The sequence below is a fragment of the Gossypium raimondii genome, chromosome 11 (assembly GCF_025698545.1).
Source record: "Gossypium raimondii isolate GPD5lz chromosome 11, ASM2569854v1, whole genome shotgun sequence".
NCBI lineage: Eukaryota > Viridiplantae > Streptophyta > Magnoliopsida > Malvales > Malvaceae > Gossypium > Gossypium raimondii.
This window is the reverse complement of record NC_068575.1, coordinates 57,517,163-57,656,930: the sequence shown is the minus strand read 5'-3', so window position 1 is coordinate 57,656,930 and position 139,768 is coordinate 57,517,163. Positions and strand designations below refer to the sequence as shown.

At 30.9% G+C, this 139,768-nt stretch overlaps 15 protein-coding genes and 2 long non-coding RNA genes across 20 annotated transcripts; 8 read left to right on the top strand and 9 right to left on the bottom strand.

Annotated features, from left to right (window-relative positions):
- The first annotated feature begins 5,490 nt into the window (after nucleotides 1-5,490).
- Nucleotides 5,491-7,136, top strand: LOC105802462 (AAA-ATPase ASD, mitochondrial). Its single transcript, XM_012634115.2, has one exon. It carries the CDS (start codon nucleotides 5,542-5,544, stop codon nucleotides 6,946-6,948), a length of 1,407 nt encoding a protein of 468 aa, XP_012489569.1. The 5' UTR covers nucleotides 5,491-5,541; the 3' UTR covers nucleotides 6,949-7,136.
- Nucleotides 7,137-27,413: 20,277 nt separating this feature from the next.
- LOC105802464 (beta-glucuronosyltransferase GlcAT14B) lies at nucleotides 27,414-30,473 on the bottom strand. The gene is made up of 4 exons (XM_012634117.2): nucleotides 29,708-30,473; nucleotides 29,498-29,573; nucleotides 29,274-29,389; nucleotides 27,414-28,259 (listed from the first exon to the last, which is right to left on the bottom strand). Exons 1-4 carry the CDS (start codon nucleotides 30,297-30,299, stop codon nucleotides 27,742-27,744), a joined length of 1,302 nt encoding a protein of 433 aa, XP_012489571.1. The 5' UTR covers nucleotides 30,300-30,473; the 3' UTR covers nucleotides 27,414-27,741.
- Nucleotides 30,474-32,521: 2,048 nt separating this feature from the next.
- Nucleotides 32,522-37,943, top strand: LOC105802463 (FACT complex subunit SSRP1). Its single transcript, XM_012634116.2, has 16 exons — nucleotides 32,522-32,739; nucleotides 33,571-33,756; nucleotides 33,939-34,044; nucleotides 34,622-34,758; nucleotides 34,950-35,033; nucleotides 35,121-35,215; nucleotides 35,375-35,483; nucleotides 35,592-35,678; nucleotides 35,759-35,851; nucleotides 35,960-36,157; nucleotides 36,269-36,414; nucleotides 36,494-36,641; nucleotides 36,913-37,011; nucleotides 37,107-37,295; nucleotides 37,454-37,532; nucleotides 37,606-37,943. Exons 1-16 carry the CDS (start codon nucleotides 32,686-32,688, stop codon nucleotides 37,737-37,739), a joined length of 1,944 nt encoding a protein of 647 aa, XP_012489570.1. The 5' UTR covers nucleotides 32,522-32,685; the 3' UTR covers nucleotides 37,740-37,943.
- Nucleotides 37,944-38,752: 809 nt separating this feature from the next.
- Nucleotides 38,753-40,559, bottom strand: LOC105802465 (pectate lyase). Its single transcript, XM_012634119.2, has 4 exons — nucleotides 40,315-40,559; nucleotides 39,531-40,224; nucleotides 39,213-39,455; nucleotides 38,753-39,124 (listed from the first exon to the last, which is right to left on the bottom strand). Exons 1-4 carry the CDS (start codon nucleotides 40,512-40,514, stop codon nucleotides 38,897-38,899), a joined length of 1,365 nt encoding a protein of 454 aa, XP_012489573.1. The 5' UTR covers nucleotides 40,515-40,559; the 3' UTR covers nucleotides 38,753-38,896.
- A 757-nt stretch (nucleotides 40,560-41,316) lies between these two features.
- On the bottom strand, nucleotides 41,317-45,323 carry LOC105802466 (serine/threonine-protein kinase PBL34). 2 transcript variants are annotated; one of them, XM_012634120.2, is made up of 6 exons: nucleotides 44,760-45,323; nucleotides 43,667-44,001; nucleotides 43,440-43,575; nucleotides 43,137-43,276; nucleotides 42,934-43,057; nucleotides 41,317-42,410 (listed from the first exon to the last, which is right to left on the bottom strand). In XM_012634120.2, the coding sequence occupies exons 1-6, from the start codon at nucleotides 44,932-44,934 to the stop codon at nucleotides 41,890-41,892; spliced, it is 1,431 nt and encodes a 476-aa protein (XP_012489574.1). In that variant the 5' UTR covers nucleotides 44,935-45,323; the 3' UTR covers nucleotides 41,317-41,889. The 2 variants fall into 2 exon arrangements, with proteins under 2 accessions (XP_012489574.1, XP_012489575.1); XM_012634121.2 differs by having other exon boundaries at nucleotides 43,137-43,273; nucleotides 44,760-45,321.
- Nucleotides 45,324-52,319: 6,996 nt separating this feature from the next.
- LOC105802467 (aquaporin NIP2-1) lies at nucleotides 52,320-54,372 on the bottom strand. The gene is made up of 5 exons (XM_012634122.2): nucleotides 54,216-54,372; nucleotides 53,904-54,128; nucleotides 52,966-53,160; nucleotides 52,824-52,885; nucleotides 52,320-52,721 (listed from the first exon to the last, which is right to left on the bottom strand). Exons 1-5 carry the CDS (start codon nucleotides 54,309-54,311, stop codon nucleotides 52,493-52,495), a joined length of 807 nt encoding a protein of 268 aa, XP_012489576.1. The 5' UTR covers nucleotides 54,312-54,372; the 3' UTR covers nucleotides 52,320-52,492.
- A 9,446-nt stretch (nucleotides 54,373-63,818) lies between these two features.
- LOC105802468 (amino acid transporter AVT1I) lies at nucleotides 63,819-65,653 on the top strand. Its single transcript, XM_012634124.2, has 3 exons — nucleotides 63,819-64,090; nucleotides 64,328-64,935; nucleotides 65,027-65,653. The coding sequence occupies exons 1-3, from the start codon at nucleotides 63,919-63,921 to the stop codon at nucleotides 65,540-65,542; spliced, it is 1,296 nt and encodes a 431-aa protein (XP_012489578.1). The 5' UTR covers nucleotides 63,819-63,918; the 3' UTR covers nucleotides 65,543-65,653.
- Nucleotides 65,654-65,794: 141 nt separating this feature from the next.
- Nucleotides 65,795-66,765, top strand: LOC105802470 (protein DMP9). Its single transcript, XM_012634127.2, has one exon. The coding sequence runs from the start codon at nucleotides 65,944-65,946 to the stop codon at nucleotides 66,598-66,600; it is 657 nt and encodes a 218-aa protein (XP_012489581.1). The 5' UTR covers nucleotides 65,795-65,943; the 3' UTR covers nucleotides 66,601-66,765.
- A 241-nt stretch (nucleotides 66,766-67,006) lies between these two features.
- On the bottom strand, nucleotides 67,007-70,919 carry LOC105802469 (defective in cullin neddylation protein AAR3). Its single transcript, XM_012634125.2, has 9 exons — nucleotides 70,550-70,919; nucleotides 69,932-70,064; nucleotides 69,448-69,499; nucleotides 69,208-69,283; nucleotides 68,994-69,076; nucleotides 68,342-68,438; nucleotides 68,214-68,259; nucleotides 67,592-67,680; nucleotides 67,007-67,491 (listed from the first exon to the last, which is right to left on the bottom strand). The coding sequence occupies exons 1-9, from the start codon at nucleotides 70,605-70,607 to the stop codon at nucleotides 67,199-67,201; spliced, it is 927 nt and encodes a 308-aa protein (XP_012489579.1). The 5' UTR covers nucleotides 70,608-70,919; the 3' UTR covers nucleotides 67,007-67,198.
- Nucleotides 70,920-77,870: 6,951 nt separating this feature from the next.
- Nucleotides 77,871-79,207, bottom strand: LOC105802471 (uncharacterized protein At5g19025). Its single transcript, XM_012634128.2, has one exon. It carries the CDS (start codon nucleotides 78,784-78,786, stop codon nucleotides 78,067-78,069), a length of 720 nt encoding a protein of 239 aa, XP_012489582.1. The 5' UTR covers nucleotides 78,787-79,207; the 3' UTR covers nucleotides 77,871-78,066.
- A 10,170-nt stretch (nucleotides 79,208-89,377) lies between these two features.
- Nucleotides 89,378-92,645, top strand: LOC105802472 (cyclic dof factor 1). 2 transcript variants are annotated; one of them, XM_012634130.2, is made up of 3 exons: nucleotides 89,378-89,842; nucleotides 90,855-91,383; nucleotides 91,453-92,645. In XM_012634130.2, exons 1-3 carry the CDS (start codon nucleotides 89,645-89,647, stop codon nucleotides 92,202-92,204), a joined length of 1,479 nt encoding a protein of 492 aa, XP_012489584.1. In that variant the 5' UTR covers nucleotides 89,378-89,644; the 3' UTR covers nucleotides 92,205-92,645. The 2 variants fall into 2 exon arrangements, with proteins under 2 accessions (XP_012489584.1, XP_012489583.1); XM_012634129.2 differs by having other exon boundaries at nucleotides 90,855-92,645.
- A 5,239-nt stretch (nucleotides 92,646-97,884) lies between these two features.
- Nucleotides 97,885-99,615, bottom strand: LOC105802474 (receptor-like protein EIX2). The gene has a single exon (XM_012634133.2). It carries the CDS (start codon nucleotides 99,613-99,615, stop codon nucleotides 97,885-97,887), a length of 1,731 nt encoding a protein of 576 aa, XP_012489587.2.
- Nucleotides 99,616-102,070: 2,455 nt separating this feature from the next.
- On the bottom strand, nucleotides 102,071-104,581 carry LOC128034890 (uncharacterized). Its single transcript, XR_008190988.1, has 3 exons — nucleotides 104,472-104,581; nucleotides 103,961-104,035; nucleotides 102,071-102,274 (listed from the first exon to the last, which is right to left on the bottom strand). It is a non-coding gene; the product is annotated as an uncharacterized LOC128034890 (long non-coding RNA).
- Nucleotides 104,582-107,595: 3,014 nt separating this feature from the next.
- LOC105802475 (probable calcium-binding protein CML46) lies at nucleotides 107,596-108,321 on the top strand. The gene has a single exon (XM_012634135.2). The coding sequence runs from the start codon at nucleotides 107,687-107,689 to the stop codon at nucleotides 108,278-108,280; it is 594 nt and encodes a 197-aa protein (XP_012489589.1). The 5' UTR covers nucleotides 107,596-107,686; the 3' UTR covers nucleotides 108,281-108,321.
- Nucleotides 108,322-108,580: 259 nt separating this feature from the next.
- Nucleotides 108,581-111,491, bottom strand: LOC105802473 (pentatricopeptide repeat-containing protein At5g39680). Of its 2 annotated transcripts, none has more exons than XM_012634132.2 (2): nucleotides 109,012-111,491; nucleotides 108,581-108,930 (listed from the first exon to the last, which is right to left on the bottom strand). In XM_012634132.2, exon 1 carries the CDS (start codon nucleotides 111,257-111,259, stop codon nucleotides 109,148-109,150), a length of 2,112 nt encoding a protein of 703 aa, XP_012489586.1. In that variant the 5' UTR covers nucleotides 111,260-111,491; the 3' UTR covers nucleotides 108,581-108,930; nucleotides 109,012-109,147. The 2 variants fall into 2 exon arrangements, with proteins under 2 accessions (XP_012489586.1, XP_012489585.1); XM_012634131.2 differs by having other exon boundaries at nucleotides 108,581-108,915.
- A 13,696-nt stretch (nucleotides 111,492-125,187) lies between these two features.
- Nucleotides 125,188-126,436, top strand: LOC105802476 (uncharacterized). Its single transcript, XR_001136192.2, has 2 exons — nucleotides 125,188-125,986; nucleotides 126,145-126,436. It is a non-coding gene; the product is annotated as an uncharacterized LOC105802476 (long non-coding RNA).
- Nucleotides 126,437-136,756: 10,320 nt separating this feature from the next.
- On the top strand, nucleotides 136,757-138,428 carry LOC105802477 (NAC domain-containing protein 92). Its single transcript, XM_012634136.2, has 3 exons — nucleotides 136,757-137,181; nucleotides 137,279-137,556; nucleotides 137,673-138,428. The coding sequence occupies exons 1-3, from the start codon at nucleotides 136,995-136,997 to the stop codon at nucleotides 138,162-138,164; spliced, it is 957 nt and encodes a 318-aa protein (XP_012489590.1). The 5' UTR covers nucleotides 136,757-136,994; the 3' UTR covers nucleotides 138,165-138,428.
- Nucleotides 138,429-139,768: the final 1,340 nt, after the last annotated feature.

Genomic DNA, 139,768 nt, shown 5'->3' with positions numbered 1-139,768 from the left:
AGTTTTTAAATATACATATATATAATTTTCATTCAAATACTTTTTAAGCTTATAATTTTAATTAATACATACAATCAGCTTGTTGCACGAGTATGCAATTTAAAATAATTTTCAGATAAGTTTTAAAAATTAAGATTAAAGTAAATTATGCATGGACTACTCGTGTGCATAAATTTAGAAAGAAAATATTAAAGAAAATTTCCTTTAAAAATACTAAAAAATATTAAGGTATATCTATTCTTAATTTAAAATAGTTTTTAATATTAAAGTAAATATTTATACAATTTTAAAAATTAAGATTAAACTTTTATCTATTCTTTAAATCATTAAAATTAAAAATTAAAAATTAAAAACGAAAGGTTAAAATTGATTATATTTATAACTTAAAATATATTAAATAAATTGTATATGTATTAATTAAAATGCACGTGTTTGGAATGCAATACAAATTTTTTTTATTAAAATACACGGGCTTAAAATGCAGTTTTAAAATGATAATATCAGGTCATGTATATAAAAGATAAATAAAAATATTTTTTAAAATTTGACAATTTATTTTCTTTAGATAATTTGATAAGCGTGTGTTTGGCTCCCAAATGGCCAAATCCGCGACTTTTTTTAAGTGATGGTCGATCTCCCTTTTTGGTCATTTTTAGTTTACCTCCTGTGCGATTTCATCACTAATTCCTTTTTAATTAATTTAATTTCATCCTATTAATAGTTATTTAATATAGTTATAAAGTAAATATTTAATGCATGTAGATTTATTTATAAATTATATAAATGATGGCCTTCTTACTTTAGACCATGTTGATATTAGCAGTTTTACAATTTACTCTCTGAAAATATTTCAACCCATTATATTAAATATTTTCTAAATTTAAATTATCTTTATTTCCTACACATATATTTAATTTAGTCCTCAATTTGATTGTATTTGTTTTTTTTCATTTAGTCCTTTCCTTTGAATTTTATATTATAACTTCCATGATTAATTAATTATTTCAATAATTTCAAATTATTTTAAATAAAATAACCAATTCTTGGTTTTAAAAGATTTTTTATTCATCGGTTTAACTCAAAACCTCCTTTCGTAAATATATTATATTTAATTTTTAAATTGTTTATTAGCTTTTCAATAGTAACTTAGTTTGTAAGTATAAAACAGTGTTACCTTTTTTTTTAATATTTTAATTTATGTAAAATTTTAGTAAATGTTATTTGATTAATTCTAAAATGACCGATTGAGTTTTAGCTTAATTGGCATGAGCATTATTACCAATGTAGGAGGACGTGAGATGGAAACGCATTATCCTCCTATTTATGGGTTGGAGAGGGACTATAAGTAATTTTAGGAGTTAGGGGTGAGCAAAATTCGGTTCGATTCAAAAAACTCGATAAAAATTTAAAATTTTAAATTAAATAGTTCAAGTTATTTGAGTTAATCAAGTTATTCGGATCAACTCGAATAAAAAAATTAAGTTTTTTAGTTTAACTTGAGTATGAATTACACAATTCGAGTTATCCGAAAATCCGAATAAGAAAAGACAAAATTACGTTGTTTTGATAAATTTTTATCCATTAAGTTAAAAGGCAAAATCATTATATTGTTCATATAGTTAAATAATATTGTACTTCGTCTACTAGTTAAATAATCGGTCCATCTAAACGCAACATTAAGTATAAATAATAGGATTCGTTAACTCGACTCAATTTTACTCGAAATTTTTTGACTCGATTCAAAAAAAATTCAAATTGAGTTTGGTTTCTAAGATAAAATTTGTCAACTCGACTAACTCAAAAATTTTTGAATCGATTCGACTCGACTCGATCGAATATTCACCCCTACTAGGCATTGCCTTAAAAAAGTGCACGTATGATCAAAACTTACAATGAAATTATTCAAAAAAATTCTAAAATGAAATATTTAAAATTTGTAATTATTTTAAAATTTCTTTTAATTTTAAAAACAGACTTAAAAAAATTGTGGCAAATTTTTATGATGGATATTAATTAATAATATTTTAAAATATTTAATTTTATTTTTTGAAGTAAATTTTAATTTCTTTTAAATTACTTAAAATTACAAATTAAAAGTTAAATAAAATAATGCTTTTATAATATTTGATTTTATTAGTATATTCTAATTTTGTAATCATTTTATTAAAGAAACCTTACAAAATTTTATAAAAATTTATATGAAATAATTAAATATAATTAAACATTTATTTTAGAGTAAACTATAAAATAATCAATTGTGTATAGTTTAAGTTATGTTTTGGTCACTAAACTTTAATTTATTAAAACAGTTACTAACATTATCAATTTGTAACATTTTAGTAGTTGTATCATTATCCAATTACTAAAAATATTATAAAAGTATGACATGGCACAAATTATGTGATTAAATGCTGACATGAATTCCATGTCACAAATTATGTGATTAAATGCTGACATGAATTCCATGTCATGGCTATGTATATATTTTGAGTAAATATATTTTTTAAATTTTCTTTTACTTTATTTCCTTTTATTCTCTTTTCTTTCCTTTCCATTTTTTTTATCTTGTTCCTTCACCGCCATCTTTATCTCACCGATGAACCTTCACCATCATCATCTTCAACATCCAACTCTCACCTTCAACCCACGAGTCAAAAACCCTAAACCACTGAAAACCAAACTCAAACGTCAACAGCAACAAAGCCCCAAGCCCAAGAAATTTGGATAGTGTAGAGGAAAAGATTGATGAGGCTTTGGTGCTCCATTCGCAGATCCCAACAGTGAAATTGAAGCTTAGAATAGATAAACAACATACAGAAAACAAAAGCTGATCCGACGGTGGGGGAGGGGATCAGAGAAAGCTATGTTGATTAAAATGTATAACCAATCCATTTATATTTATGTCGGCTGATTAAAATGTACATTTGTAATTGATGTTTCAATTTTTTTTTCTATTTTTCTAGACATTCCTTTTCTAATTTGATTTTGTAAGCCTTCACTTTGTTAATTAGTGGCAGAGTCAAGTTGATGTTTGTGGGGTTAATTGACTAAAAAATAAAAAAATATATTTTATATAATCAATATATTAATTCACATAAAAATTTAAAAATAATCCTACAAGAATTTGAAAAATCCAACAATTTTTAAAAAGATTTATTTATAAAATAAATTATTTTATATAAAATAAATAAATCTCTACCCAGCTACTAAAACACAGCCATCCCAAATTCTTTTATTTTCTTTCCACACTCATATTTTTTTTTCAAATTTTTTATTCTCTAGAATTTTTACAAGACATGTGTTTAATCTGTCAGTACTTTCATGTTGGTCTCTTAATTTGATAACAACTCCTTTTTTCTTTTCATGCTTTATTGATTAATTACTAAAAATTAGGATCGTGACTTTTCTTATGATAGTTTAGGATTTTTGTGCAAGATTTAGTTCTTTTTTCTATATTGAATGATTTTGGGATTATTGATTTTGTATGAAATTCCTAACATTTTGAATAGGTAAATGATTAATACAAACCCTTCAGGTAGCATTTGGAACCAAGATTTTAGAATTTAGATTTGGATTCAAAAATAGTGTAAATTGAGATTTTGGAACCGAAATTTTTACTCCACCACTGTTAATAGAATAATTAAAGAAAAAACATAGCCGTGAATGAATCAAACACAACTTATCAAACTCGAAATGGTCATTTTAATTTTTAAATAAATTTTAAAAATTATTTTTACTTTAAAACGTATATTATTTGTAATTAAATTAAAAATAAATTTAACAAGAATCACCTTTGGATAGTACTAGTTTGCTTCCTATCAGTATCATGCAACATCAATCATTGGCTTATTATTTGTTTACAAGCAGCGGAGAATTGTAAAGTCCAATGTTGGGAGGTGGGATTTGTTTTCCGTCACTTTCTAGGGGAAATAACAATGTTGTGTGAAAAGAGAGAGGGAGTTGATGAGAAGTAGAGAGTAAGAGGGCGGACATGGATATTGGGCGTGATGTCCAATGTATTGACGTATATCATGGAACAGTGTGATGGAGAAGTTGAAAACTTCTAGACGATGCTACTGAGCATCCATGTGGAGCCTTCAACCTTGGTCTTCCATGAATTCCTTTTAAGTCCTACGAGGTTGGCTAGAAAGGTGAAGGTCAAAGGCAGAGCTCCGTTAACTGTGTTTTGAGTCATAGTAGTTATGCACAAGAGTCCAGTGTGGTGATGGGTTTAGCTGGGATGTGAGAAAGGGTTTAGTAATTGCAAACCAAGCTAATCATATAGAGGTGTTATCCATAATTTAATCACCAGTGAGCATAGAAATTATGTTTATTTTAGGGTTAGAATAGTAAAGTAAAGAAAAATTATAGGGTGTTAAGGTTGGTGATCTAACACACTTTCTAATATTTTAATGAGAGAAAGTAAGGATGCTTAAAGAATTATTTTGACAAAGTAATAATAAAGTGAAAAAGAAGGATAGAAGATGAACATATTTGAGTATTTATATACCAACTTTTAGTTACTCTAAAATTGTTAATTATATGACGTACATGAAGAGTACGCAGTTCTTTACACATGATTGGCTAGAATTAATATCCTTAGTCTTACAAAATTGTGCCACAACCTTTTTGTTAATTCTATCTTTTGACCTATGATAGATACTGTTACTGGAGGTGATATTGACTTGTTTCTCAAATATTATATGTTATCTGGATATTCATAGGGTTTGATCTTCTTGAATGAAGTTTGATTTCTTAGATTGGTATATCAAAATTTCATATTTGTTAGGGGTGGTTGACATTATGGTGGTGTCAAGAGCCACTAGTAATGTTTAGGAAAAATGGTGAGATTTGGAGAACTATGGAGGATTAAAAAACTAAGCCTTTGGTGGCTCTTCGTGGGAGGAGTCTATACAAAGGAAAATGAAACTTGACGTGGGTTTCATAGCACTAATACTATATTACATATGTTCGATGGTTAAATATAAATATACATGTGAATAATTAAAATTTAGAAAATATATAATTATTGGATAATAAAATGGAAGTGCTAAAGAATTGAAAGCTGTTAGGCCCACTTTTAATTATTCAGCAATTGAGTTCAACATAAAATTTAAGTCAGACCCAGTTTTTAACAACTCATATAAAATTAGTAACTCGTTAACTTATATCTACTTTATAGTTTATATTTAAGGTTGGTGATTATTTTTAAGAGTGCAATGTATCTTATCTTATAACCATCACTTGTTAAAATAGACAAACATGATTATCTTTAAATTAGTTATATCAAAATTAAATATAATTAGAATATGAAGGACAGGCAAAAAGTCTTAACGAGGAAGCAAATTTAGTACGTCGGAAAAAGAGTCTTAGCTCATAAGGTTTTTTACCGACTTTTGGAAACTACGAGACAAATTGCAAGTCAATTCTATACCTGATTTTTTCCATTATTTCAAGATTAACCCCATTTCTATAAACCCAAGCCACCCATTTTGTTTGCAATATCTCCAGGACAAAACAAATTAAGAAATCCCTACAGACATGATTTCTCACCTAGGCTCTATATTTGCCACTTTAATGTTTGTTTGGGCAGTTTTCCAGCAGTATTTCCCATACCAATTTCGAGGCTATATCGAAAAATACTCCCAAAGATTGCTTAGTTTTGTCTATCCTTACATTCAGATTACTTTCAATGAGTTCGCAGGTGAACGTCTGATGAGGAGCGAAGCATATTCCGCCATTGAAAGCTACCTTAGTTCCACTTCCTCTTCACAAGCTAAGAGGCTCAAAGCTGACATAGTGAAGAACAATCGGTCTCTGGTTCTTAGCATGGATGACCATGAAGAAGTTGCAGATGAATTTCAAGGTGTAAAGCTATGGTGGGCTTCTGGCAAACATGTTGGCAAAACACAGTCGTTTGCTTTCTATCCTGTCACGGATGAGAAAAGGTTTTACAAGCTTACTTTCCATAAAAAACACAGGGATTTGATCATCGGACCTTACCTCAAACATGTTTTGAAAGAAGGTAAGGCCATCAAGGTAAGGAACAGGCAAAGGAAGCTTTATACAAACAATGGGCCGAATTGGAGCCACGTTGTGTTTGAGCACCCTGCAACTTTTCAAACATTAGCAATGGAACAGGACAAGAAGGAGGAGATTATGGAAGATTTGGTTACTTTCAGCCAAGCAGAAGAGTTTTATTCGAGAATTGGGAGGGCTTGGAAGAGGGGTTATCTTCTTTATGGTCCACCAGGGACTGGTAAATCCACCATGATTGCTGCAATGGCTAATCTTTTAGGGTACGACATTTATGATCTTGAGTTAACAGCTGTGAAAGACAACACAGAACTGAGGAAACTGTTGATTGAAACGTCAAGCAAGTCGATCATTGTTATCGAAGACATTGATTGTTCACTCGATTTAACCGGTCAAAGGAGGCCAAAAAAGGAGAAAAAGGATGAAGCAGAAAAGATGAAACAACATCCAATGCACAAGGCAAGCAAAGAAGAAGCTAAAAGCAGTCAGGTTACACTGTCGGGGTTGTTGAATTTCATTGATGGGCTATGGTCAGCTTGTGGGGGTGAAAGACTGATAGTATTCACGACCAACTTTGTTGAGAAGCTTGATCCAGCTTTGATTCGAAAAGGTCGAATGGATAAACATATAGAATTGTCGTATTGTGGATTTGAAGCATTCAAGGTGTTGGCTAAAAACTATCAAAAGCTCGACTCTCATAAGTTGTTCGGCAGGATTCAGGATTTGTTGAGAGAAGTTAGAATAACTCCAGCTGATGTTGCTGAGCATTTGATGCCAAAAACTGCATCAAGGGATCTTCAAACTTGTTTCGAAAGCCTGATCCAGGCTCTAGAATCTGCAAAGCAAGCACAAGACAGTAACAAAGAAGACACAGCATTGATCCAGGGATTGTCTGAAAAATCAGTTCAATAAGAGGGGAGGGGATGAATGTATGGGAGTGACCCCAAATTGTAGGCTTATAGATTGTATTAATCAAGCAAGCAAGCAATCTATTACGAGTTATGAGAAGTTTATGGATAATAAAAAGAACTAGAAAACTAGAAATGGATGTATTCAAATATCTTTTCAACATATAAAATTTTCTTATAAATTTTGTAAAATTCTTTTCCTATATCGACATTATTTTGACTTTTTTTGGATTTTATATTTTTGCGGGCATTAACAGCCTTCAGTCCATGATTAGAATATGGCCTAACCCTAAGCTAAAATTCTAATATTAATGTGCATTAATCAATCTATACTTCTCCACCATTATAATTTTGGGTTAAGTGTATTTAATTGTAAAATTATCAAAAAGTTATTTCTAAGTGTTTATGTTATACTTTGATAAATCTTATAAGTTTCATATCCAACACATTCAATTCTTAAATATTTTAACATTACAATTTTAATAAAATCATACTTAATTTTTATATTCTTGTTACATTAATTTTTACTCCTAGAGTATGCTTTGGACCGACAACAAAATAATTTGCTTAATACATTATTTTTACTAGTTTATGTATCATAAATGAAGAAAAAATATAAATCAACATAACATCAAGGATCGGACGCACACTTAAAATAATTTATCTAAATTATTAGGTTTGTTTAAGTTAGATACCTAATTTATATTTTGATTGATTCGGATACTTAAATTTTGAATCCATTACTTGTCGTTAAAAGAAAAAGGTTCTGGCCAATGGTATTTTGCCATGTCATTTAAATGTGTATTTCCATTAATTTTCTTTTTTAAAAGAAAAAATAAATAAATAAAAAGAAAAGATGAAAATTTTTTCACCCCCATTTACCCCAAATCGCCTTCCCACGCATCAGCCTCCATTCCCAAATAAAAATAAAAATTCTTTCCTTCTTCCCCAAGTCTGTCAAACGGAAACCTAAAGAAATCTTTGATGGAGGAATTTTTTTCTTTAGAAAATGTGTTGAAGCATTGTTTATGAAACCCGGCCCAAATTTATTTGTAAAACCTCTAAATCTCTAATCGAAAACAAGAAACCTCAAATTAGTTTGTGAAATCATGGGAATCAGTAAACTGAGAAGGAACCCTAAAACCCCAATTTGTTTTTGAAACCCTTAGGATCGATAAATTGAGAAGGAACCCTAAAAATTCGTTTATGAAATCTTAAACCTGATAAACCCAAAATCGAGTATGAATCAAAGAAACCCCCGTTTCTTTTTTAGTTTTATCATTTTATCTTTATTTATTTTTCTTTTAAAAATGAAAATTAATGGAAATACACATTTAAATGATGTGGCACAATGCCATTGGCTGAAAAAAATTTTTAAACAGCACTAACGGCAATAACAGATTCAAACTAAAAATACTTTAGGTACTTAACTCAAATAAACTCAATAGTTAAAATACCTCCTGCTAAATTAAGCCTTTGAAGAATATAAAATTATTGAAGATGTAAATACAAATATAATAAATTTTGTTGTTTTAAACTATTTTGATGTTGTTAATATTTTTTTGAGTAAATTTCACCAATGGTTACTCTAAAATAGGTTTTGTCCTATTTTAATCATTTTAATTTTTTATTTAATCACTTTAATTAAGATAATTATTTAAATTTATTATTATTGTTAATCCACTAACTGATGAATGACGTGACACGTTAATTTGACTTGTTGGATTAAAACTAATAGTCTTCCTATAATTAATTCAAAACAATTTTTTATTATTTTTCTTCTCTCCCTTCTTTTCCTTGTATTTGTTTTTCAACCATTAAATTACACTTGGACAAAATCCTGCTTTTTCAACCAAATTAATTAACAAGAGTAAAGAAGAAAAAAAAGGATTAAAACCTTGAAGAATCTATATGAGCTGCCAACCATGGCTCAACCACGGAAGCCCCAATGGTACCCACAATATGTCTTTGAACTTTAGCCTTTGTAAACTCAACTCCAACACCACGAGCTCTACTCCCCCATCAACTTACTACATCCTGCTCAATTTGCTTGCTTCTCTAACCATTGCAACGTCTTCATTTCGTCATAAAACGCCGCCAGATACTTATACTCTGCCGCCAACCCATAACCGACCTCCACAACTATAGCATCACACAATTTCCCTATCCTCCGGCAAAAGAAATTGTTAGCAACAAAATCGTTGTTTCCGCTCACCCAACCGCCACCGTGAGTAACCTTATCGGTAATTTTTTACAATTTTGAGGTAACGGTGAGTAACCTTGATAAGAATTATTATTAGATCTTAAATCTAAACCTTCGCATTTCCCTCAAATGTCTCTGTTTTACAACAAGAAGAAGCCAGAGAAGAGAGAAAAAAAAAAAAAAAAAGAATGTTTTGGATTAATTATAGAGACTTCTTAACTCTAATAAAAAGTTTTAAAAAAAACTTTGGCACGTGTTAATCACTCAATCAATTAATGTATCATGTTAATAATTCGTTAATAAATTAACCGAATTTTTAATAGTAATAATTAATTCGGATAATTATTTTAATTAGAGTGACTAAATTAAAAAAAATTAAAATGATTAAAATAAAACAAATAATATTTTAAAATGATGATGGGGTTACCAATTACCAACTCGCTCAACAAATTCGTCAGCTGTTAACACTGCTAAATTAGTACCTAAACCTAATCCTATTTTCCTTAGACAGTAATGGAGAGATTAGAAGGAAAGTAACTATGAAAATATTTACTGTTATATATATAGAATATCCAAAATATTTACTAATTTTGATTTAATATATAACACTACCTTAGTTATTATTATTGATTTTTACATTTTAAGTACACTTTTGTATAAAAAGATCTTACGAAAAAATTAAAAAAAATTAGTTAATCTGCTCGACTTAATTAGCATTTAATTGGGCTCTTGCTTTTATCCTCATTAACTGTTAAAAATTAGCTAATCAACCAATCATATGATGAGACATCTTAATCTAGAGGTGCTCATGGGCCGGGCGGTCCGGCCCGGCCCGGCCTGGCCCGGCCCGACGGCCCGCCCGAAATATGGGAGGGTTTGGGTAAAAATATAGGCCCGAAATATGGGCTTGGGCAAAAAAAATGAGGCCCGTTTAGAAAACGGGCCGGGCCTCGGGCACCACTTTTTCGGTCCGGGCCCGGTATAATAAATATATTTATTTTTTTAATTTTAAAATATTTTTTACATACTTTTTTTTATTTTTTTTAATTTTAAAATATTTTTAAAATACTTTTTTTAAATTTTTTAATTTTAAAATACTTTTTTTAAATTTTTTAAATTTAAAATATTTTTAAAATACTTTTTTTAATTTTTAAAAATTTTTAAAATAAAAATGGGCTGGGCCGGGCCCGGGCTTACGATTTTTTTCCCGGGCCGGGCCTGGGCAAAATCTTAGGCACATATTTCGGGTCGGGCCAAAATTTTTTTATGGGCCCGGCCCGGCCCATGAGCACCTCTATCTTAATCTTTCACTTTTTAAATTATATTATTTTAATATTTTATAAATTTATAATTTTGTATTTATTGAATTTAATAACTTAATATTAACTTAATGTTTACATTAGAGTAGTATTATATATTTAGTATAGGTTTATTTTTTTAATATGTTCTAAATTACATAATATATATAAAGTATTATAAATTTAAAAATGGGTCGAGTTGAGATCGGGGCTTGAATGTTCAAGCTCGAGCCCGAACCATATTTTAAGTAGGTTTATTGTTTTTTACCCAAATATATTTTTACTCAAACCCTCCCAAATTTCGAACAGGCCTTCGAACTTTGACAAATAATCTAACTCATGAGCAAATCTACTCATATATTTTCTAATTTTGATTTAATACAAAAGTCTAGTTGATAAAGAAGAGTTGTTGTTATGATTGAACTCTATTTTTTTTTATATATTCAAAATACAAAGCACCACTTTTTAGAAAAATGGTTCAAACCATAGTTTAGTAAGTCTCATGATTTTATACATGTCAGACATGAGCTAATAATGTTAAGACTTAAGAATGTTGTTTAGCTGCTCCACTTTCCTCTTTTTAAAGTTATGTATTAGGAAAAGAACCCATGGCCCAGAAATGATAGATGTCATGTCAAATTGGAAAAGAAGGTAAAATTAATTAATTAAGGGTCAAATTTATTTCTAGAAGTTTAATTATCAATGTATATTAAACCCCTATTTTCCACTAAACATATTGATTCCGTCTCATTCATTGAAATTTCATGCCAAAAATATAGAATAAAGAAAACATTACCCATGCGATTTTCCATTATTGGGGAACTCATTGGCCAATTTTTATTTAGGAAATTGCCAGGTTATAACTGACAAGCATCTTGGGCTTGATTCAATCCGATACAAGTTTCAACATAATGGAAAACTAGAATTTAGATAATAGGGTTCAATTTCCACAAATTAGTTTGATAAGATTATATATAAGTTAGATATAATAAATATAAATATAAAAAAATATTTTTTTCTTACTTTATATATTCGTTTGATAGTCTATGCTCGAGGTTCATAATTGTCCCTCCTATTGAAATTATCTTTAAGATTTGAATTCGTATTTTCTTTTTGGAAATACGTGTAAAAACATACTTTTATTCTATGTTAAATAATTATGGTTATATGCCGATAACCTCTTGGCCTATTGACAAAAATATTATGTTGTGAAGTATAAGAGTTTGAGTTCAATTTTTTAATAAAAAAACCCCAATCTCCACCTTCAATTATTAAAACTAACTAAAATAATAATTATAAAGTATAAAGTGATAATTGCTCACCTTATTTATTAATCATGTATAACTTACTGTGAAAGTTCCTTGGGACCTTTTCTTAATATTCCTTTTTTAAATGAAATAACTAAAAAAATGGTATTCCGGAATTGGGGGAGAAAAGGATTAAGAGGCGATTAACATCCCTTTAATCTTGTCTTGATGTTGGAGAACAAGACAATATTTGGCAATTTATAGGAAGCTACCCCCAATGACTTGTACATCACAATCTCACTCTGCATTTCGCCTACCCAATTCGATCCCTTCGATATTTAGTAAAACTAAATTAATGTTGAATTATACTTTAATGAATTCGACATTGATTTTAATAATATTGAATTATGTCACACTCACCGTGAAAATATATGTAAAAAAGACTTATCTTGTTAAATCATCCTAAAATGTAGGGGTGAGCAAAACTCGATTCGACTCGAAAAAATCGAAAAAAAATTCGAATTTCGAGTTAAACGAATCGAGTTATTCGAGTTAATCGAGTTATTCGAATCAACTCAATTTTTTTCAATTCGAGTTCGAATCGAGTTAAGTTTTCGAATTCGAATAATTCGAATAATTCGAATATCAAACTATAATATTTGACAGTTTTACCCTAAACTCCCAAACCTTTTTACTTTTCCCTCAGAACTTTTACTCCTTTCCACTTTCCCCCTAGAACTTTTACTCCCCTCCCTTCCCAACCCCCCAATCTACCCAAAATCCATTTCCCACCAAAACTTTACTCTCCCATTTACTTTTTCTCAAAATTTTACTCCCAAAAACCCTCAAAACCTTTTATTTTCTCTCAAAATTTTTACTCTTTCCCACTTTTCCCCTAAAGCTTTTATTCTCTTTCCATCCCACCTCCCACCTACCCCAAACCCTCCCCCCTCCAATTTTTTTTTAATATTTTCCCTCCAAAATTTTACTCCCCCTATTTACTTTCCCTCAAACTTTTATTCCCCAAAACTTTTTATTTCCCCCTAAACTTTTACTTCTCACTCTTTACTCTCAAATAAAAAATCAAAATTATCCAAAAAAATCACTAAACATAAATAGTAATAATTTTATTTATATTTACTATTTATATTATTAAATTAAATTTCACATTTTATATTATTTATATTATTGAATTGTTTAGTCATATTGAATATTTATATTAAAATTGAATTATTAATTATGCCATAAAATATTCGTGTTAAAATTTTATCTTGGTATCAATTTCACATTTTATTTTCGAAATAACTTTTATTAAAAATCATATTTCTACATTTAATATATTTTTAATTCCAAAATACATAGTGACAAGAATCTGAAGATAATTGAAACAACTAAGCAAGCAAATAAACTAATCAGTATATAAAAAATTAATAAATAAATTATGAGGTGATGAAAGTTAATAAAAAATTTGATTAAGGTAGACAAATTTTATTACGATGGGTGACAACGGTTATAAGGACCCAAAATTATTTTTTAAAAATTTAACTCGAACAAATATATTCGATTCGATTCGATTCGAATTCCATCTCACTCGACTCGATTCGAGAAAACTTCAAATAAAGTTAAGATGATAAAATGAGATTCGAAAACTCGATTAACTCGAAAATTTTTGATTCGATTCGATTCGATTCGATCGAATGCTCACCCCTACTAAAATGGATAAAAAAGTTAATGTCTATTACTTTTCTAATGCGACAGTAGTCCACGTGTGCATCACATTAGCAATTAAATAATTTTTAAAAGTCAAAACCATATCCTTTTCTAAACTTTGAGATGTGATATGATGAGATTGCATCCTCGCTCTATAGCTTCAATTCGAGCTTTTACCACCTGCACGTTGAAAAGTAAGGCATTAAACTTTTATAAAAGCTTAGTAAGTACATTGAGAATTAAACTTACTTGAACATATCAAAACTTTGAATGTAACATATTGAATTTAATTAATTAATCATTAAATGCTCATGTTCATTTTCAATCTTACCATCTCAATACTTTTTCGTTTTGCCCATGATACACTACATAGAACATATAGGATATGTGGAACAATCACTATCAATTGCACCGAAGTGCCATATTCCATCCATATCCAACATGTTCATATATTGTCTATTCGGGCATTTTTTATTGCCATTTTCATCGCTGTCACTTATCAATTAGTTGCATATAAAACTTTACACTATTTACAATTTAGTTTTTATTTTCATAAAAATAAATCTTCATTAAATTATCACTTTAATATCGCTTGGAATTAAATTCAATATCATAAACACTTCACTAAAATTCTCCATTAATACTTTATTACACACATCAAAGTTTAGTCACTTTGCTAACTAGTCTTTTTGCATAAACTTCACTTCACTTACTTTACAATCTTCTCGATTTAGTCCCTACTAGCATATATTTTCATTAATCACCTTCCTCTCACTTAGTAATCACTTCACTTCTATATATCACTACACTTGGATATGTTATTTCAAAATCTTAATACACTTAGGCACTTTTGTATATTTTACAACTTGATCCTTTTCAATCAAATTTATTTATTATTATTTTACTACTCAATCGCTTTAAATCAAATTCTCTTCCATGTAACACTTCTCTTCAATAATTTTCATTTTCTAACTTTTTAATACGTGTAGCCATTTCTAAGTATCTTGCAATCTAGTTCTTAACATTATAAAAATTCAATAATTACTATAATATCCTTCTAACTTCACATTCCATTCAAATTCACTATCACGTATTAGAATATTTCATCATAATATCTTGTTTGACATATCAAATTTTACGCACTTCACCTCTCTTATTTCAATTTTAAATTTCACAAAATTTACAATTTAGTCCTTAGCATCATGAAAATTCATTATTTAATATAATATCTCTTCAATATCACTTTGTATTTAACTCACTAACACTTAACACTTCTAACATGAATTTTATAAAAATTCTTGAATTTCTTACCTTGTCTCTTTAATCCCTTCACTTTCTTCTCAACTTTCTCCACTTCCACTTCCACTTCCAATTTCTTTCATCCAAGATGCTAACCTAACTCTCTATGATCTCTACTTCACTTTTCCTTTTTGGTGGCTATGAAAATTCTCATGAATTTTAGGTAAAAATGTTGAAATTGATGGAAAAGGACTATTTTGTAAAGAAAGCAAAGTTTCTCTCCTCTCTCTTTTCCCACACACGTCGCCATGTAGAAATGAAGAACTTTCTTCATTTTTCCTTTCTTTATATTAACTAAAAATAAATAAAACATTATTAAAATATTATTAAATAATTTCACCTAATCAAATTTTAACACCTGGGCCATAATTTCATGATAATTATCCTATTTAGAAAATAATTATTTTACCTCTCAACATTTTTTACAATTTCTCCCTTGAACGACTACTTTATTTGGTAAAATTATGATTTAGTCCTTTATGTTTATCCACTTATTCAATTTAGTCCCTTCTTACAAATTTCATCACAAGGAATTTTTTGGATGTTCACACTTTTGGTCCTTCAAATTTTTATAAATTTATGCTTTAACCCCTCAAATTTTGAATATTCACACTTTGACCTCATCACTTTTCACTTATTTACAATTTAGTCAATACCTCGAATTTATTTCTCTCAATACACTAGTCCTTTCAATTTTCTTCCAATATCCGACTGCCGTCTCTACTAACACTAATAGTTTCGATTTAATTCCCTTGTAAAATTTTAACATGTATCGTCTTATATTAACACTATTCCCGACTTAAGGGGTTTAAGGATGTTAAAGTTGGAAGGTCAAATAAATCATTATGCTGAATATATATAAAAACTAAATGAGGCTTAGGTTGAGATAATAAAGTTGAGTCATTTGATTTGTGGTGTCTCAAGTTCAAATATTGCAATGACATTTTATAAGTTTTATATAAAAATATAGAAACACAAGACATCCTCAAATTAATATTATTATTTTATAAATGAACAAATTTTTCATCATTTTCCGGTTGAATTGGTATTCAATTAATCCATGTTATGCACATAAAGTTCTTAATCAATCTTTAATGGTCGAAAGCTTTATATTATCAAACATAAACATGATTTATATCAATAAATATAACAATAATCTAAATATTAAGACGTTATAAACGAAGATGGGAGTTCGGACATTATATATATATATATATATATAAAAGCAGATATGCTAACAACCTATAAAGTTAAAAAAAGTTTGAAACTTATAAAATAAATAATATGAATTTGATGTACATAATAAATACTATAAATTATAAATGATTGCATATAATTTATTAATTAAAGGGTATTAATAATTATTTAAAAAAAGAAGAAGGGAATTTTAGTTTATGCTGACAGTCATGAATGGAGTTAGAAAGTTAGATGGAAGGGCAAGCATTATTTATTTATTGCATACTTAAATAAAATTAAACATGGAGTTAAAAAAAGGCGAAATGAAATGAAATAATAAAATTTGAAAGGCGTGGTTAAAGAGATGTTGAACAGTGCTGAAGGAAAACATGTGCGATTGTGAGTAAGAGTCATCCCAGACTTTTCTCACTTGCTTCCTCTTGCCCACCAAAACCAACCCTTTCTCACACGAAATTTCCATGCATTGATATGCAATCCACGCCTATATATATGAAGATGGCTAATCAGAGAAATGAAAAAGCAAAGCAAGAAATGCAAGAAACTGGGGGTTGGGGGAATCTTGTCGCAGGAGCGATGGCACTGCCTTTTGTTTTTGTTTTCCTTGTATAGCAACACAGGACAGTGCCTTCGGCCTGCGACAAGGTACCCTGCAACTTCTTTTAATTTGTTCGTCATCTTCTCCATGGCTTCTCACTGCAGGTATCCATTTCTTTGCATTAATTTATTTATTTTTAACCCAAAATACTTCTTTTTATGGATCATCCGTCTCCGTTTTCTGTAACGCGTGTTGCAAAGCAGATGTTGACACTGTTGAAAGATGTATCAGTGGCACTGGCAGGCAATTGTCACCAATAGTAACTGGTTTTTCACGGTAATATAGATCAATTCCAAATGCTTTGTAAATTTGCCTTACCCAAAATTCAGTTCAAGTACTGCTAAATTTGGAGTCTAACACTGGGATTTTTAAACAAGATGAGTTAATAATTTTCCTGGGGATTTTCATGATTAAACATCAACCCATAAGGTGGGAAAATATCAATTAAAATTTCCCTCCAATTATTTCTTCCCATCATAATTGTATAGACGACAATTATCTGTCAACGTAGAGACACACATGTTATATATAGGACCGATAGTATTGTTGCTCTTGTTCAGCCGACTTTTTTTAGGGTAAACTATACCCAGATCACTAAACTATGGATAAGTTTACGTTTTGGTTACTCGACTTCAAAAAGTTACAATATAGCCACTGAATTATTCAAAAGTCTTCATTTAAGTCACTAGTATGTTAAATTTGTTGTTGTATGACCAATCTAAAGCTCTCAGTCCCCGTCTCTTTTACAGTTCATTTTTTTTATGACACAAATTTGTGAACCAAAATTTAAACAACTTTTTTCTTTGATCTCCGACACTGATTGTCAAATCGACTTGGATCTAAAGTATGTTTTTCTACTCATCGAGGGGTATTGATCCACCATACCGATAATCAAATCGACGCTTGAAGGTTGTTAGCTGGACTTAAAAGAAAAAAATGAAACTTAATAGCCCAGTGACTTAAATGAATTTTTTTTGAAGAGTTTAGTGACTTAAATGAAATTTTTTGAATAACTTTGTGGTCATTATAAGTTTTTTGAAGGATCAAAATATAAACTTATCAATAATTTAATGACTTGGAATCTTTTTAAAGCTCTCAAATCTACAAACTTGTAATAACCTTTGATTTTATTTATTATTATTTTGCTAAGATAGGAGATAATTCTATTAAAGGAAAAAGATAAAAGAACTAAGAAATACACAAGTCTAAATTTCAGCCTTGGTTCATCACCAAAATACCAAACATAGTAAAATTCAGAAGTTAAAAAAAAAACCAAGTATAGGGTTTTTTATTATTTGAACCGTGTTATTTACATCAATAAATTATTAAGTTTATAACTAAACTAATGTTGTACTTTAATACAATCTTTACATCTTAATTGTATTACGAATACCATCAATTGTATATATTGATAATGTTGTTGATTAAGGTAGTGTTAGAAAGTTAACTCAATACTAACTCAAAATTGATAAAAACACGATGATAAATAATTGTTGTGCATTTAATATTCTTAATATCATATGTTATTATTAATTAATTTCAACCCATAAATTTTATTATTTATTTTTAAATTAATATTTATGCTCAAAATACATAATTTCCACACATATGCCTTTAATAGAATATCACAATTACTTCATTTAGTGACACTAACTCAAGATGATAGTAAACATATCAATTAAATACAAATATATCATTTAATTTGAAACCCACTAAGTTATATAGTAAAACTACCTTATCATTTATTTCTTCCAAAAACACATTTATAATAAAATTATAATAAAATTAAGTGAGACTCTACAAATAAGATTAAGGGTTGGTAAGTGTTTTATAAGATATTTAAACAAAGAGACACGTGTCAATTTTTAAGACTATTTGAGGAATAAAATATATATTATACTTATTACTTTTACATATAAAAAGTTATTTTAATGAATTTCACGGTTCACTCACGACATCAACATAAACTCAATAAAATTAGAGACATTTATGAGTCAAACCGTTAGGTGTATTCATAATACTCGAATCGATTATAGTTATAAATGGTGAACCTAATCATTGAAGTTCATAATATGACCACCCGGTTGATATTAATGTTTGAAGGTACCTTCTAGCAAAATTGAAAAAGGGAATCAAAGCTGCCCACATTTAAGTTGCCGTCGATTTCCAATTTAATTTTAATATGGAAAAAAGGGAGACGAATAGTCAGCAACCAACAGAAAGGTGACAAACATCGCTTCTGGGCCTTTAATATAGATGATGTGTTTCATTCAAAAGTGGAAAACAATCATTAATCATATTTTTTTTCCTTAATTCCTACTTCCGGAGTTGACTTTGCTTTTATCCCTCAGCAGTGCAGGAAAACCGGCAACCCTAATTACTGTAAACAAGCAATATGAAAACAAAAATAGGTTATGATGCACTGGATCCGAACCGTAAACCAATACAATTTTAACTCAGAAGTTAGGTTTTTCGATTTTTTCCTTAATACGAAAAAAAAAACTCAAAACTCTTTCCCTGATCTCAGTCTTTCAAACAAGTTTGAGCAATTTATGAATCTCTAGCACTTTGATCCAGCCAGCTGGATTCTTGTTCTTTTTCTTGCGTCCAAGGGAGATGCGCAGATAAGTTAAAAAGAAGCAGTGAGCACTTTGATCCTAACCCTAGCTAGCTATGATGGTTGGCAGAGTTTGATTATAGGCGCCACCTTCCTCTAACAAAATCCTTTTATGTCAGGCATATATTAATTCCATTTTCTAGGCAATGTTTGCACCAATTATCAGCTAAATCTTGACCTAGTCCAATCCAAGTTAATTTGCATGAATGGCCTCGTCCATCTCTTCCTAATCTATACACTAGTTGAAACTTTGACAGCCTTGTTGTTCTGTCTCTTCCTCTCTTCTTTATTTATGCTTATTTAAACCATAACCTACATCTAAGGCATGTGATTGCTTAGTTTTATTTATCAGTTTGATATAGTTGTGTGACCACAAGCTTCAACGGATCTGCATTTTTGTACATTATTTGGGTTCTTATTACATGTATTTCAGTTGGTTTTATTCCTTTCCTTTTATATAGAGGTTGAGGCTTATATATATATATATATGTACATATATTTTTCAACAATGTCCTAGATATAGCTTGGTATGCATTAGGGAATTTGGAATTATACGGTTTAAATGGCCACGATCCACATCAAATTATTAGTGAGGATGGTCCATGAGGCTTTTTAACGATGAAGTGGCTTTATATCTTTTTGGCTTTTCGTGAATGGTTGTATTGGTTTTTTGATATTTTGGCTGTGTCTGATTTGCAGTTTGGAACTATGAATAGGCGTCATGTTTGTGGCCTTTTATTTATGAAATTTCACTTCTTGACTGAGCAAAAAGGAAAAATATATATTAATGAAAGGTCACGGGACGAACCAATCTCAGTCTAAAAATGCTCTTTCAATGCTAGCATATCCTTCCCCTTAATAATATAAAAATCTTAAAGGGCTTAATTTCAGTACTGTAATGCATTTCTTTTTCATTATCTGGTTTTCAGATACGCATATTTCAAGCATATACATGCTGATTATTAACATAGTGTATTATAGCAATCCAAATGCATCACTTAGATGGCCAATTCAGGAAACAAGGCAACATTCAAGGAATATCTACATGAACACAGGGAAACAAAGAGGACTGGGACCTGAGGATGGTGCTAGTGCACCGCAGATGGCATTATACGGACAGCAGATAATGCTGACTAGTCAAGGACGTGTCGTTAGATTGTTTGGGTTCATCACCTGTCCTCTATACCCCACATTCCACTATAAGGTCCTATAATATCATAACCTTACCTTAAATCATTTGATAGTATACTACATGTATACACAAACCGCATATATGTGTTTGTGTAGGTTTGCATTTACTGAATATAATACATGAAGCGCTGAAATTGTTCCCTTAGTTACAAGTTTACATCAACTACTTTTTCAATCATATGTGATAGGATTTTAGTTAGAGATCAGGTTGAAGCAAATTGAAATAAGTGCAGTTGCTGCTAGTACAAAATTTATGTATTTTCGGTACTTATTTTCAAGATGATGATCAAGTATGAATCTTTCTCTGAATTCCTCCCATATGAGAAAAGTTTTCTTTTTGGGCAGAATATATATATGATGGACAAAAAGCTGACACAAGAGGAAAGAAAATGATGCTTGGAGCTGGAGTTCTGACCTTGTGATTGAATCTCCAATGGCTGAGATATGCTTTTTACTTTAATTTCTAAGTTTGATGCTTGGTTGGTCGTGCTGCAATTTCTGAGTTTGATAAGCCTATCTAGGTCCAGTGGATAATATAGTTAATAATTGACATAAATCCTGTCTGTATCATGGTAGCAACTAGCAGTTAAAGAAACTATTAAGTTTGGCAGCTTCTTGGTTTAGAGACAATGGTGGTGGAGCCAATGCAATAAGAAATGCACTCTTTAAAAGAAGCCATTGAACTACTGGACACTTTAAAAAAGAAAATTAGGGTGAAGCTGAATCATTATTCTTATGAGGAAACAGGAGGATTTCTAGTTGTCACAGTTCAAACCAAAAATATTCTAAGACCATGCATAAATGAATCAATAAACACACCCTCCTCCTAGGAATTGTGAGATTAAATAATAAATTCACACAGCTTTTTCTTAGCAAACAGCCTGTTTTTGTTTCTTATTTTATTCAAAGGTTTGAATTTTCTAGTTCAAATAATGCTCCTATGGCTTGATAATATATTATTAATCTTCATTTTGCCATGATTTGTCTGTGTCATCAACCAAATTATTCGGTTGAATTAATTGATAACTCATTCGATTCGGTCGTGACTTAATTAATATTACTATTTATTTAATTCTAAATCTGTTTTTCAATTATTGAAACACAGCTTTTCACTAAATTGATTAGTTAATCCCAATCCAAATTTTTTAACATTAGACCTTACTATGAAAGCTGTTTTGATATGTAATGGGATTATAATTTTTTCACTACTATCAAGGGACCACTACACGTTGATGGTCAAGTCTTGTTCATGCTGGGTTTTGTCTCCTCTTCTCCTCAAAGTCTTGAGGAGTTTTAGGTGGTATTATTTTTACCCACAAATGTATATGGGTTCAAATGTTTACATTCTTTTGGTGGGCGAGGTGCTTCTTTGTAAAGTTTAAAGACAACACTAAGGATAAAATCGAGCACAAATGCCTTGAGCGCAATACTGATCACCACCGTTGAGGGATCTGTCGACTCCAACAAATGACATTTTGAAGATTTCTCCAAGAGCAAGCCATCCTCCCCTCAACAATAGTGATGTGATGGGTTGGTACTAGACCTGCTCATGGGTCGTTCACCCATCTAGGCTCAATATCCCATTATAAAAATGGTTCGAATAAAATTTAAGGCTTGTTTTTTATATGAATCAAGCCTTGGGCGAATTTTTTTATGTTATAAAAATAATTATGTTAATTATATATGTTAAATAATAATTATATATTTATATTAAATCACTAATCCAATTACAATTAAATCTATTATCCAAAATCTAAAAATACTTACCCAACTAAAAACCCAACCCAAAATATAAAAATTATATTTAATACAATAAACATTTATTTTATTTATTGTAGTATTTTTTATATAAAATTAGAAAACTTTTATTTTAATATTTTTAGTACATTTAGTGTATTATATGTTTTTAAAAAGAAATTATTTTTAAATAAAAATTAATCTAAAAAAGTCAAATATAAACAGGTTGGGCTAGGTCCAAATTTTCATTTCTTAATTTGAGTCAAGTTTGAACAAAAAAGTAAATTGATTTTTGAATCTAGATTGGACCCAAACCGAAAAATTTGATCTACATAAAGTAAATTGATTTTTGAATCTAGATTGGACCCAAACCTAAAAATTTGATCTACATATTTTGCATAGAATCAACCTCAACCAGAACAGCCAATGAATAATCCTACAAATAAAATATAAATATGAGATGATAATATTATATATATATATGACAAATCACAGTATGAACAGAGACAGAAGAAAAGTCTTTGACGCAAGAAAAGTCTTTTGTTGACGATAATGTGAATCCATAGTAGGTTAGTAATCCAAGTAAATTTTTGTTGATGGTTGTAAAAATAGAACACCGGTAATAATAATATATTATATGAAAAAAAATAAAGAGCTTATAAAATTTTACGTGAAAACTTTTTCGGAAAAAAAACTACGGCAGAGAAGAAGAAAATTAACTATATCGAATTCGAATAATTTTCAAGAAATGTTTCGACTACATCTATTTATAGGTTGAAAAGACCTAATTCTAATCAAAGTCAAATATATTATGTTAATAAACGTTAAATATATTATATTTATAAATATTAAATCTTCTAGAAAAAGACATATTTTGTTTAACTTAATTTATAAATAATTTCTTAAAATTTGAGTCATACAACTCTGACAATGATAATAAATTTTAAGTTTTAAAGAAGAAATGAAAGTTGTTCACACTATAAAAAAAAACGGTACGTGCAAGTGGAGATCTAAGAGTAGGTTTGAGGGCAAGTAAACATATCTTTATTATATAACTTTTAATATAAGATATTATTGTAAGTCATTTGATTGACCGCATCCCAGCAGAAAGTTGAGAAATTCTCATTGGTGGTTCGTCCTTGATTACAACAACAACCCAAATTCATTCCTGGTCTTTTTAACCTAACTTTATTTTCGGAGTCCCTACAGCCAAATCTTTCAAACTCGTTTAATAAACGTTGAATAAAGAAACAATTTAATCAACGCCAACTAGCCCAGTCTTCGAGTTCCCTCCACATGCAGCACAAATTTTGCGTTTATATATACATACACATTAGGTTGAGAAATTAAGCAGTCAAGGAGATTTAAAGGTTAGAGATGCAATGGAATCCTGTCGCAAGGGAGATGGTGTATATTTCATTTATGAATTGAGATAGACACACCGTCTCTCTGCGCCAGGATTCAATGCTAACCTCTAATCTTATCGGGGTTCCTTGCTTTGGCTGCAGACTTTACAAGGTTAGTGCACACTATACATATCTATATCTATTCCATCTTTTTTATGGTTTAAAGAAAACTGCAGGCAGGGATAGACGAACGGATTCGAGTCCCAAATGTATTGAGTTAGTTGCAACAACTACTTGAATCAAGCTTCGGGTTCATGTCTTTTGAATTTATATATATATATATATATAAGTACTAATCTCTCTAAAATTTTAAATAAGAATAATACGTGTTTAAATACGCTCAAATCCGTGTTTCTTAATAATTATAGTGTCAACTAAGCTAAGACTTAATCTTTGAATACATTTCTTGTTCTGTTTCAAATTCTCTTAGTTCATATTTCATTGTATGATCAATAATTCTCCAAATCAAATGCACAATAGTTTTTAATCTATTTTCTTAAAGACTTGTGCATTCGTAATGTTAAGATTAAGGGCAGTACCCAGTTCTCCATTAGCCTACGTGAAACCTTTATCAAGTTTTCACATTTTATGACGATATGTGTACGTTAACAAAGTTTAAAACAAATAAGAGATGCTAGCTGTAATAGATTTTATATATATTGCTAATGAAGCTTTGGTTTAATATAAGGCAATTAATTGTAGCTATGCTTAAATGATTGGTTTTGATTATAAAATTCAAATATATGTAGAATATGCCAAATACCAACTTTATTTATTATTTTATTATAAAGAAAAAAAAAAAGCAGTGTAGAAGAAATAAAAGGTATAAATAGGTGTGATGGGGGGAGAGAGGGCAAGAATGCAAGTGAAAGAGAAAGAGGAGGCGAAGGTATGATGTCGCAGGAGAGTTGACACTGCTAATTTAAGCCATTGCTATTTACCCTCGCTGTCAGTGTCATCCTTCTGCGTCATTATACCTTTCTACTTCCTTTTTTATTCAGTTTGCCGATCACTATTTCAGGTATGCACCCCTGATTATCTCTTCTTCTTTTTTTTGTTATTATTAGGGGAGATTTTAATTTTTAACTCAGTTTTTGGTTCCAGATTGTGTGTATGTTATTCGATACACTAAAATATTTTGAATATGATATTTGTTTTAATAAAAACGGTGAAATTATTCCTATTTTTAGGATGTGTTGTGATTTTATATAAAAAAAAATAGGATATGAATTTTGAAGAATGTCCTTTTAATTTCTCACATTTGTACTTTATCTATTAAAGCTTCAAAGCAATAGCAGAAGGTATTCATGACTGATTTATTAAAATTAAAAAAAGAAAAAAGAGAGAGAGAGGGTGCAGGACATAATAACACATTTATGATTATGTAATTGTACGATTATAAAGTGGCGCTGTGAAATGAATCAGTCAACAAATCATAGTTGTCAAGTTCCACACTAATTAATGCATGCTTACTTTTGGCCAACATTTTCATTCACTTTCTATATAAACATTTCTATATATTTTTTCTCCATATTTTCAACCACGAATAACAATAATTAGGGTAAACTACACCCATGGTCACTTTTATTTACCTTAGGTTACGTTTTAGTCACTTATGTTTGAAATGTTACGTTTTAGTCATTTACGTTATCATGTTGTAACATTTTAGTCACTGAGTCACTAATCGTCGTTAATGGTGTAACGGTAAGCTGACGTGGCATGTTAAATCATCATTTCAAACAAAATTTTAGGTTAAATTATACAATTGATCCCCATATTTTTTTCGTTTTAAGTAATTTAATTTTTTTTCTTTTATGTTCTTTAAACTTTCCTCTTTTTTTCCATTCTCTTTTGTTTCTCCCGCTGTTTTCATACCTTTCTCATTTCTTTTAACATATTTGGAAGTCGAATTGGCAATGAAAAAAGAAGTAGGAAGTCGACTGTCATCATTTGCCTATAACCAAAACCCATAAACCCATACCATGCTTCTTTTTTTCACTACCAATTCGACTTCCTGGTATGTTAAAAGAAATAAAGAAGATAGAAAAACAGAGGGAGAAGTAGAAGAGAATGGAAAAAAAAAAAGAAAAAAAAGAAAGAAAGTTAAAAGAACATAAAAGAATTAAATTGCTCAAAACGAAAAATTATGGGGACCAATTGTATAATTTAACCTAAAGTTTTTGTTTGAAATGATGATTTAACGTGCCACGTCGATTACCATTACACCATTAACGACAATTAACGGCTCAGTGACTAAAATGTTACAACACGATAACATAAGTGACTAAAATGTAACATTTCAAATATAAGTGACTGAAATGTAACCTAAGGTAAACAAAAGTGACCATGGGTGTAGTTTCACTCAAAGTATGAAATTAAAATCCTTTTAAACTATTTTTTAAAAAGGAATCAACTTTTGGCTACTTTTCATTGATCTTCAAAGCTATTTTTTCCGGCTTCGACTTTATTTAGTTACTGGGACGTGGGAAACTATATGTATTGCGTTGCATTGCATTTAAGAGGGGATTATGTATGTATGTATGTATTGCATTGCATTTATCCCACTTCGACTTTATTTTTTTCCTTTTAATTTTGAGAGACTAAAAAGTTTATTAGATAAATCTTTGCTATAAATAAAATTATCCCATGTGTAAAAATAGAAAGATTCAGGGTAAAAAATAGATTAAGAATTTATTTAGCTATAAAATAAATTATCAAAATCAAAATAATTTTAGATAACGCTTACACATGATGAGAACATGAGGCGTCAAGGTTTTGACTGAGTTAGTATCATCCATTAATTAAATCCTAACTCAATTATGAAATTGTCAAAACTCTTTATTTTTATAAAACAACATAAGAATTTTATAAAATTTTATATTTTTAATTAATTAATTTCTAACAATTTTTCATAAATTTTAATGAGTTTTTTTATAAACTTTTATGCTTTCTTTTTATTTTTAGAATGAATTTAGACAAATAATTGTTCATGTTTAAATGAACGTGGACAATTATTTGCCTAGATTTATTGTGTACTTATTTTGTAAATAATTTGATTGTTTTTTCATTTTTTTGCTTACATTGCATTACCATGCTAGCACTCGACAAATACATGACACTACCACGTTAGCAAATCGGTGCTGAAGCAACATCTATTAATATCCACGTCAATGTTGTTGTTAAATCCTAACTATCAATACAAGTCAAAGGGCCTATTTAGTCAGTTTTGTTAATTCAAGGTCTAATTAGGTGCAAAAGGTTTAAAGAGTTTTGGTAAAGTTTGAGAGTTTATTTTAATACAGTATACGTATAAATAGTAGGGTGGCCATATATATGTTTAACAAGTAGTATTAAAAATCATTTGGATGACTATATTTTTAGTTAGTTGTTTTCAGAAAAAGTTGAAAAGATAAGCATCATTTGACTCGGAACTCAAAAGTGATGTTTCAGTTAAAGTTAATAATACCAAAATTCAGGCACGAGACTAACCACATTAGTCCCTAATCAAGCCATGAATTTTGCAGAGCCGAGAGATAAAGAATGTGATCACGGCACCTGCTTTTTCAATTTGATTCACGTGATTGTGCGTCAAAGCCAAGCCAGTAAGCCTGATTATTGTGAATGGTAATGGACAAGGTTACATAATCCATTTTCATGTTTCTCCTGCACACATATTCTAACATTTAAATCATTTCTTTTACTTTGTAAACAACACCTTAGTTTAGTTACGTAAAGAAATTTCATGGTTTTAAAATAAGAACTTAAGTCCCATCTTTACCCTACACTTGTAATCCAAAAGGTTAGAAACGTACGATAGTTTAATAATAAAATTTTGATTTTAGCTAAAATTATCATGTTTAGGCGTACGTGATTAAAATAAGAATATTTCAATATTTAAAGATAAATTTGAATTACTTTATTTTTATATGAAAATATAAGAGTACAGATAAGTGAAGAAAGAAAACCATGTAGACTGCAAGGCAAATAAATTCTATTGTTAAAAATTGGCTTCAATTTGTGATGGTTACATAACACTACAAATATAATATATATATATATATATTATCTATCAGTGAACCATCTGCGATCATAACTCTATTAATTGATATCCATCAATGAATCCAAGCTTCCCGCCTCTTGCCAGAAGTAATACTGAATAATGGATATGGATGCATCGTATGAAGAGTGAAGACCAAGTCTTCGTCTTCATCTTCATCATTGTCCTTGTCTTCTGATATATGTATAACCGAACACTAATTGGTTTGAATGCCCCCTAACCAAGTTTCCGATGGTATTATTATTTGCATTGTCGTGGTCGGAAATTGTTGTCGGATAGAAGAGAGCTAATCAAAGTTTCCAACCTTGTTGCTCCAGGGCCAGGCTTGATGACGGTTGTATTACCAATAAAGGAACAAGGATCACTCCCATTTTTCCCACTTCCTACACACCAACCACCGGGAGTGAACATGTCTGGACCGCGAGACAAGAGGTCAGAGTCGATTTTGTCTAGCGCTGCAGGATCATCCCGAGGGAACTTTCTTGCGAAAGGAGCATTGCTGTTGATCATCCGTTGCATGTCATTCAGCCTGAGGTAATGAGGATGTTGCTTAGGAGGGTTATCCCATGATATGAAATGGAGGTCACTGTTCACGGTAGTGTTACGGAATTCTTGAGCATTACAAATCACGGTGTGGAAGTAACCTTCTGGAGAAGATAAAAAGTTAGCGTAGTACATGAGGACTGTTCGAGGTAGGTTGTCCCATCCCCAAATGCAGTAATCGATAAAAGATCGAGAAAGTGCCATCCAAGCAGAACCTATTACAGAAAAAGAGATGCTTGTCAGAGATGCCACCTAATGCAGATATAATGGTGAACATTATGGTTGTCTAATAGAGATTATGGCAACAAGGTAGTTCACGAGATAATAGAGGAAATTCTGCAAAAATGCTAATGAACATACATGACACGACAGCCAATTCCAAACACGGGAAGATCGGTGATGACTAATACACATAAAACTATCTTTCTATTTTAAAACGAATATGCAAAAAGTCCATGATGCATCTTTCTCCTAAAAGACTTTCAGTTTCTATCCTGTGTGTTTTATAGGGAACTGATGATAACCATGGACTTCACCACATAATCTAACAGGGTTACAGTAAAGAAACTCATGTTTCATCGCTATTAGCAAACAAAGGAAAGATACAAGTAAAAACAATTTAGTGTCCCACCAAGGTCTTTCGGCCTTCTAACTAGCAGTCCTTTATGCCGGAAACAAAGCATTCTTTGTGTGCATTAGTATGACGCTGCAAACTAGCAGCATTAATCGAGTGAAGCATTTGGGACATGTTATTTACAACTCTACATACCTATCCACTTCCTTTGGAGCGGAAACTCCAAATTCTTGTGTTAAGAAGTATTAAGAAGAAAAAAATCGCATCAATAAGCTGCTTTCGAACAATTGGAAAGAAGAAGAAAACACGACAAGGTAAGTCATTTATTCTCCATAGCCCACCAAAGTGACCTCATTTAAAATCTTAGCCGAGTTAAAACTGTTGGTCTTTGAAACCCAGATCAAGAAACTATCAATAATCAGATGTGTAAAGTCTTGAACTGTGACCACTAATATGCTTAATAAAGAATCCGAAGTGAACACTAGATTCCACTATTCTAAAATGTCAACAAATCTATTCAGTGAAACATCATCTAAAACAGATCATTTAAACAAATCTATGAGAGATCATTCAATAACCAATAAGTAAACACATCTAAATATAGTAACTAACACAACTTTCAAAGAAATTAGCAGAAGGTTTCAGCATCTTTTGCCTGTAAAGAGTTTGAATGCAGTAGGCACGCTTCTCCTTTGAGTAACCCAAAACACATCAGCTTTTTTCAAACTGTACAACCCTGGATCTATAATAATTGGCTTAGCTCTATGAAACCTGCCATTGCAACACCAAGAATCACTCTGTTTCCAGGAGTACAATATTACCCAAAAGTAGAAACTCGGAGGAAATTTGAAATTTGAATGCTTTGAAAGATGTACTCACTCTTTCCACCCAATATTGCTTGTATGATCAATGAAATTCAGATCCCTTGGCAAGTATGAAAATGTATGTAACAGATCTGAAAAGTAATCAAAATCCCAAAGCTAAATGTCAACAAATTACAAAAAAAAGGAAACTTTTGTTGAAATGGGAAAAAGGAGTTTTTCTCATAACCATAATCGAAGATAAATTTATTGGAATATCCAAACTCACCATCTTGAGTAACAAGGGGATAATCAGAAGCACTAAGATTAATAAACCAATCCCAGTCTCCACCTTCTTTCAACAAAATTGCAGCAGCATGAAGCGTATTAGCAACCATGGTAGGACCTCTATAGGTAACCAAATTAGCTTTCACGATCATCCTAACATTCCCGAATTTGTTAAACACTTGATGATCTTTCACAAACTTCTGCAGATCGAGCCTCTCTTCAGAGCTAGCTTCCCGGTCAAGATGAACTACATATTGATTCAAAGGATGGTAAAGGGCCAAGAGGGTCCTTCTCAACATCAGGCCATCACCGGCGGAGCCTGAAATGAGGTAAGCGAAGCGAGGAGGTGGAGGGAGAGTGGAGACAGGGATGGGTTTCAGTTGGCTCTCCACGAAAGGGGAGGAACCGCCGAGTACGGCGGAGGGATGGTAGAAGAAAAGAAATGGGGAGCCATCAAAAGAGGTTAATGTTGTTAAAAAGAGTAGAAATAATGAAACAATGGAGCCAAGAGCTAATGGCAAGATCCATTTACGCTCCATTGCTTGGTTACTGTTGTGACGGAACTGCGTGTAATAGGTTCTCAATTTCTTCATTTCTTCCTGGGTTTCACTTGTTTGGATGGAAGGAAAGAAAATGAGAGGTGATGCGATCTTAATCTAACTGCGAGAGTTAAATTTGCTGCTTCGAGAGTGAAATTAAAGAGAGGCCTTATTTCCCTCGTGTGTTAGATACAGAAAAGGGAAGTTTATCGCCGTGAAACAGGGGAATTTCAGACAGTTTAATTAGGCGTTAAACCTTCCATTCATTTTAGAATATCTGTACTTCTTTCTAAATAAAATCTGATTATGCTCAGCTAATAAATTTCTTTTCATTAGAATTAGAATATTTTCTTGTAAATGCTAAATTCTTAAATTATTCGAATCAGTTGTACCAAAAGTGGTAAAAACAATGTGTAGATTCTTTTTGGGTTTGGTTTGTAGTTATTTCCAAGAGCTAGCTTCAAGGATTTTTAAGTGAATAACATTAGTATTTTCATTAATGTTAGATTGCGTCACATTTATTACGTGAAGAGAAAGAAGAGTAGGTGAATTTATTAAAGTTGTAAAAAAATACACACATGGATTTTAATCACCAATTCCTTGGTTTCATCCATTATAATTTGGTTAAATAGGTTGAGAATCCAAATATATGCATACCCTATAAATGTTGTGAGCAGTTGATTCAATAGTAAGGCACACACTATGTTTGGTTTTCTTTATGCCCAACTAAAATGCTAGAAAGTAGACACTAACCAAGGTGCCATATTACCTACCACTCAACCACAAATTTTAATCCTACACACCTGTTGTATAAGTATCAGAACTGGGACACACCAATAAATAAATAAAAGCAGAATTTAGTTCATGTCTCTCACACTTTCTTTTATTTACTTTAAAGAATTAAGTTACGGAAATTTCAAATTAAATCCAAATCTTTATCTTTAATGAAATCCTACATACAAAATATTAAAATTGAATCAAATTTTATACATTATTAATACAATTATCAATATGACAGTACTTTTAATTATTACATACATACATAAATGTCTTTCAACCTATTTGATTTGGATTTGGATTGAAAATTGACGGTAAAAATCCAACTGCTCGGCCTCTTTAAAATGAAAATTTTCACCTTTAATCTTTTTATAATTTTAATATATAATAAATTTATATTTCGTCCCTCTCAAAAATTAGAAAAAAAAAGATTTTATCCTTTAAAAATTTTAAATATATAAACCATTAAAATAATAAAATTTTACTATTATAAAAATATATAATTTTATTATGATCTCCTTTGAAATTTTCTAGTGTCACCTTTTACAACAATCCTACCGTTGGATATCTCTCATTCATTTTCAAATCAGTTAACCGACAAACCAAATTGGCCGGCTGTTATCTAAGTTTTATGCATAAGTTGGGCTTTATTTTCTACTTTTTCAAGTGTTTAGTTTTCGTCCGATGAGTAGCAATACACTAATTTTAAGCGTAAACGACAAATGAATGAGGATTAGGTTATCTTGATGTTGGAGGGGTTGTGCCAAAACAGTAAAATAATAACTAAAACTATTCATAATAAATTTCATCCTCGTAATCTCTCCATCTCATAAGATTTGTATTTTCTTTTCAATATTTCCTTAAAGAAAAGTTAAATAAAAAATTCAACCTCAAAAACAATTATCAAATTCAAATATTAACTTAAATTGAAAAAAATTAAGCATTAACTTAGATAAAGAAAATTCAAATTTTATATGAAAAGAATTGTTAAATTTTATTTATTTTTGTTTGATATATTTCGAAGGAATCTAGAAATCCTAAAAGAAGTAAGTAATTAATGAATATTAAGACAAAATTTCTTGTACCTCGTTCAAAACGTCATGTTATTAATTTAAACCATTTTATCAACCTTGATTCCACTGTTATAAAATATTTCACAATTAAATTTGAATTTTTTTATAGAATTTTTTTTAATAATCTATTCTTTTTTACTCAATATATTGAATTAACTATAACCCCAATATATACGGATTAATGTATTAAATAATTAATTTTAAAAAAGAAAATCAATGAAAACGACATGGCTTATATGGCCCAAAAGAGAACTTGTAACGGCCCGGAATCAGTTAAAAAAGCAATGAGCCCAATCCAATCACGAAAGTAAAAGAAGAAAAAGATCCAATGACTACGTGGCCGAATATAATTGATCCTCTCATTCCAACAACGCTTCTAATAAACGTACCAGATTCCCCCCTTTCTCTTCCTGTTTTCGCGCCATAACGGCATTGGTGCGCAGTACGCAACCCTTACCGCCTATAAATTGAGAAACCTCGACTTTGCCTTTTCAGACTCGGGTTCTTATTTCTCTCTAATCTCTTCACTTGCTCACTGTCTCACGTTCTTTGGGACTCTTTGGTTTCCTCTCGGACTCGCATTGACCGGCATGACGGACGGTCATCTCTTCAACAACATCTCCCTTGGCGGTCGAGGCGGCACGGTCAGCCCTCTTTCGATGGAACTTTTTTTAATCGATTATTTTGTAGTTTCATCTGTTGTTTTTTGTCTTTTCGATTTCGCTTTCTCATTTGAAATCAGCTTTAAACCCTAGTTTTCTTTATTACTACTTCTCTTCACATGACTTCTCTATGTTTAGGTTAATTGTGGGAGGAAACTCAATTGGTTCTTGCAGTTTTTATTAGTTTATTGCCTGGGGTTTCTTCCTCTCTTTTTTTCCTCGAGGAACCTGATTCTTTATTTTATTTTATTCCTAACATTTTATACTTCATTTCTGTTTTTTTTCGATATGTTTCATAGATGCTTATGTTTGATGGAATGAAATAGACTGTGGCTTTTTTGTGTGTGTGATTGATTCGTTTAAAACACGGATTCATTGAGGGTTTGAAGAATGCATCGTTTATGGTGAAAATTTTATGATTTTAGGTTAAGGCTTTGTTAGTTGATAAAATAAAATGTGGGTTCTTTGTTCTCTTATTTTTCTCTGATTACTAATCTAGAACCCTACTAAATTTTGTAGAACCTATATTCGGTCTTTTTCTTTACTACTTAATCTGTTTTATGCTGATTATTACCTATTGTGAATGGTAATTCAACTCATTAAAGTAGGACTGAAACCTTAACACTTGTTATAGAGAGACTATCGAGAGAACCCAGATTTCTTTAGGATTTTTTATAAAAGTATAAACTTCTGAAGTCTTGTGGTTCTGGTCATGTTGGTATTCATTCAAGTTTTGTTTTTCCCTTTTCACTAAACCTGGAAAAAAACAAAAAAATTGGAATCTTACATGCTCTCCACTTCATGTTCATGCAGAATCCTGGACAGCTTAAAATTTATTCAGGAGGTATTCTATGGAAGAAACAAGGAGGCGGTAAAGCAGTAGAAGTTGACAAATCCGATATCTTAGGGGTTACATGGATGAAGGTCCCTAGGACAAATCAACTTGGTGTTAGAATCAAAGATGGGTTGTACTACAAGTTCGCTGGATTCCGTGACCAGGTTAGTATTCAACTTTCTCTCAATAAGCAAATTATTTTCTCATTCTGCATGCTTAATGGTTGCCAGTAGCACTCATTTAACAATGGTAAATGGGAAATAATAGAAGGTTTGTATTTGTTTCCTTGGATGAGGATGCTATCAATACATGATTGTTTTTTTCTGCTGTTAATTTCTCTGTGCAGGATGTTGCCAGTTTGACCAATTTTTTTCAGAATAATTGTGGAATAACACCAGAAGAGAAACAGCTTTCTGTCAGTGGTCATAACTGGGGAGAAGTCGATTTAAATGGTTGGTGAAATCTCATATTTTTCCTTCTGCTTTTAAACATATATTGGTTTCTGTTTGTAGCCATAGAAGCAGGTTACATAATGTTCTTTCAAATGTTGTGTTTTTTGCGTCCTACATCTGGTTAATCTTGCGCACTTGTTATTATATTCTTGTGGATGTTTGTCATTTAAAACATTTTTCTTAGTTTTTTAAACAATTTTCCATCAACTTAGGGTTTGCAGCCTTCTTTGCTTCAGGAGTCCATTCTTAGGATATAATCGATGATCTAGTGAGGTATTGAGCACTTGAAATCAAATTTTGGCGATTTGTTCTTTTCAAATTTATATAGTTTTCTGTCACTACTGTTTTTCCATTAGTGGATGCCAGTTTATTTTTTTCCTCATTAACTTTTCTTGAGTTTGCTACTTTCAATCCACCTTTTAATTGAGATCCCTAGGTTTTATCATTTATCTTGGTCGTTGGATGGTTGATATTTTTCCCTTTTGGGTAGGTTTCAGATTCTGGCGTTCACCTGGTTTTTGCTATTCCACAAACAACATATTCTTGTAGTTTTAAAAGCCTTTATTTGTATTTGCAGGGAATATGCTTACCTTTGTGACTGGTTCAAAGCAAGCTTTTGAAGTGTCATTAGCTGATGTATCACAAACTCAGCTTCAAGGGAAAAACGATGTCATCTTGGAGTTCCATGTGGATGATACAACTGGAGCTAATGAGGTGTGTTTCTCACTGCTCTTCTGATTTTATTAATGTTGAAAGAAGTCTCACTCCTTCCTAATGCTTGTAAAACACCTTATTTACACATAACCTTTACTGATAAAGAAAATGTTTTACCTACAACAAATTTGACCAGGAGCAAGGCACACATTTGATTTTTTTTTTACTAAAGTAGTTTTATTTGATGACAGAAAGATTCGCTTATGGAGATAAGTTTCCACATACCCAACGCCAACACCCAATTTGTTGGTGATGAAAATCATCCTCCTGCTCAGGTAAGTCTGTTGTCACTTCTTTATTAGGAAAATGTGAATTTACAACTAATGATTGCTTTGGTGATGCTATGTACCATTAACTTCTAGGTTTTCCGTGAAAAAATCATGTCAGTGGCTGATGTTGGTACTGGAGTTGAGGAAGCTGTTGTCACTTTTGAGGGCATTGCAATCCTCACACCAAGGTAGGTCTTTCCCAAGCACATTGACATTGGGATGAAAAATTACCTAATCAGAACCAATGTGTCATTTGTGTATATTTGATTTTTGGTTTGTTCCTTTGTTGGTTTATACAATCTTGTTTTCTTCCTTTAAATGTATGACTTAGTATGCTCTTCATACAGGGGTCGGTATAGTGTTGAACTTCATCTGTCATTCTTGCGACTCCAAGGACAGGCTAATGATTTCAAAATTCAATATAGCAGTGTTGTGCGTCTTTTTTTGCTTCCGAAGGTTCAATTCTTTCACTGATATAAGATAGTAATGTTCATTGGTATAAGAGAGGCAAAATATGTTTACAACCTCTTTAACATACTTTTCTATACTCTGTTTGTTTGGCAGTTCAACCAGCCTCATACTTTTGTTGTTGTTACACTGGATCCGCCTATCCGTAAAGGGCAAACTTTGTACCCACATATTGTCTTGCAGGTATTGCTAGTTGTTTAGATTTGTGTTCACTGGATATACCATGAATGTTTTGACTTATCTTCTCCTTCATCTTTTTGCAGTTTGAAACTGATTATGTTGTTGAAAGCACCTTGTCCATAAATGAGGATCTTTTGAATACCAAGTACAAAGACAGGCTGGAACCATCTTACAAGGTGATATTTGTTTTTTTTCATAATATAAGCCCTTTCAAAGTGCTGAGTGCCCTTGATTTACAAGCTTGGCTTTCAAATTTACGTATATTATTATGCTTGGTAAAACAGGGACTTATTCATGAAGTCTTTACCACAATAATGCGTGGTTTATCTGGTGCCAAAGTTACCAAACCAGGAAAATTCCGTAGCTGTCAAGATGGTTATGCTGTTAAGTCTTCATTGAAAGCTGAAGATGGAGTCCTCTATCCACTTGAAAAGAGTTTCTTTTTTCTACCCAAACCTCCTACACTTATTCTTCATGAAGAGGTATAAAGTCTAATTTGCATCTTGATTGATCTGTTGTTCTAGATGCAAATGACAGGTGCCCATTTTAACTGACATGTTTGGTTATCGTTCCCTTTCTGCTCAAAATGCCAGATTGACTATGTTGAATTTGAGAGGCATGCTGCTGGTGGCTCAAATATGCATTACTTTGATCTTCTTATAAGATTGAAAACTGAGCAGGAACATTTATTTCGGAATATTCAGAGAAATGAATATCACAATTTGTTTGACTTCATCAGGTTAGGTTAATAGGTTCTTCCATTGAGTTAGTAATTTTGGTCCTTTTGGCAATTCATTAACTGCTCTTTTACCATGCAGTTCGAAGGGTTTGAAGATTATGAACCTTGGAGATGTACGAACCGCAGATGGTGTGGCTGAGATTCTTCAAAACGATGATGATGATGCAGTTGATCCACATCTTGAACGCATTAAGAATGAAGCTGGTGTGGATGAAAGTGATGAGGAGGTATTTGTTTCTTTTCCCCATCAATCATCTGAATTTATTTATTTAGGTCTTTAATAGGCACATGGTTCTATGTTTTTGAAATATGCATTGATTACGATTTTCACTTGGTCATCGAGTGACCTCTAAACACATTGGTTTTAGTAGTAGTTATAGGAAAGATATCATGTTCTGTCCTTGGGGATGCATGTAAGATTGAGTAGCAACCATTCTAGATATTGACGTCTGAGCTATTAGCTTCTGGCTATCCCTATTGATGAAGTTGTAAATGCAGGATGAGGACTTTGTTATTGACAAGGACGACGGAGGTTCTCCAACTGATGATTCTGGGGAGGAAGAATCTGATGCTAGTGAAAGTGGAAATGAGAAAGAGGTAAGTCATTTTGTTCCTTCACATAGTTTATTCTTGTAAATGGAAATTGTCAACAAAGTATAATTTGGTATCTCACATTGAATTGCCAATTACAGAAACCTGCGAAAAAGGATCAAAGGAAGGAAGCTGCTGTTGCTGCAGCTGCCTCTTCTTCTAAAGAAAGTAAGAAGAAAGGTAGAGATGGACAAGATGATGGAAAGAAGAAGAAAAGGAAAAAGAAGGATCCTAATGCACCAAAGAGGGCAATGACCGGCTTCTTCTATTTTTCACAGGCGGAAAGGGAGGTGTGTCTTGTATACATACACACACATTTATAGTGAAGAAATAGGGCAGCCAATGAACCGAAATTAGCTTCTTTTTTTCCTTCCATTTATTGTTTATTATTATTATTATTATTATTATTGTTATTAATAAATTGAGTGACTGAGATGATGTTTTACAGAATGTGAAGAAAAGTCACCCGGGAATACCATTTACAGAGGTGTCCAAAATACTTGGAGATAGGTGGAGAAAGTTGCCAAGTAAGTAATTGGTTTGGATTTAATTTGGTTTATAAGAAGGAAGGTAAGTGAGATAACATGTGTGTGGGTGCAGAGGAGGAGAAGGAACCATATGAAGTAAAGGCTAGAGTTGATAAAAAGCGATACGATGATGAGAAGAATGAGATGAAAGGCAATAATAACAATCCTCAACCTATGAACATTGATTCTGGAAATGAATCCGACTGACTGACTGACTTGACTTCAAACATGCTACTTACTACGATTGCCCATCTCACTCGAAAATTTAGTGTTGGTTGCGACTTATATTTGAAAAATAAGTAAATTTAGTTTCATGAAAAGATTAACAGTGTAATTATGGTGGATCTGCATTTTAATATTTGAATTTGATTTTAATATCTTTTGACGAAATGAAACAAGTTCCATTTGGCATCCGAACTGACATAGAAGTGAACAAAATATGAAGAAATGGCTTTTCAACGGTGCCTCACAATGACGTATTTCAAGCTTGGTAATTGGAGATTTGAATTTAATACCTAGATGCTAAAACAGTAAAGCTAAATTGATATTTTATATTTTCAGAGTTGAGAGAAAAAAAGTAGGCACAATATTGAACATGATGTCCAATGCATGATATAGATCAGGGAATAATTTTCTTTTATTATGTTTAATAAAAACTTAAAATAAATTATCAAATTGAAATATATGTCAGTTAATGTTATGATGACTTGAAACCTTTATCTTATTATTTAAGTTTGCTAATGTTTTCTTTACAAAATGATAGGCTCAAGTAGTGTATGGCTTGAGCGATCAATAGAGGAAAATTATGGGGTGTTGGAATTACTTGTGCTCCAAGATGCCTTCCGGTATTTTAATTAGAGGATGTGAAAAATGCTTAATCAAGAATTTTGGTAGAAAATAAAGCTTCAGCCTACTCAAACTAATTCATAGTTACTTTAATTTTTATTTTTTAATTCTACGGTTTGGAACTTATCTTCTGTTACTATCTGAGTTTGCTCACATAAATTTATTTTGATTTCATGACTAACTAAATACGATCTATACCCAAATTTAATGCCAAGATTTCGGACAAGGAAGACGGTTGCTATTTTTCTATCTAAATTTTAAATGCAAGAACGCATGCATAGATTATTCTTGACAATAAAAATTTTATTTTTTTTTTGAAAAAAATTACTAGCAAAAGTCTAAAATGAAAGCAAGAAATAAAAATTGCAGTAAATCTTAAAAAACTGTACACCCGCAACCAAACCCGGCGGGTAGTCAGTCTGTCATCATCTATATTTACAAATAAGAGATTTTCTATTCTCCATCATCTTCATATTAAAAATTGAAATAAGAAATGTATAGACTCCATTGTTAGAAATCTAACACTTGTTCCCCTTTTCGCAGTCAAGAGCCCCAGCAAAACGGGTGAGTCTTCTCACAAATGTTGCTGGCTTGGCTTTGATCATCTGCATCTTGGTGAAGTCAAAATGGGGAGATTTATCCGGCCCCGATTTTGTAAAACGGGCTCCGTTCAACAACAAATCTCCTTCCGATCTCCATACCCACTTGCTCCATTCCGACTGGGGTGCATAGTTCCTGTTCGTTATCTGCACGTACATTATATGGAATTGGATTATTGCTTAACTATACTAAACTGGGATTCATATTATCATGTTGCGGGTTCAGTATATACACCTCTTTGGCTTTGGGATCGTCTGGAGCAATGAACCTATTACCTTGGCTGATAATGGTGGGATGCATGCTACCCCCAATTGCATACATTTTCCAATGTGTGTAATCATTGTTAACAACATGAAAGAATCCCCACCTGCATCTCGGCATTCTTTGTATCAGTTCTTTCCCAAAATGGTTGAATGCAACTGTGACTTGCATTAGTTTATCTCTTTCGTAGGTGTCACTTGCACCCAGTAGTATCACCTGAACATCAATCCATTATCATTTGTTGTTGAGAAATACTGCGAGGTAAAAGAAGAAGAAAATATATGTATTTACATCGTTATGGTGGGTGAAATGGCAGTTTGAGATTGTGATGGCAGTGGAACCTTGGATAGCATCAATGAGTCCATCTTGACCCTCCGACATGGAAAGGTGATCGAGCCAAATGTTTGTGGATCCGAAGATGTTAATGCCATCTCCATCACCCGTTGTCCTCAAACCTATATGATCCACTGAGTCCCTGATTAGGCCAGCCTTGCTTGGACCAATGTGATGGATATGAATGCTATGGATGATGACATCGTCCACGAATTGAAGTGTGATGCCAGCTCCATGCGCGATATGAACGTTGGCTCCACGACCGTCGATCGTCTTCTTGCTTTGGACAATGAGCTCACGTGATAATTTGATGTGCATGTCATGAGCGAAAATGATCCACAATGGCCTTTTCTGGATGACGGCAAAACGTAAAGTTCCGGGTTTAGGATTGACCGGGTCATCATCGGAATTATCAGTCACCTCATAGTATTTCCCTTTCTCTCCTCCTTCGGTTCGGTGGCCAAAACCAATCACGCATTGCGTCAGCCTCTTACGGTTCTCGGCCCAGTCAGGTCTGCATCGCCAGCACCTATCGATGGGGTTGGTGGCCATGCATGGACCCGTGTACTTTTTGTGTTTGCCCCTCAAGTTCCTCCTATCATCACCACCCTCCAAATCCTTGGTTTTGTTACTTTTATTTGCAACAAGAGCCCTGAACCAAGTTGTCCATCACATACGATTTAATTATAACATATATGACCCACATATCAAGATTAAAAAAGTTTATATAAATAAGAATTACTTGTGAACATTCTCATTGAATTTAGTGGTGACATTTTCTGGGCTTGGTTCGTAAGCTGCCAGAGTGTTCTTCCATGCCTGATCGGCACGTCGCTTCCAGACGTCATCAAAATCAGCAATATTGCCACCACCACCCCAGAGTGTCGGAATTAGTGTGGCAAATGAAAACAGGAAAACCAGTTGGGCCTTTGTTATTTTCATTTTTGTTTCTCTCTAATCTTTGTTTTGTTTTGTGTTGTGTTGGAAATTTTGAAGGTTGGCAACTTTTGAAGGTTGGCCAAGCCCTTTTGGTTATTTAGAAATGTATGTGGAAATTCAACACCTTCCATTCCTGGGTTTAATTAAAGCTTCTATGTTAACTGTAGATTTCTAAAATTAGCGCGTAGAGAATGGGCAACCCTGCATTTTCCTCCCAATATATTCCAAACCACACATCCTCCACAAAACGCTCAAAATTGGTACGCATCCACCTTTTCAATTTCTTTTTCAATAAGGATAGGAGATATGGGTTCTCTATCTACAACACTTTACAGGAGATAATGCCATGCGTTTGAGCCCCAACTTAACATTACTTGATTCTGTGGAACTTTAAATCCCACCATAAACTGTTATTATATGTGGTTATACTTTCAATTTCATCTTACTTTAATATTTATATTAAAAATTAAACTCGCCATATTATTAATCAGATTACCATACTCTAAAATGAAGTAAATTTGTATTAAACTTTTTTGGGGGGAGTTTATGTAATGTTCTTAACTCTTGCTTTGGGGTTTTTTGGATCCATAAAAGAATATATGTTTTATTTCTTTACGAGAACCTAAATGCTGATTTTAGTTGTTGTTTTGGTCGGCAAAACCTTTATGGTGCACTCGTTAGTGTGAAATTATGTTAATTGCTGTAGAGACTACGTGTTAGACATTTATATATGTACACTCAAACAGGATTGTACGAGTATTAGTAGAACCAATAAAGCCTATAGTCTGATAATGGAGAATAAGAGTTGCAACAACAGCAGCCAATGAGTTTTGTCATGTAAAAAGGACTCGCCTCCACCCAATTTGTTCATACAATCAATTCTAAGAAGTGACCGAGTTTGAATCACGGCATCTGCAATCCTCCGGATTCCGGCCTCTTGTATACATACAACAACCACAATAACCAAAGAACAAAAATAAAAAGGGATCATTTTGTACAACAATAAAGGAGGGTAAATGTGAGGGGGACTCCTTTCCTCTTTCACCGGCCAACCAACTGTGCCTTTCATCCTCGCCCTCATCGGCATGCCAACAAGAATACAGTTCATTACCCCGGTGTAACACAAATATCCCCGAATGTGCCCGAGAAAGGTACAAGATAGTAATGAAGGAATGACAAAATAAATGAGACTGGCCTCCTTCAGCCCAATGAACTCACCATTATGGCTTGTTCAGTTCTACTGCTACAGTGCAACAGTGATATATAATAAAACAATCATTGTCGAAGAGGCACTCTCTATTTGGAGTTGATTATGCAGTCTAAAGATGCGGATATGGACACGACCAAATTCTAAATATCAACATAAAGAAGCTTGAACCTATGGTTCTTTTGCTTTAGGCTTTGGTGACGGAGGATGTTGGTGAAATGGAGAAGCCTGAGGACCATTCAAACTGGATAAACTCCTCATAGGTTGTCCGTTCCTCGTTACGAATCCTGCCTGCACTCTTATGCCATTTTTGGCAGTTATGTTGGAGGACCTAGATCGATCGGATTGCATAGTTTGGAAGTAATAGGAGGAGCTGGCCATATCATTAAGGTTTGGAAGGGGCTTTAGAGTTTCAACAACTTCACTCATCCGAGGTCTGGCTTTGGGATCTCGGCTAAGACATTGGGCAGCCAGCTGGACTGCTTTCAATGCACCTTTGATAGAAAAATGCCCTTCAAGACGAGGATCTAAAATCCGGAAGAACCTTCTCTTGTCTCCCAGATGCGGTCTCGCCCATTCCACAAGATTGTGTTCCCCATTTGGTCGGTTTTTGTCCATGGACCTCCGGCCAGTCAACATCTCAAGTAAAACTACTCCAAAGCTATACACGTCACTCTTTGATGTCAAATGTCCTAATTAATAACTGTATTAGATTTATGTAACCAAAGGTCTATAGGCTTTGCTTGGTAGAGTGAAAAAAAAAAAATTGGAAGGATGGATAAGATAATTTTTCTTTCCATAGGTGTGCTTGGTAGGAAAGATGGAAAAATAGAAAATATATATATAATTTTTTTTCCGTCAATTGCTGGGTAGAGTTGAAAAATGGAAGGAAATAAAACAAAACATTTGTAAAATGTTGAACTAACATACACATCTCACTCATTTTCTCATCTTTCCAATTTGGAAGGATTGGTTTTTATGCATTTGGATGGACAACGGTCATCCTTACTATTTTCTTTCCTCTCATTTTTCTTCTCAACCACGCACACCCTAAATGTTATAAAATGAAAACCAAATAATAAAATACAATCTTAGCAGAAAAAACAAATTCTTGATAAAATTGATATGCAGTTTGATTAATACAAACACATACCAAAGAAAGCTGGAGACAAGGGAAACCAATTTCAGAAAGAAAGCAGGAATTTTACCACATACCAGTCATTACATATTCTGGTGCAGCGTAGCCATATGTTCCCATAACTCGAGTAGACACATGAGTTTCATCTCCTTCTGGACCATCTTTCGCCAGTCCGAAATCAGAGAGCTTGGCATTGTAATCCTGATATTGGTAACCATTTTATAAGAAGAAAAATAAAATTAGGGAGGGAACTTAGTATTTTTCTGTCTCAGCTACATACCGCATCTAACAAGATATTAGACGTTTTAAAATCACGATATATCACAGGTCTTTCTGCTTCTTCATGAAGAAAGGCTAGACCCTTCGCAGCACCAAGTGCAATTTTCATTCTAATAGACCAAGGAAGTGGCAGGGACCCTTCTGCGCAAAAAGTGGTTATTACCAGAGAAAATTAAACATCGGTCAACCATGTACTTGCAAATGCATAAGGCACAAAACAATCCTAATAAACCATAGTATCTGATATTTCATCCCTACTATAATCCGTGCTAAAGGTATTGTGAAACAAAAGGCGAATACGTACTTCTGAAGAGGTGGTTCTCCAAACTTCCTCGTGGCATAAACTCATATACCAGTAATCTGTGATCATCTTCAATACAGTAACCAACCAATTTAACCAAATTAGGATGGAGGAGGTTACCGAGATAATCCACTTCAGCCTGACATGAGGCAAAACATAATTTAATACAAAAGATTATAAAAAGGAACACTATTCAGAGAAAGACAACAACATAGATTCAGATGTCAAACCAGCCATTCTTTGTGACCCTGAAGTCCATCAATGTTTAGGGTTTTGACAGCTACCGTAAGCCCAGTACCAGGTTTTACGGGAGCAGTTCCGTTCTCTTCAATCCAACCTTTGAAGACACAACCAAACCCACCCTCACCGAGAAGACTTTCGGGTCTGAAATTTCTTGTCGCTAATTTAAGGTCAATAAATGTGAACTTCCGAAGCTGTGAAGCAACTCTCAGTTCCTCACTGAATTTTGGTGTGGATGAAGCACTTTCACCATTGCTTGTGGTCGTAGAAGACACTAGAACAACTGGTTGATCTCCGCTGCTCTCTTTTGTAGGTACACTTTCCGCTGAATTTGTACAAAGACCAAGGCAGTAAGCTTAACTGTTATGAAACAATCATCAAAAATAGCAACCATCATATGCTATTTTATTTAGATATGCATTTCTAGTGTCCCTTAAAGGATCTATCCTTTTCACTCGACTTTAACTTCTATATGCTAGATATCCAATCTTTTGCTTTGATGCAGGGAGTCGCATTTGTTATCGACCAAGCTGTTTTTCGGCTAAAGAAAATGCGTTAAACATTTTCCAAAAATAATTTTTAAATAAAAAAAATCTAAATGTTTCAAGAATTGTATCTAAGGCTTCTTATTATACGCCTTTGCAAAAATGATAAGAGGAAGAAAAGTAGTTTCTTTCAACTAGTTAACATCATTCAGCAGATCCTTACCATTTGGTAATGATGGATTAAAAAAACCATTCATCCATTACCATGCGAAAACATAGTAAATACACCCCAACATAACATGTTAGAAAACCATACTTTCTAAACATTTTTAAACCCTCATAAGCATTAAAACATATATCACTAAATTTATTTATTTTAATTAAGATGATAAAAGAAATACAAAATCCTTTTGGTAATTGATTCTCACCCAAAGTACTTGGCTATAATCTTAAAATTCTCTATACTAAATTTCTCCTAAATATTCTCAACAAATGATCACATCCTCTACCTCAATCCATTGGGGCAATATATATATATATATAAAGAAATTTGAAGATTAACAAGGATAAAATAAAGGAGAAGGGAAGAGAACGTTACCATAATGAGTGCCTGTTCTTCCACTCACAGAGTTATCAACTCTTGATCTTGAAGACATGCAACTTCCCATAAACCTTAATTTAACCCAACATCCTGTTTCTTCTTCCCCTCCATCTTTCTTCTTCCTTGATGAATTTTCCTCCACTACTTCCCTAGATTGATGACCAAAACCCATCCTTTCTATAACTGATCTATATTTCCTCAAAAAAGAAACATGCTTTCAACAACCCCAACATTTTTAATCACACAACATAAAAGGAAAACACAGAACCCATCCCAAAACACCTCAAAGAAAGTGATTTCAGGTAATCAAATTCACAAAAAATAACCCCCCCAAAAAAAAATTAGATCTTATGGTGGTGGTAATCAATCACCAAGACCCAAATTATGAAATTTAGTCAAAAGGAAGGTTTTGAGAAAGAGAAAGACAAAGGAGGGGGCTCTCTGCTTGAGAAAGAGGGAAAGTGTTCAACAAAGGGCAGTTTGGGCAGTTTGAAACAGATAAAAGGGGCAGCTTGGGCAGGAGAGAGAGAGAGAAATATACAAGTGCGAAGAAAAGGAAATATAAATCATTTTCTTGCTGTTAACTAACAACATTAACCTTAGCATATTCCAATTTCCAAACCAAATATATAACATAATCATGTGTTAGAAAAGGAACATGGAAGTGGATATACTTAAAAGATTTTGTTTTGTTTAATGTTTTGTCTTGCTGGGCTTTAGATTATTTTACATATCTTGTAAAGATAAAGATACATCAAGTTCCATTGAAACCGTACCACGTTTGCTTCTTGCTGGTTTTTATTTGGTTATAATTAAAGATAAATACGTATATATTTAAATAATATTGAATTTTTTCATTATATTAAAATAATTAATGGAGATAGAAATAGAAGATCTTCTAGAGACAAAACATTTCCCTTAGGTAAAAGTATAATTGAGATTTTCATATTATCAATTAAAATACATTTTATTCTTTTTATTTAAAAATAGAAAGTTAATCTTTATATATATTAGATCAAAAGTAAATCAATTTTTCTATTAAAAATTTATCTGTTTACATGGTTAAAAACTAGAGTGACCAATGAATAATCAGATAGTGATATATGACGTGTTACGATACCTCTTAGTGACATACAAAGATTATTTTTAACGAAGAAGTGAATGTAATTTTTAACAAAAGAACTAAATTTCTCTTTAATCTAACGTGTAGGGACTAATTTACATTTTTAATAAATAAGACAATGTAATTTGAATATTAATACAAAGGTCTCCATATACTTTTACTTAGAATCAATTACTACTCATTACTTTTATTTTTAATTATTATTTTAACATATTATTTCCTCTAGTTAGTTGGTTAATTAATAGTAATTTTATCATTAAGTCTCGGCTTGCTTCCTCTTCTAAACACATTTGTATTTTTTATTTTATGTTGTTTCAAGTTTTTTTAATTAATAACTCTTTTATTTATAAAATTAAATAATTATTTCCAAATATCATTATTTTTAGTAAATATAATTTTATATGTATAATATTTATTTCTCAATTCATATCATGAGTGCAGTAAATTTTAGTATTATATATTTTTGTATGTGTATTTGAAATAATTAATTGAAATATTTCACATATAAAAATAGTTGAAATATCATACCCAATGTAGATGGAAAAACAATGATATTTGAAATAATTATTTGATTTTATAATATTAGGAATCACCATACCCACAATATAAGTAGAGAAAACAAATATTTGACATATAAATGTTATATATAAAGAAAAATTATCAAAAAATTAGTTGACATTTTTAAAAATAAAATATATTTAACATAATGGCAAATATCAATTTTATCACAAATATACATTTTATTATATAATTTACAATAATTGTTTGATTTTATAAATAAAAGAGTTATTAGTTAAAAGATGAATTAAAAATAAAAATTCAAAAAATATATTGATTAATTAAAGTATTAATTAAAAAATTAAAACAACATGAAATAAAAAAATATAAATGTGTTTAGAATAGAAATCAAACTTGAGACTCAAAGATATATCAAAAGTTAAGAAGTGCACCTTGTATCGATCTATTTTCCTAAATATACAAAAGTTGACCCAAAACTCAATTTTTTTAAATAGCATTTTAATCAAATTCGCCATTAAATTATTTAGAAATGAAAAATATATCAAATAATATATATTTTTATATTTATACTAAAGAGATCTTAAAATTCTTTTTACCTATAAATTTACATTTTATTTTATTTTAATTCTTTAACATATAATACTTTTAAAAAAAACTTTTCCATGGAGGTAAGATTTGTGATGAAATGTTCCTTTTTTTCATAATATTAAAAGGAAAAGCAAACATACAATAGGGAGTTTAGTAAACATTCAGTAGTAATAAATTTTAATTTATACTTTTTATAATTTATAAAATTTTAAATTAATAATGATAAAATTACACTTTAGTATTTAAAATAATCAAAATTAATTTAAATTTTTAAAATTATAAAGATATATAATATTAAAATAATAAAATTACATTTTACTATAATAAAAATATACAATTTAATTTTTATCAAAAAGTTTTTTTTTGTGTGTAAACGAAAGAAACACAGGGAAAGACAAAAACCACCATCACTTTCTTTGGTGTGTTTGATGCCAAACTAAACAGTGCTTGAATTTCTTCCCCATCCCCACACGCTATTTAGTGGAAGTACAAATCACAACTTAAAAAGGCTATATCCCTTTTTAATCTTCTCACTATTTTTTCCATTTTCCCCCATTCGTAAACTCATTTTTTTCCTACTTTAAAACATACAACATTATTGTTTATTATTAATAAATGAGACATTGGCTATGGTAATCAAAATTGAGATAATCTCAACACATTATGAATAAATCTAATTTTTTTTAAAAATAAGTAAGATTGGAATGGTTGAATTTTGAAAAAGGAGGATTATCTAATAGGTGTGCCACCATTAGCGAAGGTGCGGTTGGTATAGCAGCATCTACAACCAGATTCACACCTTTCATCAAAGTTTCGGGTATATTAATATATATTAAGAGTTAAATTGTATTTTATATGTGTTAAATTAAAGTGTATATCAGTATTTTTATTAAAAATTTCATATATTTTATTGTTTAAAACTGACATAATTAATAAAATAATTAAACAATAACACATGCCATGACATGCGTATCTTATATTGACATACAATGATCAACTTTTAACGGTAAAATGGATAAAATTTTAACTAAATGACCATTTTGGTCTTTAATCAAATATACAATGACTATTTTGTCTAATTTTATAGTAGAAAGAATAAAATACAATCTAAACCATGATATAGGAATCTTGATTATATTTAATTGACCGGATTGTAATATTTTATGCTTTATTTCTATAATTTGTGCAGAGTCAATTACATTTCTTGAAGCATATCTTCTTCTTCTTCTTCTTCTTTTGTGAACGAAAATTTATTTATTCATGAACGATTCTTAGTATAGTTTCATTAATTTATCATTTATCGATTTGACTTGATCTTGGTTCATGAAACTATAATTTAACGATAGTTTTATTAAGAAAATTGAAATATTTGCTACTACAAGTTTTAATAAATAAAACATATTATGAATCTCATGTGATGTTTGATGGATAAAGTTGTTTATCGTCTCAGGTGTTACTTGTGTTCAACTTACGTTAGTTCGTTGATTGTTTAAACTTTACCTTATTTATTATAATTTACCAAAAAGAAAAGCATATTACCTATGCATTAAATAGCCAATAATAATGAATTTAATTTATATGTAATTTTGTTCCTTAGATCATTTTAAAATAAATGGTTTTAAAGATGATGTAAAACAAAACAAATATAATCAAAACTTTAGCTAAACTCGGCTACATCCACTCCACTGTATGATTTTGCAGATTTGTCCTGTCTTCCATTACCATAATCACATGCATGAAAATCTCAGTCACTTTGCCACTATTATTGGATAATAACACTAATAATAAAATAAAAGAGGCCTACAAATTAGACTTGTGAATGGGCAATGGTTTGGCTAATGGTCTAATTTATATGAGTCGAGTTTTATAGATACAAATATGATATATGATATATGCTACAAATTAACAATAAGTTATGCAAAAGCTTTAATTATAGACATAATTGGTTTGTCTATTAGTAAACTTTTTCAAACCTCATCTGCCAAATGGCAAATAGTGAAAAGCAAATCATGCTAAACATTAGCAAACGTAATTTAGTTGTAATTAGTATCTGATACCAATGGTCATCCTATATTTTTTTATAGTTTTATTTTGATCATCAAACTTTAAAAGTTTTAATTTCATCACTATTATTTTAACATTTAAAATTTTAGTTATCTCTGAGATACTTAATGAAAAGTGACACGAGCCTTTATTTATTAGCCTAATAACAAATTTAACTCTTTAATGTTTACTCATTTTATCAACTTGATGTTAAATCTAAAATTTAACAACTTTAGCCTTCAATATTTATAAAATCTGTCATTTAGTTATAACCTAAAAATTCAATAAATTAACTCTAAACATTTATAAAATTTATTAATTTACTTTAATTTAAAAAGATTGTTATGAGAATTGAATTTATTATTAGGAATAAAAAAAAAGTTTTTAGCGGCTTACATTTACTCATTAACTGACTATTTTTATTAACTCCCTGGTTCCCATCTATTTAATTAAAATATATATGGAAAAAAAATCTCTTATTCCAATTTTTGGGGATTGATTACATCACCGGACGCTTGAACATTGCTCCCGTTGCAATACTGATTTTCTTCAAGTTGGCTGCTCATTGCACTAATCATAGTCGTGCTGCTGCTCCGTTCACCGACCACAGCCGTTGTTTGAAATCATTTTGTTGCTATTTGCTGTTACCTGCTGATAATATTAAGTTTTGGTCATTCAACATCTGCTGCTGCAACTTATGGTCACAGCTAGAACTGTTCGTGAGTCGGATAAAAAAATAATGTCTGTTTAAAAAAGGGCTGGACATTGGGTAAGGTATTTTTACTTGAGTCCGGCCCGAATTTACTAAAAAATAAAAAAAAAAAATTCTTATGGTTTTCTCCCTATTTTGCTACTATTTTGTTTTTATTGTTTGGATATTGTATAAAACTTATTTTATTGTTAATTTTGTTATTATTTTAAAGACATTTGTTAATTTTGCTATTATTTTAAAGTCATTTGCTTGTTAAGTTACATCTATCTTAGTGTTATTTAAGTATACATATTTTTTAAAATTTATTTTTATTTTGTTGGGAAATAATTATTTTGATGTTTTTAGTATTTTTTAAAATTATATAAAGATAATATAAAAATTAATATGGGCGGGCTGGGTCAGGCTCGGATTTTAATATATTCTTCGGGTCGGGCTTGGACAAAATTTTAGGCCCATTTTTTGGGCTGGGCTCGGGCCTAGCAAACAAGCCTAAATTTTTAGTTGAGCCTGACCCGACCCATGCACACATCTAGTCACCGCTCTATGCCTTTACAAATTGCCCTTAGAAGCTGCAACTAATCACTTAAAATATTTGCACCATTACTTTAATCTTTTAATAATTAAAAAAATTATTAAATCGACAAATTTTATAAATGTTCGGGAAAAACTTATTCAACTTTTTAAGGATTAGAATCAAATGACAAAATTTATAAATATTGAAAATTAAATTTGTTAAATTTTTAGATTTAAGATTAAATTGATAAAATAAATAAACACAAGAGGGCTAAATTTATTATTTGGCTACTAAACAAAGGCCTGCGTCAGCTTTCCATTAAAAATTTAGCAGGTGACTAAAATTTTAAAATTTAAAATTAAGTGATTAAAATAGAACTTATCTAAAAGTTGGGTAATCAATTAGGTGATTTACCCTATATATATATATTATATTAGTAACTGTTTTATATATTTAAATTATCATAACTATTTCTGAATATTATCATATATACATGTTAAATACAAAATTCTATTTATGTTAATAATAATTGTCTATTTTAATTATAGCTGGTTATTTTTATATAATTTTAATTAATAATTTAATTGTATTAGTTTCGATTATACACGTCGATGTTACTTCTATAATATGTGGAAGTTTTCTTATTTATTTATTTTGGTAGTCTACTAGTCTTAATTTTGGTATTTATTTTCTTTCACAAATGGTAATTCAATTATTTTTATATGTCAATATTTTTATTAGTCCAACTATTATTCAAATGATTAAATTTATTTTAAAAAAGTTTAACCTATAAATTGATATTTAAATTATGTATTTTTTATTTTAATATTTTAATATTTTTTATCATAAGTGGTATTCAAAATATATATTTTTAAAATTGGCACTTTATAAGTTTAAACATTAGTTAAACTGTTAAATTTATGTTAAAAATAATTAATTAAAAATCGTCATTGGTCAAAATTTTTATTTATTTTCTCTTTACATATCTCTTTACTTGATTACTGTTATAACTTTTTTGAAATTTTAAAATTTTAAAAATTAATTAATTGTTGGTATTATAATTATGTAGTAATTGCGTGTATATTATGTTAATAAGGTTAGCAAATATTTAATTTTTCTATTTTAAAATAATTTGATAAATAATATAAATTTAAAGACTAACAAAATTAAAAATTAAATGGATGGATAAAATATTTTTTGGTAAAATTGGAAAGTAAAAAAAGCTTTTTAACATATGGAGATAGCTTTATTAGTATGGATGAACAGCTTTACTAAAGACGAAACCATCAACACTATTTCCATTGAAGGCGTAAGACAACTGTTCCCCATTTGTGGACGGAAGTTGCAAAGAAAACACCCAAAATACAGGTCAACAGACCTGAGAATTATACAACCCTTAGTGGTAGCACCCAATCCAACATAACTTGGACCATAACCCAGCCTGCACATATCTCCAATCATTTATAACCCTATCTTGTGAGTTAGGTCTTCATGAGCCCACGGCCCGTTTTATAATTAAATTTAAACAATCTCTAGTAATTTCGTTTCCTGTTACTCTGGTATTAAATATAGTTGGATTATATTTACTTTTTTGATATAATATTTAGAATTATTCATAATTTTTTCTCAACTCATAAATGGAAGGATAACGTGCTCCTGCATTGACAATAATATCTATGCCAATCGAACTAACACTGTAATATAATATTGACGTGTAAAATAGGCAACTTTGATGAGCTTACACATGCATTCTATAGGGAGATGACATTAAGTTTGCTGACATGGTATACATGTGGATTACCACGTAGATAACACACAAATATATAGTAATTCTTTTTATTTTAAAATTATGAAAAATCATTTTAATATAACTTTTTAATAGTTTTAACTATCTTAATTTTTACAATATTTAAATTTTAATTAAATGTTGACATATGGTCTACGTGCCAATCTACGTGTATGCAATGTCAGTAAAGTTAAAAACCGTTAACTTTTCTATTCATTTTGAGATAAATTGACAAAATATTACAAGTTCAATAGTAAAAAGAAGCGAAAAAATAAATGAAAGACTAAAATTATTATTATTTTACATTATTCATATGATAACAAATTTACAAAGTTTATATATGATCTAAGTTTGAGGGTAAAATGAAAAAAAGGGTAGTGAGGAATATTATTGGCTCTTGAGGATGAATGGATATGAATCAATACTGAATACACTCAAGTTTGCCTTATACCTCTCCATCTTGGTTATTCATTCGCCGAAGTTTGAAGGAGGAGGAACGTGGAGAGATTGCATGGTGAGGCTTGTCTGTCATCCGGATGAGATTGTAAGACCACGCCCCCATCAATGTCCCCGTTACTGGTCCTACCACGTACACCCATATTCCCTTGTACTCACCACTGGCTATTGCTGGCCCTATGCTCCTTGCTGGGTTCATTGATCCACCTGATATTGGTCTGTATTCCTACAGTGCTACTTGTTAGTATATAAACATCATATCAAGAATCAATCGATTTGAATTGAGTTAATTTCTAAGTTTGCAATATAATTAATATTACCCAGCCAAGATTGAAGTTATGCAAACAGCAGACCCAACAGCTATGCCTGCTAGCTCTCCTATCTGTCATTTATGGAATACATGTTTACATATGAAGACTGCAAAAACTATTTGAAGAAATTTTTTTAATGATTTGAGCTTACAGCTTTAGTATCAGTGGCCACAGCTGAGGTGATAAACATCATTGAAAAGGTAACAACTATTTCCATGATTAGAGCTTGCAAATCTGAGCCTGATGGTGATGTGGTGCCGGCATGTTTTATTGGATGCAATAATACACGGAGTGTGAATGATGCAGAGATTGCTCCTGTTAGTTGAGCTGCACCATAAAATGGGACCTGCAACCATTTTATACGTATCCATTTCATTTCTTTTTCAAATTAATTAAATCAATTTGAACATAATTAATAATGCATGTGCCAAACTATATAAACATTAATTCATAATATAATATGATATTAAGAAAAAAAAGAATGAAACAATGATTAAAGCTTTTGTTAAACACCCGTTTAGCATGGGTTTAAACTGTGTTACTCCTGTCCCTCACCCCTAATATTGTATAAAAAATATAATTTTAATTAGAGTATTGAATTAATAAAGTAACTGAATTAGAATAAATTTAAAGAATAAAAGATTAACATAAATTCAAGTAATTCCATTTCCATATTAATACGTAACAATAATATCGTTAGTTGGAAATTAAATTCTTAATGCAAATGGAAATAAATAAATGTTGGAAAAATATATATTTTATTTGACCATAAATTATTGCAGCATTTATCCATGTTATGTACCAATTGTGGCTAGAAGTGAAGGTTGAACTCAAAACCCCCAAAGTTGCACAAATGGTCCAAAATAATGAACCCTGGGCTCGACCCCACATAACTATCAGCCATGTGCCCATGTAACCACCTTTCTCAAATTACTCAGAAACCCCATCAACAAACAAACAAAATCAATATCGATGTATCAGATTCTTTACCTTTCAATTCATTTTCTATGTTCATAGTTTCCTAAGCAATAAACATGGCGATCTTCAGGGACTAAAACGGAAGAAATTAAAAAGAAAAGAAGAGAAAACCTGTTTCCATGGAAAATGTCTGACAGCTGCAAAAGCGAGGGTAACAGCAGGGTTCATATGTGCACCAGAAACATGACCAACTGCATAGATCATTACAGTCACAATAAGTCCACCTGCAACTGAAGCTCCTAACCTTGAGATTTTGTGTTCATCAACCGAACAAATGGCAGCTGATCCACATGTGACAAAAACCAGCAAGTAGGTTGCTATCGTCTCTGCAAACACCTACATGTTGCAGATAATGTTTTTGTTTATCACAAAACAATGTTTTATTTAAAACATGTTGCGTACAGCCTGTTTTGTTGCTTATACCTTTCTTGGAAAATCAGGAGGGTAGTGTTGTTGAAATGATGGCTGTTTCGGAGGTGTGGGATTTTGATCCATTGGGGAAACCTCAGTTGTAGCCATTGTTGAACGACTGAAAGAAAGAAAGAAAGAAGCTCAGAAGTTGAAAGACAGAAACCAACTTAATTGCTCAAAGCTCTTTTATAATGTTTTCGGCCTACCCGGTACCCATGACATTTGGATATGTTACTAATTTGAATAATAAATAATAATTTCTTTTATGATGTATGAATGATTAAGTCAATATATGTCAATCATAATTGGGTTTCGAATAGGACCCAAGAGAAACGCTTGTGGATACTCATTGATCCATTGCCTGCATTTGGGCCTACTATATCATTGACTATTGAATATTTGAAAGCAATTCTTTCAATAAAAATAAATAAAGGGTAGGCTTATTCAAAGATAGTGTGCTTAGAATATTAAGTTGAACATAAATTTAATATGCATTGGAACTTTAATGTTTATTAGAAGTAGAGTTTTATACAATGTATACTTCTTATGACTATAAATATGGACTTTGGAGAAGCATTATAAACATCCCATTCATCAATAAAAATCTATAGCTTTCTTTTGCTCTCCTATTTCTTGATCTTTTACTTTCTTCGTTATTTATTTCGTAACCTGTTATCAGCACGATACTCGATTTTTTTCACTATTTTTCTTATCCCACCCATATACCCGATCTTTTTCTTTTCACTGTTCTATAAACACCCTGTAAATTTTTCTAAATAATTTTGAAATGAAAAAAAAAAACCTCCCTCTTCAGTCGAATCCAGGTGACATGTCATCCATGTGACAATCTGCGTGTATGCAATATTAGGAAAGTTAAAAAATGTTAACTTTTTCATTCATTCTTGAGTGATTTGACCCAAGATACAAGTTTAAGAACGTAAAATTAAATGGAGGGCTAAAATGACCTTTTTTTGTAAAGTTGAAACTTGAAGGGCTAAATAAGTCATTATGCCTTTTACTATTAATAAATGTTATTATGAAAATAAAGTTATTTTAGCGCTTGTAATAGTGCTCGTGATAATAGCTAGGATGACGACGATGATGTTAACGGTCCTCAGGTATATTTTACTATGATTTATTTTATTATAGCATGTTTATCATAATTGGAGACTAATCATGAAAAACACATGACCAAATAGATTTTGAATTGAAATTCATGTATGTTTGCTATAGTGGTCATGAAAAAAAATAGGTCAGGTTTTTATATTTGAGATGTGAACTTTATCCATGGAAATGTTTAATTGTAAAATATCTACTTGAATTGAAGAATAATTAAAATTATATATAACCAAGAAGATATGATAATTTTATGATTGGATGCACTTGAAGTTGTAAGGTCTCTATTTAAAGCTCATATGATCAAATGCACTTGAAGTTGCACAACTTTAAAACTATGAGCATAACTCTACAATGTTCAGGATAAGTTCTCAATTAATATTATGTGAGAATATTGTTAGAGATTTTTATTTTAACTTCTCATGCTTCAAATATGTTCTGTAGTAACAATATCATGAAAAATTAATGTCACATTTAGTTGTGATTGAACAAAATAACGAGCTATTAATGTTATCAATGTGGTATGAAAGGTCATTGGTTGTATACTTGTTGTACGCCTAAACATTTGGTTAAACTCTATCAAGTTTCTATCAAACAGAAGCGAGACAATGTGAAAATGAATAATAAGAATGATGTTGAATTAGATTTGGCATACCATATTGATGATCATGACGAACCTAAATTGTAAAGGGATATTAATGTTGTCTTTATGAAGCTATCATTTTAAATGTTAGCACGTCAATTTTTAGGATTTCTATAATCTATATCGAGGAACCTGTTGATGCAATTTATTTGCTATTCATTACTAAACTTAAGTATATGATTTTATTTTGATATTTATATGTAATCTTAATGGTCATATTCCTTAGGATTGTATGTATTTTGTTAAAGATGAAATTTCTAAATGTATGAATTGCATCCTTTTAGTGAATTGTGACACCCATTAGTTGATTCTTGGATATCTTTTTAGTAATAATTACTTTCGGCCACTAGCAGTGGAACATAGAGATAAATAAGAGTTCCCAATATAACCTTTTAAAGAAGAGAGACAATTTATGAAAAGTTGTTGATTTTGTACCTGTCATACATATGAATATCTTATTATTCAATTAGTATTCCTTAAATGGAAGGAAATATGTCCTGTAGACAATACAACAGTGTATACTATCCTTAGGGATAAAAAGAAGAAGCTTTTTATTGTTTGGTAATGAAACAAACCAATCTTTGGTGGTGTATAATTAATTTAAGGCTCTAGAAGAGCTAATATATTGTACCTTTTGTTTAATGTGGCGATGAAACATATTATTCTTTCATAAGTATAGATTTAATTCAAAGATCTAGAAGAGTTAATACATTGTTATTTGAAGGAACAAAGTGATAATTAACACATTATGTTCTAGTCAATCTCAAATAAACTATATTTTAAAAGGATATATGTTGTAACATATATCATATTGAGGCTATGGATGATAAGAGTACGTGGAAGAAAGATATCTTAATAATCCTAGTGACACAAACACATGTTCAAATTCAAATTTAGATGATGATGATGAACTTGGTCAATGGCCAACAAATGATGATAAGGAATAATAGAGTATATGTTAAATGTTAAAAGGAAATTAGATAAAATTACATATGATATTTATTTTTATTCTTATTTTATTAGTAATCGTATTATCAACTACTTTCTTGGACTAACATATTACATGTGATGATTTGATTTTAATTTTTGTTTTTCATTTATATATTCTTATATCATACTGATAATTTTATAATAATAATTATTTTTAAAATATAAATTATGTAATTGTGCAATTACAATTTTGTACCACCAAACATGACATATAAGATTTTGTTGTAATTACACCATGTGTAATACCAAAATTATAGTCTTTAAGAAATGATAAGTGTTTAAAAGGTGAATTAATTATCGGGACGAAATGTATGAATAATGAAATTTAGTAAGAATTAAATTGCAAATTTTTGAAAGCTAAAGGACTATAAGTGAAAATTTACCATTTTTGAAAAGGGCGAAATTTGAAGAAAATTTCTTATGAATGTGAAATGGAGTTGTAAAATCGAGATGGGAGCTAAATTTAATAAAGTAGAAAAGTATAGAGATTAAAGTGCAATTTTCCTATTTTATGGAGGAGGAACCTAAATGCAAAATTTCCATTTTTAATTGATATTTAGGGACATAATGATGGGATTAAAATCCCATAGCTAATGAGGTGGAAAGCTATGGAAATTAAGGTTGAAAAGTGTTGAGATTTGATTGAAAATTGAAAATAAAAGGATGAAATCGAAATAAAAAGAAAAGTATAGAATTTCCTACACTATTTGGGAAGTGAAATGGCAGCAAGCATCAACTAAAGAAAAAAATAAATAAAAGGGAAAGAAAAGGAAAAGAGAGAAAAATTTTCCCATGGATTTTTCTTGATTTTTTCTCTAAAACCATAGCCTAATTTCATGTCCTAGAATTCTATTGAAATATTTTTATATTGAAGACTGCTTCTATGAAGAAGAAAGTGAATGAAAAGCATAGGAAAGTGAAGAGAAATGTTGGATTCAAATGAAGAAATAGGTAAGTAATTAACTGAATTCAAGTTTGTTTATTTTAATTTGATATTTGAGTATTTGTATTTTAATATGATATAGTTATGGTTATTGAATAAGTATTTGAAATTTGTAGTGAATATGTAATTAAATATATGCTAGTAATGTAATAAATAATAAAGTGCTAATTTAGTGATTAATAAATTTCATAGAACTATGGATTAAATTATAGAGTGAAAAATTATTATTTTTTGTCATTAATTGATAAGTGAATAGATGTAGTAGCATAGTGAAATTGTTGTAGAGAGGACCAACTCGAATAGAGCGTAAATTTTGGTATGTGAATAAATATTATAAAAAGGGTTTAAATAAAATGTTAAGTGATAGTAAATGAAGTGAAAAGTGATATTGAAGTGTTATATTAGTGAATAGTGAATTTTCATGAATCTAAGGATTAAATTATAAAATGTTCAAAACATAATATGTGAGCTAAAATAGTGAGATAAAATATTTAAATGAAGTGTTATGTAAAAGTAAAGTGCTTAATGAAAGTAAGTTGAAATCAAAAGTGTAAAGTATTGTGAATATGTGATATGTTTGTGCTATGTGAATTTATGGAATGAAAGTATAGTGTATGTGTTTATATGATTCAAAGGATTGTGCAACGTGACAATTGTGTGTGATAGCAAGCTAATTTTATGTATTTAATGTACCTACTTTTTGTCAATTTTTTAATAGAATGCTACTAAGCTTGTGATTTATTACTTAAATTTTATCAGGAATGCAATTGGAGTGTCAAAATTCAAAAACAAGCAAAATCGGGCTAAATTGGAACAAAAAGCAAGTTGTGGGGCAGAATTAAAAATTACAAAATTATTTTTGGGCTGATAAAAAATATTAGACTTTTGACTTTGACAAATTCTATATTTAGAAAATATGATATCATGGTGAGTTGTTAAGCATGATTCTAAGAGTAAATAATGTAAAATTAGTTCTTTGAGATGCGCATATAAAGGCTTATGAATGTGGCATGATAACACACACTTGAATTTAAAAAGACAATTAGCATATTCTTGAGTCAAGCATTCTGCCATTCCTTTCCACTTTTTATACTTTGGTGCAATTGACTTTTTAGTCCTTTCCCTTATTCACCTATTATTTTTCTTTAAAATCCACTCTTATAATCCAATCAAGTATGATTACTTTCATGCTCAACTAATCTCCGTTTAGCTTTAGATCGGTTATCACTTCAATCGAGAATCGTGAGAAATGAACTCGTGCGAAAACCTTACAACACGATATTCATTATCTCTCCGAAATATGGGATAGTTACAATTGTCCTTTAAAATTAATTCAATTTCAACTCAAAAAGCGCATATTGGATTGGAGTTATTTGGTGTACAATTGGAAAAACGAGTCCGTCACCTACCACATTTAGATTCTCGCAGACAAATTGGCGTGTCTAGGTGGGAAAATGACAATTGGATTTTGTTAAGGGAGATAGTGATCGGATTTAAATTACCCACATCACTCAACAATCTCCAAGGACAAGTTTTGATATATAAATTTTGGACTTTAGAATGGCATGTACTTAAGTTTAAATATGGTCTATGTATGTGAGTACTAGTGGGAACTAGATCTGTATCTTTAAATAAAATGATGAATTTGAATTTATATTATTACATTGCTCTTAGAAATTAATCCAATGTAATAAATATTATTATAATAACATTTTGTCAGTTCTATATTTTAATATAATTTTTTAAATAAAAAATTTAAAAATATTTAAAATAAACAAATATATATATATAAGTATCAAACTGAAAATATAATTACTTACTCCTATTTTTATGATTTAATTAATAATAAATTTTATACAAATAATTGAATGTTACCTGATATAGTGTATATTAATATAAAAGTTGGTGGAGCATACTCGCAACGGAAATCTGAGTGCCTCGTAAACATTAGTATATAATAGAGTAAATTATTAAAATAGTCACTTTTGTTTGTTTCAATTTATATTTTAATAACGTATGTTTAAAATGTTATGTTATTATTTTGTTATGAAATGATCATTCTGTTGTTAAAATCTATTATCTCCCAAACAACAGTTCGACGTGATAGTTAAAATAAGTTTTAAATGTCAACATGGATATCTAGTTGATGAGAAAAGTTAATTTCTTTTAATGGAAATAGAATACAAAATTTTACCCTAAAATCTAATTTTCTCTAGTTTAAAAAGAAGCAACTGTTGGGATTTTTTGCTATCATCAGAAAAGAGAAGAGAAGAAGAAGAAAAAGAAGAAGAAGAAGAAGAAATGGACGTACCAACCTCTACACCTGCGTACTATTGTGGCTGCCCACGATACACAAATAAACAAAGATGAATCATGTTCTTTTTGTCTATCACATATAAAGAAAAACATGAAAATATGAACCCCATTTTTACAAAAAAAACCCATAATATTTGAACTCAAAACCCAGGTAAAGAACAAAAAAACCCACTACTTATTGTAATCCATGCCTAGACCCTCTATTGAATTGATCCTTTATTCTTCCATTTTAAATAAAAAATCCAACCGATTGATGGAACACTCAATTTGATTTCTACTGTTTCGATTCAACAAAGATGACTATGAAAATAGATGGTTTTTTAGTCAAAATGGAAACGAAAACTAAAAGAAAAATGAGATTAAGGATTGATCTAATGCATTGGTTTTGATTATTCCGGGAAACCAAATTAACATTTTCCTTTAATTAATTTAGAAATTCTAATTAATTAAATTTATTTAATTAAAAATCAATTATTTTACTTGGTTGGACATCCATGTTGGCATTTAAAATCCATTTTACCTGTCACGTCAAATTGTTGTTTGGGAGGTAAAAGATCTTAACGGCAGAGTGACCATTTCGTAACAAAATGATAATGTAAATGACTAAAACGTAATATTTTAACTATGAACGACTAAAATGTAAGTTGAGGCAAATAAAAGTGATTATTTTTATAATTTACCCTATTAAATATTAGATGGGAAGTCAGATCTGGTTTTGATTAATTAATGAGTCGATTATCTCTCCAAAATTATATAGATTCTCATTTTCTGACACTTCAATATATATAACATCTGCATTTATTTCTTGGTGAACGTGGCAAATTAAGATTTTCAACTGTGTTGGAGACCCCAATAATCTCTTCTAAAAAAAGAAATTAATTTCAGTTTAGATAGTATATTTTAGATCTATTTCAAAAAAATAAAAATAAAAGTAATGTATTATTAATAATTTTATGATTTTTCAAAAATAATGGTAATTTAAAATTATATAATTTAAAAAATTATGAATTTTAAGAATTTTTAGAATTATGATTAAGAAAAAATTTAAATTTTAAAATGATACTTTAACTATTATTATATTTATTTCTTATTTATATATTTTAATATTTATATTTTAAAAAATATATTAAAAAAGAAAGGAAAAACTAACACGAGTGGGAAGTGCAAGGGAAAAGAAAAGAGAAAATTTTTATTTTAGTTTTTGGAGTGTGCATGAAAACCCTAAATCGACGTGTCCGTTGTCAAATTGATAGAATAAATAAATCATTGTCACCCCCAAATTGTATTTACGAGTTCTTTTGTCTCCATTGCTCTTAATTAATATTTAAATCTGAATTCTCCAATAAGTCTTAATTTAATATTTCTATTTAGTAATAAAATAAAATTTATTATTGAGTCAACTTTCTCAACCTTTATTGACTTAAGTTACGACTTTTGATATTTTCCTCAATGAACAAATAATTCATCTAATTATTAATGAATCTCTATTGATGCTCTATTTGTTTTTATGAGATGCTTCATGGACCTTTCATATTGAAATCTTAGCCATCATGCTTATTTGGGATCCACATGCATTATTTTAGTAATTAATTTTTTCTATATTATTTTCGAAAAAAGTTTTATTTTTAATTATATATAAAAACTTGGATATCGAGTATATAAATTGTATTAAAGAGTGAAGTGACATGAAACTTTGATGTTTAAGGGTGTTTATTATCTCAAATATGATTTGGGTTTGAGTTGCGCTAGTTATATTGGTCGATTAAATTGAAATAATGTAGCAATTTTAATGGTTTTTAGGTTATTTTCTCTCTACGTAGAGTTGTAGTGCTATACAGATGGCGTTAACGAAGCCAACCCTTTCAAAATTTATCCCCATGCCACTAGCTGTTCAAAATGAAAGACAAAACTAACGAGTCATGGCAGGGTGAAAGAAAAAAGTACATGACTTTTTAAAAATTAAAAATATAAAAGATTAATAAAATACTAAAATCTCAACAGACAAAACATCAAATATTTTACCACTTCACCTATAAATTTATTTTCTTTTTCGGATGGAACTGTCTTCTCAAATCGGGGTCTAGTTTTTTACTTTAAAAACAAATTCAGGGTGTAAACAAAAACATGGGGTGAGTCACGCGTACATCCAAGTTGATCGGATGTCCACAGTTCCATTTCCATTTCCATTAAAGACCACATGTGAGTGAAAGGGACATTCCCCTGGCTGGGTGGAAGGTTGAAATTATTGCAGAAGATGTGTTGAAAGAGTGGTGCCACTCTCATTCTCATACCACAAAATAACAAATCACAAACTGCCTCTTTTTCTTCCCAAATTCATCAGTAGCATAACCAAATTTGAACACATTCTTTACCTCAAAAATTCATCCCCCCCTCTGCCTAATTTTCTTCTCACTCTGTTATCCCCTAATTTAGTGGAGGTGAGGCAAGTGGGGACAATACCAGGATAAGATCCAGCAATACCAAACGCCACCAACAATTAATATTACAATTTTGACGCAAAAGCAAAAAACAATAAACAGGTTAAGATTTATTAGATTATGAAACATTAACTAAAAACCAATTTTGATGGAACTAAATTATGTAAAAGAAAATATAATTTACTAAAAATTTATATAAGAATATCTTCAAATGATGAAAACCATGCTTTTTCTTGTCAATCTTCGGGATATATTGAAAATGAGAAAGATACTCTATACACAGCCTATTTTGCTTTATAAAATGATGATTTTAATAATTGACATTTAATCGACTGGTGAGGTCAAATAAATCATGGATTTAAACAATAATATAAATATGATACAAATTATTAATTTATTAAAATTATAAAAAATATAACATAATTTAAAATCTATCAAATTTTAGAGTTCTTTTAGTGACATTAAAAACCTCGTAGATTTATCAACAGAATTTTAATTTAGTTATTGTCGGTATATAAAAATACGAGTTTAAACATCTTGAACATATTTATTTTTATATTTAAGAATTGAGGATAAATTCGAGCAGTTTTAAATTTTGTATTTTAAAATAAAATTATGGAAAATACTTACAATAAATAATGATGATGGTAGTAAGAATAATTAAAATCGTGGAGGGATGAAGTAGTCTTACGTGTCTCATCATGTGAGGGGCCGCGGTAAAGGACACTAGGAGGTAGACAAATTTGACACACGTGTTCCATATTGTATGTAATTTATATTTTAATGATCCATTTTATAAAATTTCTGTTTAAACAATAATTATATTTGAAGTTAAAAAAAAAACATTTATGGCAGTAAAAAGATAAGGATGAACGACAAATAACTGTAGCGTGGTGTTGAATTTAAACTCACACATGTTTTCTTGGATATTTTAATATAGTCACGTTTTACTATATTAAAAACAAAGTCACAAAACATTGGACGGTGTGTATTACAAGTTCACCATAATATGTTGTTTGTCCGATTATAATTTTTAACCTTTGTTATTATCAATATTTATTACAACAAAAACAAAGTAATGCTCAACTTAATGAGTAGACGCCGATTTTTTCAAAAAGCAAAAAGGATAAAAAAGAAGATTAAAACCCTATTTACATTATTTAAAAGGAGAAGTGTCAATCAAGCAGCCGTACTTTATTATTGTTCTTTTACTTGTTTCAAGCAGTAGCATTGAGCTTTATCTCTGTTTCTTCACTCAAGAAGGCGGCGATGACACATGAGGAAGTATCCTTGACGGTACCTCTTCTTGAGGATGATCATAAGGATGTGTTAGGAAGCAAAATAGAGGAATTAGACCCAAATTCTGCTCATCACACCGACACCAGTGCCAGCACTGTCAATGTTTTCAGAACCTGTTTCAATGGACTTAATGCTCTTTCAGGTTCACTTTACTTCCTTCCCCTGCTCCTGTTTCCCACTACCCTTTCTTATTTATTTATCTGCTTAATGGTTAGGGATTCCACCCATCTATCTGATTTAAGGAACAACCATAGTACTATAGCAGTTGGCAACAAGTGTTTGATACTTTTTTTTTCTTTTTTTTTTCTTTGAACATTTTCATTTGGTTTATTTATTTATATCTCAAGAACCCTTTGTTGTTGTTTTCAACTATATGCAGGAGTAGGGATATTATCAATTCCATATGCACTGGCATCAGGGGGATGGCTGAGCTTGGTTCTTCTTTTCGCCATTGCCACTGCTGCATTCTACGCAGGCTTGTTAATTCAAAGATGTATGGATGCAGATCCAACAATCAGAACTTATCCAGACATGGGGGAGCGAGCATTTGGGAACAAAGGGAGAGTGATGGCATCAGTTGTTATGTATATCGAGCTCTACTTGGTGGCGACTGGATTTTTGATTCTTGAAGGAGATAACTTGCAGAATTTGTTACCCGATGTGGAGTTTGAAGTTGCAGGAGTAACAGTGGGAGGCCAAAAAGGGTTTATTATAATTGTAGCTCTCATAATATTGCCTACTGTTTGGTTGGATAACTTGAGCCTTCTTTCTTATGTCTCAGCAAGTGGGGTTTTGGCTTCTGCAGTCATCTTGGGTTCAGTCATCTGGACGGGTGCATTTGAAGGTATTGGGTTTCAACACAAGGGAACACTCATAAACTGGGGTGGAATCCCCACTGCTGTCAGCTTATATGCCTTCTGTTATTGCTCTCATCCAGTCTTCCCTACCCTTTACACTTCAATGAAAAAAAGGCATCAATTCTCTAATGTGAGTATCATCATCCTCAGCCTCACATTTCCAAATTTGTTTTTCCAATAAACAGGGTTCTGATGTAAGGAACTTGTCTGTTTTTTTTTAGGTCCTGGTTGTATGCTTTGTCTTGTGTACCATCTGTTACACATCAATGGCGATTTTCGGCTACTTAATGTTTGGGTCAGATGTTCAATCACAGATAACTTTGAACCTTCCAACAGACAAGCTCAGCGCAAGAGTTGCAATATACACCACCTTGGTCAATCCCATATCCAAATACGCATTGATGGTTACACCAATTGTGAATGCCACTAAAGCCTGGATTCGATATCCCTGCGACAAGCGAGTCGTCAACCTCTTTGTGGGCACCACCCTGGTGATCAGCACGCTTTTGGTGGCTCTGGCAGTTCCATTTTTCGGTTCCCTCATGTCACTAGTTGGAGCATTTTTAAGTATCACAGCTTCAGTCATGCTACCATGCGTCTTCTACTTGAAGATATCAGGAACTTACCAGAGATTCAACGGCGAATTATTTGCTGTAAGCCTAATCATTTTGATGAGTGTTGCGGTGGCTATATTTGGTACTTACACATCTGTATTAGACATGATAGGCAAATTATAAACACCAATGCATTGGTGAGTTTTGTCTTATTTTGTTACAATATAACAAATTCTAGTGTAATTTTAGAGGGTTCCTTACCAAATTCAGATCAAGCTTTCCTTTTTATCATAATTGTGAAATCTGTTATTTTTCTACTCCTTCCGCCACTATTGTTAGTTGTAGGTATACACTAACTTATTGTTTGAAGGGAACTGTTAACTGGCCCACGGTAGTGGCACCCCTTAGGCGAGTTTTTTTAACCTGGACCGCGGCCTATAATGCAAAATTGGATTTCTTTCACAGTGCCACCAAGAATGGCTCAATTCATATCAACGGTTAGTAACTACCTTCTATTGATTTAAATATCCCCCCAAACCTTTATTTCTTTACAATCAAGCAGTTATTGTAATCTGAAAAACAAAATGGAGCAAACCCACCATGGAATTGGCATCAAAGTTTACACTACTGCAACACCACCCCCAGAGGAGGACCCTACACCACTCTCTTCCCTCCCTCGACTGCCACCAGAACCCGGCCGCAAACGGAAAGTGGTAGCCAAAGGAGTTCAAAAAACCATTTCCAAAACTTCTATGCTTGTCAACTTCCTACCAACAGGCACCCTTTTAACTTTCGAAATGGTTCTTCCTTCTGTTTATCGCCATGGTGACTGTTCCCATGTTACCACCATCATGATATACTCCCTCTTATGCCTTTGCGCACTCTCTTGCTTCTTCTTCCATTTCACCGATAGTTTCCGAGGCCCCGATGGGACTGTTTACTACGGTTTCGTCACCCCCAACGGACTTGCTCTTTTCAAACCTGGTCTTGAAGTCGAATCCCCGAAAGATGACAAGTACAAGGTTGGACTTACTGATTTCGTTCATGCTGTGATGTCGGTGTTGGTGTTTGTGGCCATTGCTTTCTCGGATCATAGAGTTACCAACTGTGTTTTCCCAGGACATGAGAAGGAAATGGACCAAGTTATGGAGGGTTTTCCGCTTATGGTGGGGATTATTTGCAGTGGCTTGTTTCTTGTGTTTCCAAAGACTAGATTCGGCGTTGGTTGCATGGCTGCTTGAAATTAGCCTCATGGTTGTCCATTTAGCGTCTTAGTATAGAAAAATGCTTAATTTGATATGAAATTTTAGGAATAAATTTCTTCAACAATTCATGGCTTCTGCCTGCAGAAGATTGTACCATTGTTGCTTAATATCTATATTTTTTTCTTTTGTGGTTTCATAGAAGTGTGTTTGGATTTATGCAAATTTGAATATGAAAAGATAACTTCCCAAGAATCTTTTGACAAATCCACGCAGATCCAAGCTCCATACATCTGAATCCGAGTAACAAAAATACATACATTCAGTTCAATGCTGTTTTCCAGACTTTACTCTTCAGTCTCAACCTTCAGCAAAAAGAAACTGAAGAGAAATAGCAAATCATATATATTTCTTTTAGTTGCAACAGATCAAAAGGACAGGGATATTGCATCAGACATCACAAACGTTCATAGATAAAAATAGGAGATTAACCCACAAAATCGTCCAAAAAATACGAGTTGCAGAGATATGAATATATCTAAATCATAGGCTTGCAAAGGATACATTTTTCTATAATTGTAACTCGGAGGGTGCGAGCTCTATCTATGTAATAGAGAATTGAAGTCTTCTTTATCGATCAAACTGCAAAATACGAGTAACTCGATAAGAGCCCTGCAAAACCCTTTGATAGGCAACCTTCAATTGCACATGGAGACTTCGAACAACACACAGGACTACTGTGTTTAGCAACTTCCATGCAATCATCAGATGCATCAGGGGTAACCAATCTGTGTGCAATCAACCTACTTCTCTTAGAATTCAATGAGCAATTCAGGTCTGGTGTGTCCGACAAGTGCGAATCCGAGGACTCCATTTCGTAATCATGACATTCGAGCAATTTCCTCTTCATCCCAGGAAATACTCTTAATCCTGCCACGTGATATTATTATAATAAAATCAGTTATCTATTGCAATCCGCATAAGCAGCTAACTTACATAAATGTAATGTGACAACTAATATACAACATACCAGGCAAAGTGTCCTCATATGCACACAACTGGGGCTCCGAATCAACACAGCAACAGAAAACATTTGAATCTTTGTTGGATCCTGAAATTCTGCAATGGGGTAGAAAGATAAGGGGTTTGAGGCATCTAGGTATAGTGTGCATAAAATAGCATTATTTTATTAGAAAATTTCGGAAGATCGGGATAGTGAATAACCAAATGATACAAGGTATGATTACCAGTAAATAAAACAAATGAATGAGAGTGAGTGAGTGATCACATAAGAGTTAGTAAAATACAAAAATTAAAATATTATAAGTAGAAGGATGATATGACAAAACACTAAAACCTACATTGCTCGGAGTAAAGAGAGAGTGCTAGATATAAAGTATGTGTGTAATATGGGTATGCTCAATTATTTTTAAATGTTTTTCTTTGGGGTATATTTGAAGAACTGTACCCATGTCCAAATATGTCCAACACAAATGCTGTATAAGGATACTTAAAGGAAAAATGAAGAGTTCGAGTAACATAAACTAAAACAATCACAATAAGAACTTGAAATTGTAGCCCAAAATTAACTGTGTAATAAAAAGATGGCCATCAAATTTTCCTTATGATCATGTAAGGTATAGAAAGCGAACCTGTACATGTGCTCAACAAAGTCATCAATCAGAACAGGCCAAGCACCTGCAAAATAACCAAACAACTAAGGTTCAAGTGGCACAAATACATAAGAAGACGAAAGGATAGATTTATGGAAACTTAATACCTTCAGGATCATACCCTTCCAGATTTTCATGTACACACCTACTGAATGCTAAAACTTGCTGCCATGTATCCTCTGAAATATTGTGACGCTGATATTCCTGAAAGGAAATCAAAGACATCCATTGCCTCAATCAAGAGATTGGTGGTAGTCATTAGCAGGTATACTTTCAACCCATGGTATGAGTGTCGAATACGGATACGTGACTAACACGAGTATGTTCAATTTTTTTTTTCAAGTTTTTCCATATATTTGGAGTGCCATATCTCCATACCCATGTCAAAATATGTGCCGGATATCAGACATGAGTACTTCAACCAAAATGAAAAATTGGAGCAATATAGCTTTCAGCTTGAACTAATACGCAATAACAGAACAAGTGTATGGCCCGAGAGACACTATCAACCATTTTCACATGCTTGGCATGCACTAACAATAGAAACTGGAGAAGCAGACAAGTCACTCCCTATATGATAAAACAAATGTTGGACCTATCATGGTAATAATAAATCATTTATAACCAATATCAAGATTCTAATGACATTTTTGTCCAAAAGTTAAAGTGGTCTACAATGGGACAGCAACCAGTAGTTTCGCAAGATGTCTCCAAGACAAGCATAAAGTGTTAGTCTCTTGGTATTAGTCATGTTCATACCTCAACAAAGTTGCACCATTTGTCAAGTAGTCGAAATCTGCCAGCCAACACTAATCTCCATGCAGCAACCGCCCTGCTTATAGCTATTGATCACACCAAAAGAAAGAGAATTAAATACGACACCAAAGAAATTTCTTGTAATTTACACTTAGCTAACTTCGATGTTATTCCAAGGATAAATCAGTACAAGCATTTGCATTTAACGATAACTTACTAATATTCTTTTGACCATTTTCTCGGCACATGAAGAAAACAAAATCATAGAAGCATGAGAATTCAGAAAAGTCCACCTACAGGAAACAACAGCAAGCCCAAATTTTAGTATGGAAAACATGATACCAGAAAATAAAACCAGTGTACCGACAATGAAGACCTTCAAAGATACTCGATACTGAAGTCTAAAATTACTAGTTAAATCAGTCCCTCAAAGAAATTCAATGAAAAGGAATCTCACCGTCAAGTCTAGTTGTAACATGAGCTTGTGAAGTTCATCAAAGATGGCAGTCCTGTCAAGGGAAACATAACCAATAAGCAATCACTAGTGTATAACCAATTATACGATCAAATAACCAATAAACAAGATTGGCTATAGAATCTTGTTCAGAGGTTTGATAATGTCTTGGGGAATAATATATTTCTTTTTCACTCATCGCATAATCATAAATGACACAGTAACAATCTATACACATGTAGGATTTATATCATGGTCAAGGAGGCAATAAGCAAATCAGAATCAAGCTAGAATCTTCAAAATTCAAGCTTAAGATGGGATTGGCAGATCCGAAAACTGCGAAGAATGGTAATTAGTTCACATGGCATCCCGTAAATATGATTCTTTGATTTCAAGACTCATCAACCAATTGTCTAATCTTCCTGAGGGAAAGCCAAACTCCATATACTTCTATCTACAGATTATAGACATGTTCACTACCCATTACCTTGTGTGCATCCTTGACTCCACCATCTTTAAGAGCTGATTCAATCTGTCCCTCGAGTACTTAGCTCTTTGTGATTCCTCATCTTGTCGGTAACCTTCTTCGCAGCAAACATAAGTATCTCCTCTTCTAAGTTCTGCAAGACAGCTTAAAAGTTAACTAAATAACATCAACAGCCCTCTGAAAAATTGTTTTTTAAGTAACATCTCGATCACAGCACAGAAACTTCTGAGAAGTTGAAATTCTAAAACTTCAAGCATATCAGTAAAAGACCAAAAACTTTAAACATTTTAACTAACTCTTTGACCAAATCAAATTACATTTCTTGCATTAAATTTTGGGGGTAACTTAATTAGATTAATTTTTCTATAATTAAACTTCAGATGGACCAAAAATTGAATTAAAAAAAAAAAAACTTCAATTCTTTCCTACCAAAATTATCAGACAATAAAAGTAACCCAAATAAACCCTTATCCAATTTCCAATCTATTTTCACCCAAAGATTCACATGTAGAAGAGCCAACCTTCCCATAATAAATCAACGGAAACAATTATTTTATCTCTAACCAAATTGAAAGAATAAAGAAGTAAAATTTTATAACAAATTGAAAGAAAAAATACCACAAAATTGCCGGTAAATTTCGAAGATATCAAAGCGCTTCGGACCCAAAGAGTCCATCGGATTCTCAGCTGTTTCCGGAGCTCGGACGAGTTGGGGTATTTATTTGGGAGGGTGAATTTCAAAGGAAACACACAGAAGTAATAAAAATTGGAACTTGGTCTTGACGGTGTCGTTTAAAAGTTGTAGTCTCCTCTCTTCCTCTGTATTTTACAAAAATCAGGTTTCCTTTGGATTTTGTTTTCAGGAAGAGAAAGAAAGGAAACGAAAACGAAAATACTGGTTTTTCGGTGAAATTAACAGGAGGAATGAACCGGATCCCTTCCGGTTCAGGTGAACCGGGTGCTGGTAATGCTTGTGACGCAGCGATATCCTGTATCTTTAGCCCCTTTTATTACCGATATCCTGTTTTTTATTTTCACTCGACCCATCTGAAAAATAGAAAGATTTAAATAAAAATATAAGTTTGAAAAATAAGTTTAGTAAAAAAGATAAAGACTGTTGAGAAAACAAGTTAAGTCTCGAGCAAAGTTTTTTAATCTAAACTTGACATAGCCTAAATATGTGAGAAATTCTTTTTTTTTTATTTTCTTATCTTTTTACTACTTAATCTTATCTAGGGATATTTACTAAAATATTATAACAAAAATAAAAAATTATCAAAATGTTATAACTTTTTTTTATTTACCAAAATATTATAAAAAAAATTTATTTACCAAAATATACCCAAAAAAACAAAAAACAAAAAAAAAATCTGACACAGCCTGATCAGGCCAATCACATTGGAGGCACCAAGGGTGCCAATGAGATTGGCGGCATCAATGGTGCCAATGTGATTGGCGACACCAATGGTGCTAAAGAACTAAAATGTAACTTTTTGCAGTTTTAAGGACCTGACATGCAAATTTACCATTTTGAATTTTGAAAGTAAATTGCTGCTGCTGTGCGCACTAAAATTAAAATGTGGCTAATTGTCTTCTAAGCCCTCCTTATTTATTATTTTCTTTTTATTCCCCATCAACTCACTTTTTTATTTAATAAACAAGCCCTCAACCTATTTTTTTAGTTAAATAAGCTCTTAATCTATGATTTTTACTCATAAAAGCCTTTATTTTATTATTAAAGTAAATATATTTTACCTAAAGTAAAACTATTTAAAAAGTATAAACTAATTAGCATTTTATGTATTATTTTGGTAATTTGATGAGAATAGTTTATTTAAAATTTACTAAATTTGACGAGAATAGTTTATAATTATAATTTATTTTTCTATTTGGGTTACATTTATGGGTGATCAGTTTTATTATTACTCGGTTTTCAATAAGGCATATGCCCGGTATTCTATTAAATTTTTACTTAAATCTAATATTAGTTAAGTGATAATTAAGATACTTAGAATTCTAATTAAGTAATAACTCTATTTTAATTTAATAAACTATTCTCATTTAATAACTCTATTTTAATTTAAAATATTTAATAAACTATTTCATTTAATAACTCTATTTTAATTTAAAATTATTTTTAAATTAAAATAGAGTTATTAAATGAGAATAGTTTATTAAATTAAAATAGAGTTATTAAATGTAGAGTTATTAAATGAGAATAGTTTATTAAATGTAGAGTTATTAAATGAGAATAGTTTATTAAATTAAAATAGAGTTATTACTTAATTAGAATTCTCTCATTTAATAACTCTATTTTAATTTTTAAAAATTAAATTAAAAAGTTTACTTAATTTTATTAAATTAAAATAGAGTTATTACTTAATTAGAATTCTAAGTATCTTAATTATCACTTAACTAATATTAGATTTAATTAAAAATTAATAGAATACTGTGCATGCCTTATTGAAAACCGTAAGTAATAATAAACTGATCACCCATAAATGTAACCCAAATAGAAAAATAAATTATAATTATAAACTATTCTCATCAAATTTAGTAAATTTTTAAATAAATTATTCTCATCAAATTACTAAAATAAATAAAAAGTGAATTGAAGGGAAATAAAAAGAAAATAATAAATAATGAGGGCTTAAAAGGCAATTAGCCATATTTCAATTTTAGTGCGCACAGCAGTAGCAATTTACTCTCAAAATTCAAAATAATAAATTTGTATGTCAGGTCCTTAAAACTGCAGAAAGTTACATTTTAGTCCTTTAGCACCATTGGTGTTGCCAATCACATTGGCACCATTGGTGCCACGAATGTGATTGGCCTGATCAGGTTGTGTCAGGTTTTTTTTTCTGTTTTTTGTTTTTTAGGTATATTTTAGTAAATAAAAAAAATTTATAATATTTTGATAAATAAAAAAATGTTATAATATTTTAGTTATTTTTTGTTTTTTATAATAATTTTGTAAAAAACCCTCTTATCTATTTCTCTCAAATTGATACTTATATGTTTTTTTTACCTTAAATTAGTACCTGAATTTTTTTTAGGCTACTGAATCTAACTGTGTAAAGAGTTTAGGACCCATGACAGAATAATATTGAGACATGTGATATAAATGAAGTCACAATGATGTCATAATTAAAAAAATTACTTTTTGACTTTTTCCTCCCCCAATTTTGTTGACAGTTCTTTTTCCTTCTTTTATTCTTTTTATTTTTTCTACGCTGTCCACACTGTCTTCTTTCAACAGATCAAAAGCATCCCCCATTTTAATCTAGCAATATAATCCCTAGCTTGAATGACAAACATGAAAAAATGCTTCTTAACTTTATCCCTTTTCTGCAAACACGACCATCTTCCTTTCAGTCTCATGAATGCTTTTTTACCCATTCTTTCAATCTCTCTGATCTTCTCATTGAATGCGTGTTGAGTCCAACTTAGATTTTGATGAGCGTAAGGGACTCAAACCCAATCCATTAATGGATACCCTTTACTTCCGACTACCCAAACACCTTTTACTTGGCCTTTAACGGCGGCTTGATGAAACACCGTTTTCTTGAAGATTCGTTCGTCAGACATTGAATCAAGCCAACCAATTGAAACGTCAGTGGAAACGTCGATTGGGTCTACGATACCTTGGAGTGTGATGGAATACGATTGTTTTTGGGTTTTTTCCGTTTGTTTCTTGTTTAAATATGCGGCGGCGTTGGTTCTCGGAGAGATGAAGTCGTGCCGAAGAATAATTTGAAGTCCATGGTTGCCGTTCAAGCTAGGGATTGTATTGCTCGCAATACCCAGGTTGTTTCGATGCCCAAGTGAAGAACTTGTAACTCAAATTACCGGCGTCGCCACACTGGTTCAATACGCGTTCAGTTAAACCACAACGAAAAACGACGCTGGACTGTTGTAAAACGAGGTTCATCTTTAGGGCCTGACTGTGGAGTTTTCAGAGGATCCTGTAAATAATTTCGACATCGAAAGCAAAGTTGTCCACACGTCGGTCACTGCCGGGTTCAAATTCGGGTTGTGGGCTAAAGTTAAGAAACATTCATGAGACTCTATGGTGACCAGAGACAGTGAAGAAGACAGTAAAAAAGAAAAGGGCTAGAGTTAAGAAGACTGGGAAATAAAAAAGAAAAAAAAATGGAAGAAAAGGAGGGAGAGTGAAAATGAAAAAAAAAACATAGATGAATCAACAGGTCAAAGGGGTTTTGAAAGTGCAACACATGGCGACATGCGATTGTCACATCAGTAAAATTTTGACGCCTTATATTTAACCATGATTAATTTTATTACTATTTTAAAAGTATTTACTTGTTAAGTTATACTTATATTAGTATTATTTAAGTATACATATTTTTTAATTTGTTTACATTTATTTTAATATTTTTAATATTTTTAATGTATTATATTTTTTAAAAAATATATAAAATAATAAAAAGAATTAATACGGGTGGATCGAGTCTAAGTTTTAACATTTTTATCTGAACTAGGTTTGGATAAAATTTTAAGCCCATTTTCAGATCTGGCCTAACAAACTGACATAAAATTTTGGTTGGGCTGCCCATGGACACCTCTAACTCCACCCTTCCTGTAATATTCTAGTTTATCTGTCAAATTTTTATCTAAAGTAATTTTTATGCACCTATAATAATGAAAGAATAATTGTAAATTTACAATAGAATTTATATATTGAAGACGTATAGCAGGCGCAAGTATTATTACTTTTATTCATCTTTTATTTTACATTATTAATTTTGAAGTTCATAAATCTTACAAGTTAAATTAATCAATACGAGTTATCAAATTAAATCAATTAGTTAATCATTAGTTATTAAATTACAAAAAATTGTAATTTTTAAATGTGTTTGGCTAATAGAGTGTATTATAAATTATAATTACATAGTTACATAATTTATATTTTTAAAAAGTATTAATTACTATAAAATGTATTAGTATGATAAAAATAATTTCTAAACAAGTAACAAAAATTAAAATAAAACAATCCGAATAAAATAATTTCTATTTGCATAATTAGCTTCGATCTTATAATATTTAAGTTCACAATCCAAATAGTTTTAGCTTTAATTATAAGAACTTATATAAACTTAATTTGGAAAAAAACTTATATACTAGATTATATCTTTTTTATAATACGTAAATTAAGTAAAAATAATATAAAATTTATAATATATAATATATAACCTTTATTTAAAATGTTTTATAGACTACCCAAAACTTTCATATAACACTTTTTATAAATAATATAATTTTTATCACAATTTTGGAAAGTTATTTTTATAAATAAGTTATGATAAAACAATAAGTATATTATTTTAATAATATATAACATGGAAAGATAATTAAACTATAATCATATTTTTTGGCCATAAGTTTTCATAAATAAACATATTAAAACATTTTTATAACATGTAGATTATTTTTTATAATAAAATATGTAACCATAACTTTTGGAAATTTTAGAGTTTAAATAATATTATTTTTGTTATAACTTTAAAAATATACAAATTATTTTTATAATATAATTTTTAGGATTAATAATATAAGAATTCTTTTTCACCATAATCATACTAAACACTCATATGTGTTCATGGTTATAATATAATTTGTATACTTTGTATAAAAATAATTTTTTAAAAATTGAATTTCAGATACAACTACCTGCATAACTATTCAAATTCACAGCCTCTCCCTAAGAATCGAAAAGTGTAATTGGGTTCTTCAATTACACCCAATTTGGTGAGACCCATCAATTACAATAGACAATAGTTATGTGGCTTTCCAAACATTACCTTAATAAAACTAGCTTCTAAAATCACTTAAAAAATCTACCAATTATTATAGAGACAATGAGCTCATGCTCAAGCTCTAGTAAAAGTGATTTATAAAATTTCTATTTTTTTTAATTTTTGTATTTTTATATTTTTTCTTTTATTTTAAAATAAATTTAATAATTTTTAAAATATTTTTTCATGTTTAAATATTTTTAAGATATTTTCCGGATGAAGATGTCATTGTGTAGGATGCGTTGCATCATATATGATTAGCCAAAGATTCCAATCAGTATTTTAACGTCTAAAGAATGTATGATAATGTTAGAGACTAAATTGAAACTTATGATAAATTTAGGGACTGAAATAGATTAAAAGGAGAAACAAATAATATACTTTAGAGATTAAAGTAAGCATTTAATTGTTTTTTGATAACTTTTATTTTTTTAAATATGTTTACATAGTTTTTTAACCGCAACAGCAGTCAGCAACATATTATTTCAACAATTAAATTGATTTCTGTTTTGGATTCTTAATCTTGCATTATAACTCTATTGGTAGATAAATATTAAAAGTATACACTAACTTTAATTAAATGTATAATTATTTGATTAAATTTTCACGAATTATTGATAACCACTTTACGTCCATATATTGCATACACAAAATAATTATATTAATTTAAAATAAAAATAAAAATATGTATTTGTTTCTTTAATTGTGTATAGTTTAATCAAAATCAAAGTTTTATATATATATGAATCGTAATTCAAATTTCATATATATAATTGCATCAAATCAAAGTAAATATTAAACTAAAATTCATTTATAAACTTGATATTTATTATTTCAATAGTTCTAGAAAAAATGATAAATTTAATGTTACCTACATATATAAAAATATTCATGTTTGAAACCCCTCCCAAATGGGAAATATGTATTTAGCTCTTTTGAAATTATAAAATTTTAATTAATACAAGGATCAAATGCATTCTAATCCCTATAGGAATATAATTTATCTAAAAAAAATTATTCCTCCAAATATAATAAAAACTTTGAAAAAACAAACCCATATCAATCAGACAAACCCTGGTCCAACTAACAGTACGTCCCAGTAATCTATATAATAAGCCTTAATTTTTATATTAATCCACAGCATCGTTCGCTAAATAGAATCCTAAAGGTTCTTAAAATCATTATATTTACTTAGCAGTAGCACTGATGACTTATCAATGTCTCTCTTCCAGATATAGCCATTGACATGGTTAAACCAAGACATAAATCACATTCCATTTGTAATCTAATGCTCAAACAAATCAAATTACTTTCGAATATATATCCACACGCTCTTCATCTCACCCTTCAAACACCGTGACAGACATACAGGTAAAACTTACTGGAAAGCAGGGAAAGATGTGAGAATAGGAGAAGAAAGGCAGATAATACTCGATGTCATATCACAAGAGATGACTAACCTTCTCTAAGTCTCTGGTCCGGAACCTTATTACCTTCTAATTCTCTCAATCTCTACAACAGCTTATTGTTATTTGTTATATACTACCATGGAGCTCAAAATGCGGGCAAAGTTACAGTTTCTATGCCATGGATGTATCTTATCAAAGGAGTCTGGAATATGCGCCAAAATCTCATTAAAACATAGCATGAAGTTTTAGCAAGGATAACCAAATGAGAACAAGCTAACCATAACTACCGGAAAGAGTTCAGATATATCAAACAGTAACTGGAAACACAGCAATCATTCAAGGATCGATCATATATAGGAACAGATGAACACCCTTGTTTCTATTGTCCGCAACAACAACATATAAAGCATTGTTATGAGTTCAAAAGACCCTGTAAGGCATGCAACGCCAATCAATCACTTTCAGATAAGTTTAGTTGAATAGTTACTTTTCACTCTAATGATGGGCATCTCGAAAGAAAATATTTAACATCTCATATCTTAACACCACCACTAATCAAACAGTTCTACATGATGCATAATACCTAAAAGGTTTTGAACTTTCAAAGATCACCATAATCAATAAGGGATTTGTAGAAACCATAAGTGCATAAAACAAATTCCCAAAACATACGTTTCAAGGCTAAAGTACCATCAAAAAGCGATTCAAAGGAAATGGAAAGAACAGCTTCTTATATTCTCCACTATAACCAACTGTATGTAATCCTTACAACGTTTTGCCATGAAAGCTTATTTAAAGACAGCATAGTTTCTGATTAGACTAACCAGAGAAGGGCATTCCTCAATGCATTATGACTACTTTCTGCATTGCTTTAATTCCTCTCTCTCTATGATATTCATATCCCAAGACCCTATTTCTTGATCTTTCTTTGCTTCTTTGGTCCTGGAACCTCCAACCTGCCTACAGAACATCCACACCTGGCTCGGAATACGAGCACCGCTCGTCCATTAACGGGTGCCATCTTCTTAAGTTCAGCTTCCAATTCCTTGTGATGATCGCGGGGCAATTCGAAAAGCCCTTTCTTAACACCATCTTTAACCAAAGTGCAGGAATTCTTGACACATTCCTCAGTTTCCAACTGAATATCGAATTCGGCCGCCTTCCTAAGCCCTTTACAGTTAGGGTTCCTGCATTTCTTGGTTGTACATAGAAGCAAAATCCAAGCAGCTATTGCAGCACAAGAAAAACCAAGTCCTATGGACCCATATATCATAGGAGCTCTCATAATTTCCTCACCAATAACGTAAAAGGCAGTTCCAATGAATCCAATCAATTTCAATGATAGACACTTTATAGTTGGATACAACAAGAATCCACAAGCAGCGATCACAGCAATCAAGATGACAACATCAATGGCAGCGGATCTTGATCTTTCACAAGATGGAATCTTTAAACAACTTGGTGAATTGAATACCTTTTGTTTCTTGTAAAGATTGTTTCTTGACGACGACGACGACGATTTGTTGTTCATCACAAGATCATTTGAATTCACAGAACTTGCCATGATCGGAGCTGAAGAAGCCTGGTCAACCGAGTTGCAGACTGAGATAGAGTTACGGAAATAGACCATTTCAAATCAAACCCGGAATTTTTAAATCCAAAAATAAGGAGAACCCAAATTGAAACTCCTATAAATTTCCCTCCAACCCAAACGCCAAATCCAGATCAAACCCACCTCATAAAAGCTTAAAAAGGAAACAACTTTATTACTTCCACCTCAATATCACGTAATTCAGTTTGTATCCAAATGAAAAAATTCCTAGGAAAAAAGAAAAACACAAGAAGGGGAAAGTTTGAATCACAAAGGAAAATGAGATTTGAGATTGAATTAAAAGGACGAAAAAGAAGAAATGGAATGGATTTAATTAAAGAAAGGCCGGCTATGGAGAGGGATAGAAGGGGGACAAATGAAGAGTCATTTTAGTTTTTATCCTTCTGGCATTATTATTTGTTTTATCACAAAATTTTGTTGGGGAAAAGCTTGATTTGTTTCCGATGTTGTAAAAGGGAGACTCAGACACGTTTGAAGAAAGAAAGCAAATCATTTTGGTGGGTGGGCTTTTGACTATAGGAATGGGCTCAACTTTGCTTTTCCAATCATGTCTTCATCATTTGTCTCTTTTTTCTCTTCATTTCTTTCGGATTAAAATGCAGGTTTTTTACTACAGGTGATTACGTAATTCAGATTAGGCTCTTTCCACCGCCAACTTAATTTTAGAAAATACTATAAACCAATTTTAAATAAACATCATCATTTGTTTTTTAAGTTTAGGAGTATAAATACAATACATATTCACATCAACACTTGATGTGAGCCACTTAACTCATGGTTGAGTCCAATATGGGCCAAGCATGACCGAGTTTGCAAAGTTGAAAACATTAGATGGAATTAACTTTAATGTGATAGTAGTACTCTTAAATTTGAATTAATATAATTATAAATGTGAACATTCTCCATTATTCAGTGTAAATTAGATGAAGATGCATGGAACTAAAATTATTAAACCAAAATTAATGAATTCAGTTGGTTGGTTTTAGGAAGTGGCTACACCATAAACCCTAAACACAACTCTAACCTCAAATCATTTCTTTTATCAATTTAAACTTAATTCTATATAAAAATTCTAGAAAATTAAAATATTAAATATGTTATTGACGAACTAATATATTTAGGAAATAAACAAAATTATAATCCAATAACATTTTGAAAATAAAATTAGTAATATCTTCAAGTCGAGTTATCGCCATTGAAGAACACCCAAAACCGACATTTTAAATGCTTGTGAAATCAACTTTGATACCATTCTTATATTAAAAAATACCACAAAATTTATTTTTTCGTACTCAAGTCATTTAAATTAATTTTCAAAACCCAAATAAAAAGAAATTTTATTTTGATTCTTTTATTTTCTTATAATCACAATGCTATGTCAAACAACAAAAGAGGTAAAAAAACAAAGAATCAATAATTTTACTTAATGTTTTTACTTTTTTTTATTTTTTTAAAGAACGAGTATTAGATGTTTCTATACAAATAATATTGAGAGAAATTTTGGAGGATTTAAAATAATTTTTCTTAATTTTCTCTCACGTTATCTATATTTTAAATTATTATATCCTTTTATTTAGTTTTTAATTTTTAAATTTTTCTAATTTTTAAAAGAATTTCATTTTATATATAACAATGGTCAAAATTATAGAAAGTATACAAATTAAGGGCTAAAATTGTTATTATACCAATTAAAAAGTGTCATTTAATGGTTGGGTGACAAAAATAATTTTAAGAATATTAGTGGTAATATTGTAATTTTTAGTTAAATGACAAAACAAAAACTTACTTATAGTTCAAGTGATTAAAATGTAGTTTACTTTTTTTCTAATTAAACCTAATATCCACTATAATCGCATTAAATTGGGGATGATTCCGATTCTTATCTATAAATTCAAAAACTAAATATTTTTAATAGTAAAATCGATAAAAACAAATTGTTTTAATTAAATAGGTTAAAATGTGATGTTAATTTTGGATTTTTGATAAAAATTGAGATTTAATCTTTATACTTAAAAAAATCAAGTTTTTTTATTTAATTTTAAAATCTCAATCAAACCAATAACTTTGTTAGCATTTTTCATCAAATTTTGTCAATTTAACAAGTTGATTAGACTGTCTTCGTATAGCGTGACTTATTATTGACAAAACTTTAGAAATAAAACCAACTTTCGAATTAGACAAGCTCGGATTTCCATCGTCGATTGTTAGATCAACCCAATTTTCTAATATATGCTTATTCTCTCCGGTACCTCGCTCCTCATCGTTCAATTTTGTGGACCAATACTTGGAGGGCCACAAACCTACCATAGGCCAGACCTAAGTTTTTAGGTTCTTGTTCTTTGATTTCTTCTTCTCTCTTTTCTTTTCTCTATGATTTTTTTTGTTTGACTATTTCTTGCTTCATTGTATGTTGTGTTTAGTGTTGGATTTAATTAATAAAGGGTCATTGGTTGGCGAGGAGAGTTATTGAGACTTTGTGATGGTTGAATGATGATATTGTGAAATAAAATAATGTTTGGAAGGAAGAAAAATGAAGGGAAACAAGAAAAAAGAGAAAAAAAGAAAAACTGATGGGCTTGGGAGAGAAGAGGGAAGCAAGAAAAGTTAGGTTTAATGATGTATTTGTGTGGGAAAATTGAAGGAGATTGATTCGAATTTTGTTGGTTCTTGATTTTGGGGTTTGGATATTGAAAGCAGGAAAAAAAGAAAAAAAGAAAAAGAAAATAATCTAATGGAACTTTAGGAAATAATTATTTTAATCAATGCAAAAAAAGAAAAAAAAGAAAGGGTGTTGTATGACAATCCACGTGGGCGTTATGTGGCAAATTAATATGCGACATCATACTCTCGTTGTAACAGCCCAATTTTTAGTGGTGTCAGAAACAGTGATTCAAGACCACTAAATCCGATAAGTGAGCTCGTAAATTTTATTATATATTGTTTATGAGTCGATTGTGAATTTAGGAAGGCTTATAAATCAGTGAATTATGCTTTAGAAATATTTGTTAGATTAATTAGTTTTGAAAACAATGTATCGAGACCTCGATTTTATAAACCGAGCTGTAAATATTTTTATAAATATTTACGGAGTGTCATTAAGGTAGTATTAAAGTTTCGTTAGAAAATTTTATCGTTTCGATAGTTAATTAATTAAAAAAGACTAAATTGAAAAATGTGCAAAACTTGCTAAACTGATTAAATAGCATAAATGGTAAATGATGGAGGACTAAAAGGGAAATTAGACACCCAAGTAATGGCTGAGGCGTCATAAGCAGAAAAAAATCTTGGAATTAGGTGATTTAAGGGTAAAATTGTAAATTTGGTAAAATTAAGCTTAAATAAAAAGAAATCTAAAGATTGCTAGGCAATTCTTCTTCAATTCTCAGCCAAAAACAGCCATTAGAGAGCTGCTTAATCTGGATTTTATATTTTTACTTCATGTAAGTTTAATTCTTGCTTTTCTCTTGAAATTTTTATGTTTTTGAGAATTTTACAATTAGGTCCAACTATCTAATTCATTAGTTTTTAATTCTGTGGGTAATTTTGAAAGTTTCCATTGATGAGTGCTAGATGTTTATGATGAATTAACATGGATTTGAAGTCTTAATTTTGTTATATGGAGATTTTATCAAGTAATTTCAATAGAAATTGATTTTAGGACTAAATTGTGAAAAATTAAATCTTAGGGTTTGGTATTAAAATTTGTTTATTAATGGCTGTGTAATAGATTATAATATTTAGATAAAGTGTTAATTGAGAAAATTTATCTCATTTTATGAGTTAATTGGTGAGGGACTAAATTGCAAAAATTGTAAAAGTTGGGGTAATTGTGTAATTTCAAGTTTTGAGGGGTATAAATTGTGAAGTGGATTAAATTGAAATATATGCTAATGAATGAAAAATTGTACATTCTAGATCAAAAGCTCGTAGATCAACGAGAAAAAGGGAAATTAGCCTAGTCTCTGAACTATTATCAATTTTACAATCCAACCCAGGTAAGTTCATATGGTTAAACTTTCATGATTATTTTTCAATTTAGGAATTGTATAGTATATTTATTCATATTTTGTTGTTTAAATTAAGATTATTGTAAAAGTATGAAAATTGAATTGAATGTTTAAAACGACTAGAACGCAGGATTGAGTACGATCGTTCTGTGGCAAAGAATGAATTGACGGATAAGACCATGGTTGGACCATGGCAATGTTTAAATGTAAGACCATAGCTGGGCTATGACATTTTAATGAAAAAAAAAACCATAACTGGGTTATGACACCTTGAACGTAAGACCATAGTTAGACCATGGTAGTATAGATACATGTGTAAGACCATAGCTGGGTTATGACATTCTGATGATAAGACCATAACTGAGTTATGGCACTAGAAATGTAAGACCATGGCAGTGTCATGACAATGCATATGTAAGACCATAGTTGGACTATGGCACAAAAAGAACGATGTACTCATATCTGTAAGCCGTTCTTCGATTCAGTAAGAAATGATAACAGACTTATGTGATTGAATTGAAAGATTTGTAAATTATTATTGATATTGATCTAGAGGAAGTGTGTTTATTGATTATGTTGTATTTGACAGGGAATAATGTATGATTTATTTACAATTTAATTTATTCTATTATATTAAGTTCAGTAAGATCAATGTTTAACCTATTGAATTTACTAAGCTTCATTAAACTTACTCGTGTTGTTTAATGTTCTTGTAGATTAACGTGTAGTCGGAAGATCGGACCAACACATCAAGCTACACTATCCAATTTATTCTAGTAGTTTTTGCAATGTAAATTTTGGTTTATATGGCATGTATAGAGTTGGTTTGGCAATGAAATAGTTTGAATTGTGGTTGTGAATATTAAATGTTTGTATGCATGTAATTAGTAGTAGAATTTGATAAATCAATGAAATGAGTTAAATAGGTAGGTATAAGTAAATGAAATATTTGTGATGTTATGTCATGTTGAGAACATGTTTTAGCTTGTATTGATTGCTTGGTTAGGATATATTGGTGTATGTGAAAGTTGAGTACAGGTTAATGTCAAAATGGGTGAGAAAAATGGCCTTAAAATGGCCTATTTTTGTTCACACGGGTAGAGACACGGGCATGTGTCCCCTGCTTCTAATAAAATTTTTGAAAATTTGAGAGAAATTCCCTGAGTACCCAGTTTAGTCCCGATTCTCTTCTAAGGTGAATATTGGGCCTCTAAGGTCCATCTAAGGGACAACATGAGTGTTATATAATTGATTCCTAATATGTGCAACAAAAATTGGGAAATGTCCATATTTAATTCGTAAAGTTCGGTAATGCTCCGTAACCCTGTTTCGGTAACGGATAAGGGTTAGGGGTGTTACACTCGTTATTCTAGTAGCGACATATAACTGTTAAGTGATTGTTTCGTAATAATCCAATAATGTTGCAAATTTAAAAATTTTAAATGTTCAGTGGTTGAGATGTAATTTTAATCTAAATCAATGGACAATTGGTGTAGCTTACCCACTAAATTTTTAACCGATAAAACTAATCCTTATATTAAGTAGATTATTTGTTCTTATAACTTGAGAAATAAAAGCATGAATTTAGAAAAGCATTTAAATAGGTGAAAATATATTTTATTTTCCATCATATTACTAAATCACATTTAAAATTAAATATAATATTTAATTTATAATTATTAGTTAAAAACTTGACGTAAAATAGAAGTTTTGTAATGATACATTTAAAATTAATATAATTTAATAAAATTGTGATGATTACACATTTAAAAATAAAATAATATAATATAATTTACAATTATTGTTTAAAAGTTTGATATAAACAAAATTTTACTAATTTTAAAATAGAATTATTACTCAATGTAACTCTAAGAAAAAGTTGTGATAATTATAATTATAATTATTAATTATTAATTAAAAATAATTGTGATAATTTTAACATTATTATAAGAATGACTTCTTTATTTAAAAAAAGTTACACTAATTCTATTTACGTAAAATCAATTATTAATTGAATAAAACTTTAAGCATCTTAATTATAACTTAATTAGTATAGAGTTGTATACAAATTAAAATTTAACTTTATTTTTTATATAGTATTCGTAATTAAGTATATCCAATCAAGTAACATTTTAAAAAATTACCGGTAAAAAATAGAGATTGCAAGCAACAAGAAATTAGAATTATATAAAAGAAGAATGGAGCATTAAAGTTATGATTCTTCAAGAGACAATATCTAAAAATATTCGAACAATAATGACACTAGAGACAGATAGAATATTATTTTAATTGATGTTAGGTAATATAATACTCGATATCATCTTTTAAAAAATTATAAGTTGTTTATACTATGCGTGGTAAGCAATCCTAAAATTATTTTTATTTATCCATTATTTGCTTGTAGCAAGTGCAAACCATTACGTGGATTTGTTTTGAGAAAAATTTAAAGTTAAACGATTGTTTTGTAATCATTATTAATTTAGTGTAAATATCATCGTATTTATTTTATTATATAATTTCAAATCAGATATTATTTTAATAATTTAATTTAATATTTTTTCTATTTTAAAACGTTATTTTATTCTCAATTTTTCAAATTTGGTATAAATTAAACTAATCCTCATTTAATTATCATAAATATATATTTTAAAATTAAAATATATATTATATAATTAAAATACATAAAATCACGTGTGTTAAACAATAATATGATTTAAACAAAAGCCAAATGACTTTAGTTTGTGTATTTAAACAAAAAATATATTTCATATTTTAAAATTTCAATTAAATATGTTTGATTAAATTTTATTATAAATATTGCATTATGCTTAAAGTTCTAAATTTAATCCATATTTTTCAAATTGATCATTCTTAGACCCTATTTTTCTAAAAAGAAATCAATTTTATTTTAATTTTCTCTCATATATTTTCCATTTTTGTCAACCCTTGAATATTTTGGGTTATGATTGAAATTCTAATCTTAAAAGAACCCGACTATGAAAATTAAAACTACAACTTGTACATAATATTTAACTCTTTTGAAAATTTAATTTACAAAATTTCAACCGAGTAAGTGCTGGGCCAAAAGGTGGTAATTGCTAGACTTGATCCAATGGCATATTTTTGTGACTTTTGTTATTCATAGAGATGTCTTTTCAACTCAGGGTGTGTTTTTGGATTATCTATAATTCCTTCAGGGGATTGAAATTAAATTGTCATTTCTATGATAATAAAAATATAATTTCATCATTTTAATAGCCTATACCTTTATAATTTTTAAAGGATTAAATCAAATTTTTTATATTTTAAGGGGTCAGAGTATAATTTTATATTTATTAATTTAAAAATTAAAAAAAACTTCATTTTGAGGGAGCCAACCCCTACAAACCCCCTTAGTTTCGTCCCTGTATAATACGTACCCATTAAGATTGCATTTTATTTATTAATTCAATGAATTATTAAAACATTCATGGTATGAGTATTACTGCCAAAATCCATAGAAATAAATAATTCTCTAAACAGCGATTTATAATTCCTCAAAACCATCAACTATGTTTTTGTTTGCTTATCTATATTAGTTTCACTTCTATTCTTTCAAGTTATCAACGGTGGATCTTACAGCACTTTGATGATCAATTGAAGTTTTCTTTTTTATTCCAACACCCTTAAATTATTATTTAAATTCTACATTGGGCCATAAACTTCAAAACATTTTAATTAAGTTTCAATATATAAATATTGTATGAATCTTCTCCTTTCGTTAGCCCAGACGTATTAAATATAGCATAGAACATATTTAGAACACGTAGATCAAATTGTAAATGCATATATATGCTATCACGTAGATAATTAAGATCCATCATATTAAAAATAGACAAAGGCACACGAATTTATAATTTGATTAAGGTATTTTAACAAATATTTAGGCTTAAACTAATAATTAAATTAACAAAAGACTTAATTAACAATGTAGTAATGCGAGTTAAAATAATTAAAAAATAAAGGGATAGTTGGAGGAATAATAAAGCCGAAATTGAAATGCTTTATAAATGTGAATATTTTTTATGATATAAGAGGTTGGGGAAAAGTGGACAACTTGTTGAAAATTTGGTGGAGACAAGGAAACATATAGAAAAGTCATTTCTGGTGACATTGCAAGCTCTTTATTTAATTTATTTCTTAATAATCCTAATTTGGTTCACCAAATCAAAATCTCACACGAGTAAAGGCCGTATAAAATATATGCTCTAACCTTTTTGGTAGATTACACGTGTCAACACCAAAGCAAACCTCCACTCTACAAGGAAAATTCTCAGCCACGAGAAGAAAAAGATTCTTTATTTGCTCTTTTTTGATTTCTTTTTTACGGAAAATTGCTTCACACGTGTCAAACCAACACGTGTAAGCAAATTAAAGGGAGAAAAAGATTTTTATTATTATTTATTAATTAAAAACTTTATATTTTCTGAATCGTTGGCATGGCCTTTTTTTCACTTTACTTTTTTTTTTAGAGTTGGGGTCCACATGAGAATATGATGCTGATGTGGCAAAAATTTGTGAGCCTCACAATTCGTTGGTGGGACCCATCACATGCGGAGCTTAAAAAATCGGACGGTGACATGGATTTTAAAAAAAAATATTTCTATGGGTTTAATACTTCCCGTGGAATTTAAAGTCGGACGAAATTATTAAAAACTCGTCAAAAAATCGGATAATGCTTGAAAAGCGCTTTTTCTTTTTCCTAATTATTTTTTCATTGCTTTTCACGCAGTTGTATTTTTTTTTTTAACCACGGTGGTTGACTTGTGAATATTTTCTATTTATTTTTAAATTCTTAAAGAAAAAAGAAAAAAAAGAGTGGAGCATATGAAGAAAAGTAGGATTTTCTTTTCATTGCTCTTTTAATATTTTGATATGATGCTTGATTCTTGTAGAACCTCATCCACATTTAACACACCCAAGACAAATATTAAGTTTGGGATTTTTTATTATAGAAAATACATATTAATAAGGGAATAAATTAAATATTTAAGTTGGTAGTTTAAGAACTTGGTTTATCTCACATGTATGAGTAAAGAGATATAAGAAGCAATAACCTTATGAACCATAGAAAAAAGATATGAAAAGACTAGGAAGTGGAGTAATGGGCCAACTTATAATATCAACCACAAAATAACCCAAAGAAAAAAAAAGAAGTATAGTTGGCAATACCAAAAAGTTTGGCATGGAATTGAATGGAAATTAGCTTGAGGTAAAAAGGAGAGAAAAAAAAAGTACAAAGAATATTTAAGATAAAGAAGAAGAAAAAACTTATTAGTATTAAATTGTAAGACATTTGAATATTATACTCCAATAATATTAATATTAATGTTGTTTTTTAGTATATTAACATAAAATTTTATTATTTCACATTAGAGCCAATGATAAAAATGAAGTCGAGTTTCCAACCAATCAACAATTTGCATTAACATTTGAAAGGCGTGATTTGATATTTATTAGAAAAAAAAAGGAAAAATAAATGCTGACTAGGATAATGCAACATAAAACAAGTGAAAGGAAAAAGGAAGTTATATAAAAGAAAAAGAAAAGAAAGAGAAAGATCTTTTAAGGCCACAAAGGAACTTGTGGATGAAAATTTACCTGCATGCTGACGTGGCATATCAACTTGTTTAAACAAATCAAAAACGTAGACTCCACGAGACCATCATCGATTATACCCCCTTTTTTCCCCTTACAACCAAATATTAAAATTACAAGATAGGGTAATGACCAATTTAATTTATGCTTTCATTTAAAAACACACTCTTGGTTTGATTAGAAAAACTAAAAACAACACAAGGGAAAATTCTTATTTCGAATACTTTTGATCTATTTATTTTATTTAAATCTACTTCTTTATTTTTAATTAAATTCTATGATGCCAAGTTTGAATTTTTGTGAATTAGGTTTTGTTAAAGTTTATACATTGAAACTGTCAAAATGAACAAAAATTTCCTTTTTTCTTAACAGGAAAACAGTACATTTCATATTTTAAAATTATGAATTATTATTATTATAATTTAAAAATTATTTCAACAACAAATGTTTACTCATTAATATATAAATTGTAATAAAAGTAATAATTATTATAATTTGATGAAAATGAAGACTAAAATTATTTAAGGAGCTGAACTTATTAAAAGAAATTCTATAATAAGGACAATTTAGTAAAACGTATTTCTCCATAATTTTATTTCCATTAATCAAACATAAAATAATACATTCCAATCAAATAATATACCCAACATTCGACTCTTAATTTTACAGTTTGATAATAATTTTATATTTATTAAATCAAACTCCCTCTCTTAATGCAAATATTAGCAAGTTTTACATAAGATAATTCATGTATTTATCTTAGTATATTTTTGTTTATGGTTGTATCTAAATTATAAAGTTTCTATTATATTAGTTTTGCTATATTTATATATATTAAGTCATGTTGTAATTAATTTTTTATGTATATTTTATTTGTTTTCACGCAAGCAGCTAATATTTTTAGTGCTTGACCTTATTTCGCAATTTCGCTTGCTATTTTTATTCTTGCAAACCCACCCACCAGAAACTAAGAAAGAGAGAGAGAGAGAAAAAGTAAAAACTATTTTCAAGAAAGAAAGAGAGAAAAGCATTATAAAGTTGATTTTTTTCCTCTTAAATTTTTTTGATGACAATAAAAAGTTTGTATCATAGTAGTCAGCTTGTGCTACAAAACTTTCTCTCTCTAGAAAGTTTCAGTTTTTAGTTTTGTGTTGGCTAAGGATTTTATAGAGGAAAAAAAGGAAAAAAAGAAAAGACACAGAGAGAGAAAAAAACAGGGGAGATAACAGAAAATGTCGGAACCAAAAGATCCGGCGATCAAATTGTTTGGGAAAATGATCCCTTTGCCTGAGAAATCTCCTAAAGTAGCAACAGCGGACTTTTGTGCTACTTGTGGTGATGATAACACCAACAATGATAATACTGATCATTCTTGTTCTACAAATTCTTCACCAGAGGAAAACAAAGGGGAAGAGAGAGAAGCTGAAAAGGTAAGGAAAATTTTATTTTCTTTTCTTTTTGGGAAATTTGAGGAATACCCATAGTTTAGAATATGGAAATGAAAAATGGGTTGGTCTTTGATTCTTAGTTTTTACTATAAAAATGGTTGGCTTTTGAATGTTAATGATGTGTGATTATTAGGAGATTGGTTAAATTTTGGATCTTGGTTTAAGTAAACATGAGGTTTTTGGAAGTTAAAATTGGTCTTGTAGATGTATTTTCTTAACCATAATCCAATTGTTCATCATAAAATCTTGGTTAATTGCTTTTAGATTAAGTTTGGTTGGCTGTGTTCATAAGAGTAGCTTGCTTCCTGAGTACTAAGTTAGAGTTCTCCTTTTTCATGTTTTTGGCATTTAATGGAGTTTTTCTTTTACTGCATCATTTTGGAAAATGGTTTTGGAATCTGATTCATGGTTTCATTTTTCTGGGAAAATTTTCTGGCTAGCTTCTTTGGAATTGATAGTTTACCTTGACATGAATTATATGTCATACTTCCAATTATTTCATCAAGTTTAGCTTGGGAATTGTGAGAGATGTTATCTGGATCTCTTTTCACTGAGGATCATCAGCTATGATTAGGGTTTTATGTTCTGATCCAGCAAAAGCTCAGTCTTTCTGGAATCAGACTTCTAGTCCCCATCCCTGTAGAAAGTTACAACCAGTTCTAATTGATTCTTAGCCCTACTAAGCTTTCCGTGTTTGTATATTGTTTGTGCCGGTTACATAGTTAATCTTTCTGGAATCTGACTTCTACTCCTCATTCCTGTAGAAAGTTACAACCCGCTTTGACTGATTCTTAGCCCGAAGTTCTTAAGCGACTTCTCTTATGTAATTTCTATGATAGTTGTTAGAATGGTGGTTGCTATTGCTGTGAAACTGATTCTCCACAAAGCAAACGCAAGAAAATGACAACAAAATGCAGTTAGTTTGGATATGCTTTGTTCCTTCTTGTTATGTATAATATGATCATGTTTATTTTTCTTCATACGAATTATTCAGGACACTGTGGGAGCCAAAACAACGGATGTTGAACATGAAGTTGCAGATAGAAAGGAGGAGGAGGGATCTAAACAGGATGATGGTGCTCCTCCAGTTACTTCTGGAGAGTCCACAAATTTGGAGGCAAACTCTGGAGCAAGTGACAACTCTAAAACGCCTTCTGCCGAGAAGGAGAGCACTGCTTTAAAAACTTCAAAAACAGAAGAGGATCAAAGCGAGACCAGTAATCCGCAAGAAAAAACCTTGAAGAAACCTACTAAAATTCTTCCATGCCCCCGCTGCAACAGCATGGATACCAAGTTTTGTTACTACAACAATTACAATGTCAATCAACCTCGACACTTTTGCAAGAACTGCCAGAGATACTGGACAGCTGGTGGGACCATGAGAAATGTTCCTGTGGGTGCTGGACGTCGCAAGAACAAGAATTCAGCTTCTCACTACCGTCAAGTAACTGTCTCTGAAGCTCTGCAGAATGCTCGTATTGACATTCCTAATGGAGTCCACCATCCGGCACTAAAAGCTAATGGTACTGTTCTGACCTTTGGCTCAGACGCACCCCTCTGTGAATCAATGGCTTCTGTTTTGAACCTTGCAGATAAAACAATGCATAATACGACACGGAATGGGTTTCATAGGCCTGAAGAGGTAAAAATTCCTGTCTCTTATAAGGATGGAGAAAATGGGGTTGAGTGTTCAAATGGATCATCTGTCCCGACTTCAAAGGATGAGGCAGGTAAATCTGGGTTGCAAGATCAGATGATGCAGAATTGTCAGGGTTTTCCACCTCAGATGCAATGCTATCCCGGGGCTTTTTGGCCTTACCCGTGGAATTCAGCTCAATGGAGCTCTCCTGTACCTCCACCTCCACCTGCTTTCTGCCCTCCAGGTTGCTATCCGATGCCATTCTATCCTGCAGCTGCTTACTGGGGCTGTACTGTACCTGGCACTTGGAACGGCCCTTGGCATCCTCAGCCTTCCCCTTCAAAGCAATCAGCCTCAAGTTCCGGTCCTGATTCCCCCACCTTAGGAAAACATTCAAGAGATGAGAACACGAGCAAACCAAGCAACTCTGGAGAAGAGGAGCAAGTGAAGGAAAATAATGCAGAGAGAAGCCTTTGGATTCCAAAAACATTGAGGATCGATGATCCGGGAGAAGCAGCAAAGAGTTCTATATGGGCAACACTCGGCATTAAGAATGATAAATCCGATTCAATAGGTGGTGGAGGACTGTTCAAAGCATTTCAATCAAAGGGTGATGAAAGGACTGAGGTTCCTGAAACCTCTCCAGTCTTGCAGGCAAATCCAGCAGCATTGTCAAGATCAATAAACTTCCGTGAGAGCTCATAATCGTGTAACTTTATGACATTTACTTGCTTATGGTGCTGCATACAGCTTGGTGGTGTTAATTATTATACAAATCCAAACCTACTCTGTTAGCCGCTTGGTCATATTCACTCACCATCCCCTCTATATAACCAATTCTCAAAGTATGCTAACTGAGGAGAACAGAAGAAGAGTCCTATCATATGGTTTGAAGGCAGAGTGTCTAGCTAGCTTAAGTAGAAACTGATTTTTCTTCCTTTTGTTTTTTGGGGGTTTAATTTTGTTTTTGGGATTCCTTTTTCTTTCCATTGATGGTATGAGCAGGGTTTGCGAGTTCTGTACATAAATATATATATATATATATATGAAATGGTGAGAGGTAGGACCAAGTAAGTTTCTGTACCATAAATCCCACTTGTAGTTAAATAAATTTGGGAACTCAAGTTAATCTTCTTATTCTCTTAATCTTAATGTCTTTTTTTTTTTTTTTTTTGATAATGTTGGCTGAGTCTACCTTACTTTTATTTTCTAAAGATCTCTCATGAACTGATATATAGAATCCATTGTAATTGCAACTATGCTCTATTTCTTCTACACACAATTGGATCGAAGTAGCTTTCCCTTTCCATAACATAGGTAGAACAGAAACAGGACGCAACTTGGAAGATAGAGAAAAGTCCATGTAGGCCCTTCTTTTACAGTTCAACTTGAATCCTTATCGCAAAAGGCCAAGTACCTTTCCCTTTCCATAACTATAGAATCCAAACAACTAGCACCAAAAGGTAGAAAGTTTATCTTAAAGTTTCTTTCTTTTTGTTTCCTCTAATCCTTTATTTTTTTTCCCTTTTAAAGAATTCAGTAATATTTAGCAATTGTGGGTGTTTTCCCTGTCATATTTGTGTTTAATATAGATTCTATATATGGTGATATATTCTTTTTGTGTGTGTGTTAACCGTTGATTTATGTCTACTACAACAAAATATCATGTATAATGTGTCAGGAGACTAGAGCTTAGACCATTAAAAAAAAGACATGGAGATATTTTGATTTGTTTTTTTTCCCCTGAAAAATTTGGGTTCTATTTGAGCCATGAACTGGTTATGGGACCCAAAACATGTGATGCTATTAATACTCTTGGCCTTCTCTGTTCTTTCTGTTTCTTTGCCTTTTTCTTATCTAGTAAATCTTGCAGTTCTTTTCCCCATCCCTGTTTTGCTATTCCTTTTTTTGGTCTGGATTGCAAATTAAGACTTGTTGCATTCCAGGTCTTAAAAGCTAGAAGTATCAACCAATTGGGCTAAACTCAACTTCTTTGTTTACTTTTTTTTTTTTTTTCCCTTTTCCTTTTAGCAAAAGAAATTGTAGTCCGGAAATCAAGATTCGAATCCAAATTTATAAAATTTTAACTTTTAGGATATGAGCTAATTAAATAAAAGCCCGAACTCGATTCTTTGTATGTATATATATATTAGTGCAAAAGAGATCATGGTCTTGAAATTTAACCTAAAACTCATTAAACATCATTACCTAGATTAAAAGCAGCGGTATGAATGAAGTGAATTCAAGATGATCTCAATATTTCATTTTGGGTCACATATCAGATGGAAACTTTTGTTGGATAATGCAATTGCTGGATTATGTGCACTTCCTATATCTGCCAGTAGATATTTTGGGTTTTTGATTTCTGATATTGTCACAAGGGAATCTTAACCAAATAATGTTGGGTTTATTTCCCTCTTTGTGAGAAAGGCCAACCATCTACTATCTCCATTTTCATCCACATTGAATTCTAAATTTTTATGAGAGTACAATTAAAATTTTATAATTTTAAGATTATAGGTTTTAAAGGGACCACAACCAAAAATTTCCAATTTAAAGGGCCAGGGCCGCCGCTTTTGGATTTTATCGGTTCCATTTGAATTATCTATTTAATATAAAATCAATTTAGTACAGACTTTGAAAAAGATGGAAAAATGACCTATGACTGGCCATAATTCATAGCCACAAAACCCTTGGATGTGATTCTAAATACTGCTAACCACATGTAAATAAACCCTACATATATAGTGTTTTTAAGCATCCCCATAATCAATGGTCAATCATAAATAAATCTTATTATTAAATTGGATTGATACAATTAACAATTCCTAAATTGTTTTCTTTAAAAAGTACAGCTAAATCAATCATAGGGTTTTGGGATTAAAAGTCAACCTTAAGGTTATAGTATTTTAAAGAAGGGTTTTGATTTAATTTATCAAAACTAATATTAATTTCTTCATTAATAAGAGTTTTGATTTAACTTATGAACTGGACGTACCTAACTTTCTCTTCTTCTTTTTTTTAAAATTTTAACTTATTCAACTATAACCAACCATTTTTAATTCATATAAATAATTATTAATTTTATTTATATTTTTAATTAAAGGATGTAATTCAGTAATTTACTAGAAATACGAGATATTGTGAACAACAATAAACCGATTAGAAATTATCTAAACAAAGTTGGTTGAAGGTAAATACAAATAGGATATACTAAGATTATTTAGGTTTTACAACTGCAAACAAAGGCGAATTTAGAGAGGCAGGCAAGACAAGGACATTGACTCTCGTATAAATGGGAAATTTAAATATATAATAGAAAAAACAACCAAGATAACTTATCTGAAAATTTTGATAATATATCATTACTTTTCACTTTTCTCTCTTATTTGGAGTCCCCAATAGGTTGTCTTTAACAAACATGGGTTCTGTAGCAAAGCACTGTAGATGTGCTTAGCTGAGTTGCCAACACCTGTCTTTTTTTATTTTTTATTGTATGGAAGGTTTGCTGGATGGCTGGGGAAAGAGAGAAAAAAAAAGGAAGGAAAAATAAAAATAAAATTGTTATTTATTTATCTTGATTTAAAAAATAAGTTATAGAAAACATTTAAATAATTTTTTCTATGTAATGCATCTTAAATTTTTTAATTAATTTTATTTTAAAATAATATATTTAAATTGATTGGTCTAGATGTTGATTCTAATTGATTTAAAAATTTTCTAACCAATGATCTATTTATTAAAAGTATAAATAAAATAATTTCAAATAATGAATTTTGAATTATTTTAAAATATTTATTTACAAATTCAAATTGAAAGTTAATTTTGGATTTATAATTTGTAACGATTTACTTGTCATTTTCTATTATATTATGTATTTAAATGGTTAATTTTAGGTTAATTATAGGTTGGCCGAGAATAATGAGTATTTATATTCTGTAGAATATAAATTTATTTATTTTCGAATGATATATTTAAAATGATTAATTTAGGTAATAATTTGAATTCTTTAATAATTATAATACAGTTGAATTTTTTTTTTGTGAAACAAAAGAAACCTACCATAAAAAATTAAACTAATTCCTCCAGTGGGAATCTTTCAATGAGGCCATTTGTAAAAATATTTTTTACTCAGAGTAACATGTTGAATATTCTAATGTGGAACTTGAACTTGATGTACACTCCTAATCAAAGTTCAGTTCATTAAAATCAACAAGTATTTATAAAAAAGATTACATTAAATTCTAGACTTTATTAAAACTCGCTCGGTCTATAATCTATGTGGAGATAAATGTAAGTTTTTTAAAGTCCTTAATTTCATTGGATCTGAAGAAGCTTAGCAGCTTCGTAGAAGCAGTCATTCAACAGCGTGTTTATAAAATCTGGGAAGTAGCCATTCCTCAGGACTGTTAAAGAAATAATGGGTGGTTCTTGGTTTCTCAAACTACTACTTCTTTCAATGCTTTTCATTCTCTCCTTCTCTCAAGGTATTACTTTGTTTTTATTTCATGTTTGCTGCTGCTTCTTTGTTTTCTTGCTCTTCTTATCTATATTTACACTTTGTTTTGTTTCTCAATGGGTTAGGATTGGGTAGGAAATGGATGGAGAATAATGTTGAATTTCAAGATTACAGTGTTCAATTGGAGGTTGATTTTTCTCTATTTCCTTTGATTTTATCTCGTCTTTTATTTTCAATCTTAGGAGCTAAAATTGGGTTTTCTTTTTCTTTTTTTATAAATGTATGGGAAGCAGGAATTTGCAGAGAAAGCAAGGGAGATGATGGAAATCATGGATTATAAAGAGCCAGGGCCAAATACGAACCCCAGAACTAGTTACATATTTGGCCCTCCTCCCCAACCACAACCCTAGCTCTGTTTTACTTGGTTCTTTTATTGCCTTAATTATGTATGTTTGAATGAATTGCAGAACCACAACCCTTTCTCTGTTACATGAAAATGGCACCTTTTTTTTTTATTACTCCTAATGTTATGTATGTATGTAAGTATGCTGGAGTTATTGATTGTAAGGGAATACGAGTGACAATAACCGAATTATCCATTGAACTCTGTAACCGCAATTTTTAGTTCTGGTCTGTTTTTGTCTAAGAAATGTCACTGTTGAAAAACCATCGACATAAAAAGAGAGCCTAACTATAGGTCCATAGGTACATGGTGGGGCCAGGGCTTTGGAATCCCACTGATTTATAGTATTAACAGGTTGTTCTGAAATAATATATATATATACATGGCACTCAAATTTTACTTAAATCGATTAATTTTTTAAAAATATTTTTTGGTTACAAGTTACACACTATTGATAATAACAAATCAATGTCGCACATGCACCCATCAGTAGCATGCAATTTCTACGGTTCAATCCGACATGAGTGTGGGATGAATGCCTTCAGGACAAAATGCTGGGATCTTTCTTTTGTGGATAAGTCAACATGTTAATTCATTCAAAGAAAAGAAGCATAACCAGGAAGCTACAAATGCTCTTAGCAAGCGCATAGGCATATTCATAGTAAGCTTACAACAATACAAATCTATCTCGAATAGACCCCTTAATTTGATGAAACAAAGACTGAACCGGACTTGGTGATCGCCCATCAAGCCTTCTATTCCTTTCCTGCAAGAGCTATGTGCAATCTCAAACCAACAAGCCTGCATAATGATCTTCCATAACTGATTCCAATATGAACAATCAACATAATAAACACGCAGCATCAACCTGACAACCCCAACATATAGTCTACTGTAATCGATTTAGAATAGCCAACCAAGAAATGAAGGAGCTTATTATTGAAAGTTTCATATCTAACCAAGTTTTCTTCTGAATTGCTCAATGACACCATCCGACTTTAAATAACTTTTTAAGCTTTTGTTGTGAGAGGTCTGAAGTTGGTATCTGGTCTTCACGAAACAGGAAAGTTTTTGAAAGAGTCCTTCAATTTCTGATAGCAGATATGAAACATTAATTGCTGTTTGTTGGGGGAATTCTCTACAAGCCCTTAGTTTGCAAATACGTTGTTGATAAATTCTCCCTACAAAGAACTACTTAATTCCCCACATACTGCAATAGTTCCTCATTCATTCAAGTTCCATGTTTTTATAATTTTATATTTTTATTACGTCACATAGAGGTGGCCGTGGCTAACATTTGTGCCCTTTTCTTTGAAAATAGAATGAATGAAAATATGAATGAAGGGAAAACAAGTACGACCGATGGCAACAAGCCGCTAAGCAAAAAAAAAAGGAACACAGACAATTCCAGAGTACAAATTCTTGGTTCTGTTCACTCCAAAACTTTCAACAATCTCTGAAGGTCACATATAAAGTAAATTCTCAAAATGTTGACCAATCAGAACTAGTTATACGTTCTATTACTACTTTACAATATATTTTCTAATAATGCGACCTAAGCTATGCCCTGTCTCATCCACATATTGAAAATGTACTAATCTCCCTGACTTGCACAACATTAATAAGAACACTGTACCAAAGAAGCCTGACAAAAATCCCAATTCTACGGTTAGAAAGAACCAGTCAACTTGGTGTTGATCCTCTCGATTTTTCGGTACACCGCCGGTGCCGAACCTCACATCAGTGGAACTCTCACTTAGTGGTGGCCCAAAAAGCTTGGTGCCATAAAAGCTGTCAGCATTCAAGCTTTGCAGCTGAGTTCCTGTGGGGATTTTTCCAGTAAACTTGTTGTAGGACAAGTTGAGGTGACTCAAGAAAGAGAGGTCTGAGATTGTTAGAGGGATTTCACCAGAAAGATTGTTTGTTGACAAATCAAAACATTCCAATGATGTCATTGCTCCTATGTTATAAGGGATCCTTCCAACTAAATGACTATGTGAGAAATTCAATGATTGCAGGCCTGCAAGACTTGTCACCTCCTCAGGGATTTCACCAGATAAGTTATTGTCTGAAAGGTCCATTGTTTTAACCAATTTAAGAGTAGTGTCATAGTTCACAACCCTTCCTTTCATCACAACTAAAATATCCTCAAAAAAGCTTCCTTTTGAGGTTCTATAAAATATTTTGTCATCTGAATTATTTCCCGAGTTCATAGCACTGAGATTGTTGATACAGCTGGGTATCTCACTTACCAAATTGTTGTGGGCAAGGTCTAGGATTTGCAGATAGGATAGGGCACAAAGTTCTTCAGGTAGGGTACCTGTAAACTTGTTTGAGTGAAGGCTTAAGATTATCAACTTTGGTAACCTCTCTCCCATCCACCCTGGAATATCTCCAGAGAGTTGATTATAACCAAAATCAACAGTAACCAATTCACCGCAATGTCTTAAAGATGAGGGTATTTCACCAACAACAGAGTTGTTTCGAACGTGTAAAGATTGAAGCAAAGTTAAAGCTCCCATGGACCCTGGAATCTTGCCACTAAAATTGTTGTCACAAAGTTTGATCCCTACTAATCTTGACCACTTCTTCCAGCATTCAGGTATTTTACCTGATAGGAGATTATGACCGAGATTTAGAATTTCCAATTTCATTGGCTCATTCAGCTTGTGGCACAAGAAATGCGACATTGATCCTGACAGGGAATTGAAAGAAAAATCTATGGCGGTCACGTTGGAGGAGAGAAGAGGAAGTGAACCTGTAAAGTTATTACAACTGAGATCTATCAAGACAGAAGGTTGAGTCATTGTGAGTAGATCAGGAATGTTGCCTTGGAACTGATTTCGAGAGATGTTGAAGTAGGACAGATTGGAAGACATGTTCCAAAACCAGGTTGGAATTTCAGTTTGTCTGAAATCATTGTCGCTTAGGTCCAAGTAAGTTAAATGGTTCAAATCTAGCAGAGCTGGATTCAACTTACCTCCCAACTTTCTGGTACCGCGGGAACTTCCAAGGTGGAGCTCAATAACATGGCCACTCACATTGCTGCATATAATTCCATCCCATCTGCAACAATCTCCATTTTTGGTCCAACTGGATAGTCGATTTGAAGGATCTTTGAGATGCTGCTTGAACCTCAAAAGAGCTTGCCTTTCGCTTTGAATACAAGTCACGTTGTGGTTTCTGCCGCAAAAACTTAGTTTAAAAGATTCTAAGAACACCAACATTAGGAAAGTTACTGTAACAGGACTCATGATCTTCATGCAAATCTATAAAATTAACATATATTTTGCTTATGAACACTCTGACAGAACCCAATTTCTATTCAATTGAGTATACTTGTTAAATTATTTGGATAGATGAAAATGTCCGCTACTTTTTCACTTCTATGATATATTTTCTACAAAAGCCCAAATTGGACCAGACCTATCTAAACTGGAAAAGTTTTCCAACCTTTAGAAAATGAACCATGCTTATTTTTCATCTGATACTCAGCACCTACCTTCCTAGTCCTTTTCTATGTTTTAACTTATTGAATTTTCTGCTTTTAATTGATCAACCTTCCTGTACTCCTAATGGTTTTAAGTCTTTTCTTTTTCTTCCTTATCCTGGGACTAAAAGTCTCTGAGTTTCTATCACGCTTCTTAAGCAAAGGTTTCCACATGCCCCACTTGTCTACCTATCCATCCCTGAATTAGTGGGATGAAACCTAACTTAATAATAATAGCTTTTCAAATTTAGATAATTTCCATATGCATATAATCTTAGGTATTGTTCGAAAGTGCTTTGATTTTAATGTATGTAGTGTCTGTATATAAACTTATTCAAACATCAACATGACTACTGAAGTCAAAATTTAAAAAGATTTTAAGCAAAAATACTAAACCTTAAAAGTGGACTTGATGGAAAAATATGGATGGACTTAATCTATTTTCAAATTTATAATATTTTTCATTTATGTTATGTATAATATTTGATTTTTATCATAAGAAAAACTAAATATATTATACTACAAATCTACAATGCAAATATTTTAAAAATATATATGTTAAGTTGTATATATTTAAAAGTCAATAAAAGGAAAAAGAATCTGAGCAGACTTAAAATTTGAAGCAAATATTTTAGATCAAGCCGAACTTGTCACTACATGTGACATTTATACCATGCATGGACTCGACCTAAACTTGATTTGACCTGACTTGATCTATTTTCAAATTTATAATATATTATTTTTGTTTATTAGGTAATTAATTTACAAGAAAAATAAAATATATTACATTATAATGCAAATATTAAAAAGTAAGTTAAGTTTTATATGTTGAAAATTTTAATAAAATAAGTACACATATAATTAATAAATATTAATTAAAAAACGATTATGTTTTTAAATAAAAATTGATCAAAATTTAAAACTCATATTTGGAGCTAGATTGAACTTTGATAACTATGCATAGGTTTGGCCTAAACTCAACTTGAATAGGCCCATAAGCATATCTAAGATTACGGAATGTTCAAATATTTATATATAAACTCGAATTCGATGTCTTATAACATATTAAATCTTATTTGATTTGAAATTTTATATTTAACAATTAATTTAATAAATTTGAATATTAAACAAATCTAAAGATCTTAATATATCATAGTACGATCTAAATGCAGATTTAGTATCAGATAAAAAAGATGGTTAAGTTTTGTAAAGCCCGAATTGGGCTGCCACATTTTAACTCCTGTTCATAAGTTTTAACTTAAAGATTAAATTTAAAATTGAATGGGAGAATGTGCCACTTCTATTGGACGTCACATGTGGGGTTTTCACGTGTGCAAACTAAACACACCTGATAATTTATATTATATTATGTAATTTAAGATCTCATGGAAGTAAAACTAGATTACACTTTATTCATACATACCAATGAGTTGTTTTTTACTATCATCTACGTATCATAGCTAATCAATTTAACAACTTCTCATCGCATTTAATCCAACATAGCAAACTAAAATTTGAAAAGGAAATCTCATTTCAATGTCTTTGTGGAACAAATGGGAGCCCGAATGGCCGAAACACACTCTTTTTTTTTTTTTACATTAATATAGATTTGGAAAGTAAATGAATTACACCGTGTCTGACAATAAAAAGCATTTAAAGGCCTTGATTTCATTGGATCTGAAGAAGCTTAGCAGCTTCGTAGAAGCAGTCATTCAACAGCGTGTTTATAAAATCTGGGAAGTAGCCATACCTCAGGACTGTAAAGGAATAATGGGTGGTTCTTGGTTTCTCAAACTACTACTTCTTTCAATGCTTTTCATTCTCTCCTTCTCTCAAGGTATTACTTTGTTTTTATTTCATGTTTGCTGCTGCTTCTTTGTTTTCTTGCTCTTCTTATCTATATTTACACTTTGTTTTGTTTTTCGATGCTTAGGATTGAGTGGGAAATGGATAGAGAATCATGTTGAGTTTCGAGAATACAATGTTCAATCTATTTCCTTTGATTTTACCTAGTCTTTTATTTTCAATTTCAGGAGCTAAAATTGGGTTTTCTTTTTCTTGTCTATTTTTATAAATGTATGGGAAGCAGGAATTTGCAGAGAGAGGAAGGGTGTAACACCCCCTAACCTCAAACCGTCACCGGAACAAGGTTATGGAGCATTACCAGACATATCGGAAACTTATAACTAATTCACAATTAAATAACAGATATAGCATACTTGTATCAAATATGTCATATTAGTTTCATTTCATACTTATAACCAATTTAAACATCATTCTACAACCGTAATAACAAAACTTTTATTCTTAACCTATACATCACCTAGGTACATGCCACATTATCAAACAAAGGTACAACACTAAAATTTCTCTGAGTTCGGGATTGCTCTGGATGCTGGACCGGACACTGACTTTTTACTAACCTGCGCTCGGAGACAACCGCACGCTGAGTATAGAAATACTCAGTGGTATTACCATAATTCAAATTAATAACATTAATCGATAAATTATATACATTTAAATTTATGTCTACAATTATTCAATACATTTTCTCGTACTTTAAATCAACCTAATAATTAATAACAAGAAGCAATATTTCAAATCTTGTATTTAGTTGTATTCATACCTTATTTCACTATCTCAATTCTATTGGATTTTTCGACATCTCATTCTAATAATTCATTCCAATTCATACAAATTCAATCAATTTATCAACTCATTCATTATCATTTCTATTTATATTCAATTTATACTTTTCAATCTTTTAATAATCAAATTAAACATTTAGACCAACATGTTTCAATAATAATAATAACTAATTTTATAAAATTTGTATTCAAATTAACTCATACACTATTTCTTAATTCAATTTATACCATTAATCTTTCAATAAACATTTAATACATTAAATCAACTTGTTTCAACAACAGTAATAATAATAACTAATTTTAATTCGATTCGTTCAGTTATAATCAATTTTACACTTATAATCTTTTAACACTCAATTGATACATTAAATCCATAAATAAATTTCAATAACTTGTATTCAATTAAAATCACATATTATTTCACTATTTCAAATTATTTTATTTTCACTTCTCATTTCTCAACAATAGCTATTTTAATTTGCTTTTCTTCACTTAGATTTTTACATTATCTCATACTACCAAAACCAGTTCATGAACTATATCATTATCTATTTCTTGAACCCATGGTTCATACATTTCATTACAATTATCACTACTAATAAACAATTAAATCTTTTAATATTATCAATTATTTATATATATAAATATCATTCTTATTTCTTTATTTCAAATTTCACTTTTCACATATACTATATCATTCGAGATTAGTTTTATCAGTAATTTATTTCATTTGCCTCTATTAACTTGACTCGGACTCGACAGACACTGGATTCCACCCAAACACACCAGAATATCCAACCAAAACACACCTGAAATAAATATAAACCCTCCATAACACACCGATATATCATATCCTCCCAAACACACCAGAATATCCAACCAAAACACACCTGAAATAAATATAAACCCTCCATAACACACCGATATATCGTATCCTCCCAAACACACCAATAAGGCATTAAATGCCTCTTCGGATAAACCGAAGCATATAATAACATAATCATCTTCTCGGCCGAGCTACAAATCTCCTCATCACATCACAAATCCTATGGCATGCCATTTGTATCCAATCTAGTCCGATAAGTTAATAGGGTATTCGAATCACATTTCAATTCAATCACTTTCTCATACTTTCAATTCCAATTTAATCACAATTTAATTCAATACATTTTCACCTTTCAATCAAGATACCATCAAATGCTCATACCTATTCATACTTCATTTTAATTTCATTCAATTCGAATACAATTCAATATCATTTAATTCAATATCGATATTCACCTTATTTTTATTTACTAAACATATTATTTAAAATTCAACAATAATTACTATTAATAAATTCAATACCAATATGTATTTTTCATTTAATTCAATCATGATTCTTACCTCAATTTGCTTATCATGTATATTAATTTAAATTTTAACAATTAATAATTAAATTCGAATTATGGTAATACTAACCGTAAATTTTCTCGAGTCACTCCTTGTTCACCTTCCCCTTTCCTTTCTCGGACAATGACTCTTGCACGACATTAGCTACGTAATTAAACAATTAAAAATCATTAATACACAATTTCATTAAAATATTTCCATTTATGCCTAAACTTCACCTAAATTCTAATTTAATCCCTTATCAATACTAATTTTATTTTTCCAATCTAACTCCATATTCTCTCTTAATTCTTACTATAAATTCACTTTAACTCTTCATTTTCACCATAAATCCATAATTTCGAAATTCTCTCAATTTAGTCCCTATTAATTCAAAGCCTATAATTTATTTTACAAATCAACCTTTTACTAACTTCTAACTTGAAATTTAATCAATTTAACCCTTAATCCTTTCATTTATTCAACATAATCAATGTCTAGAAATATAATAACTTCCAAAATTTCAACATAAATCCAATAATACTTTGTTCTAGGATACCAAAACTCAAAAATTATAAGAAAATGACTTAATTTAACTTACCAATTGAGTTTGGAATCTTAAAATCCCAAATTTTCTTCCTTTCCTTCCCTTTTCTTTTCTTTCCTTTCTCCCCTGTTTTCGTTTGCCTATTCTGTTTCCATTTCTCTTTTCTATCTTTTATTTCTTTTATTTAATTAGTTTAATATAATAACAATAAAATAATAATATAATATTACTTACTTAAATAATAAGTAAATATGTAATCATTACTAATATATGTACTTCATTTTTCCACATGTCATCATATGCACCATACATTTGTCAACAATTTTATTTATTTAAAATATAATAATATAATATAATAAATATAATTTACAATATAATAAAATAATAATTTACTTTAAAAAATCTCACATTTTATCATGCATATGCCGCCTCATTTATGGGACTTGGCATATTTACCTATTTAGTCCTTTTAACTTTTCTTTAATCTATAATTAAACTTTTACCCTGTTGCAATTTAGTCCTTTTAATCAATTAACCATCGAACATTAAAATTTCTTAACGAAACTTTAATACTACCTTAATGACACTCCGTAAATATTTATAAAAATATTTACGACTTAGTTTATAATATCTAAGTCTCGATACCTCATTTTTGACCCAATTACCTAATAATTTCTTTTAAATCACAAAATTCACTAATTCTAAAATATTTCTAAAATCACACTTAACTTATAATTATTAATTAATAAATTTTTCTAACTTTTTCATCAAATTTAGTGATCTTAAATCATTATTCTGACACTACTGAAAATTGAGCTGTTACAAAAGGAGATGATTGAAATCATGGATTATAAAGAGCCAGGGCCCAATACGAACCCCAGAAGTAGTTACATATTCGGCCCTCCTCCCCAACCACAACCTTAGCCTTTATTATGTATGTTTGAATGTATTGCAGAAGCAAACCATTGAGATGGTTTTACAACTTAGGATTAGACAATGTATGTTCTATGTTACATGAAAATGACACCTTGGTCTTTTATTACAGTAAATGTTATGTGTGCTTGATTGCAAGAACCCAATAATCTATTGACTTGTAATTGCAATTATTACTCCTGATTGGTTTGAATTCTGTCTAAGAGATGTCACTGTTGAACAACCATTGACATCACAAAGATAGTTTAACTATGAGTCATTCCTCGGTCCAGCCAAGTTTAGATAAAATGTAAACTTTAAAATTTATTTATATATATATATATATAAGTTCATTTAGTGATTAATTTTAGCATTAAAATTTAATGGTTTAACTAAAATTTTCATAAATAATTACTGAATGAATTCTTTTATATAATATTTAACAATTATATATTTTAAAAATTTAAACAGTTATAATATATATTTGATGTTTATATTATGTTATCATATATTCAATTTTATGTAAATAAATTACATAAAAGCATTAGAAAATAGATCTCACTTGAAGGAAACTGAAGCGACATAATTTTTTGGTTTAAATTCATATTTTTAGTATAAATTTTATTCCTCAAATATTGAACAGACAATTTTATATAACTACAGTTTGGCAATGAAAGACTGCTTTGAAATTTAGTGTTACCATATAACTTTGGACTTGAAAAGAGAAATAAAGGATGTGAAGATTGGAATTTAAAACATACGATTATATCACTTAAAATTTAAATAATATAAATGAAAAGAAACTAACAGTAGTACAATATTTTAAATTATCTTCTAAATATTTATAGACGATCCATGAGACCAAAAAGGTTGGAAGAATAGGTTATAAAATTATCTCCCACTTTCACTCCACGGCCTAACTTCTTTTATTTATTTCTTATTACTCGCTCGGAGTCAATATTTGCATATACCAACAGCGCAAGCAAATACTTTATTTTGCATATTACATTTTCCTCTAATCATCATGTTAAAATTTTTATTTCTTTCCGATTCGATTTTATCCATCAATAGATTTATAAATTTGTCGAGGAAACATTCCAAAAAATCTTTGAAGTATCTACATTTAGAATCGATAGTTTTTTATCTTGTCTTCGAATTGAGTCGAAGTTTTATATCTTGTTGAATCAAAACTGGTGTCCATTTGTCATCGGACGTAGGGTTTAAATCCAAGCCTTAAATGGTATTAATGGGCATATGTGCTACCACTTTTACACGTTGGAATGTCACTTTATAACCTCACCTCAACTCGAGGGGGAGGCAATTGTTCTAGATGCCTCGCCATCTAGGCTTTTCCACCACAATGTCGACTTACAACAACCTCAAGCACCTTGATCTCGTCAAGAGCAACACTTTGCCAGGGTAAAACTTTGAGAACTCACATGCGTAACACATGGAAACTCCTTTGATCAACTTCATAAGGATAGGTGTTGAGAGTTTTCTCTTACATGGCTCACACGTGGAGCCTCATCTATCAGATCTCCATCCCATCATTGCCTATTTAGAAGGCTACCATGCTTCTCAAGTGGTCGACCATAATGAGACTTGTGCCATAAACGTGCCAAGGCCCCTTCTCTATTCTTGAGAAAACACCTCTCTCTCTTTCTACTTGACTACTTTACTAAAAATATCATAAATTTTTCTTTAGAGTTCTTTGCACACTATTGTGTGAACCGTGATTCAAATATCTTACTATTGTCTTTTGAACACAGTTAAATTAGAAATTTCATAAAATTTTAAAATTAGAGTAAACAGCCCCAATGAAGGGCCAGGAAAGGGGCGTTGACATGGTTCCTAGGTATCAATTTTAAAATTTTTAAAAAAATTGTTAATATGATTTCACTGTAAAATAATAATCCCAGAACAAGTCAATTGGTAGTGGAAAAGGGAAAAAGTAATAAACCGCCTACAATATTTCATAATCACTTCCAAGAAATTTGATTATCCTAAGTAAACAAACAAAAAGTCCATTCACAAAGCCCTTTTCCAACAACATAGCCGGCTGCAGGTTCCAAGCAAGAAACGACACACATTCCATGTAAAATAAAAGACACGACAAAAAGGTAGCCAAGGCCGAACCCCATACCAAGTTTCCTAGGTGGTCTCTTGGTTGCACCATAGGCAACTTCCCCTTCTCTTAACCGCCCTTTGAAAACTTGACCAGGTCTAACATCTCTGTGCCTTCAAATACCCCGTTCCCAACCTCACCATTTCATCAAAATTCATTCATTCTTTTTACTCTTTCTTTTACATATTTGTAAATCAAAATAGTTTTAGTTTTTTGGTCTTACTCTTACATAATGGAGACATCATCACTAAACTCAAACTATACCCTTTTTCCATTGATTGATATCAGTATGATCTTGTTGTTTCTTAGCTTGACATGTCATGACAGGTTTAGGAGTTTCATCTCCAGATATTATTGGTCTTTCCCACAATCCAAACATGGCAGCTCAAAGACATCATCCTCAAGTCGGGAGAAAACCCAGAATTATGAGTGCCTAAGCAAAGAGGCTTCATTTAATAATAATAAGGAAGATTGTGCGATAGTTTGCAGAAAAGATGTGGAGAAGTTTATGGGAAATCTGGGAATTTTTTGCAGCCTAGAAAGTGAGGAGCTACAGGAATCCTATGGTTCTGATGAGCTTTCCAGGCTGTTTGAGGAAGAAGAGCCAAGCTTGAAAGAGTTGAAGGAGGCTTTTGATGTCTTTGATGTGAACAGAGATGGGTTTATTGATGCACAAGAGCTGCAGAGAGTTCTCTGTATTTTGGGTTTGAAGGAAGGTTTAAAAGTGGATAATTGCAACAAAATGATCGAAAACTTCGATGAAAATAGAGATGGAAGAATAGATTTTCAGGAATTTGTAAAATTCATGGAGCACAGTTTTTGCTGAATCAGTATAATAATATTCAGATACACTGATTATTTTACTTACATTTCTTGCTATGTGGTTTATTTGATTTTTTTCAGTTTTCATTTCTTTTGGTTTCAATTGTGCTTATGAATTTTTAGACTGACAAGTGAAACAAATATCCCGAATCAAAATCTCATGTATTTGAAGAGTACTTGAAAAATTCTATACTTATATCATATGTAAATATTTATCAAACATGAATACTTTAAAAAATGAAAAGTAGAAAGATGTTGAGTAATGAGTATATACCAAAAAAAAAAAAAAAAAAAAAACCTCTGAACTCATTCTTTCTACAGAAAGCAACTATAAGTGACAATGAAAAGGAAGCCAACAGATGAAGGTTCTAAAAAGTTTAGAGAATAAATTTGTTTCCAGAAGCAAGAATTGAAATCCGTCAGAGGAAGGAACACTTTGCATCTCACTTAGTTTGGCATATGGTAAAAGGCCGCTTTTCGATCTCTAGTTCCTGAAATATGGGAATAATTGTTGATTCTTGGACTCATACATGTACTTGAACGTCAGCTAAGAGGACCATGGCCTTAAAGATATAACCGCACAGGTAGGACTGGCGCATTAGTTAACTGGATATAAAGCCTGACATTGGAATCAATGACCTAAAGAAAATAAATCTATTCATAAGTTAGTTAATTATAAATTATAATAAAGGCATGCTCTAAAACAGTTTTAAGATCATCCATTGAGATACTTACAGGGATCCAGGTAAAAAGAATGAGAGTCAACGATCCCTGGCTGTCTTGGAGATAGGAGTGGAGTCTTTGTCCTGTAAGCTATAGGACATACAAATTTTGTTCTCCATCCATCCAAGAGTAATGGTCAGTGAATCTATTACCAGTAATCTGCACATGAACAGCATCCATTTTGAAAACTGTGGAAGCGATTTGCATCTCTCACGATGATCATACTGTTTGTGAGCTTAGAAATAAGTTTTGCAGCTGAGTGGCAATCTTCACACATTCTAAGGTTTTTAAACACACGAATAGGTGCCTCTAAGGGAGCATGCATGAGTCCATATGCAATGGCCAGTTTCTCGCTGTGATAACTAAGATAGTCTTCCTTCTGCTCTTCCTCCACATCATGCAACACTGCAGTAACATCTGGTATATATCCCAGTGGCTTAATCCTGGCTAAAAGTTCTTTTACTTTCTCATAAATTTGAGTTGACTCTGGGTGTTGACAGTCATCCGAAACAAAAACATGGGTAACATTTCTTATCTCTATCCAGCTTACACCAGGTTCTTTCTTGATATTTCTCTCTCTCATCAATTTTCGGATCTTCACTACTCCATCCCACCTCTTTGCCTTTGCATAAATATTAGATAATAGTGTATATGTTCCCACATCATTAGGGTCCATCTCTAACACAAATTCTGCTATACGCCTCCCAAAACCATAATTCCGATGTACATGACAGGCACTGAGCAATGTACGCCAAGCAATGACATCCAATTCTACTGGTATAGACCTCAAAAGTTTCTCAGCCTCATCAAGAAGTCCAGCCTTGCTCAGCAGCCCAACAACACAGGTGTAGTGCTCCAACCCGGGTTCTACTCCAACCTGTCTCATGAATTGGTTCAAGTAGTATAAACCTTCTTTTACTAGACCAAGATGGCTACAAGCAGAAAGAACCCCCACAAAGGTAACATAGTTAGGACATTCTCCTGCAGCCAACAAGTCATTAAACAAAGCCATAGCCTCCTTTCCTAGCCCATGATGAGAATACCCGCATATCATGGCATTCCAAGTAATGCAGTCTCGATACATCATATCTAAAAAAACTTTACTTGCTGCTTCAATGTCACCACACTTCGCATACATGTTGATCAAAGCATTTCCAACGATAACATGGTCCTTAAAACCTGACTTTACAATTTCTCCATATAGTACGTTTCCATGTCTTAGTGCGGACAATCCTGCAGTAGAGTTTAACATAACCGCAAAAGTAAACCCATTAGGTGAAACATCACCAATTTTCATCTCAGAAAACAGATTTAGTGCTTCCTCAAAGCATCCATTTTGAAAGTATGCAGCCATGATTCCAGTCCATACAACTACATTTTTAACTTGGAGACAATCAAAAGTTTTCCTGGCATTGATAACCTTGCCGCATTTCCCATACATATTAATGATTGCACTATTAACAAAAACATCCAACTCCACATCACTTGTCAAAATCCTACAATGCACTTGCAAGCCCAACTTTAAATCCTTAAGACAAGCACAAAGTCCAAAGACAGTAACATAAGTTACACTATCCCACTCTACACTCTCTCCCATCAGCCTTTCCAAAACTTGAATTGCTTCATTCGAGAACCCTTGTTGCACGAGTCCATTTAGAACTAAATTATATGAATAAACATCATAACCAGGCACTAAACTAAAAACCCTCATAGCTCCTTTAACATCAGAAAACTTTGAATACATATTTATCAATGCATTCTTAACATATTGATGAAAAACCAACCCGGACTTGACCACATAACCGTGACACTGTCTACCCTCTAAAGCCTTCCCACCGTCAGAACAAGCTGAAAAAACAACCGCGAAAATATACTCATTAGGCCTCAAACTATCCACCAAAGTCATATCTTTGAACAACTTTAACACTTGCAATGAAAACCCGGTTTGCAAATATCCTGCCATGAGGGAACACCAAGAAACCAAGTTTCTCTCAGGCATTCTATCGAACAGTTTCTGGGCAACCGAAATTTGGTTACTTTTGGCGTAGACATTGATTAAGGAGTTTAATGGGTATCTGTTAGATCGAGTGGAGGTTTGATTGGTTACTAGTAAAAGGGAATGGAGTATTTTGGCTAATATTAAGTTGTTTGTATCAGCTGAAACTTTTAGGAGCTTAATTATGTGGTTAAGGTGTATAAAGGTTGTTGGTTTGAATAAAACTTGCGCCACTTGGTTACCTGCTGGTTTTAGAGCGCGCATTTTCTTTTGGCTGGGTTTCTTCTTAAACAGCTCCACTGTCTTTTGTTACCATCCCCGGATCTTTTGTGATTAATTTTGAGGTGTTCATGATTTCTTTTTTAAAATTCTAGCTTAGGATCCTTTCAATATATATATATATATATAAATATCAAATTATTTGTTCCACTCAATAAATTTACCCTCTACTAGCCCCGCATCACACCACTTTTCTTGTTTTCCAAATGAAATTACTATTTCCTGATTCACCACAATTCCTTTTACCTTTTTATTTTTAAATTTCCAAATGAAATATACACTTTTAATGAACTGAAAAAACTCTAAAAATTATCTTTTTTTTTCTTTAACACGTTTGCTTTTTATCTTTGAGTTAGCTATCGTCCTCCTTTTTCCTTTCCCATCAACCTTTTCTTTCTTCCTTCTTCTCAGTCACAACACGTCTTATCTATTTTAAGTTTGTAAATTTATTTTGCGGGTATCTTTATTGTCGTCACAAGTTGTGATGGACAGACGACGGTCCTGTCATTCGTTAAAATTCCACCGGCCACCAGTAGTTTTTCTTGGAAAGCGGGTGGCTCTTCGTCAACTTCTTAACCTATTTCTGTTTTGAGAGTATTTTAAAATAATAAATGATTTCAAGTGTCAATTTCAACCGGTGTTGTCTTAAGTTATATATATATATATTTGTTTGTTTTTCTATTGTTTAATAAGTCTTCAGTTTTAGAAGTTTTTGTATGCTCTTGTAGCACGTTTTTTAGTTTTACTTATGCATGTAATCTTAGTTTTACAAGTGATTTTAGGGATGATTTTGTTATCGTCCTCTCTAGTTTGGCGAATGCTCAATTTTTGTTCGTCACTTTGAACCATTCGGGGTTGATTTCCTTATCATATTAAGTGTTTGCAATCACTCCAGATATGTCGTGCTTCAGTTGTGATAAAGCCAATTGTCAACGTGTCATAATGTTCTATTAATGCTGAGGCTAAAGCCTTTATTGTGTTGGTGGCGCTTGTCCTTAACCATCTATGATGAGTGTTTGCTATTTTTTCTCTAAATCGTATCGTTCTATTTATTGAATGGATTGCGAATTTACCTTTCAACATATTTGTGATTATATAAAAAAAATACATGATTAATTATTTTTAATTCATCTAATAAAAAATAATTAAATATTTTATAATATGATATTATTTATCTATAAATTTCAATAGTTTAAATTATGGATAGATACCAAAATTACATAAGAACTTAAGTTCAATGTGCAATGTAATTTTGATTTTGTACGATTTTATACAACATGTTAATTTGATTCAGTCTTCATAAATAACTAACATAATTATCGATATACTATCATTTTACGTTTGTATATTACATACACAAATAATTATATTTATCTAATATATATAAAAATAAATTGATGTATTCATTTCATTAAATGTTGATCAAAATCAAAGTTTTATGTGTACATTTGAATCAAAATTAAAGTGCAATGTATATAATTGCACAAAATCAAACTTCATGTATCAATTTGCACATTAGATAAATTAAAATTGATGCATAATTTTGATATTAATAAAATAATACTTTCTATTCCTAAGTGAAATAGCTATTGAGATTATATCATGTAACTGTGTTATACAGAAAATAATATGTATTAAACAAATTTAAATTCCTATACAAATTACAATTAAATTATATTCAAACGAATGAAAATTCCAATTTTCGAAAACAAATAATATAAATTCTATTCTTAAATTTTGGTTAATTTAAATTATTAAAAGAGTAAATAAAATTTAAATTTAAATTATAAATATAATAAAATTACCTCATCGTCAATTAAATGATCTATCATCTCTCCCTAATATAATTTTCATTCAAATATGATTTAATATTTATTTTTGAAAAACTATATAGTTAATTAGAGGTGGCAATCAAGCTGTTCATGTCAAGTTGTTTCAAGTTTGAATTATTTTAAGTTTAATCTCGAATACGATTTAGATTTAGTTTTATGTTACATTTGATTTTTTTTTTTGGTGAAAAGACAAACAACTCATATTAAACAGTCATAAAAAAAATTTGAAATTCTAGTAATCACTACCATCTTTTATGGAATTTTTGGAAATACTTGAAGAGTTGAATTTCTCTTTCAAGCTATTTTTGCAAGACTATCTGCAATTTGATTTCTCTTTTGGTTTATATGCTTGATTTCCCATTGTTCTATAACTTGTAAATGGATTCTTCTAACCAAGATCGAAGTTAACTCAATCATATGGATGCCTTGAAAAATTTTGATTACCTCCAAATTGTTTGTGTGAATGAAAATCTTCTTATATCCCTCCTTTTAAACAAATGTTAAGCCATCTACAATTCCCTACAGTTCAGCATCAAAGACTGAGCATAAACCCAAATACCGATTATATCCAGCGATTCATTGACCATCTTATTTGTACACTACCCCTCCAACAACAACTCACCTCGCATTCAACTTTACAACCCCATCATTTGATATATTATTTGATAATATATTGTCGAAACTATTTTTTAAAAACAAAAATTTGGTCATCGACTTAAAAATGAAAATTGGAGTCGCCACCGATCTTTTATTGAAGTGTGATCGGATCACCTTGAAAACGATTTTGGTCTACGAATTTCAGAAAAATGAGTTCGTGAGTCAATTACATACGAGGAAGGGTTAGCACCCTCTTAATGCCCAAAATTAGTACCTAATTGATTATTTAACGTCTTGAGGTTGAATGTCGAAAAAGGTTAAAGTGCGATTCCCCTTTTAAAATCTTTATTGAAATTTATTATTTTGAAAACTAAAAAATTTAGCCATCTTGCTTCAATGAAGAAATCAAAACCCCGTAAGTTAGGGCATGATTCTTTGAAGTTCCTATGACAACACACGAATTTGCTTTTATCAAAAATCTCGTCTCAAGATAACAAAATGTTAGGCCCAGTGAGTTAGGATATAACATTTCGAATTCTCGAGATAAGCTTTGATTTGAAATTTTTACGTTTGGATTGAAAAAAATGATACCCGGGTACTTAAATTCAACGAGGAAAATTGAAGCCCAGTAAGTTAGGGCACAATTCTCTTTGAAAATCTAAGATACCGAGTATTGCCTTATTTTATAAATCCTTGAATGAAAAAAAGTAAGGTGATTAAATGACAATATGCAACGCAAAAGGATAACTTGTAAATAAATCACACATTAATCAAATGAGCGGAAGTTATATACAAGCAAGTAATACACATAGCAACAATAATCTCATGTAAATACCCACATTGGCTGATAAGAGAAAACTAACTAAAATCAAGTAATTTTATATAAACACTAACGAAATATACAAATTTAAATATAATTTAAGAAATAAATATAATATATAAATTAAAATATTAAAATAAATTTAAATAAATTAACAATATTGAAATGAGTTGAAATAAGTTAAAGATGTTAAAATATTTGAAAGAGATAAAATATCTATATAATAATACTGAAACTAACAATAGATTATGTACGTATGTATGTACAATCAAAATAGTTTAATATAAATTATGTATATAAAAAGATTTTAATATATATATACATTTAAAAGAAAACTCACAATTAATAATTATTATAATATGAAAACAATAATAGATATAAAGTAAACATAATTCAATGTAAATTATATATGCATATATATAAAATAGTAGATTATATAAAAAAAAAGTAGATTAATATTAAACCAATTAATTTAATTAAAACTAATAGAAAGAAAGGACTAATTTGCAATTAAAACAACAATTTAAGGGGAAAATATAAAGTAAATAAAACGGAAATGGACCAAATGGAACACGCGAATAACAGTGGAGGACCAAAAGGAAAATTAATCGCGTCTTCCTGAACGCTGTGTTTAGTACAGATCGAATTGAAACAAAAATAAAACATTTAACAAAATTTAAAAGAAATAAAAATTTTGATTTAAACATACTGTGAAAAACAGGGGGACCAATTGCGCAAATTTCCCATTTAGGGCAAGAACGTGCAGACCCTGCTTGCGGGTCGGGTCAATGCGCAGATCCTACCATCACCAAATGGCTCCGTTTTGCTTATATTATTAAAACCAAAATTTCCTTAAAAAACATTTTTATTTCATTTTCAGAAAACAAAGCAGAGGGGAGGGGGTTTTCTCTGCTAGGGTTTTGACCTTAGCACCTCCACACCGCCGCCGTCATGCCCACCGTGAAGCCACCACGACCGGCGCTCGGCACCAGGTAAAGCGCTTTTTCCTTTTTATTATTTTTTCTTTTTAAAAAAAAGAAACATGGATAAAAACCGGAGAAGAAAACTCGAAGAGGAAAGAAAAAAACCAAATCACCTTCAAATTCTTTTTGCTTTTTATTTTCTCAGATCTTTGTATTTTTGTTTACACTAATTTCTTTCTTCCTTTTTGATTCAATCTGCCTCCCTTTTACAAAAAAGAAAAACCCTTTTATCACTTTGTCATCTTTCTATTATGCTAACGTGCCTGCGGTTTGTGGTTTGTTGCTGGAAGATCGTGCATGGTGTGAGGGCGACGTGCTGCGATGTTCGCGGAGGCGTGCGAGGGAGCCGTGCGGCACGCCCTAAGGTTTCTTCCTCCTTTGCGGAAAACATGTTATGGGCCTATTGGGCTAGGGTTTCTGCTGTTTGGGCTAAGTATTTGGGCCATTTGTACTGGGTCATTGGGTTTGCAATTTTGGGTTAATGTAATTTAGACTTTTAAAATTTGGTTTTAATTGAATTTGGTATTTAGTTTTATTTATTTATGTATGGGCCCGGGCAAAAATTGGGCTTTACATCTGCCCCTCTTTGCTTGTTGACGTGTAACAGGAACGAAGCAAAGACTTTAAAATGGCCAATTTTGTCCGGTCGTGCTGGACCTTGGTGCTCTTCTTCTTCTTCAAATAGCCTCATTCCTTCCTACTGCATCTTCGGAGGTATAGGAACTGGTGCTTCAATCTCCACCATAACATTTAGAGAAATAGGGTTTGTAATTCTTCGGGGGAACATTTGCTATCTTCAGTCAGCTCCTCTGCAACTTAAAGGAGATAAGATTTGTAGCTTCAACTTGTTCCATTAAAGTTTGATAATATTTGCTCTACTGTAATTCATAGAGATAAAATCTGTGATTTTAATCTGCTCCACTGCAACATCAGGGAGATAGGATTGGTTTCTTCAATCTGTTTAACTGCAATGTTAGGGAAACAAGATTCGCCGTCGTAGCTTCAATCTATTCCACTGCACCGCCAGGAAAGTAAGATTCACCGTTGTGACTTCAATCTATTTAACTGCAATGTCGGAGAAACAAGATTCATCTTCGTAGCTTCAATCTGTTCTACTACACCGCCAAGGAAGTAAGATTCGCCGTTGTAGCTTCAATCTATTTAACTGCAATGTCAGGGAAACAAGATTCGCCGTCGTAGCTTCAATCTGTTCCACTACACCGCCAGGGAAGTAAGATTCGCCGTTGTAGCTTCAATTTGTTTAACTGTAATGCCAAAGAGATAGGATTCGTTGCCCATAGCTTTAATCCGCTCCACTTCAGCTAATCCAAGTTTTAACACCAAGGAGATAAGATTCACTGCCCTCAGCTTTAATCTGCTCCGCTGCAACGCCAGGGACACAAGATTCGCTATCTTTAGCTTTAATTTGTAACGTTAAGGTGATAAGACTGGTGTCTTCGATCTGCTTTGCTGTCAGTACAGGAAGGCAAGATCTGCTATTTTCAACCTACTCCACTGCTACTCAGGGAGACAAGGTTGGTATCTTCGATCTACTTCGCTGCCAATACAGGAAGACAAGATCTGCTATTTTCAACCTACTCCACTGCTACTCAGGGAGATAAGGCTGAGGTCTCACCGGCTTGTTCTCTAGGGAACATGACCTGTATAATTCAATTTATGAACCTAATTATGCCTAGTGATTAGGATGTCATGATCAGGATGAATCAAATGCTCCTAACTAGACGTGTATGAATGACATTTGAATGAATGTAGAATATTATTTTTTCGAGGATGATCTCGCTTAGGTTGTCATTACTCAAAGTTTATTAAGATTTTATCACTGATGTGCTACGTCTTCTTCTAGGCTGGCATCTCCAAAGAAACACTTGATCAGATTGCCCCCACTGTAAACTTCAAAGTTCAATCTACTGGGATGCAAAATTTGTACCATCTTTCTCCCGCTGTAACCCAAGGGTAGAAAAATCTGGCATTTTCTCAATCCTCTCCTATCGCAATTCAATGATACAGAATGTGAAACTCTTTGGTATTTTATACCAATTTCAGGGTGTCATACCAAATGCCTATGCACAAATGAAGGATTCTCTTCTCCAAGGAAATCCATTTTTATTGTTTGGTGATTATTGCTTGCTTGTTCATCTAATCCTTGCCACCAACCTATCATCTTGTCATTTTGTTCAATCAATGTTTTTGACAACAAAATCCAAAAAAGAAAGTCCTAATTTAGACTCTTCCTTCTCAGATTTCCAACCTTTAAACTTGGTGCGTTCTAAACAATAGTCCTGTTTTAGGTTACTGTATTATCTAGAAACTTTTAGAGTAATATGCAAAACTTCCTTTGTGAAAGTTTTATTGGTCCATTAATCATTATTCCAATGCAACTTACTTGCAAAATGTCATAAAAATGATAAAAATAGAATTGATTTGGGAGCATGGCTCGAAATGAATAGAATATCAATGACAGTAGAAATAAAAGAAGAATGGATTGGGAACACATATCTTGAAAAAGAATGAAGTATTCCAAGAACAAGCAATTCAATATAAATAGTATGAAAACCAGGTGCCCTAGATATCGCAGCTTGAATTTCTCTGTACAAACTTGCTGAAGACCATTCTAAGTTTGACTTGTGTTTAGGAGATCTACAGTACTCTGTTGATGTCCCAAGATGTTGCATACCCTTTCCTGCTAATTCAGGTATATCAAGACCACTATATGCCCCATTCTGATCAAAATCTGAGTTATTCTGATCACTTCCTGCCATATTCTGATCAAAATTTGAGCCGTTATTTTCGGGTTTTCAACTCAAATCCCCTTTGGTCTAAGGCGCATTTTGCGGGTTTTCACCTTAGCCTCTCCATTTTTACTTTTTCCATTTTTCATTATTCTTTTTCATTTTTTCATTTCATTTATTTTTTTTACGACTCAAAGTGCCATTTGCGGGTTTTTACCTTGGTCCTCTCCTTCTTTAAGCGAAGTATTTCTTGACTGAATCTGAGTTTATAGGATTAGACAAGTTTTTTACTATCCATATCACTCAAGATTAGTGCTCCTCCGGAAAAGGTCTTCTTTACAACATAAGGACCTTCCTAATTTGGCACGCATTTTTCTCTAAAATCCTTTTGTAGAGGAAGGATCTTTTTCAATACCAGGTCTCCCTCGTGGAATTCTCTGGAACGAACCTTTTTGTTGTAAGCTCGCATCATCCATTTTTGGTACATCTGACCGTGACGAATAACTTTTAGTCTTTTTCCTTCAATTAGGTTCAACTGATCGTATCAAGATTGGATCTTCATCCTACTTCAGCTCAGCCAATACCCGGAGAGAAAAAATTTCAACTTCAAAGGAAAAACCGTGATAAGCTAAAGAGAAAGGCATTGCCCTAGTAGAGGTTTTTGTTTCTTTTTTTTGTTTTTTGTTCTTCTTTTGTTCTTTTTTTCTTTTGGATTGAATCTGCACTTATAGGATTAGGCAAGTCCTGGACATGCCTTTCGATCAGAATCAATGTTATTCCAGATAAAGTCTTACACATAAAATCTTCCACTTTAATTTTGTATGCAAAAAATCTTCTTTGGTATCAGGTTTCTCTCATAGAGCATTTTGGGGCGAAATTTAATTATGACAAAAAAATTTAGATATTCCTCTTCAATTAGGATGAAATCCAACAAAGATACGGAGAAATGATAACTTGACTTCAACGGGCAAAACTATGATGAGCTAAAAAGAAGGCATTGCCCCGGCAAAGAATTCTAACTGCATCGTTCATGATGTTAATCTTGAACATACTGCAAATTTTTTGACGTCGTGCTATTGCTCAGATTACAATATCAGTGCTTAACCCGAGTATGTCCTGGTATGACCATGCGAAGACATCTTTGAACCCTTAAGGTAACTCAACAAAGTCTTACTTTGTTTCTCCAGTTATGCACGTTCCATTAAGGTCACAATCTCCATTATCTCCTCAGGAGGTAAAATTTGTTTCTCTTCATGTTCTACCATCCTCAACAAGTCCGGAGATAGGCCACGATCTATGTCATCTTCAAAGTCATGAGATCCCTCTAAACACATGTCTTGCTCAAAAAGAGATTCTAAATCTGTAGCAGTGTCACTCATGACATTGATATCTAGGGACCTATTATAGGTACAAAAGAATATACAAAGAATGTATGAATTTATGAATAGTTATTGTATAGTATGATTATGAATGAATGAATGAATGATTTGGAAGAAAATCTAAAAGAATGAAAGAATCTAGAATTATTCGTAAGGAATGAAAATATTGGCTCAAAATAATCACAATGATGTATTTTATTAAAGTAATAACATTCAGACATGAGCATATTTCACAAAGGTGTTCTTATCACTTCTAGGCTAAAAGCAATAAGAGTGTTCTTAATATTACTCTGAGTAAGCTCTAAAAATTACAGGAATTTCCTCCGCAGTCCCATTATTTAGAACATCTCCAAGTTGATAAGGGTGAATATCTACAAGGACCCTTTTAAATTGTGTCTTCATATATGGCATTGATATGAACATTTCCCAACACTTCTTCATACATTGCATTCACTCCATTATCAATCATGATTGGGTAGCGGATCAAATTTGGCAACGCCTATATTAATGAGTCTTTCAACTATCTTTTTGAATGCGGTGTAATTTTCTATCGAATACCCCGCAATTCCTGTATGGTATTCACACCGAGCATTTGTATTATACCATTTAGGAAATGGGGGCAACATTGGTTTCAAATAGAACGGGGACACCACATGTGCATTAAATAGGCTTTGATATAGCTCGCTATATGACATCGGTATAGGCGTGAGCTGAGGCCCTTCTGTATTTGTCTTCATGGAAGATTCTCGCTTTAAAGGGCTCTGATAGCTAGTAGTAACCGTCTTTAGCTGGCTTGCGGTAATCAACTTTGAATAACTCTTGTTATACCCACTCGTATTATTCACCTCATTTTTCCTTTTCCTTGAGGCCTTTAAAGTATTGATTTGGGAGTTCCACTCTCACCCTTTCCGTTTGTAACGATCTTCAAATTATTTTGGGAACTCCACCCTCGCCTATTCTGTTTTTGCGAGATCATTAATGACAACAGGATTAGTTAAATTGCCCATCGGGCTAGAACTTGAGCCAGTCTAGAAATTCGCTGGTGTCGACGTGCTGGTCTGATATTGGGGTCGGATGTTAACAATTACCCTTTGTGGATTTGCATTTGGTTGTGCTTGGGTATTTGTTAGGGTGAAGCCTAGAGGATATGTAGGGTCCTCATTATCATCCCCAAAGTGGACCACTGGGCTCTTTTCTCTTTCTAACCCTCTAACCGATAATTGGGTTAACTGGCATATTATATTTCTTTGGAATTCCAACAACTGATCCATCATATCTTGTTGAAATTTGGTCAATTGCTCATGCATCTGTATTCACATTTGCTCTAATTTCTCCAACATTTGGTCTATTTCTCTAGTCTTTGCTTGGGTGCCGTAAGGTTGTTGGTTTTCCAAATTAACTAAAATAATTTTACTCAATTAGGCTCTTTTAATGAATTTTAATGCATATGATGTCATGTAATGCAAATGCATGAAATAAATGCATAATAAGACATTGATTCTGATTCAATTTTATTTAGAAAACTTCACTAGAAAACAAACTTCTTTACATAAAACAGATGCTTGTACGGCATCGCCTTCATACTCCAAGAAACAATGATCTCTTTCTTCATCCGGATGCTTAAGATAAATCTCGCAAATTTCCAATGAATACCACTACTAGCTCATTTTTGCTTAATCTTGGTTGCAATCTATCGTCTGCCCATCCTCATAATACTTATCAGCTTCTTTAAGGAAGTTGAAATGTCGACAGCTCTTGAATAACTAGCTTAAATCCTTGGGCCACGAAGTAAAGACATGTACTCCTTTATCACCCTTTGTTGTGTTTCTTGGAATATATTCGAGCAACTGTATTATCTTCCACTTTATCAAGAAATTCGTATTCCAAGACAAGCTCTTTAATTTAGTAATCAAACTTGAATCAACACCTTTTTTCTAAGATGCAAATGCAATGCAATCAAAGTAAAAACAAAACGAAACAAGTCAGTACAAAACAAAAGCAATCAAGAAAAAATAGAGTACCTATTCGGGTAACCACTAGGGGTTTGGAGTAGTTCTACCTATGGCAAGTTCCTAAGGTTCACTATATGAGGTTTGGCTTCTAGGGCAAAAGTACCCAAACCAGCAGATTCCTCGATCCTCACCCGTTATAGGCTCATGCGAATCGAGTTCGGTTCAGAGGAATACATTTTCCTATGGCTACACAGAGATGAAAATTTCACGAATACATGGTACGGATGTATCCCGAAAGCGATTCACTATCCTGCACGGAGGTGAAAACCTCACGAAGGACTAGTTTCTCACTCCCACTTAGAGGGGTAAAATTGATCATGAAATGCAAAATGCAAATAAACTAACGGGCTTAGACCAATTAAGCAATCATAGCATGATGAAAACCAATGAATGCAAAGGGGAAATCATGAATCTTAAAACAAAATTTGATTTTTCGACCAAAACACAAAAATTAATCAATTTACGGCTCGACTCTCTAACCAGTCCCCAGCGGAGTCGCCAAGCGGTCGAAACCATTTCTTGAAAAAAAATTTGGTCATCGATTTAAAAATAAAAATTAGAGTCACCACCGATCTTTTATTGAAGTGTGATCGGATAACCTTGAAAACGATTTTGGTCTACGAATTTCAGAAAAATGAGTTCGGGAGTCAATTACATATGAGGAAGGGTTAGCACCCTAGTAATGCCCAAAATTGGTACCTAATTGATTATTTAACGCCTTGAGGTCGAATGTCGAAAAAGGTTAAAGTGCGATTCCCCTTTTAAAATCTTTATTGAAATTTATTATTTTGAAAACGAAAAAATTTAGCCATCTTGCTTCAATGAAGAAATCGAAACCCCGTAAGTTAGGGCACGATTCTTTGAAGTTCCTATGACAACACACGAATTTGCTTTTATCAAAAATCTCGTCTCGAGATAACAAAATGTCAGAACCAGTGAGTTAGGATATAACATTTCGAATTCTCGAGATAAGCTTTGATTTGAAATTTTTACGTTTGGATTGAAAAAAATGATACCCGGGTACTTAAATTCAACGAGAAAAATTGAAGCCCAGTAAGTTAAGGCACAATTCTCTTTGAAAATCTAAGATACCGAGTATTGCCTTATTTTATAAATCCTTGAATGAAAAAAAGTAAGGTGATTAAATGACAATATGCAACGCAAAAGGATAACTTGTAAATAAATCACACATTAATCAAATGAGCGGAAGTTATATATAAGCAAGTAATACACATAGCAACAATAATCTCATGTAAATACCCACATTGACTAATAAGAGGAAACTATCTAAAATCAAGCAATTTTATATAAACACTAACGAAATATACAAATTTAAATATAATTTAAGAAATAAATATAATATATAAATTAAAATATTAAAATAAATTTAAATAAATTAACAATATTGAAATGAGTTGAAATAAATTAAAGATGTTAAAATATTTGAAAGAGATAAAATATCTATATAATAATACGAAACTAAAAATAGATTATGTACGTATGTATGTACAATCAAAATAGTTTAATATAAATTATGTATATAAAAAGATTTTAATATATATATACATTTAAAAGAAAACTCACAATTAATAATTATTATAATATGAAAACAATAATAGATATAAAGTAAACATAATTCAATGTAAATTATATATGCATATATATATATAATAGTAGATTATATAAAAAAATATAGTAGATTAATATTAAACCAATTAATTTAATTAAAACTAATAGAAAGAAAGGACTAATTTGCAATTAAAACAAAAATTTAAGGGGCAAATATAAAGTAAATAAAACGGAAATGGACCAAATGGAACACGCGAATAATAGTGGAGGACCAAAAGGGAAATTAATCCCGCCTTCCCGAACGCTGCGTTTAGTACGGATCAAATTGAAACAAAAATAAAACATTTAGCTAAATTTAAAAGAAATAAAAAATTTGATTTAAACATACTGCGAAAAACAGGGGGACCAATTGCGAAAATTTCCCATTTAGGGAAAGAACGCGCGGACCCTGCTTGCGGGTCTGGTCGATGCCCAGATCCTACCCTCACCAAACGGCGCCGTTTTGCTTATATTATTAAAACCAAAATTTCCTTAAAAAACATTTTTATTTCATTTTTAGAAAACAAAGCAGAGGGGATGGGGTTTTCTCTGCTAGCGTTTTGACCCTAGCACCTTCACGCCGCCGTCGTCATGCCCACCGTGAAGCCACCACGACCGGCGCTCGGCACCAGGTAAAGCGCTTTTTCCTTTTTATTATTTTTTCTTTTTCTTTTTAAAAGAAACATGGATAAAAACCAGAGAAGAAAACTCGAAGAGGGAAGAAAAAAACCAAATCACCTTCAAATTCTTTTTGCTTTTTATTTTCTCATATCTTTGTATTTTTGTTTACACTAATTTCTTTCTCCCTTTTTGATTCAATCTGCCTCCCCTTTACAAAAAAAGAAAAACCCTTTTATCACTTTGTCATCTTTCTGTTATGCTAACGTGCCTGCGGTTTGTGGTTTGTTGCTGGAAGATTGTGCATGGTCTGAGGGCGACGTGCTGCGATGTTCGCGGAGGCGTGTGAGGGAGCCGTGCGGCGCGCCCTAAGGTTTCTTCCTCCTTTGCGGAAAACATGTTGTGGGCCTATTGGGCTAGGGTTTCTGCTGTTTATGCTAAGTATTTGGACCATTTGTACTGGGTCATTGGGTCTACAATTTTGGGTTAATGTAATTTGGATTTTTAAAATTTAGTTTTAATTGAATTTGGTATTTAATTTTATTTATTTATGTACGGGCCCGGGCAAAAATTGGGCATTACATATATAAATAAAACTTAGAACTAAATCATCTACATTAGGAATTAAATGACCCAATCTAAATCTGCATTTCAAGAGTAAGAAGTTAAATGTAATCACAAATTAAAGAAAATAACTTCAAAATTAGATACCAGCTCATAGAGCTTTTGTGTTTGTGCGAAGGTAATATCATTTTCTAAAAAGATATTATTTCATTATATATAAAATAGTTAGTTAATTTATTAAGAAAACTATTTGAATTAAATTAATAATTAAAGCTTTTCATAAAAATATTTAATTATAATTTAATTATTTTATTTTATTATTGAAATTGGGTTCAGTTTTTCGATTTGGGCTTTTGTGAATTTGAGCCTTTTGTGTTTGAGCTTGAATTTTTTATTAAATTCTTAAACTTGGACCCATTTTACTATCTCTATCTTTAATATTTTATTACTTTTTGATATTTTTAATTTAATAATATTATCAATCCAACCTAATAAATAATATTAAAAACTGGTTTTTATTGAAGTTTTAATTGGTATATAGATGTAAGAGAATTTAATTGATATTTAATAAAAAATTGAATATAATTTTCTAAGTTTTGATAATTTCATAAATAAAATTAATAATTTAACTAGAAATATCATTAACAAAACCCTAGTAACTTCTTGGTTCTTTCATCATCTCTAATTTATGAAAAGTGGGAGATATTTGTATGTGTAATTAGAGACTGCAAAATAATAAATGAGGGTTGAGAACATAAACTCAGAAAACTAGTCAGAGCATAGATGAAGACAGATGATGCATGTTAGGCATAAAAATCTCTTGGTTTTAGCACCTCATCCATGCAAAGTCACATCCAACCCCCATTGCTCCATCGCCTCTCCCAGTTACTCCTTTTCCCTCTTATATCCTAACGGACAACCAAAACACCTTGTAGTCAGTTCTAAAGCTGCCTTCCTAGTGTAAAAGGAAGCCCCATTATTATTGCTTTCACTGCACATCCCCATCCCTCTAAACCTCCAACTCTTCTTTATAAACGCCACCACCTTTCTCCTCCAATCCCCACTTCTTCTTCGCTGCTTCTTTCTTTCTTTCAATGATGCTGTTATTTTCTTTTTGTTTGTTTTATATATATCTTGTCTCCTTTGGGAAAGTTCCTACATCTCTTCATCTTTGTCTTGGGATTCTGGGTTCTATTTCATTGGTTTAGAGATCAATAATGATTGGCATATCATGTAGCAGTGTTTTTCATCTAAAGTCTTGCATGTGGAAACGAGGTTATCTATCTATATGTGATACAGCCAAGGATGACTTGCCGGCTCACTTCTACTTAACATAAATCATGCTCTCTACATAAGCAGCTAAAAGTTAGAGCACTAAGCTAAAACCTGTATATGTTGTCATCAATTAATTTATAATAAATGTTAATTGATCGGCAAGTCATCCGTGGCTATATCATTGTCTCATTTTCTCATTCTAGATTTATGATGAAATTACAAAAATAGAAGTGAATCCTTGAGTGCTGATGAACTGCTCCATAAACGCTTCAAGGTAAATCAGAATGTCTAGTCTTATATATTTTCCTTTTGCCTATGTTGCAATCTCTATCCTACTTTATTTACCTTTTATTCCTTTTTAAATTATCTACTGGAGCTTAGCCATGGACACCTTACTTTCCCTACTACTATCTTAACCTTTCTCTCTTGCAGGTTTCAATTTGCTCCATTTCCTTGTTTGCTTAGTGAAGCTCATGTATCGATTCCAGATATAATTTGTACATAAAGATATTAATTTCAAGTATTTTATATTCATATTTAGCGGTGCAAAAATTCACATGAATAATAAGTATAAATAAATCATTTCTATTTTAATATCGCAGGAAAGTTGAAATATTAATACATCCGTGCTATATTATAGACATCGTACATGGCACAGAGTTTGGCATTTTTTTTTAAAAAAAGAGGACAGAAAGGTTGGAAAGTGTTGTCATTTTCTGCTAAATTGAAATCATGGTAGTGTCAATGTCAAGCAGTGTTAACCAAACAATAAAATAAGGCAAATTGTGCAATGTTGCATTCATAATTTCAACATTGTCTTAAAGGGTCGAAACATTATACTTGTTTGCGTCGGTCTCATTTATTTACTTTTTACTAGTGATAAAATAGTTGGGCATAATGGGAACGTTTGCGATGCTATCTTTTTCTTAAAATAATGGTACATTTTTGGCTTCACCTTTGTCACTATTAAGGGGTTGTATCTCCCTTGAAAACATTTGTAGCCATTGTCTTGGTCTTGAGGAGAACAATCACTCTCTTAAGCTGCTTCACAAACATTACCATTACAAATTTAATTTGGTTACTAGAAAGGTTTTATGAATTTTAAATAATTTAATATTGCATGCACACTTTATTATTAAATAATAGTTTTATTTCAACATAGTTAAATTTTAAATTCAAGATTTTTAGTTATTATTTAATTAAATTTAAATAAATTTATTAGTATTTATTTAAAAATCTTTTTCTTTTCTAATGATGATGTATCATATTATTATTTATTGATTTAGCATCAAGTATTTTCTGTAAAAATTAAAAAATATATTATTCAAGTATCACTTTTTATAAATGTATGAGATCTTTTGCATATTTATCTAGATTAATTAATTATAATTGTTCAGTCGATTATTCATTATATTAATTGAAGAAAAAAGAATTGTAAGTCAGCAGAGTAGGGTTTTATTTTCTCTTATATATGAAACAAAGAAATTATTTTGAAAATTAATTAACCAAATAGTTGAAGTCGGCACCTAGAGCAGCCAACTTTCAAAGTCAGCACCTCCAGGTGTCATCCTTTATATATGTGTATATATTTTAGGCTCAAATGCAAAATGAAAAAAAAATTACAAATAGTCCCATGTTTTATCAAAATTTCATGATAGTTACTTTCAACCCTTTTTTTCAGTTTCGATACAAATTTCATAGGTTTCGAGCCAAGAATTTGGTGGGAACCGTAAGCAAATATGCCATTTATTTTATTAATTTATTCTTTTTTAAAGGATTTATCTTAAAATTTTGATAAATTACTTCATATTAGTCCAAAGCATAGAAACAAGTTGTTCTTACATCAACTAAAAGAAAAGAATAATGTGAGAAACGGTCCTCGTAATTTTATCAAAATTTCAAGATAAAATCTAAAAAAGAAAAAATAAATATCATATTTACTTAAACTTCCCACCAAAGTCTTGGCTTGAAAAAAATAATTGAAAGTAACTAAAATTAGTAATCATGAAAGTTTCCATTGGTTGCCTTAGGTGCCGATTTCAGCTATTTCATTAATTAAAAATTTCTGCCTAAATGTCATTTTTGTAGACTAAGATAAACACTAGATAGGTTGAATGGTGAATGTTTGGCACGATACTGATTAAGACACTTGTGCTACAATCATAATTTGTGTCAGTACATCGGTATACTTCCATCAGATTCATTATTATATAATATGAAGATAGTCATGAAGACTACAATTTTCTCTGCTCAGTTAGGAGTACATTGAATTCATCTAAAAGCTCATGTAAGTGATGACATTGCTTAAAATTTTGCAATATATTATTAAAATTTAATGTAAAATGTATTTAAGGTTTGCTCAACCGAACCTTTGATCTGAAAAAGAAATTGGGAAGCTGATCATTAGCAAATGAAATTGGTATGGGCTAGATATTAGGCCCCCATGAAAGTCAAAGTTAGATGTCTAAGATTTTAGACTCTAGACCCTACAAAATTAACTTTTGATGACCACAGCCTAACTAGGCCCAACCAAGGAATAAAATATTGAATCCAATCTTTGATTTTTAGTTTAATTTAAATAAAATAAAAATATATTCAATTAGACCATGGATAACAATAAATAAATTCTACAACTATTCTTAATATTAATACTAATTTATTATTTTAGATTTTTTTAATTACAAGATTTCCAAACACTTTCCTTTTTTTTTTTTGTCAATATGATAAACATTCCAAAATAAAAAGCTAGATTTTAATAAAAATTTCAAGATGGAGTATAATTTCACTATTTAAAAATTATTAAACCGTATAACTTTATATTTATATATTTATAATATTTTATAATTAAATTTAAATAAAAAATGGTTCAAACCTAAGTCAAGTCGAGCTTAAGTAGATCATTCAGCTCATGACCCTTTATTAAAAAGAAATAAAAAGACATAAACAAGTTGACTATGTATAAATAGAGCTGTAATAAAATCGAGTCAAGCTCAATTCGAAATTCAAGTTTAATAATTGATTTGAGCTCAATCGACATTTATTTTAAATTTAAGCTCACACATATTTAAGCTCAAACTCAACTTTAAATCGACTTGATAATTAAATTTAGGGTTAATAATATATATTAAAAACAATAACGTAAGTATTTAAAATACATATATTAAAATCGAAAGGTTTAATAAAACTCAGTATTAAACTTGATACTAATTTTAATTAAATATAAATAATTTACGATGACTTGGATAAATTTTCAGAAAGAAAATCAATTCAATAACATTAATATTCATGAAACCCAAATGGGAACACTTTTAATTGCAATTATACATGTTCAAAGGTTAGTTTGATAAGATGGATCGGTTGTGCCAAGAGTGCTATTTATTAATATTAATTAAAAAATATAGAAATATTAATAGTATTTTTGAAAAGACGACCCCACCCCAGAACCAATTTAAGTGCAATATAAGATTAGTGAAATTAAAAGAAGGAATGTTGAATGATAAACAAATGGCATGCCATTCACAGTGCAATTAAACAAAGCAATCAAATCTTTATTATATTAATAGGGTTGTTATTGAATAGACCAACCATGATCTAGCATGCTCCTTTAGTTGGTTGCAACTTCCACCACATTCTTCCCTTCAAGATCTATTACATGTGATCTTATTATAATCGCATTAAAACTTAATTATTTATATTATCATCATATTATTTGGCAATATGAAAGGTAAGGTGATTGCCTTGTCTAATTTTATTTTAATTACTAGTGTGTGTGATGTTGCCACTTTCCTAATCATGTATAATTATTGTTAGACTGTATCATTATTTGCTTCATATCTTCAAACAATATAATAAAGTTTGAATCTTTGAACAATCAAGGTGTTTTTCTTTATGTGTTTCCTTCTTTGATTAAACACCTCAATACAGGACTCCCTATAAAACCATGCCTAATATTCTCAGTGATTAACTATTTTATTGCACCTCTTTTTCCCTATCTTTTCCACGTGTGTGTGTGATTTTTTAATTTTGGATTGATAGTTTTACCTCCTCATTAAATGCTAAACACTATAAATAGAGTAGCCTAACCCTAATAATTAAGGACCTTAATTGTACTTTACCCCGAAACATGTGTTTTGTTTCTCCTATTGAAATCTTATGTCGAAATATAAGTATCAGGTGCTTGTCAACAATCAGCATTTGGATTGAATTGAGAAATTACTTTTTTGTTAGTCAATAAGAACTCGTCACATGTATTGTGTAGTTAATTCCGAATTCATCGTGATTTATGCTTATCGATTTAAACATTTTACTTCCAATCGCTTCATTCAAATGTGAAAAACATACTAAAAAAAGAGATCATCGAATCTTTTTTTTTTAAAAGAAAAGCACATACCCACAACAATAAAAACAACCAAGAAGCAAGGATAACAATAAATTTTGAGTGTCCATTAATTCATAGTTTAATTGGTATCAATATTACCGTCAGTGTAATAGGACATCGATTAGGATCGGCTGAATCACATTATCATTTAGACATTATATAAAAAAATTTGAAGGGCGTTGGCCTCATCTGCTCCTAAGCCTTATACACAAATCCCATACCCTAGATACGTAGTAATTGATTGTATGGAATTACAAGTATCAAAGCATAGAAAGTGAAGTTGAAATCAAACACTTGAGATCCAACAATGATAGAAATATTTTTGAAGTTAGGCCATTCCTTCTTAAAATATAGCTTCACTTAACTATATCTCTATACACTAATTAAGATTTAATTATTTAGACAGCAATAATGTACCATCTCTTAATTAATTTACATGTCAACACACATTATTAAATCTAACTGTACTTTCCACATTTATTTATTTTTTTCTCACATCTTACGTGGCACAGCAGATGTCAAACTTTGACTTCAAATAAAGTATTAGCCGTTGGATCATGAAAGTTGCCAAGATAGATGAAATTCCTGAAATTGGCTACCTCCGTCACCCGCACTTTGGTCCACTTTCAAATAATTTATTTCTTTTTCCCGAAAAGGAAATAAGCTTGTCTGTATCAGGAAAAAAAAAGGAGAATTTTTATTATATGGCATAAAACTATGTTCTCACTTCCTACAAGGTCCTTGTCAATTTCATGTTTACAACAATAACACTAGGGTATTTCAGTCTTTGTGTTTGATAACAATCAACGGAGTATGGCCCTCACGTGGAAATAGTTAGGTAAGAATTTATCTTAAAACTATTTTCGTTTTCTATTATTTAAAAAGATCTTTAACTTTAATTTTGGTCAATGCAAGTACATTAAAAATTAATAAATTTCAATAATTGAGAAAAACGTGAATATTTAAACTACAAATTTTTTTATGAAAAATATTTTTAGTCTTTTTTTTTATATTTGTTTCATATAAAATAAAATGGTCAACGTAAAAAGGTTTTTTATTTTCTTATTCCCATAAGATGTCTTACTGATTTTTTTTGTAAGATATTTTCCAAACAGATAAGGCTCTGTTCACTGTAACACCCCTATGCCCGATCTAAACATCGGGTCAAAACACGAGGATGTTACATTCTTCACTTATCAAATATTTTCTTATAAAATTTCATAACTTTTCAATTTAGTCCCTTTTTGTCATAAAAGTTCAATATTCACTAATTAATCATATTCAATCAATTTTCTTTCTTGTTAACTTTAATCATATAATTTATCTCAATATCTTGTTTATATATCAAAATTCTATGTATTTCACTTCTATTATTTCATCCACGTATTTTATCAAGTTTAACAATTTAGTCCTTGTCATCATAAAAATTCTATATTTTTCCACAATTTCACTTTTACAATACTTTATACATATTTCATCATCTCATAACACATTCATTAAACTTTTATCATAATTTTCTTATTCTCATGTTAAATTGTTTCACACTTGAACTTTTAGGCAATTTTTAATTTAGTCCCTATTTCCATGTAATTTATTTTTCACCGTATAAGCACTTTAATCAAACAATTCATTATAATATCTTACTTGAATGAAAAATTTTCATGCATATCACTTCTCTTGTTTCAATTATAAATTTCACAAAGTTTATAATTTAAACCTTAACATCATGAAAATTCATTATTTACTACAATTTCACATTGACATCACTTTGTAATCAATTCACTACTTCATTTAAACTCTTTATCATAAGTCTCAAATATATGTTTGTTTAATTGAAAACAACTTTTACGAAATATTTTCGGAAATTTGCCAAACAATGAAAATATTTTACACATATTCATCCAAACACCATAAAATATTAACTTTTCCAAAAAAACCATTTTCCAGAACCATGTTCAAGTGAAACAAACGTAGTCTTAATATGTTTAAATTTTGTTTTGGATTAAAATTTTCCGGAGACATTATTATGACTAATCTCTCAGAAACTATATATGAAAAAAAGTTTGTTTTACTTGCCAATTGAATTATTATTAATTAATTTTCGTAATTAATATTTTTTATAAAAGTATAATCATTGTAACTTATTTAATGCAATTATCATTGTAATTAAATATTCAATTTTTAAAGAAAATTACATGAAAAAAGAACATGTAAGATATATTTATGAACACCATTTGACTGTAAACGAACCTTAATTAGGCAATGGAAAAATATTTTCAATACAAAAGAGGAAAGTTTGCTTGCTCCCTTCGGATAAGAAAAATATATTTTGAAAGTGGTAAATGAGATTTTATTAATCATAACTATATGATATGAAAATATATTTTCTGAGGGAATGATATGAAAATAATTAAAATATCAAACAAAACAAAAATATTAAAATTTATATCAACATGGCACGAATACAAAATACAAATATATCATAACTACATTTCTAATAAATAAAATAAGTTTTAGGAGAAGCATTTGGTACAATTGTTAATATATATTTTTATTCCACGAGTATATGTCTCTTTCTTTTTAAATATTTTATTATAACCCTATAGAACATTTGTCAACCTCCGACTCTGCTTGTAGAGTCTAAAACTCTATTACTAGTGTACCAAATATTATTCATTTATTTTATATATTTTGTTTGGGATCGACATGTATAAACAGTGAAATAGAAAAGGTAGAGAAGATCGAACACAAATTTTATGTGAAAGACTCCTCTAAAGAGGATAAAAACCACGGGAAAAAGGCAAAAGAGGCTTCGGCTTTTCACTAAATGAGTAAACAAACGAGAGTAAAATATGGATCAAATAAACCTAAATGTACTAAACGTACAAACCCAGACCCCGAACCAAAACTCATCTGCGGCTACATCTTGACGCCCCCAAAAGAAAAAAGTATTGTAGTACTACATCTTTAATTCTCTTATCGAAACAGGGATACAGGGCCCCTTTAAATAAGCTAAGTTTAAAGGGCTAAAACAACTAAAATATCCTTGAAGTAATCAAAGTTCGACTAAGAGAAGAAGTCCTACTTGGTTGTTAGAACACAGTTGTATTACTTGAAGAATACGTTGTCTCGTCATGACGTCCCATGCATGCTTGTCATGATGTGGCCCTCTCCGTCAATTGGAGAACTCGTTGCATCGTCCTGACGTCCCTCATTGTGATGTCGATGTCCTCCACATCGTGCCTATTTGACAGTTATCTTTGCTAAGTGTCCGATAAATGCGAGACACACCCTACATATATTTTTAAAATTTTTATTATTATACCTTATATACATTTAATATCAACTTTGTTAAAATGTTAAATTTCACTCATAATGTATAAAAAGAAGATTACATAGATACGGAAATTTAAATCTAAAAATGAAGTTAGGTTTGCAAATAGGGTTTATGATTTAGAGGAATCTCTAAATTTCCAATCTTGGCATTGTACCATTGCTAACCAAACAAAAAGAATAATAACGAAAACTGGTTGTGGATTTCATCATTCATTTATTAGTAATATATTTTTAGGGTTTAGTAGTTTATATATTTTCTTTTTTCTGTGGGCAATTTTTAAAATATTTGGTTTCGTAGTTTCTGTTAGGTGCATTTGTCATCCTCGTATGAACTCAACTTCGACAGGTAACCTTACATTAGAGGTTGTTATTTTTCTCCTTTTGTCTAACAAGAACCAATGCCTCTTTCACATTAATTCATCTTTAATATTACACTCATATTTTGGGGAAAGTTGAGGGTTCACTCTCAATTTTAGGCTATCCATGTGACCATGTACACTCAATTTCTGCACATTTGCATTTCCTTTATACTTGTTAATTAGGGCTCAGAAAAAAAAAACTTAAATAATTGAAAATTGCTTTAAACAGATGTTTTATTTTTAAATTAGATTAATTTTATATATATTATAAAATACTTTGAGTTAATTGCATCAAATATTCCCAAACTATTATTTTCATTTTAAATTGGTTAATATTCCTATATTATTGAGGTTATATTGATTAGGTCATCCTTTTACTAAATTAAATTAACTATTGAATAATACGTCGATCTTATGTCACATAATTTAAAATTAAAATTTTAAGAAAAGATGAATATTGTGAAAATGGTTGTTTTAAAATATCAGTTTTGGGGTTTTAAAGTTTTTATAGAATCAGATCGTTCACTTTTTTTCAACTTTACTTTAGGTTAAAATTTTAATTTTAAAAGTTAAGCACCAGCATTCTATTTCTTTTTAAAATTGTCATCCTAAATTTAACTACATAATTCATTTAACAATTAAATTAACAACTTTAATAATGATTGATAGTTAAGGATGTAATTGTAATACCTTAAAGTTTGAGAATCAATTTAAAGTGAATATCATAGTTTAGGGTGTCGGTACAATTAGCTCAAATAGTTTTCTCTAAAAGATTATAAAACAGTGAAATTGGATTTAGGTTGGTTGAAGTTCTATGGTATTAATTTGGTTGAATTTCTAAAAAAAAAAGAGATTATAAGCATTAGCCATAAATATTTATAAGTAAATTTATAAAAAATAAAAATAAAAATTAAATATGATTTTGGTTAAAATAATAAAATTGACTAAATGTATTTTTAAGTAGGGCTCAGTTGAGATTTAAGTATGATATTGATTACATTTTATAATAGCTTAAGTCCCGCTCGCCCAAAATTTTAACTAAGCTTGTCCATAATAGATTGATAGTAAATGATAAATCCAAACTCATTTTATTTAATTTTTTATATATTGACATCTTAATATTTTTTAATATTTACATTATAATATTATATATCACCACCAATTTAATTTTTGTATGTGTTTTAAATTGCATAACATATAAAAAATAACATAACATAATATAATATATTAGAAATTTAAAAATAAGTCGAGCTTGGACCTTGAATGCTCGAGCCTAAGCCCGACCCATATTTTATATGGACTTGTTTTCTTTGCCAAAGCTCATTTTTTAGACTTAAGATTTTTGCTTAAATATTCTAAAATTGACTTAGAGAAACTTACGATGATTTGGGTCCAAATCTTATTGTTCTTATTTCAGTAGATCTATTGTTCTAGATTTATCAAATTACAAAAATACATAAATACCTTCAAAATAATATTCTTTACTTTGTAGAAGGAAGGGCTTTTGGTAATTTTGAATTGAGTTTAATTTTAATTGATGAGTGACACCAATTTAGTCCGCCCTTAATATATAGTATAGATAATAAACATGATATAACAAATTAAAAGATATAAAATAACAAATGTTGAAAAGTATTGTATGGGTTCAAATTACATTTCATGTATTTCAATTTCTATTTTCCGATATAAAATAACAAAATGCTTTGAAAAATAATATAATTCTACGTCATTTACATCAATAAACCTTACTTTACCATTTATGCACGCTTTATTACCTCCCTCAATTGTGTATATATGATAAATATCTCTAGTGCATTTAATGTTATTAATCTAATGTATTTACGTATTTAAATTTCACTTTACTCGCAATTTAATGCTTTCATTTTAATATCGTACAAATCGAATGTGTTATTATTAATTAGTTTCAAACTAGATTTATCATTATTTATTGTATGTTATTTTTAAAAATATTCTTATATTCTAAATACGTAATTTCTATACCGTAATAAAATTTCTAATATTAATATGATATTTATATTTATATTTACATTTATACGATTGAGATTAAGGGAAAAAAACAGCCAACATGCAAATTTTTTCACCCTTTCCTTGTATTTTCATGGTAAAGCAAAAAAAAGAAAAGAAAAAGAATAAGTTAGTTGTCCTGCTTTTTATTTTATTAAGATATCATAAATTATAAACACTAGAAATCATATCATTCAGTATACTTGTAAAATCATAAATTTAAAATATAAATGTATATTTAAAATAATATATAATAAATAAGAAAACATATAGTTTGAAATTAATTAATAGTAACATATGAATATGTATGATGTTAAAATGAAAAAATATAAGTTAAAATTGTTTATCATAGTGTTCGTAAAATTTGATAGAGGTAATAAAGTGTGCATAATAAAATTGAAATGTATAAAAATATTTAAATAAAACTTTAGATGAGTGGTAAATTAAAAGTTTTATTAATTCAATTAGTTTGAGTTCAAATCCCACCATATATATGTTTAAAAAACTAAATTACACCGAATAATATAACTTATTTCAATTACTAAATATCATTGACGTTAACTGAATTGGTGACACTAACTTAATAACTAGTATAGATAAGACTTAAAAACATTTTGTTGATACTATTCCAATTCGTTGTATTGTTGGTATTCGAGTTTATAATTATTTATTATTTATTAAAATTATATATACATTATTAATTAAGAAAAGACTGGATTTTTGACATAGATGCTGTAATATGTCGTTCAAGTTATATTTTTATTCAAGATGATGATTTTAACACCCATTTCTTTTCTGAACTTGTTCTAAATTAGATTTAACTTCAAAATTAACCAATTCCAACCATCCAATCCATTTCAACAACAGTGTTTGAAAGCTGAAACCATCCACCAAGTGCCTTACAGGCCACGCTTCTTTCCCCCCTTCCTAAAAAACCAGTATTTAGGGGCTCCATTTTTGCCCACTCCACTTCCTTTTCTTCTTAACACCATCGCCACCACCTTTTCACTTCATATCTTCCTTCCCTTTTCCTCTTCCTTCATCCACCTCCCTCGCTTTTTGGCCTTTGAGTTTGGCTTTTCATTGTTTTAGCCATCTTATAAAAACTGGGGTTATCCTTTCTTAATTTGATCCGTATAATTGTTGAGGTCGTCTAAGCTGAGGAGTAAGCGAAGGGTTTTGAAATGGAAAACGTTTCTAGCTTTAGGAACGAAGATGAACAAATGGAACTGCCTCCAGGATTTCGATTCCACCCCACAGATGAAGAGCTGATAACACACTATCTCTCCAAGAAAGTTGTTGACAGCTTCTTCTCTGCTATCGCCATTGGTGAGGTTGATTTGAACAAGTGTGAACCTTGGGATTTGCCTTGTAAGTTTCGAAACTTGTTATTCTCTCTGTTTTTGTTTACTTGGAAGGTGATTTTTGAATATAGATTTTGATTGCTATATGTATGTTGAAATGAAAGGGAGAGCCAAAATGGGTGAAAAGGAATGGTACTTCTTCTGTGTTAGGGACCGGAAATACCCGACTGGTTTGAGAACAAACAGGGCAACGGATGCCGGTTATTGGAAAGCCACGGGCAAAGATAAAGAGATATTCAAGGGGAAATCACTTGTTGGGATGAAGAAAACTTTGGTTTTCTACAAAGGGAGAGCACCCAAAGGTCAAAAGACCAATTGGGTCATGCATGAATTTCGTTTAGAAGGCCAGTATTCCGTTTACAATCTTCCCAAAACAGCCAAGGTTGTAGAACAAATCATGTCTCTGTTTTCCTCTGTTTCCTTTTCCTAATGGCTACAATATGATGATGTTACTGTTGTCCTTTCCATGGTTAATTGATTCTTGTTTCCTTTTTGCAGAACGAGTGGGTTATTTGTAGAGTATTCCAAAAGAGTCCCAATGGCAAAAAGGTACATATTTCAGGTTTGCCTCCACTAATGGATCCCTCACCGCACACCAGCGAAACAAGAACCGTGGTGGGCGCCGGCGAGACGTCAAACGTGACCTGCTTCTCCGATCCGATAGAAGACCGTAAAGCAGTGGAAGAAATGATGGACAGCTTCGACACTTCCCTTGTACCTTGTTCATCATCCTCTGTGAATTCTCTTCAAAAGGCTTCCTACACCACCAACCAAATCAAGTCGAACATGGGAAACTTGCAGTACCCGGATTGTTTTTGGATTCAAGAACCGTCCTTATTAAAGACATTAATCCAAAGCCAAGGAGGGCGGCCGAAGCAGAATCTGAAACTAGAGTTTTCCCAGGATTCAGCCGTGTCCAACCCTGAAATGATTCAACTTCCTGCATGTTCTGCAGGAGCAATAGACCTGGGTTACTTCTGGGGTTACTAAAATTGAAGATTAAAAACCGAAAAAAGGAAAAATCAAGGGATGTAAATGGATTGAAAGAGTTGGAAGAATATTATTGTCATGTGTGCATAGATAACATTAGTAGGGGAAGTCAAGAAAATGATTGTGTTGTAAAAGTAGTTAAAAACTTTGTTAAGGTTTTCATTGCCATTTTAGGATTTCACTCTATTATCTCATGCCATGCCTTTGTTTTATACACAACTATTGTAATTTCTACCATATTTTAATTCCCATTTAATTCTCCAATATGTTCGAAAATGTGAAACAAAAATATATTTTTTTTATTAAATTGAGCAACTTAATTTGGATGTGTTGAGAAATGATTCGGAAAATATGAAAACCAAATATCATGTGTTGATGTTGTAGTCTTTTTGGTAGATTAGTTAGCAAGTTCGTAATTGTTTGCAAGGATTATGTCACGTGTTAGGTCACCAACCAGGGGTCATCAATGATTAAGAGCCAATGACAAAGTGATCTAAATTTTTAAAACTCTCGAATATAATCCTTTTAATTTTTAAAAATATAAATTATACCCAATTAATCCCAAATCTTGTCTTACTTACTTCTTTTATTATATATAGCTCAAATTTTAAGTAAAGGAGATTTGATGGAATATGTTTGGGTTTTTCTGTTTTGACATAATGATAAATTTAGTTTTTAATATTTATATTTTTATTTTGTTAAATTTGATTCTCAATTTTTAGAAAGAGTTAAATTGTTATTTTTAACCGAAACATTGATTAAAATATATGATAACCTACATAGTAATCCATGTGTAGTCCATGCTATTTTTTGAATATTTTTATAATTTTAAATTATCACGTGACATATAAGACAAATAATGTTTTAGTTAACACATGTGAACTACCACGCAGATTACCATGCCAACATTGTTAGCAATTTAATGTTTTAGTTAACAGTTCCGTTACAAAAAAACTTATTTGACTTTTTTTGAAAGTTTAATGACTAAATTTATCTAAAAAAATAAATACAAAAGTGACAAAATATATAAAATTTGTATTACTTAAATTCAATTCAATCCTATTACAACTTTATTTATTTCAATCAAATGAATTACTATCTCTTATTAACATCTTTCTGTAGTTAAGCTTCCTACGCAATAAAAGTGACCCAAAATTTTAAAGAAGTCCTCCTGAAGTTCATGCATGCAATCTCCAATCTCATAAACTTATTTAGAAAATAGGGTAAGCAATCTCCAAACATAACGAATAGAGCTACAATGGATGAACTAACAGTATTTAGTAGGGGGATGGCATGCTGTAAGTCAATTCCAAATCACTACACTTTGAACTCTTGTTAGGTATTCAATGTACCTAAACTTGTAAAGGAGACATACCAAATTCTCCCCCAAAAAGAAGAAGAAGAAGAAGAAGAAGAAGAAGAAGAAGAAGAAGAAGGGCCTACATTTGGATAAATTTTAGTAACAGAGAACTACCCAAATCTGCATATTCATTCACCTATTTTTATCCACATTCGAGTTAGTATAGATACAAAAACGTATTATTTTCTCTAAATTTCATCATATATTTGGAGAGGTATGCTTTTAGAAAAATGAAAATGTTAAC

Bases quoted from the DNA above. Each gene is read 5' to 3' on its own strand.
- LOC105802467 (XM_012634122.2), bottom strand. From the start codon at position 54,311: ATGGCTACAACTGAGGTTTCCCCAATGGATCAAAATCCCACACCTCCG. The intron at 53,161-53,903 runs GTTTTCTCTTCT...AAATGGTTGCAG, and splicing joins GACATTTTCCATGGAAACAG to GTCCCATTTTATGGTGCAGC. The intron at 52,722-52,823 runs GTAATATTAATT...GTAGGAATACAG, and splicing joins ATAACTTCAATCTTGGCTGG to ACCAATATCAGGTGGATCAA.
- LOC105802469 (XM_012634125.2), bottom strand. From the start codon at position 70,607: ATGGACTCTTTGGGTCCGAAGCGCTTTGATATCTTCGAAATTTACCGG. The intron at 70,065-70,549 runs GTATTTTTTCTT...GCTGTCTTGCAG, and splicing joins AATTTACCGGCAATTTTGTG to AACTTAGAAGAGGAGATACT. The intron at 69,500-69,931 runs GTAATGGGTAGT...TTCCCTTGACAG, and splicing joins GAGTCAAGGATGCACACAAG to GACTGCCATCTTTGATGAAC.
- LOC105802472 (XM_012634129.2), top strand. From the start codon at position 89,645: ATGTCGGAACCAAAAGATCCGGCGATCAAATTGTTTGGGAAAATGATC. The intron at 89,843-90,854 runs GTAAGGAAAATT...CGAATTATTCAG, and splicing joins AAGAGAGAGAAGCTGAAAAG to GACACTGTGGGAGCCAAAAC.
- LOC105802475 (XM_012634135.2), top strand. From the start codon at position 107,687: ATGGAGACATCATCACTAAACTCAAACTATACCCTTTTTCCATTGATT.
- LOC105802468 (XM_012634124.2), top strand. From the start codon at position 63,919: ATGACACATGAGGAAGTATCCTTGACGGTACCTCTTCTTGAGGATGAT. The intron at 64,091-64,327 runs GTTCACTTTACT...AACTATATGCAG, and splicing joins TGGACTTAATGCTCTTTCAG to GAGTAGGGATATTATCAATT. The intron at 64,936-65,026 runs GTGAGTATCATC...GTTTTTTTTTAG, and splicing joins AAAGGCATCAATTCTCTAAT to GTCCTGGTTGTATGCTTTGT.
- LOC105802473 (XM_012634132.2), bottom strand. From the start codon at position 111,259: ATGCGCGCTCTAAAACCAGCAGGTAACCAAGTGGCGCAAGTTTTATTC.
- LOC105802463 (XM_012634116.2), top strand. From the start codon at position 32,686: ATGACGGACGGTCATCTCTTCAACAACATCTCCCTTGGCGGTCGAGGC. The intron at 35,852-35,959 runs GTGATATTTGTT...TTGGTAAAACAG, and splicing joins GGCTGGAACCATCTTACAAG to GGACTTATTCATGAAGTCTT. The intron at 37,012-37,106 runs GTAAGTCATTTT...TGCCAATTACAG, and splicing joins AAAGTGGAAATGAGAAAGAG to AAACCTGCGAAAAAGGATCA.
- LOC105802471 (XM_012634128.2), bottom strand. From the start codon at position 78,786: ATGGTCTATTTCCGTAACTCTATCTCAGTCTGCAACTCGGTTGACCAG.
- LOC105802464 (XM_012634117.2), bottom strand. From the start codon at position 30,299: ATGAAGAAATTGAGAACCTATTACACGCAGTTCCGTCACAACAGTAAC. The intron at 29,574-29,707 runs GTGAGTTTGGAT...ATTACTTTTCAG, and splicing joins TCCCCTTGTTACTCAAGATG to ATCTGTTACATACATTTTCA. The intron at 29,390-29,497 runs GTGAGTACATCT...TTGCAATGGCAG, and splicing joins AGCAATATTGGGTGGAAAGA to GTTTCATAGAGCTAAGCCAA.
- LOC105802474 (XM_012634133.2), bottom strand. From the start codon at position 99,615: ATGAGTCCTGTTACAGTAACTTTCCTAATGTTGGTGTTCTTAGAATCT.
- LOC105802462 (XM_012634115.2), top strand. From the start codon at position 5,542: ATGATTTCTCACCTAGGCTCTATATTTGCCACTTTAATGTTTGTTTGG.
- LOC105802465 (XM_012634119.2), bottom strand. From the start codon at position 40,514: ATGAAAATAACAAAGGCCCAACTGGTTTTCCTGTTTTCATTTGCCACA. The intron at 40,225-40,314 runs GTAATTCTTATT...AACTTGGTTCAG, and splicing joins TTCAATGAGAATGTTCACAA to GGCTCTTGTTGCAAATAAAA. The intron at 39,456-39,530 runs GTAAATACATAT...ATTGATGTTCAG, and splicing joins ATTTCACCCACCATAACGAT to GTGATACTACTGGGTGCAAG.
- LOC105802466 (XM_012634120.2), bottom strand. From the start codon at position 44,934: ATGGGTTTTGGTCATCAATCTAGGGAAGTAGTGGAGGAAAATTCATCA. The intron at 44,002-44,759 runs GTAACGTTCTCT...GTACAAATTCAG, and splicing joins AAGAACAGGCACTCATTATG to CGGAAAGTGTACCTACAAAA. The intron at 43,058-43,136 runs GTATGTAGCTGA...TACCAATATCAG, and splicing joins CTAATATCTTGTTAGATGCG to GATTACAATGCCAAGCTCTC.
- LOC105802477 (XM_012634136.2), top strand. From the start codon at position 136,995: ATGGAAAACGTTTCTAGCTTTAGGAACGAAGATGAACAAATGGAACTG. The intron at 137,182-137,278 runs GTAAGTTTCGAA...TTGAAATGAAAG, and splicing joins TGAACCTTGGGATTTGCCTT to GGAGAGCCAAAATGGGTGAA. The intron at 137,557-137,672 runs GTTGTAGAACAA...TCCTTTTTGCAG, and splicing joins ATCTTCCCAAAACAGCCAAG to AACGAGTGGGTTATTTGTAG.
- LOC105802470 (XM_012634127.2), top strand. From the start codon at position 65,944: ATGGAGCAAACCCACCATGGAATTGGCATCAAAGTTTACACTACTGCA.